The 124,153-nt window shown below is 46.4% G+C and overlaps 12 protein-coding genes across 26 annotated transcripts in view; 6 read left to right on the forward strand and 6 right to left on the reverse strand.

Annotated features, from left to right (window-relative positions):
• The first annotated feature begins 609 nt into the window (after positions 1-609).
• On the forward strand, positions 610-15,127 carry LOC100548407 (uncharacterized). Of its 3 annotated transcripts, none has more exons than XM_003210647.5 (20): positions 610-844; positions 1,145-1,434; positions 1,900-2,029; positions 2,192-2,285; positions 3,127-3,277; positions 3,662-3,824; positions 4,316-4,441; positions 4,540-4,602; positions 6,004-6,126; positions 6,456-6,611; positions 7,203-7,256; positions 7,509-7,726; positions 8,554-8,630; positions 9,377-9,487; positions 10,060-10,143; positions 10,998-11,105; positions 11,327-11,448; positions 12,526-12,648; positions 13,805-13,847; positions 14,051-15,127. In XM_003210647.5, exons 2-20 carry the CDS (start codon positions 1,332-1,334, stop codon positions 14,126-14,128), a joined length of 2,127 nt encoding a protein of 708 aa, XP_003210695.2. In that variant the 5' UTR covers positions 610-844; positions 1,145-1,331; the 3' UTR covers positions 14,129-15,127. The 3 variants fall into 3 exon arrangements, with proteins under 3 accessions (XP_003210695.2, XP_010717842.1, XP_019476359.1); XM_010719540.4 differs by having other exon boundaries at positions 610-784; XM_019620814.3 differs by lacking the exon at positions 610-844 and adding an exon at positions 975-1,064.
• A 3,127-nt stretch (positions 15,128-18,254) lies between these two features.
• Positions 18,255-20,517, forward strand: GNG13 (G protein subunit gamma 13). Its single transcript, XM_003210694.5, has 3 exons — positions 18,255-18,754; positions 19,725-19,843; positions 20,010-20,517. The coding sequence occupies exons 2-3, from the start codon at positions 19,746-19,748 to the stop codon at positions 20,113-20,115; spliced, it is 204 nt and encodes a 67-aa protein (XP_003210742.1). The 5' UTR covers positions 18,255-18,754; positions 19,725-19,745; the 3' UTR covers positions 20,116-20,517.
• Positions 20,510-31,670, reverse strand: CHTF18 (chromosome transmission fidelity factor 18). Of its 2 annotated transcripts, XM_085237312.1 has the most exons (22): positions 31,508-31,670; positions 30,897-31,064; positions 30,634-30,775; positions 30,333-30,522; positions 30,166-30,249; positions 30,019-30,071; positions 29,721-29,847; positions 29,344-29,556; positions 28,161-28,258; positions 27,967-28,090; positions 27,390-27,523; positions 26,872-26,965; positions 26,699-26,797; positions 26,105-26,235; positions 25,555-25,717; positions 25,203-25,427; positions 24,963-25,112; positions 24,304-24,434; positions 22,877-23,021; positions 21,754-21,864; positions 20,967-21,024; positions 20,510-20,803 (listed from the first exon to the last, which is right to left on the reverse strand). In XM_085237312.1, the coding sequence occupies exons 1-22, from the start codon at positions 31,581-31,583 to the stop codon at positions 20,667-20,669; spliced, it is 2,853 nt and encodes a 950-aa protein (XP_085093438.1). In that variant the 5' UTR covers positions 31,584-31,670; the 3' UTR covers positions 20,510-20,666. The 2 variants fall into 2 exon arrangements, with proteins under 2 accessions (XP_085093438.1, XP_085093439.1); XM_085237313.1 differs by lacking the exon at positions 30,897-31,064 and having other exon boundaries at positions 31,508-31,659.
• Positions 31,671-31,709: 39 nt separating this feature from the next.
• Positions 31,710-34,697, forward strand: RPUSD1 (RNA pseudouridine synthase domain containing 1). Its single transcript, XM_085237314.1, has 6 exons — positions 31,710-31,829; positions 31,962-32,153; positions 32,232-32,355; positions 32,440-32,542; positions 32,612-32,713; positions 32,948-34,697. The coding sequence occupies exons 2-6, from the start codon at positions 31,972-31,974 to the stop codon at positions 33,346-33,348; spliced, it is 912 nt and encodes a 303-aa protein (XP_085093440.1). The 5' UTR covers positions 31,710-31,829; positions 31,962-31,971; the 3' UTR covers positions 33,349-34,697.
• Positions 34,698-36,672: 1,975 nt separating this feature from the next.
• On the forward strand, positions 36,673-42,121 carry LOC104913401 (mesothelin-like protein). Its single transcript, XM_010719536.3, has 12 exons — positions 36,673-36,697; positions 36,994-37,025; positions 37,316-37,368; positions 37,742-37,891; positions 37,960-38,050; positions 38,146-38,505; positions 38,627-38,782; positions 38,977-39,110; positions 39,327-39,457; positions 39,606-39,700; positions 39,983-40,886; positions 41,479-42,121. The coding sequence occupies exons 1-12, from the start codon at positions 36,673-36,675 to the stop codon at positions 41,559-41,561; spliced, it is 2,214 nt and encodes a 737-aa protein (XP_010717838.2). The 3' UTR covers positions 41,562-42,121.
• A 297-nt stretch (positions 42,122-42,418) lies between these two features.
• Positions 42,419-61,355, reverse strand: LOC104913491 (mesothelin-like). 2 transcript variants are annotated; one of them, XM_085237152.1, is made up of 25 exons: positions 61,251-61,355; positions 58,303-58,737; positions 57,035-57,232; positions 56,753-56,832; positions 54,349-54,389; positions 53,797-53,818; positions 53,670-53,697; positions 52,945-53,116; positions 52,422-52,637; positions 52,144-52,314; positions 51,057-51,203; positions 50,861-50,910; positions 49,943-50,063; positions 49,556-49,641; positions 48,839-48,968; positions 48,517-48,707; positions 47,783-47,873; positions 47,494-47,605; positions 47,061-47,245; positions 46,138-46,284; positions 45,781-45,914; positions 45,119-45,246; positions 44,469-44,563; positions 43,710-43,899; positions 42,419-43,062 (listed from the first exon to the last, which is right to left on the reverse strand). In XM_085237152.1, exons 4-25 carry the CDS (start codon positions 56,787-56,789, stop codon positions 42,968-42,970), a joined length of 2,589 nt encoding a protein of 862 aa, XP_085093278.1. In that variant the 5' UTR covers positions 56,790-56,832; positions 57,035-57,232; positions 58,303-58,737; positions 61,251-61,355; the 3' UTR covers positions 42,419-42,967. The 2 variants fall into 2 exon arrangements, with proteins under 2 accessions (XP_085093278.1, XP_085093277.1); XM_085237151.1 differs by having other exon boundaries at positions 58,287-58,737.
• A 2,900-nt stretch (positions 61,356-64,255) lies between these two features.
• On the forward strand, positions 64,256-76,722 carry CIAO3 (cytosolic iron-sulfur assembly component 3). Of its 4 annotated transcripts, none has more exons than XR_014886721.1 (12): positions 64,256-64,398; positions 65,061-65,156; positions 66,442-66,585; positions 66,913-67,045; positions 67,366-67,500; positions 67,854-67,972; positions 69,041-69,170; positions 69,390-69,462; positions 72,601-72,738; positions 73,775-73,932; positions 75,000-75,992; positions 76,382-76,722. XR_014886721.1 is itself a non-coding variant. In XM_003210639.5 (11 exons), the coding sequence occupies exons 1-11, from the start codon at positions 64,333-64,335 to the stop codon at positions 75,236-75,238; spliced, it is 1,431 nt and encodes a 476-aa protein (XP_003210687.3). In that variant the 5' UTR covers positions 64,256-64,332; the 3' UTR covers positions 75,239-76,722. The 4 variants fall into 4 exon arrangements, 2 of the variants coding, with proteins under 2 accessions (XP_003210687.3, XP_085093279.1); XR_014886722.1 differs by having other exon boundaries at positions 75,000-75,397; XM_003210639.5 differs by having other exon boundaries at positions 75,000-76,722.
• On the reverse strand, positions 76,677-80,365 carry LOC109370172 (hydroxyacylglutathione hydrolase like). 2 transcript variants are annotated; one of them, XM_085237154.1, is made up of 8 exons: positions 80,123-80,365; positions 79,697-79,761; positions 79,498-79,615; positions 79,311-79,419; positions 79,120-79,223; positions 78,868-78,969; positions 78,711-78,790; positions 76,677-78,471 (listed from the first exon to the last, which is right to left on the reverse strand). In XM_085237154.1, the coding sequence occupies exons 1-8, from the start codon at positions 80,225-80,227 to the stop codon at positions 78,075-78,077; spliced, it is 1,080 nt and encodes a 359-aa protein (XP_085093280.1). In that variant the 5' UTR covers positions 80,228-80,365; the 3' UTR covers positions 76,677-78,074. The 2 variants fall into 2 exon arrangements, with proteins under 2 accessions (XP_085093280.1, XP_085093281.1); XM_085237155.1 differs by having other exon boundaries at positions 78,133-78,445; positions 80,123-80,361.
• Positions 80,366-80,700: 335 nt separating this feature from the next.
• On the reverse strand, positions 80,701-89,700 carry LOC104913400 (hydroxyacylglutathione hydrolase, mitochondrial). Of its 7 annotated transcripts, none has more exons than XM_085237161.1 (11): positions 89,567-89,674; positions 89,249-89,290; positions 87,790-87,893; positions 86,361-86,542; positions 85,829-85,893; positions 84,769-84,886; positions 83,620-83,728; positions 83,334-83,437; positions 82,793-82,894; positions 82,239-82,318; positions 80,701-81,773 (listed from the first exon to the last, which is right to left on the reverse strand). In XM_085237161.1, the coding sequence occupies exons 4-11, from the start codon at positions 86,463-86,465 to the stop codon at positions 81,674-81,676; spliced, it is 783 nt and encodes a 260-aa protein (XP_085093287.1). In that variant the 5' UTR covers positions 86,466-86,542; positions 87,790-87,893; positions 89,249-89,290; positions 89,567-89,674; the 3' UTR covers positions 80,701-81,673. The 7 variants fall into 7 exon arrangements, with proteins under 7 accessions (XP_085093287.1, XP_085093286.1, XP_085093285.1 ...); XM_085237160.1 differs by lacking the exon at positions 89,567-89,674 and adding an exon at positions 89,453-89,561; XM_085237159.1 differs by lacking the exon at positions 87,790-87,893 and having other exon boundaries at positions 89,567-89,673.
• A 66-nt stretch (positions 89,701-89,766) lies between these two features.
• Positions 89,767-91,231, forward strand: FAHD1 (FAH domain containing oxaloacetate decarboxylase 1). The gene has a single exon (XM_003210649.5). It carries the CDS (start codon positions 89,955-89,957, stop codon positions 90,624-90,626), a length of 672 nt encoding a protein of 223 aa, XP_003210697.1. The 5' UTR covers positions 89,767-89,954; the 3' UTR covers positions 90,627-91,231.
• A 721-nt stretch (positions 91,232-91,952) lies between these two features.
• Positions 91,953-103,816, reverse strand: MEIOB (meiosis specific with OB-fold). Its single transcript, XM_031555786.2, has 13 exons — positions 103,745-103,816; positions 100,111-100,168; positions 98,939-99,070; positions 98,112-98,184; positions 97,322-97,517; positions 96,722-96,822; positions 95,556-95,608; positions 95,367-95,462; positions 94,835-94,936; positions 94,201-94,354; positions 93,647-93,830; positions 93,160-93,246; positions 91,953-92,782 (listed from the first exon to the last, which is right to left on the reverse strand). Exons 1-13 carry the CDS (start codon positions 103,811-103,813, stop codon positions 92,660-92,662), a joined length of 1,428 nt encoding a protein of 475 aa, XP_031411646.1. The 5' UTR covers positions 103,814-103,816; the 3' UTR covers positions 91,953-92,659.
• Positions 103,817-121,546: 17,730 nt separating this feature from the next.
• The window catches only part of HS3ST6 (heparan sulfate-glucosamine 3-sulfotransferase 6), a 21,455-nt gene continuing 18,848 nt past the window's right edge, over positions 121,547-124,153 (reverse strand). The window contains exon 2 of the mRNA XM_085237722.1: positions 121,547-122,304. Within this exon, the coding sequence (XP_085093848.1) occupies positions 121,686-122,304 (619 nt within the window). The 3' untranslated portion in view covers positions 121,547-121,685. The remainder of the gene's footprint in view (positions 122,305-124,153) is intronic.

Consider the following 124,153-nt stretch of genomic DNA (forward strand, 5'->3'; position numbering starts at 1 on the left):
GACCACAAGGCTTCTATAATAAGAGCAACATCCTTGAAATAGCAGTGTGAGTCCAAAACAGTAACCAAGCAGTGGAAACGAAGTGGAAAAGAGTTGTCCTCAGAAAACCTGTGCCCAAACACGGTCACAGTGAGTAGGGGGATACATCCCCAAAGGACCACCAAGACCTCCCCACCCCCTTCTGCAGCACACCGAGAGAACCAGCAGGAGCACACCCTGCTCTGATGCCAATTTCCCTTTCTTTATGCAAAGGGTGAAGGATTTCAGATTGAATAATAGAAAACATTTATTCTCTGAAAGAGCAGTCGGGCACTGGCACTGCTGTCCAGGGAGAGGTGAGAGTCACCATCCCTAGAGGTGTTATGAGCTGTGGAGGTGTTGCACTGAGGAACGTAGTCAGCGGGCACGTGGGATGGGTTGAACTTGGGGATCTCACACATCTTTACAACCTCAGTGATTCTATCATTTATCTACGCGAGCAGGAGGAGCCGTAAACCCAGGCATCGAACCCCCACCGCCCTGCCCTTATCAAAGATGGCGGCCCCCCCTACGACACCACCTCGCCCTGTCTTCGCCAAAGACGGCGGCTCCCTACAGCCCCACCCCGTTCAGCCCGCATCAAAGATGGCGGCCCCCAAAGACCCTCCAGCTCGCTGCCAGGGCGGAAGTAGCGCGCGTAGCGTCACCGCCCGAACCCCTTCCGGGGATCGCCGCTTCGGAAGTGATTGTTTGTTCAAAGAGTGGCGGGCTGGAGCGGCGGGCAGGACGGATCTGCGCGCTGAGGGTGACCCGGGGGTCCTGGGGGGTCCTCGGGCCTCGTGGGGAACGGGCGAGAATCGGAGCGGTGAGGGGCAGCGGGATGATGGGGCGGGGGGTTCCTTTGGGAGCGCAGCGTACAGCTGGGAGGCGGCGGTTGAAGGAGGGCCGAAGCGGACGGGGGGCTCGGGGGGGTCGGGAGCCTTTGGGGCGGGGCGGGGAGAGGAGGGGCGGCTGCGGTGCTACTGCGGGTCTGTGAGGGGAAAGAACCGCAGTTAAATACGGTGGGCCCAGCAGAAGAATGCCAGGTCTCACCTTTCATCTTTTTTTTTTTTTTTCTTTCTCCTTTCCAAATCTCTTCCCACCTCTTTGGTTTGTTTTTTTTTAGGGTTCTCTCAAATCTGGATGGAAAATGGAATGTTGTTTGAGCTTCTGATTCCAGTGAAGTGTTGAACGTTGCTATTCATAGTGTGATGTACCCAGAGCTTGGGTTTGGAAGAGACCTTTTCTACCTTTCCTGCTTTTTCTGAGCTGTTTTCTGCTAAACTGGGCCTTTCCTTTGGAGCTCAGTGACTATGGGGCCCCCTGAAGAAGAGAGAGAGCGAGATGTGATCCTGATCAGCGACGATGAAGATGACAGCACACATGGGAACTCAGTTCTCATAGTAGACCCCTTAGGTGAGTACTGTGCTCTTCTCAGCTATGAGGTGCTGCAAATTAACTTTTGAAACAACCTGAAGTAAAATATAAGATATGACGCCTTTGAAATGCGGCTTTGGGCTGCGAGGAAATCAAAGTAGTTCAAAAATAAATAAAAACCAAACAAACTGCCGTTGTCTCATAACATGTTTCTTTGCCATCATTGGTTGTTTTAAAAAGTACTACTGGGTAGTTTTAAAATATCAGTAACTTCGCTGAGCCATTTTCAGTGGTGATCAGATCCTTTTTGTTATTACGTGTCTTTTGACTGTGTAGGAATCTTTTGTTCCAAGCCAGTGTACCTTCCTTGTTAGCACCTGAAGGAATGATAAGAAAGCTTGTGCCTTAAAGTGTTTTAAAGAATAATTGCCAATAGCTGGTTGATTTTTGTAATGACATTGTAGGCTTTTCATACTGAGTCAGGCTGTTTTCTCTTCTATACAGGGAAGACTGCCCTGGAAGAGAAGAAATGTGAAGAGATTGTGGATGAGGAGTGTGAACTAGTGGTTACTTTCTGTAAACAAGCAAATGTGATGCCCCATGCAAGATATGACTGTACAATACACTCATTTGAGTACGTTTGATGATGTGGAGGCTAATATGGAGGTTTCCTTTCCCACATATAGTCAACCTTGTCACGTAGGCTTCTTAAAACTCTAACAGCTGAAAGCGTAAGTAGAGTTGGATAAGTGCACAAACTGCTTTGTAAATAATGTTCTGTTTTTCAATTCTGTAGACGAATGGAATGTGAAACATGCTCACCCCTTGGAAAAAATGCTGATTTCTGTAATCAGTGCTACTGCTACATTTGTGATAAGCTGGCTTCTGAGGTAAGGACGAGCTGTAATCAAGAAATGCTCAAATTTGAGTAAACTGAATTCTTTAACAGTCTGTAAAAGAAATCACTCTTTTGCACACTGAAACAATAAATGTTATGTAGAGTTTGATTATTTGAATAGTTCCTACTCTATTGTTGCTATCCATCAGCTTCACAGCGTTAAGTATGTTCACCATCTAGGTTTATTACCATCTAGGTTTATTTCCAGTAGTACAGTATTGTAGGAATGGGTATTCACTTGATATAAGCATATGTTCATCCTGTTTGCCTGGGGCTTCATGGAATGTAATTACTAAATCAGGTTGTTTCTCGCTGCACTAGACAAATACTGAATTTTTAGATTTTCCTAACCCTAAGTGTGGGGAGTGATGTGTTGGTTGGTGGGTTTTGATTTTGCTTTGAGGAGGAGGGGAAGATTGTTTGCTTCATTGTTTGACTGGAGATTTTTTTTGTAGGGTTTTTTTTAGTTGTTTTTTAGAATTCTGAAAACTTTGAACTGTGAGTAAAGTTGGGGTGAATATTTAGAAACAATGCAGTATATCCTGTGAGAAAGATGTCAACCTAACTGTCTCCATAAGTATTCAGGAATTAGAGTAAATTACTGGGGAGGGGAAGGGAGGAGGAAGTCTTTTATTATTATTGTTCTTTTTAAGTTATGGTAGAAAGGCATTGCCACATTGTCCTCTTGCCTCATCTGTCAAATTACAAAACCACAGAAGCAAGGCATAAAATGAATTCTAGTCCTTCACTTATAGAGAGGATCTAACTTTTGATTTGCTTAACTTAGGGGACAATAAAATGCTTTTCTCTGTCTTTCACTTATTATGAAACAGTGCCAGAATTGGACAACTTCTTCCCTCTGTCACTGCAATGCACATAACAAAAGCAAGTTCTGGAAGGAACGACGTGATTTTGCCTTGGCTGGTGTTCTTGTAATGTTCAATTTGGAGCTCACAGATATAGATGCAGACCTTCGGCATGGTGGTAAGCACAGTGTTCTCATTCTGACCTGGCAGACCTTTGGCTCACTGTGGCTACTCAGCCTGTGGCTCTACTTGTAATCTACAAGGACAGCTTGTCTGGACCACAGCTGTCCTCATACAGATTTGGTGAGTTATTTAGGTAGCAGCTCAATTCTGCTGTCCTCTGGCTGGGCTGTACTCAGACCAGATAGATCTGCAGTTCCAGACTTGTGTGTCCTGCTTTTTTCCCCTTGGAAGAAGCAACAAATCACGCCTGGCTCTTAAGATTGGGTACAAGTGATTTATCAAATATTTTACATAGGGTACCTATGAATGTCTTTATTTTAGTTTTGAAATAATTTTTTTGCACTAAAAGTTTCACATCTCTGCCTCTCTGTCCTCTTAGGAAACCTTCTAATAAGCTTTATCCAGGAACTTTCTGTGGAATATAATAAGTATTTAATGGGAGCCAGAATAGCTCCTACAGAGCATGAATGCTTTTGTGTCCCAAAGCTGCCTCCTGGCCAGTGTGGTATCTGCAGATCACGCAGCACAGAGATTGTATACAAGTAAGTGATGACAGAATTAGCAGTATGTATTGGTCGCTGCAGGTTTTCTTTCCTTAAGGAACATAAGTAGTTTTGTGGTACCTGAAACAGCAACATAATGGAGGGATCTTAATTGATCAGTGAGCAACTGAACTGAATTTAACTTGGATGTATTTTAAGAATTGTCTTAAACACATCTTAAAAGATACCTGGTGTGCTGTGCTAAGATGGTAGTAGGATTCCTGGTTATGACAACTTGGAGAAGCATGAAACAAACTGCCATGTTTTTACTGATTTGTTAGAATTGAGTTTGGCTTTTACTTGATGGTGCGTGCTCTTAAAATTCTGAAAGTAATGCCTGTGCAAATGCCATGTTCTTGTTTCACAGATTCTTTTCAGGGAAAGGTGAATCAGTTTGCTTTCAAACTAGAATGGTCATAATTACCATTTGTTTATGAAGCATGTCACTGCACTGCAGATGCTTTATCTCATGGACTACTTAACTTTCTCAGGTATTCTGGAGTTTATGCACTGGTAACAAGATTTTTAAATCAGGCTGAAAGAGAGAGTCCTAAAGCTGCTGCTGTCATGTTTCTGGGAGCAGCTAGAGAGATAACCCTTCATAAAGACCCTGCTTTGTGAGTATCCAGGTCCATAGTTAGTGTATAATCTTTATTTTCTTCTCAAAAGGAAATAAAACTTACTGCTTTTCTTTCTCCTGCCCGCCCCCCCACAGAAGCTGGCAGAACCTTGGTCATACTGCTTCACTAAAGCTTGCTGTCCCTTGTTTGTTGCAAAGGTAAGACTTGACTTATTACATAATGGTAAGAGATGGTTGGTGGATGCAAACTTTGTGACTACGCTTGAAGCACACTTAAAAGGGCTTCTATTCAACAGCATAAAGGAAAAACGAATGTTTTAGCTCTTAAAAAAAAAAAAACAAAAATAAACTTGCAGAGCTCTAAAATAAGTGTATTTATTCTATTCATTCTGTAGCATCAGGCAGCAGGACCTTGCTGTGTTCTATTAGGCTCTGTTTGAGCAGAGCAGGGAGAGCCAACTGCCTGCATGTGTAGGCTGCAGGTGGGTAAGGACGGACAAGGTTACAAACAACAGCATGTACCAGTCAGCTTGATAAGCAGAGACCTCAGCAAACTATCATATAGCTGTTTGCAACAGACAGTACAAAGAGATTGTTTAGCAGCTCTTTGTGTACTACTCCCTTTTTGTGAAGGACAAGAGCCACGTCTGCCTTGTTTTACAGCCACATAAGCAGTCAACCCTCCCACAATGGGGAGGGAACTCAAAGCCAAGATGATGGAGTACTTTGAGTCTAGGAGTGTTCTTTTAGGCCAGACCAGAAGATGGTGTTGGGTAGCTACTTGTGGTTAGTAAGCCTAACAATAAATAGCACCTGTTCAGAGTCAAAACAGCAGCCTTGTAGTCCTCCTCTGGGATGGAGTAGTCAGGGATGTAACATAGTGAAGTTCCCCCAGAGGATAATGAATGAGGACATCCAGCTCACTTGGCTTAATTCATTTCTCATTTTAGCTTTTCACCTTTAACCTGAAATTTGCTTGCAACAGAAGGTTAATGAATTAAGAATTAACTTTTTTTTAGGAGCACTCAAAAACAATTAATGTTCTCACCTCTGTGACAGGTATAACCTAAATCCTGTATCAGTTTTCATTTTATATGACTATTCTTGAATTTATGAATTTTTTACTTTAAAAGAGCAGTAATGGATTTTTTTTATTATTATTATTTTTTTTTCCTTCCCCCAGTTACGAAATAATTGAGCTCTTCTTTATCTTAGTGTGTTCTCTCCAGTTTTCAGTGAAGACAAAAATGGTTTCACTGACTTGGGTCAGGCAGCTTCCTTATTGAGCTCACAGTGTGTTGCTTCAGTGTTTCTCACATGCGTAGAGGGGATCTTCTTTAAAACCTGAGACCACAGAATGCACAATTTCATTGATAATGAAATATCAAAATAATAACATAGAGTTAATACCCATACTGGCTACAAATATTAAAGCACAAACTTGAAGATAGACCCAGCTCTCTAAAGCTTAACCAAAGAAATCTATATATAATCTCTGCAGAGCAGTTTTGCACGGGATTTTCTTAAAAATCTAAATGTTATTTCACTAAAAAGTAGCAGATTTTTATTTTTGCTTCTGCTTTTCTTTTTAAAACACAGGATCACAACGCGACTTCAGAAGATGCTGGTGTTGTGTGACTTCCCAAAAAGTTTATACGAGAAATTTGTTAATTTTTTTCAGTCCATCTCACTTCCCTGTCACTGTTTTGCCTTCTCAAATAGGTATGTTCTTTGTTTATGGAACCTATTTTTATACCATTGGCTGATTTGTAAACTGACTTAAGGAATGGTTCTTTCACTGACTGTGCTGAGGGTGTGTGCTTTATTGGAAGGCTTCAGTATTCTCTGCTTTATATCCATCCTTAGCATAGTGAGAAACTGTTTGATGTTATGGCTGAGCTCTTGTTTGTATAAATCCTTCTATTTTCTTTCCCTGAAACTGAACTGTAAACTTCAGAATGTTTTATTAATAAGTCTTTGTGTTACTTCAGTGAAACAGAGTGTAGCATACCAACAGAATCCTTAGCATTTCTTCATTTTTGTGCTTCCAGCTTGAACGTTGTGCCATGGGATCATGTGTTACTGACCACAGTTTTGAAAGGACAGAACACCACAGGGCAAAGAACACAGAAGGGAAGGAAAACATTTCTGTGGGAAGTGCTTCCTGTCATAGAGGCTCGAGTGGAGAAACTAGTAGAAAATATGAAGTACGATTGCTTTGGTCTTACTTTGCTTTTTCCATTTTCATAAACCTAATTTTTGTATTTGTTTATGCTACTATTGCCATACAGTGCTTCCCCAACATCTGCAAGAATTTTGCATTATGGGGAAATATATAAGAGGATATATTTGAAGCTGTTCATTGCCATTACTTATTAGCAAGGCCAATACTTTTTGAAGCTGTTAGAATCAGAATCAGGTAATTGTTTTGTTTCAATAATCTCAGTAGCTTCTGGAATTTGATGTTAAAAACAAAATCAGTTCATCAAACACTGACTATTTGGAGTACAGTTTTAAAAATAAAAAGTGATCTTTAGTCCTCTTATAGACTTGTCTTTTCTTAGCCTGCTTTTGTTTGTTCCTAGTGCAGAGAGATAATCTGTGGATTAATTTAGATATCTGCTGTATTCAGAAGTGGCTTTTGAAGCTTTCTGCAGTCTCTTTCTGCCAGTTGTACTGCCCTGTTTTACAGTGCTTTTATGTGAGAAGAACTACTGTTTTGCTTCGTTAACTGTAGTAATTGGATTGACCTTTTGTAAACAGCTTAAAACTTCCTTTCTCTTCCACTCTTTCTCCAGCTATAAAGAAGTTGTTCGCTACCTGAGAGCTGTGAAATGCAATGACACCAAAGGGTAAATAGCTTTTGTTTGTTTCATTGCCCTCAAATTGTGTCCCACTCTCTTTTTCTACATCTAATAAAACAGAATGAAAGGCAGTAGGATGTTGAAAGCTGTTTGCCAAGTGAAAGTAATACAGCACTGCAGCTCAGTTCTGCCTTATTGGATGTAACTTATTCGTTGTCAGACTTAACTGGGTGTATGCATACATGTTGTAAGGCTTCTGCATGAACAAAAATCAGGTGCTTGTTTATTTCTTCTTTCCAGGCTGAGAGACCTTCGAGATAAAATCCCATTCTATTTGTGTAAAACTGGAGACTTCATTGATGCTACACATTCACTGTTGTTTCCCATCAATAGCCTTGCGTGCTGCACTGCCTGCCGACTAACTCCTCTTCAGTTTGAGGTCTACCTGAAGATATTCAGAACAGGCAGTGTCCCTGCTGGAAAGGATATTCAGGACCCTGGGCCTTGGGTTACAGTTGGCAAGTGATTTTTTTTTAATTATTATTACCGTTTTTTTCCTCTTAGATGTTTAGGATCTTACTTGATTGCAGCTCTTTAAATTCAGAAATGTTTGGGGGATACCCTAAATCTAAATATAAGTTGTCTGGACTAAAGCATAGTGCAGATCATTAAGCAGGTAGAGTGTCTTTATATTTGAGCATAAATATGTGTAGTGCATTTCACAGAGAATGTTACCTTTTGTCAGTTACGAATTTCTTTTGCTGAAAACAACCCATTAAAAGAAAACAAAAAGCTCCCTATTACATCATAGCATTATAAATGGCAGTACATAACTTAGCATTGTGATGTATTATATCTCAAGATTGAAAGTTTTCAGATGGAAGGGGTCTCGTGACCTGTATATTGAATCACAGAACGGCTTGGGTTGGAAGGAGCCCCAAGGATCAGCAAGTTCCAAACTCCCTGCCACAGGCAGGGCCACCAACCTCTGGATCTACTTGTCAAATGTACTCTGAAGTGAAAGATTGATTTTGGAGATGTTCAGTTATTAGAGTTCTTAGAAGTATGGGATACTGTAGTCTGATTTGCATAAGACAACTTTGTTATGGGTCACCTGCTGTGATGGCTTAGTCTAAACTGTACTCAGTTTTTTTTACAGCTTTCCAGAATAGCATTTCACGGTTGATGGAGGTTCTGAATAGAAAAACTACTGTAAAATATAGTAAAATAGCTGTAGATGCTTGTTTTTCTTCTAGGTTTCTGTAGGAGTATGTCTTTAATAATATTTTGAGTTTGTTCATACTCTATGATTAAAAGATACATCTTAATTTTTTTCTTCTCGCAGGGTCTCCAATGAAAGATGGTGTTCTGATCAAGCAGGCATTCAAACTCCTTTACAGCAATCTGTCACTGTACAGAAATGTGAGTCCGTAGTAGAACTATTTATATGGCCTGTTTAGTGGTTTTACCTTACCTGCTTTGTCCAGTTGCTTACCTAATGAAAGGATTTACTGCCAGAATCCTTCTCTGACTAGTTCAAACCTCTGTGAAGCTTTTGTATACCGGTGGATTTGTTTGGGGGTGTGGTGGAAATAAGTCTGCAGAGGTTTTTCTCAGATGGCATTTCTGTGCTCTCACAAAACGTGTCAGGTTGTAAGTGATCCATTAACTCAGCTGGAGCTTTACTGATAAAATTATGACAAATACTGCTTATATGCAGCTCTTGTAGCTTCAGTGAATTTAGCAGCGTGCCATAGCAATGATGGAATGATGAGAAAATTTGCTATATATATGTTGAATGATATGTTCTTACTGCTCAGGAGTGATTTTCTCTATTAAGTTGTGCTAGTGTAATCTTTTCAGTGGAGCTGTAATGATTACAACAGCAGCAGGTCTGTTGTTTCTGTTCATATTCCTTAGAATTAAAACAGGTGGAAAAAAGCCTCGTCTTTACAGGTGAGGCAAAATGGCTGTTTCTCAACGTGACAAATCAAACTGGGAAGCCCCAGACATTAACCTGTAGTTTGAGTATTGATATTGACATGTCTGGAAGTTCTGTTAGAGGGGGTAGAAGAAAGAGAATGCATAACAAGGGGACTTACTTTGATCATTAAAAGTTGCTAAAGATGTATTTGATCCCGTAAAACAAATTTTCTGTTGTATTTCAGCCTAAATGCTGGGGTTCCTTCATCATGATTATGGGTAGTAGCTGTTTTCTGGAAAGAAACGGGCGCCTTCGTCCTCTGACAGTGAAAGAGCCCCCGGTTGCATTCCAGCAGGTAACTGGCCCTGTGCTCTGAGATGGAAGAATCTGTTGTATGGTTTTATACAGTGCTTCATTCCATGTGGACGTTCATTTAAATATTAAGGCTAACTTTACCTCATCAAAAATTCTAATGGTCTGTGCCAATGTAATACTTGACAAGAAGCTGTTATTTGTGAGTGGTAAATGCAACAATGGATAGATTAACTCTGCTTGCAGCTCAGTTCCAGGTACCTATTCTGTATTGTTTAATATTGAGATGAATCGTGTAACAGCACAATGCATAGGAAAGAAATTTAAATGTGTTAAAATAGCTCTAAGAGACGGTGCCTGGATATTTTTTTTCACAAAAACAGAAATAAATGTCTGCTAAGCACAGTGGATTAAAATTAAGAGGTTATATGACGTTGTTTAGTTAGTGCTGTAGAAATTCAGCTTTCTCTGAGTACGATGAACAATCAACCTCATTTGTAAAATCACTGAAAAGTAAGTAAAAGCACACTGAAGTAGTAGATTAAATGTTGAGTGTAGTTTGATACGTGTGAAGGCACCCTTTCTCTTCCTTATGAGTCATTACTTGTGTTGCAGGGGGTGCTGGTTGCCAGTGATGGTCTCTTCCAGGAACTGAAGGCAAAACTTAACGTTTCTTTCCCACCTGGTATTTTCTCCCAGGTAAGTGTACATCTGTCAACAAGGGAATTGACTGTTTTATTGCAAGATACTTGAAGATACTGCAGTATTGAAAACAACTGGATTATCATAAAGAGCTTCTGAGATAAGGTTTGAAGTTTTGAGGGAAGTGGCATAGGACTGGTCTTGGCACAATCTAAAGGTTAGAGTTGTTATCTGAACAGACTGACTGTTCTTTTGTATTCAGAACTGGCACTATCTGCAATCCACCCAAAAGTTTTAATTCATCACTGTCCAAATTTATGTATTTCCTAAAGTGGGACGGTTAGTAATCAGTGATTCTGTATTAACTTCTCAGAGTAATCTTGTATTTGGTTCAGATGGGAGGCTGTCCTTGGAGACCGACAGCCTGTTTGTCTCAAAACTCAGAATAGCCTGGAATTTCTCATCTTGTTGTGAATGATGGTTTCAGGTGTAGTGGAGCATGTTTAAAGGTGTTTTGAAACAAATAGTTTGTTAAATATAATCACCTATCTAAGGAGCAGTTTTGGTCTCTTCCTACTTCTTTTGTGGGCACTACATTTAGCTTTACTTTCCAGTATGCAACTCCTGGGCCAGACATTTTGTCCCATTAATTCTTCTGCTTCTGTCTGGTGAGAGACCTCATATTTCTAGGTGGACTTTGAGATCCTCAGATGAAACACGCTATACAAGAAGTATCTGTTCTATTCACCCTTCCTTCAGTCTTCATAAGATTCTTCTGAATGTAGTATCTGTCATCCAGCAGATGTGATTGGAGTGGTAGCAACTTACTGCTGATTGGACTGGGGGCAATATACAAGTAGTGGGAAAGGGGACTTTTAAATATAAATCTTTTTTTATATCTCTTCCTACAGTTGCACCAGGAGGCTTGTCTTATTCTTGCAGTGCAAGCAGTACAGCAGATGGTTATCTGTGAACTCCCATACTTAACTTCCTTCCTAGAGATATTCCTGGCATTTGGGGTGAGTCCTAGAGATTGACTTCTGTTTGAAGAGATTAAAGTGGATTATATTTAAAATGAATGTAACGCCTACTTGGAGATTTTTGTGTGCATTTAGCCTAGTTTTGTTCCTCCGAAGCTTTATTGGCCTTTAATTTCTTTCTTTATTTTTAGGGTTTTGTTTTGTTTAAGAAATAATTGAGAATTAAGTTGAATTAGTGGCCTTATTTTGTTTCTTCCTAGAATAACTTCTGGGCTCTGAGGCTGTTACTGAATCATCTTTCCTATGATGAGCACATTCTGCATGGCGTTGTCGATCTGGTTTTGAAAGATCTGAATCGTCAGAAAGCAACAATGCTGAAACTGTGAGTAAACACTTCCTGAAATCTGTCTGTCTGTTTCTGGAAACATTAACAGCAGGCTCGCAGCAGGAACATTTAGCAAAGATACAATCTTTAGCTCTTTGAAAATGACCAGCCCGGTGCTTCAGATAATAATGTGAAGAAAATGCTAGGAGTCAATAAGAAGGTAATAGGGGAAAAAAAAAAAAAAGCAGGTGCATAGTTTTGTAAATGTTCTAATACTGTATGTGGTCCTGGTGGTGGTTCTTGAAATATGGATTGACCTCTGTGAGGAACTGGTTGACATGGCTTGGGCATCTGAGCCTGGGGCTGTGGCAGCGGTCTGTAAAATCACACATGATGTGCTGATGGTGACCAGGGAACAATTGTTCGTGGTCTCCTCTTAAACAAGAGTCAGGAGCCTTAAAGGAAATCTAATGTGGCAAAACCAAGCTGGATTAAGGTTGTATTACTTGGAACTGTGAATTTGGTTGACAGGGGATGCTGTGAAAATGAAAGGTATATATAGATTGAAGAGCAGGCACATTGCTGGAAGATTGTAAAGTACAGCTAGCGTAAAAACAGCACTCCAGACCTGAGGAGGCTGAAGAGCTCTTGAAGATGAGTGTATCTAGAAAATGATTTCCTTCAGATCTATATGAGCTAACACTGTTCCTCAGCAACCATTCCTTCAGACAGAGGGCATATAGGGCATCTCCCTTCATATGTCTGGTTTGCAGAAGGCCAAAGCAAATATACTTGTCACAGAGCCCAGACACTAAACTGGATGGGGCCACTGATCTGACTGAGTTCTGTATTCAGATAGCTGTGAGGCCCTAGTATTTCTTATGCAGTAATGCATTGTTGGCTGGGTACGTCTGAAATAACTGTGATAATCTGAAGAATATGTGATCATGGCATTGCTGTGTCTGTCTAATCAGAGGGGAGACTGTGAATCTGAATTCCTATAATTAAATGCTCCTACTTTTGGAGCAGACTGGAGAGTGAGAAAGTGGCGTCAGGAGAGAAGCAACACAGATATTGCCATTTGTCTCTGCTGCTGAACTGATGCTTTCTGTTTTCTGGTTTTATATTGCTTAGATGGCAAAACCTTGGTCCCCAGTACGTGGGTGAATTTGTTTGCCTGTTCCTGACTTGTAGAAACAGGATACTGCAATCCATTGGTGTGTTGGCACTGGATATAATTACAGAGAACTTGCACGTGTAAGTGTTAATCTTCATCGTAGCCAAATAGTCAATCACTACATGTTGCAACAGTACTAGTAGTTTCTTTCTTAATTAACAAGCTTCACTCACAATTCACTCCTATTTCATGGACTTCCTTATTATAAGCAATAGTAAAGATATCAAATGTGATGAGTTGAATAGATTTGCAGTTGCTCTATGTTCTTGATCAACCAAATGCCCTTCTGACTTCCCAGAGTCTTGTGTTACGAAAAGCACAAAGTGGATATTGTTGTGCACTGATAAGAGTACACTGGGTAACTGATGGTAACACTTCCTTTAAACTTGTAAGAAATGCTTCATGTGGTGCTGAGAAAATAGATCCCCATGTTAAACTGAAGATTCAGGAACATCTGTGCAGTAATGCAAACTGAGGACATGGTTAAGGCTGTGCTGCTCAGGGGGACCACTTGCATTACAGCAGCACAAAGTAGAAAATGAAGTTCTGAAAAGATCTGAGGACAGTATTTAGGTTGCCAATGATAGTAACACACTGGTTGGATGATCTTGGAGGTCTTTTCCAACCTTGGTGATTCTGTGACTCTGACGCATCACTTCAGACTGCTGGCAGATCCGAAGTACAATCCTTGTCTTATAGGCTGTAAAGGATCGTACACTGTAAAGTAATAGACACAAGTATATTGACATAATAGTCTTAAAATGAAGTAACTCAAGGATTATTTACCAGAAGGCAGTCATTGCCTGCTCTGGCACTTTTAGTTCACACGTAGCAGCAGAGAATTCACTTCTTTGTAACTCTCTTAAGTAGAAAACATAGCCGTGAGCTAACCTTCCTTGGAAAATGCTTCTGTTTCTCTTCTCTCCAGCATCTGTTGTATGTATTTCAGAAAATAAAATTCCTGATCTCGCTCAGTTCTATGAGTTGAGTTCTACTGAACAAATTTGCAACTCTAATAAATGCCTTTTTGTGTCTCTAGCAGCATTCAAGGGCAGGATCTGATTGGGGGGTCCTTTTTGTTATGGTCTGCCTTTGTCTTTTTTTTTTTAACTATATATCTGATGCTAAACTCATCTGTCTTTGGAAGCTGAATGGAGTAGTTGGGGTGGCTGAAACTGGGAGCAGATTTGTCCCTGTAAGAAAATGGGTTGAGAACTGTCTGTACCTGTTTTTCAGATGTCCATGGGCAAAGCACCTTTGCATCTTCTTTCACAATGCAGTAAGTATCTCTGTGTTCTAGAGCTGAGCAAAAAAGTGTGTAAACGACAAATGCATCGCTTTTGAGAAATGTATTGATATGAGGTGACTTGATAAGTGATGGTTACTTGATGAATATCTGAAATAATTATTTAGTAGTATTGTTTATTGTAAAAATGACAAATTACTGACATGTATTAATCTTTTTCTTCCTCCTCTGTTCAGAGGTTAATGCACCTGCCCCTTGGTGCCAGAACTCATCATGAAGTTTCAAAGTTCATGGATATTCTTGAAAAATTGTGATCTGGCCAAATCTTCAAGCGTGTTTGTCAACTTGCCTCCATCTCTTCCTGGAGTCTTTTGTGTTCAGTTTTGGTTGTCATCTCTTCCCTCGCTTGAAATGATCACCTAAAAACTGACTTCAGACCAAGTGCCATAATAAAAATCTCAGATCTAGATGGTGAACAGCATTTGTATCCTGGTAGGTGTGTTCTGGAAACTTCCTTTTTACAGGCACATGTATTAAGCTGTCATTTAAAGAGACAGGAGCTACACATGTTAAGAAAAGCTGATCTGTAGAGAAATGCTCATCAGCGACAGCAGTGGCAAGAGGAATGAGGGGAGAGAAACAAAGTGGAAAGCATCAAAAATCTTTTGCTTATGAGTTGCACAGGTGTTTTCTGAGTGAGAAGCCAGCAGAAGAACTGCTAAGAAAGCAGTTAGACAAGCTGCTTAAATTAGGAAAACTGCCTCTCCAAAGGTGTACAGCAGTGTAAATTAGGATGCTGTTTGCACTCCTTGTTTTTGTATAGTGTATAATTATAAAAAATAAACCACTCTTCAGTTAGTGTTGCTTGGCCTCAAGCTTTCTTACTCACTCGAAGAAATCAGAATCAAGAAAGCAGTAGCTTGTTTTGTTTGTATATTAAAAAATATATTTTTTTCAAGGCATTCCAATTGTAGGCTTTTATTTTTTTTTTAAACATTCTACAATGAGTGACTTAAACTGGTGCTGAAGGCTCTTTGTTATTTGAGGTATTATTATAATAGTAAGAGCTGACTTTTTTGGGAATTGTGGAAGTAGAAATAGAGAAGTATTTCTTGCCCAGTTGTGCTCTTCTTTGCCCCAGCATGATATGTGTGTGCGCTGTGGTTTGGAAGGCAGGGTAAGACTTTTGAACATGTTGATATATACTGTATTTTTGTTATCCAAATTCAGTTAAGTTATTGTTCAACTTTTCTACAAAAAGTGTACGTGCATCTAAAAGAAAAAAAGGTTTAATAAAAAAAGACTTAATGAAACTTTGTAGGCACGTGATGATGTCTGGTCGAGGGCTTTGTTGTTGGGTTGGGTTTTCCATTGTGTACTGAGCTGCGTGGATTCCTTGGTGCTGCCCTTCTGGGTGCCCAGCATGGAGCTGGGAGCAATTGAGGGCCCTGTGATCTGTTACCATTTGGTTTGGATTTACCATCACGGGGAAATGCAAGAACTGCTTGTGTTGCAGTAAGTAAATAGCATGGCTATTCATTATTTATCTGCTGCTGAATTTTAATGAATTATAGCAGCAACGAGTAAAGCCCTTATAGTGTGGATTATACTATAGATACCGATATGATCTTTTATGTATGAGAAAATGACATTCTCTAAAACTTAGCACTTGGCTTTGTGATACCTGTCCCTGCCTATCCAACCCCACGCTTCATCAGCCACAGCAGAAAACATCATGCTGGTGCCCTGAGACTACAGCGAGTGTAACCCCAAAGGTAAATGGAAGGGTGGTATTTTTTATTTTTTTTTTTTCCTGCTTTGCTCCAAGTATAATAGAGAAGAACAGAACTCATTAAAAATTGAAGGATGTAGTTTGAAGTAGAAAATGTGCATCTACAGCTGTCTAATCCAGATATTGTATTTAGCAAACAGAACTCTGCTGTTTTTGCAAGTGCGTGCCAAACAGTAAATAGAACATTTGCAAGCAGGTGCATGTACTGGCAGTAAAATTTAAGCTGGAAGTGAGATTCTGGAAGTGTGGAATAGGAATGCTGTTGTCCTACCCAGGAAGGTAACGTGTGTGTGGACCAGGAGTGCCTGGCTGTGATGAGCAGAGTTACAGTATGTGCATCACTGGGTGGTTTTGAGATGCGTAGCTAACGAACTAAATGGTTGTGGGATGAATGGGGACTTTTTGGGGTGATGTGTAAGGAAAAAGCCCACCTGTCATGTGTCACGGAGCTCTTTCAACTCTGTTTACGGTGCACTAGTGCTGCCTATCCCAACGTGGCTGAGATTGTCCTGCATCTGTATAGATACGAACTATGCCTCCATCCTTTCAAGTGCAGAATGAGGACCTGCCCCTCAGCCACGCAGGCACAGGTGGGTTTTGATAGGAAAGCTTCCAGCATTGACACTGCCCCGTGGGCTGGGACAGAGCTGATACCGTTTCTGCCAAGGACACTAATTAACCTGCTAAATGAGTTTGTCCCTTTAGAGTGTGTACTGCAGAACTGATTTATCTAAAATGCCATTCCACAGAGAGCTTTAATTAGCAGCTGTGCTTCCAGGGGCGGATGGGGGCTGCAGGTTGGTACTTTTGGGGTCTCTCATCATAAAATGCTATTCTTGGTGTGCTTCACTGTGCATCAGCCAGCACTAGCACTGCCTGTAGGTGCCCCCAGAGCAGAGAGAAGAGCAGGACGCAGCTCACTGCTGGGCCAGCCCCAAGGAGCAGCTCTCCCAGCTGCCCACCACACCAAAAATACCACGTTTTAATAACTGGACTGAGCAAAGCACAACCCGGCTTGTTTCTGGCTGCCAGATTAACAGATGGCTACAATCATTAATATTGCAAAACTTTGGGAGTTCATAATTCTTTAATCTACAAAGCCAGGCGGGGTAACTAATGCAGCCCTGCAATCTGCTGAGCACGTCCCCCATGGCCCCAGTGGGGGATTTGGTGCACGTGGCACTACCTAAATTCTGCCAAGAGCACCGGGGCTGCTTTGTCCATAGGAGGGGATGGGCCTTGGGACACCATTGCCTTGGAGCTGGTGGCTCTGAAATTTGCTGTGCTGGGTTCTGGTGGCTCTGCCTGGCCCCACTGCAGTCAGATTGCAGAAAATCCGCAGAAATCCAATCAGCCGTCTTCAGTAGCGTTTTATTGCTAAAGCCCAGCCTTTCCCATAATTGTTTGGAGGCAGTGCTGGGAGATTACCATTGATGTCAACAGCGAGATAAGCCACGGGGCAGCATCACTGGCCTCGTTAATAGGTGGCCGATGTCCTATAGGAGCATGTTCCCAAAAGAGAGCAACCCCACGGGGCCCTTTGCAGTGGTGCCATTGCCTCCAAGCGAGATGCTGCCAGCTCAGCATCCCTCCCCAGGCAGCCCCATTGATCCCTGGCTGCATCCCAGCCCCGTGGCTCTTCCCAGGCAGGCAGAAGGCAGCAGGAGCCCATTAGGCACACGGCAGTGCCATTGATTGGGGTGGAAGGCGACCGTGAATATGGGATGGGTCAGTGTCTGCATAGACTGAGACATAGGTTAGATATAGACATATAAATATAGATGTCAGCAAAGAGTAAAAAGTCCTTGTAGTGAGGATTACGCTGTAGCTAATGGTGTAATCTTTTATGGATGAGAAAATGCCTTGCTCTGAAGACTTGCTCTTGACTTTGCAATAGTTATACCCATATACCCATACCCAACCAACCCTGGGCGAAAGCATCTCTCACATTTCATGCCTCACTTCTATATGTTGTGCTGTATTACTTATTTTATCAGTTATATTTAAAACATAAAGTCTAAAACATATATATAATATATGCGCATTTCATTGTATCAGGGGTTTATTATTTTATTATACTACAACTTAGCTTCACTGATCCTTATGCATCCCTTCTTGTGATATTCAATGATGCAACACAGTTTACCTATGATGTTATTTTTGCATTTATAGTGTTTTTATTTCACCTTTCCACCAAGATCACAGGGCAGCATGCAGGATTCACTCCCTGAGCTCCAACCCGTGGGGAACCCCTTGATGTGGCACCACTGGGTTTGGCTTTTTGGGGTAGAATGGAGTAAAGCCAGCATTGCTGGAGGAAGGAGTTAGTGCTGTGATAGGGAGGAGCTCAGCTCAGTGCTTGGAGCACCATATGGCAAAAAACCTGCTTACGGTACAGTGTTGAGGGCAAACAACCCAGGGTGGGTCCAACACCAAGTATTTAGTTTCCAACCACTCAACTTTTGAAGTTGTCTTTCTTCTGTAATAACCCCATTCCCGCCGTGAACCCCCGCAGCTCCCTGCCAGCACCAGGAGAGCAGGAAAACAAGGAAACCAGAGGCAGCACGTGGGGGAAGCCAAGGTGAGGGGCTGGAGGTGGCAGTGGGGGGGGGTGTCCTTCTTGTGTCACCCAGGAAAGCTTGGACAGGGACCTGGGCAGGGACGTGAGCTCGGATGCAGGCAGGGATGTAGCAGGGACACAATTAGATCTAGGCAGGGATGTGATTGCAGGGATGCAGGAAGGGCTGTTGGTGGGGATTCAGACAGGAGCAGCCCTCCTGGGGTGCCGCTGTGTCCCACCACTTTTCTCCGCGCGTCCCCAAGGGACCCACCCGCCCCTAACAGCCCCATTTCGGCAATACGGCCTCCGCAGCCCCGGTACCAACACGCTGCCTCTCCATCCCCGCGGTGCTCACGTTCCAGCGGAGCCAAATCCCCCGGGAGCTGCGGAGGGGGGAGGACGCTCTCATTATCCGGCTCTTGCCGTGTCGGAGGCAGCTGGACCGGCCGTGCATTAATAGATTACACAGAGGATTTGGGCTCGCTGACAGCAGCGAGGGCAGCGCTAGCAGGAGGCGAGGCCAGCCCGGCTTGCTGAGCCGCGGGGACAGACGCAGCCCCGCGCCCTCTGCCACCTTTTCCAGCCGAGGTAAGTGGAGGGCTGAGCCGCGGCACTGGGATGGATGGAGCGGGGATGGGGACGGTTCTGCTCCCAGAGAGCTGTGGGGAGGCCGGAGAGCAGGGATGCTGCCGGGCACTGGGTTCATCCTCCTCCTCCCGGCTGTGCCGAGTGTTTCTCCCAGGGATGCTCTGCGGAGACACGGAGCTGCTGAGCTGTGCCCTGCGCGGGGCTGAGGCGGGGTGGGGGGGTGGATGAGGGATGGACGGAGGGTCGGCCCCGGTTTGGTCATCACTGTGGGCTGCCGGAGGGTGGAGAGGGCACAGCCCCGGCGTTGCTGGGGTCACGGTTGGGGATGGGCAGGAGGAGCTGTTCCCTTGTGCCATGCATCCCCGCGGTGGTGAAGGGAGCTGGAGTCGTGGCAGTGCTCGCAGCTCATGCTGTGCCTCAGTGTCCCTATCCCACTCTGCTGTGGGCCATTCTGTCTGTGCGGTGTGGCAGGATGTTCAGTGCTACCCATACCCCCACCAGCCCTCCCCACATCCATAGGGCCGCTGTCTGAGTGATGCTCAGTGCCACTAGGAGTGAGGCTGAGACTTGGGAATCCCTCTGTGTCCCCATCTATCAGCCTGGGGATTGCAAGGCACCCCTGCCACACATCTATAGTGCTCCACTGGTGGGGGCTGAGCTACCTCTGGGGCTGTGCGTGGCCAAAATCCATCCCGGCCCTTATTCAGGGCCATGACAGGAGGACAATGTCCCCCACCTGGACAGCTTGTTTGTTATTTGCAGTCAAATTGCAGGCAAATCCAGCGCAGCTCTCAGGGCAGGGTTAGTGTGAGCCCTCAGGCTCCATGTGACACAGGGCACTTGTCCCTGTGCCACCAAGGTAAGCGCAGTCCTCACCTCCAGCCAAGGCACCAAACTCTTCCCAGGAGCTCTCAGGGCCGTGAGTCTGCGGTGGGGGGGATGGGGAACATGGGGACACTCTGCCTTCCAGCCTCCACCGAGCACCAGCGCCATGGATGAGTGGGACCTGCCCCAGTGGAAGAAGGAGGTGGAGAGCCTGAAGTACCAGCTGGCCTACAAGCGGGAGATGTCCTCCAAAACGATACCTGAGTGAGTGGGCACAGGGCAGGGAACAACAGTGTGACGGGGGGGCTGAGATGGGCAGAGCTTTCCCACACACTGGGCTGAGCACTGCCACGTTGATGTGAGGCAAAGCCATGGAGGGAAGGGGAGGGGGCACAAGGAAGGCTGCGTGACCTCTGTGCTTTCCCTGCAGGTTTGTGAAGTGGATAGAGGATGGCATCCCTGAAGACCCCTTCCTGAACCCGGAGCTGATGAAGAACAACCCCTGGGTGGAGAAAGGGAAGTGCAGCATCCTCTGAGGGAAGGTGCTGTGCATTAACATTGAATGTACACTTTTTTATTAGCTAGCTTCCTAATATGACTAACTGAAACACCCGACCCTCATCTCGTCTTATTATTTTAGTAGTAGAAGTGTTTGGTTTCATAGGGGGCAGCTGGGGAGGCATACGTGGGGTGAATGCATTGGAGATGGCAACAGCAAAGGTTCCCTGGAGCAGGGGGGGCTGCCCCTTGTCCTACCCCTTCTGTACCCATGAGCAAGTGCTGTACTCATAAAGGGAGAAAACTTTTATACAACGTTCTCAGTGCTTTTCACTACTCTTTTTGTATACTGTAGGCTCTAAGCTTTTTGCAGCACAGCAGGCACAATATAACAACAAGGGGTTTATAAATGAAATAAACATGACATATTGCTCTGCTTTTGTTAACTTTTATACTTTATTTTTATTATTTTTTTAAACAACACCGGCATTAAAAAAAGAAACACAAATACATCAGCACCATCCCTCACTCCCTGTGAGAAGTCAGCTCATCCATTCCCTCTGTCAACCCTGGCTCAGTCCCCTGGCTGCTACAGCAGGTCCCTGACGTAGAGGTTCCTCCGCACAGCGTTGGACACCCCCTCGTTGAAGCGGAACCACACATCACTGCGCCCCACAGCTTTGCCCATTTGGCTCTCGATGGCATCACGCTCCGAGGGCTGAGCTTCTGCAGGGCAGGGGGACACAGAAACAAAGACCTTTCCCACTGCACCCGCATGCTGCTGCACCCACCCCCTCCACACAGCCCCTCCTGTGATGTGGGCTCCCTCCCTCCCCGACCCCAGGGTAGGGGGTGGTACAAGGAGCCACTCCATCCCTTTGCCACCTACCTGGGGCTGGAGCTGATTGCTGCCGTGGGATTGGCCGCCCAAAGAAGTCTGTCTCGGGCTGTAAAAAAAAAAAAAACCAGAAGCAGCAGCAGTCAGGGCTGCCTTGCAGAGCCTGGGAGCAGAGCACACAGAGGAATAGGCAAAGAGAAATGAGCGAGGCAGAGCACAGCTGCAGGAGCCTCTCCTTGCCCATGGTGGGCTGCTCCAGCCCTGTGCTCATTGATCCATCCAAAATCCCCATGGTGGGAGGAAGCCACGGAGCAGGACCTGCATGCAAATCCTGGAGGAAGGCCTCAGTAAAATGCAAACAACATTCAAAAATCAGGAGGAAAAGACAAACTGCGATGTTTGCTTTGCTGATGGGCAGAGCCCCAGGTTTGGCCCAGGACATGGCACAGAAGGGCTCCAGCAGAGCAATCTGCAGCCCCAACAGGTTTGGGTGCTTTAGACTGCACTGAAGGCACCCCAACTCCTCCTGACTCTGCAGTCAAGGGCTGCACCAGGTGCCCACAGCTCCCTTCAGGACAGCAGTATCCCCAGGCATAGGGCAGCCACAGAGCTGATGGGTAAAGGCCACTCCACCCTCACTAACACTAATTAAGTTCTCTCTGCAAGGAGTGCCCAACTGTCAGCTATTTTATGGCATTTCTGTTAATAGAAACTGGAGGGAGAGAAAAAAAAAAAAAAAAAAAAGCAGCAGCAATGGAGAGGAAGCACAATGGAACAGTACAAGTTGGTAGGGAAAGAGATGGGGCAGGAGCGTCCTGGGGGTGTCACAGCCCCTCACCTTGTCCTGCACCGCTGCCCTCCTCACGATGTGCTCCAGGCGCTGCTGATGGTTGTGGGGTGCTGCTGGTCCTTCAGCCCCCATCTCCACATCCCCCATCTCTGCTGGCTCCTGCAGGGAGAAGAGCTCTGAGCACAGCCTCTGGGTGTACCCAGGAAAGGGAAAAGCTCTCAGGAGTGAGTGTGTGTGCGAGTTATTATCCTACTGCACACAAATACCTGCTCATTCCCACCCAGGAAACACAGGATTTCATGGCTTTGTTACAGATAAATGCTTTTTTGTGTGCGCTATGGATAAAAAGCCTACTATGAGTCTATAATTTGCCACCTATCTGGTTTGCAGTACCTCAAGGACATGGGAAGGGTCTGTCATCAGGTTCAGTTCCGGATTGGGGACTGCACATTGGCACCATGTAAACAAGAAACCCCCAGAGAGGGTTCTGTGCCATGGGTGTCTCCAGAGAAACTGCAAGAAGGGTCTCCCAGGGACCAATTATCCCCTGGCACCAGGCAGGATAGGCAGAGCTACATGGGTCAAGTTGGAAAGAACTGCTAAATACCACCTGGTCACACTGCCTGCACTGAAAAGGAATGCCCACAGGCCTATCAGGTGCTCAGAGCCCAGGCAACCCAGGGAAGATGTGTACAGGCAGGGGAAGCGAAATTCCCACCTTGTCATTGCACTGGTTGAGAAAGGTGAGGGTTTCTGAGCTTTAACTCCCAAAGAATGGTCTTTTTGTCCTGTTTCTGGGTTAGCTGCTGTGCTGCCCTGCAAACCCCAAGCAGATGTGGGGTGAGGGGGAGGGACAGGGGCCTTAATCCTGGATTTCCATGTGCAGAGCACAAAGCCTGCAGCTGTACCTCTGCTGCCGTCCGCGGGCAGATGGACTGTGTAACCCCACACACCTTCCAGCTGTGCCCACCCCCAGACTCCTTTTGAGGTTTCTTCTGCTTTTGAGGATCCACTCAACAGCCTTAAGGACTTTATTCATGGCTGGACTCGATCTTAGGATTGTTAAGGTCAGAAAAGTCCTCTATTTATGATCCCACTGCCCATCTGCACCCCAGGCCAGGACCTGGGGGTGCTGTACCCCCACCCCCCAGCAGTCCACTCCCTTCCCCACCTCGCTGAGGTTCCGCGCCTGCAGCACCGCCTCAGTCCTCCGCATCTTCTCCATCTCAATCTCATGGGCAATGAGCTGCTTGGCCTGGTAGGTGAGCTGCTTGCGGGCTGGCAGGTCAGGGAACCTGCACACATCCTCCACGTTCCTGCAGGGAGGAGGGGAGAACATCAGTCCCTTGTGAATAAAGAATCAGCAGGGCAGACTGAGCTCAGTAGGACTTGCCGCCCCATCCCTTTGCAGAGGGGTTTAAACACAGCAAGATCTGATTTCCAGCCCTGTCCTCTCCCTGCCCCAGCGTGGGGGAGATGACTCAGTTTCCCCATTGCTGCCCTCTCCAGGTCAGCACAGTTAACATCAATGTGCAAAGGCATCCAGCAAACAGCATAGGACGTGCAGAGCTGTGCTGCCCCGCAGCTCAATGACAATCCCGAGGAGATTATGTGCTTTTCAGCTCGGTTTTAGTGCAGGAACTGGAAATCACACAGTGCTCTGTGCTGAGCAGATTGCCACAGGAAAGCCAAAGTCACAGCACTGCAGCTCAGGCTCCAGCAGCAGTGCAACCCTTCCCACGAGCTGCAGACACCTCTGAGCAGAGTGGTGCCATCGGATGGCTCTGCACTTGTGAGAGCTCAGAGCAAACAAGAGGTGTTGCTGCTAGAACAGCTCTGCTCCACACAGCGTGGGGTGGGCCAAGCAGCGCAGGGTGGGCCGCACAGGGAGGTCATGCCCCCACCCCAGCAGTCCAGTGGGCGTTTCTGTGGGAAAAGAAATAATGCACTGCTCTCTAATTAGATACAGCTGCTTGATTTAACAGAGGCTAATTTTGTAATTAACTTTGTAGCAGGAAGACATTAGCATTGCTCCCAGCTCTGGTCAGGTCTGTGCTATGTCACCAAAAACCCAGGAGTGTGTAAAGCTCTGTGGGTCCTGCACACCAAGGAGTTGAGCAGGGCAGTAACACGCTATGAACGCACAAAGTCAGCAAATAAACCCAAGGCTGCTACTTGTGTTCTCATCCCCATGCAGCCCCCACCTTGTGAACAGCCAGCAGCCTGCAGGAGCAGGGCCAGCACCCACAGCACCCTGCCTACCTCATCCTTGCTAACCAAGCACACAGGTGCCCCTGGCCTGTGATACACCCGGGTTTCTTGCTGTCAGCCTCAGCCCCTCCACTGCCAGCTCACAACCACCCTGCTGGGAGCCAAGGACAGCTGCCTCTTTCCTCCCAACTTGATTAACAGCAGCACAGCCCTGCCTTGGCGCCAGCCTGCCAATGACCCAGGGGAAACACCACACCAGAAGCAGCTCTGAGCCAAGCCAGGGGGCACAGGGCTTTTCCTTTAAAAAAGAAAAAAAAAAAAAGCCCCAAAATCTGCTATCAAGGTTATTTTCAGTCCAAACGCCTTCTCCCAACCCTTGGGACTCACGGGTCAAGCTTGTAGACATACTGGCCCTCAGGCAGGCGCTCCTGGTGGTAAGTGAGGTTATAGGCCAGCATAGTGCTGATGAGTGCTGCCAGCTGCTGCTTCTCCTTCAGGCTGTAGAGCTGTGTGTTCACCTGGGGGGAGCAAGGGGACAGGGTGAAAGGAGTGAGAGCACAGCTCATCCTGAGCAGTGTCCCAGCATCAAGAAAATCCACAGCAGCTTCTTGTCTCAGACAGTGAATGAGAGCAGACAATGAATACTTGTAAGGATCACATTAGGAAGGAGGTAAGTTTAGCTCCCTATATACCCTCAGATCAGAGCAGGGAGAAGTAAAGTTTTGCTTCTTATTTGGGACACCTAATAGGGTGCAGAGCAGGGGATTCTCCTCCAGCAGCCCACGGGGGAGGCACACAGAGGCACAGGTACAAAAGGGCAAAGCCACAGGACTGCACCCAGCATGGGGCCCCAAAGCCCTCACTCACACCAAGCCCCTAAACCCATGTGTGGGAGTCCCAGTGCCACCTCCCTTCCAATTCTGCAATTTAATTCTAATCCCAAGTATGGGATTTAGTATTGCATATAGCAGGCCTGCCTGGCTGCACAGAACAGGGACACATCCCAGGCTGGGAGCCACTCACAGAGAACACAGGGGAACACTCACCGGCCGCAGCTTGGGTGCGATGATATCCAGCAGCAGGCAGAGCACCTCCAGAACAAGAGACTGCTGCCCAGCACGGCTGCGGGCGCTGGCTGTGATCCCTGACACCATGGACACCATGAGGTTCTGCATGTGGTTCAGCTTGGCCAGGGCCTGCAGAGAGGGATGGGAGAGAAGAAATGGCTCAGCCACGTCCCCAGGAGGAACGAAGTACCACCAGCACTGCATGTTCCCAGTACTCACCTCATGATGGCTGCTGGGGTAAGAGAGCCGGGGGATGCTGGTGGCTGCAAAGAGCAGGTGGAATGCCACGGGCAGGAAGGGCAGGTAGCGCATCAGCTGGAAACTCTGCCTGTGCAGCACAGCCCTACTCAGCATGTCAGAGAAGCACAGCCATTCCAGGGCTAGGCACACCGAACCAAAACTGGAGTCCCTCAGCTTCATATTCAGGAAATTCTCATAGAGACCCTGCAAGTGGCCAGGCAGTAGGATCAAAGTCACTGGGATTTTGAGAATCCCACTGAACTGAGCCCCAGCACCTTGTATCCCACCCCCAGTCAGCAAGGGCAATAACTTGTATGCCCAGCTTTCCAACCTGAGCAAGCTTCTCCTGCTCCCCCGAGGAGCTGGCGAGGTGAAGGACGCGGTGGAAGCGGTGAGAAGAGGCAGTGAGGGCAGTCCTCACACCAAGGTGTGACAGTTCATCCTCATCTGCCAGCAGATGATTGGGCAGCGACGGATCCATCCCTATGTGGTGCCTGCGGAGAGCAGGAGGGACAGAGTGAGCACAGACTGCCCATAGCTGTAGCTGTCCTATCCTTAGGGGTGTCCAAGGCCAGGCACTAGCAGCCCTGGACAGCCTGAGCTGGTATGGGGCAGCTGTCCATTAAGGTTGGAAAAGCCCTCTAAGATTATCAAGTCTGACCACAAACCCATGTCCCTCAGTGCCACAGCTCCACAGTTCTTGAGCACCTTCAGGGACGGTGACCCCACCACTCCCCTGTGCCAATTATTGAGTGCATCTGGAATGTACAAATCTGCTGAGACAGAGCCTGGCCTCCAGGATGTTTCAGGCTTTTCTGCTGCAGCTTCTGAATAAAGAGTCCACAATGCAGCATGTGCCAGCCAACAAATTCCCCTCTTACCTCTGAACTCGTGGGAGCTGGAATATCTCCTGCCAGATGGAGAAGAGTCCCTTGTTCTGATCCTTCAGGCCAATCCTCATTGTCTGCACCATTCGCACATCCAACTCCTTCTGGCCTCGGCCGTGCAGAAACTGCAACACAAGACACAAACAAATAATACAACCACAGAATCACTGAGGTTGAGGAAGACCCTAAGATCCCCAAGTCCAATACCAACCCAACCCACTACGCTCACTGACCACATTCCTCTGTGCCACATCTCCCACAGTTCTGGAACACCTCCAAGGATGGTGACCCCACTCTTTCCCTGGGCAGCAGTGCCAGTGCCCAGTCGCTCTTCCAGAGAAGAAATGTTGCCCAATATCCAACCTGAACGTCCCCTAGCACTACATAAAGCCATTCCCTCTTGTCCTATTGCTGTTACCTGGGAGAAGAGGCCAACTACCCCTTGCCACAACCTCCTTTTGGGGGTGTCGTAGAGACCCATAAGGTCTCCTCTGAACCTCCTCTTCTCCAGACTGAGCCATCCCAGTTCCTTCAGCCACTCCCCATAAGACCTGTACTCCCTCCCCCAGCCCCTGGCACTACACATACCTGCAGGGTGTTGATGCATGAGCGGATGTCATTCTCTGTCTTCTCACACAGAGCCAGCAGCGCTCCCATGTCTGCCCTCATGCCCTGCTGCTGGGCAATCTGTAGGAGAAGGAACTGAGCACTGCTCCTGGCCATGCAGCCATGCAGGGAGCAGTGCTGGGGCTAATCCATACCTCCCCGAGGCGCTGGGCCAGCCGGGATGGGGCTGTCCGGGGGAAGCTGAGCAGGAATGCCTGCTGCCGCAGTGGTCGGAGCGCAGGGACATACCTGGCACAGGGACAGAGGGTGGTGAGGGGCTGGCACTGCTGCCCAGAGCTGTGGGTGTCCATCCGTGGAGGTGCCTGAGGCCATGGATGGGCAGCCTGAGCTGAGGTTGGGGGAGTGGGGCAAAGTGGGAGGGCAGCCAGCCTATGACAGAGGGTTGGAGGGGCTGCGAGGTCCCTTCCAACCCAACCATGCTATGGTTCTATGATTTTATGATCTATAAGGTCTCTTTCAACCCAACCATTCCATGGTTTTAACAAGATCCCTTCCAACCCAATCATTCCACAGTTCTAATGAAGTCTCTTACAACCCAATCACCCTATGGTTCTATGATGTTTAAGGTTTCTCCCAACCCAAGCACTTCCAGATTCTATGACACCTGAGCCACCCTTAGGGCAGGTGTCCCAGCTTCTCTCCTGACACCCACTGGTCATTGCAGATGCAGATCACAGGCCGCAGCAGCAGGCTGCCCTCTCGCCTTCTCCGTCGCCCTCCGCTTGCAGCCACCTCACCCTCAGGCTCCTTGCTGTTGATGATGTTCAGCAGCACAGTGATGGAGGCCTTGTGAGAAACAAAGGGACAGAAGGAGTGAGTGCTTGCTGTTTAGAGAAATAATTAAGCAAATAGTGGCCAGATGAAAGCTTGAGAAGCGGGGCCATGTGAACCTAATGAAGTTCTACACAGCCAAACACAGGGTGCTGCACTTAGGTCAGGGTAATCCCAGGAAAAAAAAATCATAGGGAGCAGCCCTGCAGAGTAGGACTTGGGAGTTGAGTGGATGAGAAGCCAGTTATGAGCCTGGGCCAAGTTATCCTAGGCTGCATCAACAGAGTGGAGGCACAGGCTGCCTTGTTGTGTTGCCCCCAGGCCAAAGACGGACCCAGGGCAACCTGAGCTGGTGGAGGGCACTCAGCCCACGGCAGGGGTGGGGCTGGGGGGCTTTGGGGTCCCTTCCAACCCAACCACTCTGTGATTCAAAGACATAAGCCCAGGTGAGGCCTCACAGTGGGCGCGCCATCAATCTCATCGATGATCAGGCAGTTGGGTTTCTCCTCAGCACCCAGCACCGACTTCATCTGGGTGGCAGCTTCAATGCGTGTCTTGAAGGTCTCCGGGCTGCGGTCATCACTGTGGGACACCAACTCAGCTCAGTGCCACCCCAGCGTGACCATCCTCGCAAGGTCGTGCTGGTGCTCACCTGGCATTCATCTCCACCACGTTATACCCTGCATGCTGTGCAATGACATGTGCCAGTGTTGTCTTCCCCAGGCCGGGTGGGCCACACAACAGGGCCACCTGTAGGGAGAGGGGGTATGGGGAGGCATGGAGCAACCACAATGCCAGGAGGACAGCTCTGCCTTTAGCCCTGGTTGTGTTTGTAGAGATACTGGGAGAAGGTCACCATGGGAGGGAAAATAGAGCAAGAGCTCCCAGAGGTGACAGTTGTCCCAGCTGGCATCACTCATGCGTATGTGTGTATTTATAGGACAATAGAAAAAGGTGCACAAAACCCCTTAAAGAATTATACTTCCACAAGACTTCCTAGCATCTATTTTTGCTTCCCTGTTGTTGTTTTTTTTTGTTGTTGTTGTTTGTTTGTTTTTTATAGTCTTCCACTAAATGCAGCAAAGCTGTAAGATGGCCTGTTACCTCTGCTTCTTCTGCCCTTTCAGCATTCCTGCTCTTTTCTGGATGCAAAAGCACTTGCCCAGAACCATACCATGTTTGCCCATAGTGAACAAAGTCAAGTCCAACCTCTGACAGGCTGGGGCTTCTTTCCTCTACCAGCCCATCTAATATGGCTGGCCCTGATCCCCTCCCCTGGTGCGATGCTATGATGGGATGATAACAGCAGGGTAGCAAAGTCTTCAGCTACAGCAAATGAGAATGAGGCTAAATGCAGAAGCCACAGATACAGAAACAAAGGAAAAGAGCTGCTTACCTTTGAAAGACCTCAGGGAGGCAGAGACCTCCAGCAAGAGATACCCTCATCTCCACTGTCAACCCTTAAATGAGGCCTTGGAAGGGGGTGGATCCTGGCTTCACCCTTTCCAGTCACTCAGGTGTATTGCATGCACCTGAGCTCCCCTGGGTTGGCCCTGCCTTCCCACCAGGTGCTCAATCACTGTTTCAGGCCATGAAATCACTGTTTCAGGCCATGACTTAGCATTTCTGCTACACAGGTTAACATATTACCCAACTGAAACAGAAGATTAAACAAAAAACAAGTGTAATAAAACACGGCGTATTTCTAAGTGAGAGACATGGAAGAATATTTCTCCTGGATCTGTACTGGAAGAGAAACGACAGACGCTGCTCCTTTCCAGTGCTGAGGTCTGGGGGAAACTATGTGGATGTGCTCTGTGCCCTGCCCCGCTCACCTTGTACTTGGGTCTCTTGTGCTGGTCCAGCTCAGCCTCCAGGATCTCCTCTGTGAGCTGTGCCTTTGTTTTCCACTTGTTCTGTGGCTCCTTGGGCTGCTTGAACGGGGGGTGAGCCTCAGCACCAGGCTTTGCCTTCTTCACGGGCTTCTCCTTACCGAACACCACTGTGTCCCAAAGCTTCAGCCACTTCAGCAGGCAGCGGTTTGTGTACTGAGCAGCAAACAAGAATAATAGCCATCACCAATGAACCTCACAAACATCAGCCAAGGGTTGAGAAAGTTCTTTCTCTTTCATGGCAAACCCAACCCAACCACCCACAGCATTAAGGAATAAAGCAAACATCCACCCAAACCCCGCTGACCCTGGCAGCTCACATCATCGCTGAGCAGCTCTATGTAGCGCCGGGGAGCAAACTTGTCCACCCAGAGGCAATGGGGAGTAGGCTCCTCCTCAATCATGTCCCCAGGCTGCTCTGTGGCCTCATCACCGGTCTCCAAGGAGCTAAAAGGAGGAGTGAACACAAGCCATGTGGCAGAAGGAGGCAGAGCTGGGAGCTCATCCCATGTCTCCCAGATTAAGAACAGTGCAGGCAGATATGGATCCCACATCCAGACCCACTACAGCATCTCACAACCGAGAGCGTGGTGAGGACAGGAGCTGCCCAGACCTCACCTGTTTATTATCTCCGTCAACTGCTGTGATGCTTCCACAGCTCTCCTCCGATGCTGGGGCACAAACAGGGTGAGAGGGGTGAGGAACGCCCCACCAGCCCATGAGGATGGATGAGTGGGGCCAGGGGCTGTCAGGAAGGAGCAGTACCTCTTCATACACTTGTTCCTTCAGGTAGGAGAAGGGGACTCCCAGCAGATGGAGCGGCCGGTTCCAGCCCACAGAATCATGGAGCTGCGAGGAACAGAGGAGTGCTGATGCTCAGCACATGTTCCATGTACCATCAGAGCTCCTGAACTGGATGGAGGTCCCTTTACCTCTATCCCTATCTGGGAGGGATCGTCCTTCACTGCCATGAAGACCCTGGTGCCCTCACTGGATGTCACATTGATGTAGTCCCCCAGGACAGGCGGGCGCTTGAGGACACGCTTTGGGTTCTCAGTGGGTGGTGAGCTCTGCAGGGGCCCCAGGCCGCTCACCTCCAGCTCTGAGCTGGGAAATGCCAGGCTATTTCAGCAGAGGGTGAGAGAAGGAGCAATCAAACCCCATCCATGGAGATCCCGCAGCATCGGTGGGCAGATAATACAAAGCTCAGTGACACAAAGACACACGGCCAACCTGGCAGCATGGGGACCATGGGGTGACGCTGAGCCAGGCACAAGCGTGACAGCATCCTGGAGGACATCTGGGTCCAGCTCACCATCCCCACCAAAGTTCAGCTTCTTCACAGCTTCCAGCCGCTGCCTTTTTGGCTTTGGAGCTGTGCGAGACACAGAGGTGGGAGAAAGATGAGAGACACGGCACGGAGCAAAGCCCAGAGCAAGCTGGGATGCAGCAGGAAGCCACAGAGTGCTCACATCACCAACGCAGCAAAACCTTACTGAGGGCCACGGGGGACTCTGCAGGCAGTGAGGGCAGTGGGGAAGCATGCAGGGCACACTCCTGGCTCCTCTTCCTGGCGTTGAGGCCCACAGCCAGGCCAGCTTCGTCCTGCGGCTGCTTCCTGCTGCGGAACTTAGAGACTTTGGGGCCGGGAGGGGATGGGTAATCTGGAAGGGAGTGCAGGGTGGTAGTGGTGGGAAGGGACCTCCGGGTGCCTTCAGTGCCACCCTACCGCAGCACGGACATCCAGAGCAGGGGGCCAAGACCGCGTCCAGGTGGGTTTAGGGTTAGGGTTACGGTTAGATCTTCAAGGAGAGCCCACAGCCTCCCTGGGTCCCTGTGCTTCCCCACTCGCACAGCACAGCACTGCTGCCTGATGGGACCTCCTGCACTCCGGTTCGTGCCCAGCGCTTCCGCTCCCACCACCGAACAAAGCCTGGTTCCACACTTACAGCACGGGTGGGATCCCCGAGCCGCCTCCCCTCCGAGCCACTCGGCACAGCTCCCGGCCCTCCCCCGTGGCTCCCCCCGGCAGCAGCGCATGACCCCAGCCCCCGGCAGCGCCCACACGGTCCCAGCAGCACCGAACAGGCCTGGCCCCCCCGCGCACCTTCCAGCTCGGCCAGCACCTCCAGCTCGGCGGCGAACCGCTCGTTGAAGTCATCCTCGTCCCCGGGGCTCTCCATGAGCCGCGCCGCGCACCGGAGCCACCCCGCGAGCCCGAGCTTCCGCCCGCCGCGCCGATCGGAAGGGCTAGCGCCGATTGGCTGCGGGGCGCGGCTCAGCAAGCTGCGTGCGCGCCGATTGGATGCGAGGAGAAGGTCAGCAAGCGGTGGACGCGCTGATTGGCTGCGGGGCGATCCGCGGCTGGCGCCGAGGTGACGCGTTGCGGCCGCTCCGCTCCGCCCGGCGGGGCCGGGGCCGCGCCGTAGGTGGGCCGGGAGCGGGGCCGGGGCGTGGGGCTCCGGGAGGACTGCGCGGGGACGCGGGAGCGAGCGATGCGGGGCTGCGATGCGCGGTCAGCCCCGGCCCGCCCGGCCCTAGCCCCGCCGCTGTCCCCGCAGGGCGCTCGCCATGGAGCCGGGCACCATCGACAACCTCTGCATCCTGTACCAGAGCCCTGACTTCATCGTGGTCAACAAGCACTGGGACATCCGCATCGACAGCAAGATGTGGTACGAGACGCTGACCCTGCAGAGCCAGTTGAAGCACCGCTTCCCCGAGCTGGCGGACCCCGACACATACTACGGCTTCAGGTGAGCCCCCGGCCGCGGGCCGGGCCGTGCATCGGTGGCCGAGCGGCCGCGGCGCTCCCTCACGTCCCTCTGCTCCAGGTTCTGCCACCAGCTCGACTTCTCCACCAGCGGGGCCCTCTGCGTCGCGCTCAACAAAGCGGCGGCAGGAAGCGCCTACAAGTGCTTCAAGGACCGCCTGGTGACCAAAGCCTACCTGGCCCTGGTGAGCTCAGCGCTACCCGTACAAGCTGGGGGTGGAAGGGAGTGAGCCTGGGCTTGCCCTGCAATCCAGTTTTGTCTCCTGTAGGTGAGAGGCCACGTTGACCAGAGCCGCATGACGATCCGCTATGCCATCGGCAAGAACACAGCAGAGGGCATGACCCACATGATGTGCATTGAGGGGACAGAGGGTGAGCAGCACGCACACACTGCTTGAACCCGGGGAGCTGGGCAGGGCTGACCCTTGGATCTTGTTGCAGGCTGTGAAAACCCCAAGCCGTGCCAGTCGGAGCTGATTGTGCTCGAGCACGGGTCTTACAGCAGAGATCCTGTGACCAAAGTACTGCTGCAGCCGCTGACAGGTGGGGCTCTGGGGGGGCTCACGTGGTGCATGTGTCCATAGTGCAGGGTGGGATCTGTGCTTGCAGCCCTGGGTATTGGCAGTGCAAAGCAGCCCAGGAGGGGCTGACTGAAGCTGAGCTCATGGACTTTAGTTCTCCAATTGGAGAGACACCAATTAGAGGGACCACCATGGGGATGCCAAGGGGGGATTTGGTGACACCCTGTAGCCCCAGTTCCTGCTCCCCCCCCCCCAGGGCGCACCCATCAGCTCCGGGTTCACTGCAGTGCCATCGGCCACCCCATCGTGGGGGACTTTACGTACAGCCACAAGAAGGACAGCAGTCCATACCGCATGATGCTGCACGCCTACTACCTGCGCATCCCCACCAGCAAGGAGCTCATCGAGGTCTGCACGCCTGATCCCTTTGTCACAGCCATGGATGGCAACTGGGTGCCTCAGCGTGTTGTGCACCGCCTGGACGAGACCATCCAGGAGCTGAAGGACAAGGCAGTGCAGAAGGGGGACGTGGGGCAAAGCCAGCAAGCCGTGCCTGGGGACAAAGAAGAGGAGGCACTGAGCAAAGCCAAGAGCCTGGAGCTGGAGGAGCAGCGTGTGCAGTGCGAGCAGTGGTTGGCTGAGTGGGCTCTGGAGTGAGCGCCGGCCATTTCCACGCGTTCCCAACCCTTTGCTCCATAGCTGTCTGATGGGTTCTGGAAGCCTATCCCCAGAGCCCAGCACCAACTCCACATCCACACTTTCCATAGGTTGTGGTTTCCCTCACCTCTGGGTCTGGGATTAGGCAAATTTCAGCAGCAATTAGGATCGGTTTCTTTTTTTACCGTGCCCATCACCCACCTGGCCACCGGATGCCCCTTTCCTAATTGTGTGCCACAGCAGCAGTCAGTGTGCCACGCACCAGCTTAGAGTGACCCTGGAGCTTTGCGTCCCTGTGCCAGGGCTGTGCCGTGAGCGTGCTGGATGCACCCACAGTCCCACAGCACTCAGGTGCTCAGTGTGACCTCCGTGGGCTCCATGTCCACTGCTCCATCCCACTGCGGTCCTCAGTGCAGGAGGTGGGATGTTCCTTCCTTGCTTATTGCCCATGAGCTGGGACTGCGGCACAGCCTCGCCACCCACCTACGTGTTTTTAAAGGTTTGTTGAAGATGAGCAAATTGATATGAAGAGATTTTAAAGCTTTTTTTCAGATTTCTATGGAACGAATCTTGTCTTTTAGCAGTTCTGATGGTCCCAGAGATGCACGTATTTTTAGTACTTACCTTGTATTAAAGCAGCCAGCATCCCCACGCTTTTTTTAATAGATTCTCCTCTTACTAGCATCTCCCTTTTTTCCTAGGTGTGGAGGCAGCTCCTGCTGAGATGGATCAGAGGACAGATGGGGGGTGGCGGGGGCTCTGGGGATCAGCAGGACTGGCTCCTCCTCACCAGGGCCCATCCCCACCTCCAGGTGTGCCCGAGTAGGGCAGGCAGCCACAGGCACTCCCGAAGCTGTAAATTAACAGCACTGAGTGTTTGCCAAAGAATTAATGTCAGGGACGTGCCCAGGAGGGCCGAAAGGTTACGGGTGACATTTGCTGCATCAGAGCTGGGATGCGCCCATCTGTGCAGGAACATCCCCATGCCAATGGTGGCTGCAGCCACACACTGGGGACACTGTGCCCTCAACTGCAATGGCAGCGTGTGGACACTGTGCCATGGGGATGGTCACAGCCAGAGAACTGCGTCCCACAATCCCGCACTGTGTTGCACTTTGAGCGATATTGCAGGAGCCAACCCTAAAGCTATTACCCAGTGGGCAGCGCTGCCCACATCACCTCCACGCGGCGTTCGCTGCATTTTGTGTAGATCCACTTTGTGCACGTGAAGCTTGGGGGGGGGGTCATGTTTGGGTATTTGTGTGTTTCGTGGTCTTCTGTAACCCTGGTAACAACCCTTATTTATTGTGTATTTGTGGGCATTGCCATAGTAAACCATCTCCTCCTGATGCTCTTCCTCTGTGGTTCTTCCTTCACTCAGTGCTGCACCAAACCACCCCCAGTCACTGTGGGGCCAATGCAGTGCCACGTACCTGGGCTGGTAGGAATGAGCCCAGACCGGCCCAGCAGGACAACCCCACACTCCAACTCGGCCAACCCAACCTGTTGTGTCATCATCACACTCTCATCCTTATCCAGCTGAAACCCCACAACTGAAACCAGGAGGGTCATCTGCCCCACAGCCATCCCGATCAGTGACCCCGTGCCGGTAGCGAAGGTTTGTGGGGCAGTTGGGGCAGATGCCACAGCCCAGCCCTTCCCCAAACCTTGGTCACCTCTCACCTGTCCCATGCTGTGTCCCCATAGGGTTCATGGTCCTCTCTTACGCAATTCTGCCCTGGGGACATTTTCCATCCCCATTACCCCGATTCCACCCGTTCATACTTCCCTTGACATTGGCATTGGTTGAGCTCCCAAGTCCCTGAGGCCATGGAGTGGGGGAGGGTTGGGGCTTCATATGTCACCCAATACTCCATCCCCTCTGTGTGCATGCCTTGGGGAGGCTCAGCCCTTCTCCTCCCGACAGCACAGCACCAAAGCCATACCTTGATGTCAGCCAGAGGGCAGTGACAGCGCCAGCGGCTGGGACTGTTCCAAAACAAAGCAGCAGAGGTGGAGGAAAAGTTCCTCCAAATTCCTGCAGAGTTCAGAGTTCTCTGATGAGGATGGGTGGGAGCAGTGCAGCCCTGCACTGTGGTTGTAGGGACAAGCACCATTTCTTAATGACACTTTAACACCATTGCTGAGGTTGGCACGGATGGAAAAACAAAGAACAAAGGGTTTGTGTGCATCCTTCAGGCTGTGAGGCTTTAGGGTTACACAGCAGCTGCCCAGGAGCATCCCCAAGCTGGGTGGCATGCAGCGTCCCCATCTCACTGCCACCAACATGCAAAGGACCCCCAGAAAACACCAGGTGCCACTTCCTGATGGGCCATAAGGCAGTTTTGGTGCTGGGTGTGAGCTCTGAGTAGGGTACCTGTGGCTCCCATCCCTCAGTGGCCCCCAAAACAAGGGTGAGGTGCTGGCAGAGCTCCCACATTGCTATCCCTCAGCTCTCTCCTGCCCGGGCTCAGCACAAGGCACACAGCACGCATTGGGTTCCCAGCATCGTTGTCACCCTCTGGATCTGTGCTGCATCTCCTTGGTCTCACTTCCTTATTTTTAAAGCCTTTTTCTCCCACTATGAGTTGGATGGTATCACAACGGGCGCTCACAAAACCATAAGGAAGGAAACAGACCACCCATGAGACGCATTCCCAGGTAACTCAAAGGGTCTCACTGCCTGGGGGGCACTTTGTCTCCACGAGGAGCTGCAGAACCAGCAGCTGTCATTCTCTGGCCTCCAAGTTCAAAGTGACCCTTTACATTAAAAAAAAAAAAGAGAGAGAGAGACTTTACAAAACAGAGTTGAGAAACTGCTTCCGTCACAGCCCATCCTGCAGCCCCATCCCCACCCCACATAGATAAGGGCTGTGCTGCTTCACTCCCTCTGCTCATCCCCGGCTGCAGGTGGCTGCAGGTGCAGGTAGGTGACAAAGCCCTGGGCAGAGGGTGGCCAGAATTGGGTGAGATGGTGGAATGGGATGGGATTTAGTGGGGAAATGATTTGCAATGACTCCAATTGTTCTGCATGGTGCTGATCTGGGTTTTGGAGCAAGGATTTATTTTCTAGGGGGGGTCTATAGCGGTGGGGTTGGGGTGCAGGGGGTGCACCCTTGGTGGAACTGCTCACCATTCTATTGGTGTGCATCTGAGGGGTCCCAGTGCGAGAGAACTCATCACAGAGCCCATGTGGGCATGGAGTGAAGCCTGTCCTCTGCTCTGCAGGACTCAGCACCCTGTGTGGGCAGGCAGCACCAGGCTCAGCTCCAGCTCCAGCAGCGCACAGAGGCACCCAGCACCAGGACTCCCAGCACAGGCAGCATGGTGTGGGCAGCCTCTGCCCTCCGTGAGTCCTTCTACCCCCAGACCTGTTCCCAGCCCACAGCTGGCACTGTGCTGGGAATGGGCACACACACTTCTCCCAGCTCTGGGGCATCGCTGCTCTCCCTCTAAGCTCATCCCCATGGTGTCCAGGTTGGGCTGCAGGGTGGTTAAGGACTCCACTCTCTTCACACAGCATTCACCAGCATTTACCAAAAGTTATTCAATTGACAAAGAAAACTTCCCCAGCTGGAGCTGCTCCAGCACAGCCTCTGTATGCACAGTGCTGAACTTTTTACAACACATTTCGTTTTGTTGCAGGATTTCCTGTTGCCCTCATGCAGGCAGCACTGGTGAGTCACCGAGCATTAATAAATGGCTCCAAACCAACAGGGCTTTAAGCAGATTTTGGGGCTGATGTCCACCTGCTCTCCTCCACTGCATGTCAGGGACAATTTCATCTCTGACAGAGCAGTTGGGCACTGGCACTACTGCCCAGGGAAGTGGTGGGGTCACCAACCCTCCAGAACCATGGAGAAGTGGCACTGAGGGATGTGGGTTGGTGGGATAGTTGGGTTTGGGCTTGGGATGCAAGAGGTCTTTTCCAACCAGAATGATTCTACAATTCCATAATTCCCCCCAGGCCGCTCTCCTCCTCAGTGCCGTCCTTGCTGCTGCCACGGAGCCATATGCTGAGTGAGTGTCAACCCCAGCACAGGGTGCAGAGGTGTTATTTGCTTTGGGCATTGTGTTTCTTCCCATGATCATCATGACTTCTGTGACTGGCACTGGGCTGGGGAAGATTTAGAACCTAGCACAGCCAGTTCTGGTGCCAGGTTGCGTTTCAGCCTTATCTTCTTTTGTTGTAGCACAAACAAAATAAAAATTCTCTTTTTATGGGGCTGGCACAGATACAGTGGGAGATTCTGGGCTCCAAATCTGGGCTCCACTGGCTTCTGTCTTGCTCTAAGCCCAGGGTATTGCCACTGCCCTAGGGCACGTTCGTGCCTGCGTTCTGTCATGCTTCCTTTGTCACCCATCTCTTTGTCATCCATCTCCTTTGTCACAGCCTCGGGGTGCTGGTGTGCACCATGGAGCCAGGCACCATCACTGCTTTGCACCCCAGCATCCTGGAGCACCTGAAACTCTGCCCCATGCTGACGGGTGCCCAGCGGGATGCTGTCAATGCTGTGCTCCTCAAGGGCAGTACAGTGTATGGGTAAGGAGCCCAGCGGTGGGCAGGAGGGGAGGTGTTCCCTTTAGGATGCTGAGCTGTGCTTTTTGCAGACATCCTTCAGGCTGGGATTTGGAGACTCTGCAACATTTGGGGCCACTTGCGCTGGCTTTGAACCAGACCACGCTGAGCTTGGTGGATAAGGTGAGCCAACCCTAAATGGCCCATATGTCGGACCAGCCCACAGACACGGGACCCAGCATCCTGAGGACCCCAGATTCTTCTGCCCTCCCTGGCAGGCAGCACGGGAGGCATTTGCCAGGAGCATCGCAGCCACCTACAGCACTCAGGGATGGGAGCAGCGGCAGCAGTCCCTGACCTTGCTGACAGCCATGGCAGCAGCATCACACCCCCGGCCGAAGCGAAGCGCAGACCAAGAGATGCCAGCCCCAAATGCACCCTCCCCGCCTGCAGGCTGCATGCAGGAGCCCATCACCACCCGTGTGCTCTCTGAGAGCATCCTGGTCATCGACTATGACAGCCCCGAGCAGTTCTACCTCTGCCTGAGCGACAGCGTTCTGCAAACAGACCTAGAGCATGTGCTGGAGCAGCCACTCACCACCGAGTATCTCTGGGTGCTGAAAAAAAGGCTACAGGAGGTAAGGGGTGAAACAGGGCACGAGCAGCGGTGCAACTACTTGGGACGTGGAAGCCAATTCTTATTTTAATATAGACACCACGAGCATCCCTGCCTTCCCCACCCCTCTTTGCTGAGTGCAGGTGTACCCCACGGGGATGCCAGATGCCCAGCTCCGGAGGTTGGGGCCGCTGTCCCGCCTCTACACAGTGCAAGAGCTCAGCCAGTGGCAGGTGACCTCAGCGGACACACTCTGCGCCCTGCTCAACCCCTCAGATGGCAAATGGAGCAGCGCCCAGGTACCCGAGGGGCACAGGGACAGATGCAGGAGAGCCCAAACTAGGGCTGCTCTGCACTCTTGTCCATGCCCGGCTCCTGTGGGAGCTCAGCCACCCATCTCCTGGAGCCCAAGGCACAGGGGTTTTGTAGTGCCTTTCTGCCAAATACATTTTCCTCTTCTCTAAGCACACAATGCTTGAACTGTGTTTTCCAGAAGCAGCAGCTGATCGCAAGGTTCCTGGAGTTGGGGGGCAACCTAACAGGGCCCTTACTTCAGCAAATTGGTGGGATTTTCCTGTGTGACCTGAACGAGGAGCAGATTGAGAAAATACCTCCAGAAGCAATTGGGTAAAGCACTCTATCGGGATGCTCATCCATCCTGCAAGATGCCTGGGGTCATGGGAAGAGAGCAGGGGATAGGAGGTCCACCTGGCTCTGCAATGGTCATGTCCCACTCTGAGCCACCAGTGACATGGGTGGGGGATAAATCACACATCCCCTTGGCCATTGGAAAGGCTTTGGGTGGCACCCCCTGCTCTGACCTCCAAACCTCCCTTCCCTCAGGAGCGCTGGAGAACTGGACATTTCCTCCTGCTCTCAAAACAAAAAGGACCAATTCTACAGCAAAGCCCAGCAGGCCTTTGCCAGCCAGGCTGGCACCAAGGTGTATTACTTCCAGATGCGGCCATACCTGGGTAGGTGCTTCAGCCTTCATTTTCTGTAGATGTCTTCCTTGGCTGGAAGGCTGGCCATGGTCAAGAACCATCCAGCAGTCACCAAAGCCTTTCTTTCAGTGTTGTAAGTGTTTGCATGAGTTCAGGTGCCCTGGGTGCTTTCTTCAAGGTGGAGCTCCAGCAGAAGACCTGAAGGACTTGGCTGAAAATGGCGTCGACATGGACATTGACACCTTTCTTGCCCTAAATCCCAATGAACTGCAGGTATGTTCCTGCTGTGCTGTGTGCTGGTGTTATTCCCATGGCGGGGGGGTTGGAACTAGGTGATCATTGTGGTCCCTTGCAACCCATGCCATTCTATCATTCTAAATTGAGGGCTGAGCCGTGGGTTCAAGGCTTCAGTATCATCAGATCATCAAATCTCTACTTCTAACCTTTTAAAATTTTCTTTCTTAAGTTAGTAATAACTCTGCATTCCCTTTAGAAAAGCATTTTCAGGCAGCGCCAGCTATGAGCCTGACCAAAGCTGTCATACATGCATTGCAGAAACTCAGCGTTCTGGATGTCAAAAATTTGCTGGGGGCAAACATCCAACAGCTGAAGGGAGCTGAGAATCAGACAGCTGTGATGTGCTGGGTCAAGAAACAGTCCCAACAGGAACTGGACCAAATCCTGGGAATCGGCCTGCAAGGGGGGATGCAGGAGCCTCCCCCCACAACCACCCCTCCCCCCCTCACTGCTGCCCCCACCCCTGTAACCACCAGCAGCCACCCCACTAATCCAAACACCAGCCCCGAGGCCCCCACCCCAAGCACTGCAAGCCCAACCTTCCCATACACCGCCCAGCCCAGCACTGCTGTCACCACCATCACCTCCACCCCAGCCCCTAGCTCCATCACCCCATGCTTCATCCACCAGCCCACCACCTCCAAGTCCCCTGCTGCCACCCTCCTCACCACCATCCTCACTGCTGTCAGCCCCAAGGCCAGCTCTGTCCCACCCCCAGCCGTCACACACAGTGCCACCACCAGCACTGATGTTCCCAACCCCACAGGCACCATCCGCGGCACAGGGACCTCACCGGTGTCCCCAGCACTGGGAGGTACCACTGGCCCAGCTCCTGCCCCCTGTAACACCACCACCCCAAGCTCCCCCTGTGCCCTTGTCCCAAAGCCCACCTCTGTGCCTGCAGCCATCACAGCCACAGAAATTAATCCCCTCTCCCCCAAGTCCACCACCCCACTTCCCAACATCACTGCCTCCACCCAAAGTATCAGCTCCTCAACGAGCAAGACTACAGCAATCATTTGCAAGACTGGTGTTCCTCCAGCACCTCTCAGCCCCTCTTCCACCACCTCCAGCAGAGAGATCACCAAGAAAGCACCAGTAGATGTGCCAGAGACACCAAGACCCCCACCTGATGGATACATCAATCTGCAACCTGAACCTGGTAAGATTTGTGTGTTGGGAACTGGGAAAGGCTTAGGGGCCAACATGGGAGCAAAAGTCTTCACCAACAAGCAGCAGCTGATGTGCCTTTTTCCTAGCTACATTCAATAGTGGCATGCTGCTATCCACAAGAAACCCCAGGTCGTTACAGCATATCAGGTAGCACTGTACCTGCACAGGGCCTGACAGCAGCTGTTTTGCAGCATGCTTGCCTTCAGATCCTGCAACTGTTACAAGGTATTGCTTAGGGTGCCTCATCACACTTTGAGTGCACAGCAGCTCTCATCCACTCTGCAAAAAAGCTGGAGTAAACCCATCAATGTCAGTGCACTGCTCTGTTTTTCACAAAGCAAGGACTTCAGAGTTCCATATCCCTAAAGTCTGTAGTCCTGTATCCCAACAGAGCTACACTCATACCTTTACTGACTCAGGTTTACTTCTGCACTAGCAAAAATAAGCGCAGACTCAGTTCTCCTGACTGTGATACAAGGTGATTTTTGTAGACAGGATGCAGTGCAGTGCCTCTCCTGCCCCAACTGCACACATGGCTGTTTGTGTGGATAACTCAATCCTTTCTCATCTCTGCTCTCTAGGCTCAGGATCAAGGGTGTCCTCATGCTTACTCCACATACTGACCACAGCCATGGGAATATCACTGCTGCAAGGGCTTCTCTGACACTGCACCTCCAGCACTGCGCTCCCGAATCCCTCCTCCCACATTCATCATCCTGCAAAACGATGCTGGCAAATTTCTGCCTGAAAAGCAGAAACCCGGGGAAGGAGAAGAGTTTGTCCTTTTGATTCCAGCAAGGAAAGCTCATTTTGTTTTGAATCTGGAAAGTGAAATGAGGACAGATGATTTTCCATCCCAAAGCAGCCCAGCAGATACTTCACTAGCTAGCTGCTCTATACAATTATCAGTTAATATCGGCTGATCCAGCACTACTTTAATGCTGACAGTGGGCACAGTTCTACCAGCTTTATTCACACTGGATGTTGTTTTGCTTCTAAGCAGTCCCACAGCTAAAAAACAGTGGGAAATCTCAGGGACTCAAATTGATGGCCCCTGCAAGAGAGGTGGAACACGGCCCAGAAACACAGCCTGAAAACTCAGCCTGAAATCCACTAAATTGCATTTAATTTGCTTCATGACCTTAAGAGAATTGTCATCAACATTAGTTCAAACTACACTAAGCCTAGTTAGGAAGACAAATTGAAGGTAGTTTGTCTTGATTACTGTTGAAATTATATATAATAAAACAATCAACTATTTTTTTCTTAATCAAGCATGTTCTTGGATACATTTAGTGCTTTGGAGTTTTTCTGACTAACAAATCTTGATAGATTCCCCTTCCTTTGCCCTGACTTCCTTCTATCTTCTTCTCACATTAAGACTTTTCTTGGACAGAAATCCCAAAGAAGCAAAAAAATATGTTGAAAGTCCTATACAAAGCTGTTCTCACAAGGAAACTGGGAACAGCTTCAGCTCTTAGGTTGGAGTAGTCAACACCAAAGAAAACGAGCAGGCATGTCTGAGGTTGCTAGCCATTTAATTTGATCTAGTACCCACAGCCACTGCAGTGCAGGCAGTGAATGAAGACAACAGCAGCTCCCATTTTGCTTCTGGCATTTTTACTTAGCTCCACAATTTTTTTAGAACCAGCTGGAAAGCTTTACTCCCACTCAGAGGGCCTGGCAGCGCCAAGAGATCAGGTTCTGAGAAATGCAATCAGTAACATGCAGAACAGCAGATTTGCTCATCCCTAAACCCACCACGGTTGCACAGTAAAATATTGAAAGCTGTTGCGTTGCAGTAAAAGGGATGCACATTACCTTGGCTTGGTTTGTACAAAAGGCAAAAAGAGACCCTGCTCTGAATTGTCTGAAAGCTTCAGTTCCAACAGAACGCTAATTTTTTTCTACTGATTTGAAAAAGAAAAGTACCTAGCAACGAGCACAGAGCCACACAGCAGCTGCCTGCTTGCAGTGAGCACCCCTCGTTCCTGGCCTGGCAGTCCCCAGCAGGCTCTGAGCAGGTCACACACTGGTCCACCTCATCGTGCTGTATCCAAGGGAAGAGTTTCAAGACAAGATTGACATCATCAGGAAACTGAGAAGCAGAGCAGGCAGGAGGTGGAGCATCATGGCCTTGGTACCAGGAGGGGCTGAGGATGGTGCTAGAGGAAAAAGGGGGCATCAGTACAAAGAAATCAACAACTGAACCATTCTTCCATGGGGAAAAGATCCTGTTGTGCCACATCCAGGGAAGATCTCTGGCTTTTTGACTAGGGCTCTCTAATCAGTACCCAGCCATCCCTAATCAAATCATCAAGTCAAAGCCCAAATCCGACACACAGTACAGCAGGGTGCTGTGGAACTGCTCATTCAGTTGAGATGCTCAGCTAACGTGGATGCTTTCAGAGAGATTACTGGACTGTTCCTCATCTTGGACTTAGAAATTGCTGCAAGGCTTAAGGTTCCTCTGCAGAACTGGATTTGCTGCCTGTCCATGCTGGGAAGTGAAGGGTGCAGGTGAGCACTACTCCATGCATTTTAAGGGGGCTGTGTGGATAGGCAGTGGCAAATGCCAGTGAAAGAGATCTGCAATAGCCCAGACCAACAGTCTCTCCTCTCTCAGACACATGAGCAGATAGCAGGACTCTCTAAGGCGTTGGCACAAGCATGGCTGAGAGCTTGGTGCGCTCAGTTCTCTTTACAGGCGACCAAAATTACCTCCCTTCCACAAGGCAATTATTCTCCTTACTGTAACCCAAAAAATAAATATTTAAAGCACAACAATCAGAAGCCCTAACACACTACATACGCTGAAACTTCGGCGTGACGATGTTTATATAGCCTTCTTGTGTTCCTCCTATGAGCCCAACACTCAGTTTATCCAGTTCTGTTTGCTTCTGTCTTCGGGCCCATTCCTTGATGGGAGACATGTTCCGCCAATTTGACAGATCAGGAAGATTTATCCCCAGCAAGTCCTTAACCTCAGCAGGTGTCAGGCTCTAGGAGAAATCAAACACGACTTACAGATGTAAATGCAGGAATGACCATACCCCCTCTAGTCAAGGATCTGATGAGGTTTCTGTTAGCAGAAGCTTTCAGAACAACAAACTTGTAGTGAGCGGTTTCAGTTGGAACAAATCTTACCTTAGGTTTGGGGAATAAACACAATGATTCCTCAAAACCAATTTCTGTTGTCTTGTCATGACATGTCTCCTTGACCCATGTAGGGTCCCCAATCCCTGTTCAGGTCACAAAGCTTTCTTCCAAAAGTGATAATATTACTGCTAACACTCCTGTTAGGTTTGCACTGTAGCCTAGTGGAAACCTCCTGCTACTATGAGAGCTTGTTCTAAAGAAATTCCCCAGTAAGACTGGGTAAGCATCCATGGATAACTCCAAATTAAACTTCTAGGGAAATTTCAGGTTGGTTTTCCACTTTCCATTAGTCAGCCATACTGTGAATTTGATGGAGCAACTCTTGATTTCCAACAATGGACAACATGACCAGCAACAACCACCTCGTATGGCAGAAACACAAGGAGGCGAACAATGTCAGCATTCAGCTTACCATCAAAGCGTCTCTTCTCAAATTCACCAATGTACCAACATTCATGTTCACATTGTCCTTGCTCAGAGCTCTGAGATCCTCACCAGGAGCACCTCCTATGACCAAAAAGAGAAAGTTTTACTCAATGCCATCACACAAATGAGCAGTGTTGTGTATGTGTATAGGTTGGAGCATAAACAATATCTTCTAAATTTATTAGGCCTGGACTGCTAACAGGGTGAGTTCCAAATGCTCCTTTAGCTGCAGGGTTTTATGATGTTGGCCATCAAACCAATCTGCATCAATGGCCAGGTGGAATAGGTAAGAAGAGGTTCACTGAGGCTGTGAATAAATTCTTGGGTTAACAGGGAAAATCCATGTTTTGTGACACGGGAGATGCCTGTGAGATAAGCACTAAGCATTGGCAGCTGGATTTCCAAGGCACTTAGCAGATCTTACCCATCCCAGAAACCCCAAGTCTGAATATTCCTGTGATAGTTGGACAGTCAGTTAAGGGAATTTTAAGTCAGACTCTTCCAAGAATATGTCATCTACAAGTTGGAAAAAGATGCTAACCTTCCAGAACTTCTAACAGCTTAGCTTTGAAGATTTCCAGATCTTAAGACAGTATTTGTTCCTCTTTCCCTGTAACAGACTGTTATTTTACATACCTAGGTAAGGCTCAATAAGCATATAGTAGGAACTTAAATAATGTTGGTCTGAGAAAGCACGTTTTGCTTTAGCATACAGGATGTCCTTTGTAAGCTGTGAACAGGCTGAAGGATTCAGGGATGCCAGTCTGCAAAAAAAAAAAAAAAAGAAAAAGAAAAAGAAAAAAGATAATGATGATGATTTAGGAAAATAAAAGTTTTTATTATTTTCAACTTGAATAAATCCCAAATTCTTCCCATTAGACAGATGACGCATGGAGAGAATCTCAATGAAGAAAATAATGTCTCAGTTGCCTGCTCAAAATGATGTGTTTTCTCAGTTACAATGGCTGTGATGGTGCAATGCTAAGTTTGTGTTTGCAAGGATATAGTTATGTAATTAATTTTATTTAGCAGTCCTTCAGAATCAACTGTTTTGCCTCCAGATAAAAGCATGCATGCAGACCATACTTGTTATCACCTGAGGTGCAGTAAAAAGAATCTGATTGCAGATCTGAGCCCTTCCTGCCAGAGTGGAGAGCAACAGGCTTTTAAGCCTGGGCAGAGAACATGCACTAAGTTGCTCCCTAGAATTCCTTTTACTGCATGGAGAGAAAGTGAACTGCCCTTGCTGATGGGAATGTGCTTCTAAAGAAACTGAGAGCATTGCAATGTTGACTCACTTCAGGCTGTTGGGGTCTATCATTTTCAGCAAGGTCGCATTCAGAGTGCACAAGTATTTTGTATTAATTGCATTCAGTGCAGTGGCATTCAAGGGATTTCCCAAGGCAACGTATCGACTGATCACAGCAGCAGCCTAGAAACACAATTTTTTCAAAAGTTAGCTTCATTCATGGTTTTCATCTTTAAAAGAAAATCAAATGTGATAATTACAAAACTAAAACCAAATCATTTTAAATCTACTTGTTTGGACCTCAAGGATGGGCCAATTATCTTAAGAAGCCACTAAGCTGGTTCTAAACCAGCAGCTCCCAAACCAGGAAGCAAACCTGGGCAGGAAAGCAAACCCAAATCCCTACCTGTTCATTTTGGAGGTCAAGCTCTAGCAAGGAAGCCAGCGTGTCAGCTGAAGTTATCTTCCATTTGCTAACATCCTTCACGGTGATTAAAGAAGCAAGGTGGCCCAGTCTGGGGAGCAGACTGTCAGGATATCCATCAGGATATGTCTGTGGAAAGACAGTTGGAATTGCTATGAACACTTGTTGTCGTGCCTGTGTTCTCTGCAAGATTAATGTGGAAAAGCCATAAAGGTCTCTGCAAGGAATGAAAACAAAAGCCAGTGAGACAAATGTATGCATCTGTCATTTTTTTGCATGAAAGCTGAGGAAGCAGGCTCCAGCGAGGGAAGGAAGCCTGCAGCAATGTGAATTGATTCAGTGAGGACCTGGAGCAGCAGAATGCCTTGCAGTGGTGAAGGCTAAGCAAACACTGGGCTACCCAAGCAGCAGCACAGTCTGCAGGTCAAGGCAAGTGATTATTCCCCTCTATTTGGCTTTTGCGAGACCTCATCTAAGTACTACAAACAGTGTTGGGTTCCCTGATATAATACTTTGTAAAAGTCTAGCAGCAGTCCATGCTGGCTGAAGGGCTGGAGGCACAACATAGAAAGTGGGGTAGTGGGGCTGAGGGAATAGGATTTTTCAATCTGAACAAGAGAAGGCTAGAAGAGGATTTTATTACTTTCTTTACCTTCTGGGAGACTAAAGGGAGGATGGAACCACACTCTTCTCAGAGATGCACAGCGAAAGGATAAGGGCCAAGATGCAATGAAAATTCTGATTATGTATTAAAATATATTTTCACAGTAAAAGTGGTCAAACATTGGAAGAGGAACACAGAGAGATGGTGGAGTTTCAGTCCTTGGAGATGCTGAAACTCAACTGAACAAGTCCCTGAGCAATCTCATCAGTAGATAATTTGGCATTCATCAGCCTGACGTTACCTCATCCAGCTTCTCCTTCAGCACAGCCAATTGCTCATTACTGAAAGGGTAGTTCAGGATCTGAGGGAAGTAATTCTTTAGAGAGACGTTCTTCAGGCAAGCACGCAGCACCTCAGGTAAATAGTAAATAGGCATCGTATCATCATTAAGAACTCTCTCTGTTATCCTCAGGTCATCTGGGCAACCTGTTGAAGGAAGTATTAAATACACTAACACTACTGCCCAGCATTAAATCCTTTTCCTTCAAGCTTTGAGTGCTCCATCTCTGGAGACAGACAAGTATGCAGTCTTGTTCCACCCTTCTCCTGGGCAATCCACTACCAAGCGTTTCACAGCTTAACACTCAGACATATGCAAGAAGGCCCACAAGCACTAAGATCAATCCTGATACAAGAGGAATGTTGCCATTATGGATCAGAGAAAGCTCCCATACCAACATCACGCTTCTGCCTAGAAGGCAAGAGTTCTTCAACAATGGTGGCCAGCTGTGCTCTTGACAGACGTGAATCACGTGCAAAATTCTTCAGCCAAAAAGTTAGAACATTCTGCAAAGAAAATATTCCATCAGGGAGATTCTGCAGCATTAAGCGTATCATCAATGCGTTAGGTTGCTACTCACACAGAAACTTAATTGCTGAAATACTATGGGCAGAAGACTTCTGGAGACCTTTCCTTGGTCAGTCAAAGGCAGATTTCTAAACACCTAAACTCAAGTAACCCACCTTGGGGACCTTCTGCCAGATGCTGTGATCCAGTACAGGAATCAACCCTGTGAGCTCATTCAAGGTAGATGCTGACCACAATTGAGGAGGCCTGCAGACAGAAATTGATGGGGATCAGTTTCCAAAAAGAAAGGAAAAAAACATAAAAGATGCCAGCATTATGTCTATTATGTCCATGTAACATAGTAAATTAAGAAAACTTCTCAATCACTTTCTATCACAGAAAACTTTATTCCAGTTGTTTTTTTGTTTGTTTGTTTGTTTGTTTGTTTTTTTAAGTGTGAAAACCAATTGCCAATTCAGTGCCAAGATCTTAGAGCATTTGACACAGGAAGGAAAAATATTCTGCCTTTCTGGAAAACATCTCTTAGGTATAGCCAGGGATTTATCAAGCATCTGGCAGTTTGAGAGGTAGAAGCAGAATGTTTTCTGGAAGCCAGAATCTGATGAACATCTAGAGCTCTTTTATGTTCATCAGCACCACCTCAGAGAAGTCTGGATAGTGAAAAACAGAGCAGAGAAAAGGCAACTACAGCAGGTGAGACAGAAACGTCTGTATTTTTCAGTAGAATTCCAGCCAAACTTATGCGTTGAAAGACATTCAAGTGAAACTGTGTGAAATTCAAAAGCAATGAATTATTCAAGCGTATGATCAAGTTGGTCAGCTGCAGTTCACTTAGGTCTCAACAGGACAAGAATTTTTTTTTCTTCTGAGCATCAGCAAAAATCCATACCCAAATGTAGTGTTGCCACTGCTGATCACACTCCTAATAGCCTCTTCTTGATCAGGCAGGAAAGATTCACACTGGCTTAACTCCTTCAACAAAGTCCCAGCAGAACTTCTAATGTATTCTTCACCCAGGTCACAGACCAGATGACCCAGAATCTTTGCATTTTCCTTGTTTACTCGTGTGCCTGGAATTTTCTGAAGTAACACAAGACAGAGAGATTAAGTAGAACTGGATACCACTGTACAAGAGCATTTTTGCTCCTTCTGACAGCTGACATCCCCAAACTCTCCCCGGCCTTGAGCAGAGTTGTCCCCTGCCCACATACCAAGCACGCTAAAGCTTCCAGCAGCAGCTGTTTGCGCTCTGACGACTCTCTTTGCAGAAGATCAAGACTTGCTTTCCCAACATTAGCAAAGTACTGCTTACAGCTCCCTGTTGCTGCGTAGTCTGAAGGACTAGGAAGACAAATACTCTGTGAGTTCCACTGAATGAAACAGACGGTCAGGTTCAAGGCTGTTCAACACACACTCTGTTTAATATAATAATGTTTTCCATACCCACAGTCTATGCAGTTGTTCTTCCTAAAGACCGCAGTCCACATTTTTCAAGAACTCAGTTTCACTTTAAGGGCTCCTTTGTAAGACTCAGTTTAAAATGATTCAGGATTTGGATACAGAACCACAATGGATAAGCTACCAGAACAAAGAAATCTACTCTACTGTCTGTTTCACCTGACACTGTAAAAGAAAATCACCCTCAAAAAGGTTAAAAAGTACTGAAAGCCCATAGTAGTTTCACATCAAGACAGAAATAACTAAAAAGAGCTTCATACTGTTTTACTAATATAATGGACAGTTAAATCTGAAAGGCATCAAAGCTCTTTCAAAAGCTTTCTGCAATTTTTTTTTTCTGTAAGAATGCCTGAACAAATCAGAAATATATGTCAAACATGAATTAGTCCTTACTAGCTGACTTATAAAGTCATGCCTCTTCTTCTCATTCAGGACTAAAGCAACAACATGAAAAACGATAGCACATTTACCTTAAAAATAGCAACAGGTCTTTAGGATAGCTATCCAAGTCCTTGGGAATCCCATGCAGCATCACCATCTTCGCTAAGCAACTCAGCTGAAAGCACACCAGAGTTTGTAGCAGAAAAGGAAAACAGCATAAAACGATAGGGGAAAAAAAGAAGAAAAAAAAAAGAAAAAAAAAAAAAAAGATTTTACTCTGCTTCAAAGAAAGGAAGAAAAAGGGATAAATCAGCCCTGAAAAACCTTTGGAAAAATTCAAAACTGTGCACCTGAGACCCAGGAGCAGTTACATTTGTTCCAGTCCTTTAAGCTGAAGATCTTTTGTTCTTGCTAAACAATCCTAATTAGTATCTCCACTGCAATACCAAACAGCATTTGGGAATAAAGGAACTGACCTGGTCTGCTCCTAGCTTGACATTCTTCCTCTTCATGACTTTGGCCAGCTCCTGAACTCTCTCTGGTTTCATTTCATTGGCAACTGCACATGTGTAGCCTTGAAGGACTGACTGGGAAAGCCTGAATGTTTACAAAAAAAGCAGACCAGAGGGGCAAGGATTTCAGAAGAAAAGTCAGTGATGACCCCCTGTGTATAAGCATAAACCTTCTCACACCTCAAAGCTTAACCCTCTCCAAACTTCAACCATACAACATTGCTAGTCATGACTTCTGTGGGAGATCAAGAAGCCATCACTGCTTCACAAATACAATCTAGAGATTGTGCTGGAAGTAGAACTGCAGGGACAAATTCTCCGCCCCAAGCAATACTGCTGTACTGAAGTACAAAATCAGATGTGCTTTCTGTATATGACACACATCAAAACTGAAACAGACTTGTACAGATCCTCATCACAGCAGTCTCATGACCTGGGAGAGCACAGGAAGAAGTTTTTCTATATGGAAAAACTGACACTGTGAAAGCAGCATGACATGTCAGATCTATTGTTCTTCCAGGTACGTGTCAAGGCTTTTATCATTTTTCATCTCAGATACAAGAACTGACAAAAGACACGTCAGTCTCACTAAATGTAATTCTTGGAGTAGCACTACATAAGACTGACACGTCATTAGAAATGCTTTGCCAAGAAGCAAGGTTCCCAACTGCAGTCTGAGCCAGCAGTATTGCTTTAGAAAGCAAGTCTGGCTCACAAGTGCATCTTGCAGCTGACACCATGGTACACGTTGGCACTACACGCTTGTTGTCTGCATGGTCTCTTGTTATAGATTAAAAAAGATCAGTCATGCATGACAAAAGAAACAGGGATAACACAAGCCAAGCAAACATGGAGAACACAAGGAGAGCAGAAAAACGCTACCTGCTGAAGTCAGGCTCTGTCTTTATCACATCTCTGAAAAACATGGCAGCCTGTGGAGCAAAGCCACATCATCAGTAGTTAACCATGCTCTTCCACATCATTCACTTGTATTTTCAGGTAGACTTTAAGAGTGGACTCATAGCTCTGCAGTGTCCAAGAGTGACAGTGAGGGCAATACAAGCTGCTAGAATGTTACCTGTTCTCGGGTCCACATTTTACTGTTGAGATCCTCAACGCTGAGCTTCTCATCCTCAAAAATAAGCAATGATTTTGGAATGTAACTGGCCAGAGCACCAGGGATAAGTTTAACCAGGTCAGCTGGGTTGCTTACACTGGAGGAAATCTGGAAAAAAAAAAAACCAATAACAAAACTAAATACATACTTGTAAAAAATCTAACGTTACAAATTATTTCCCATATGTATATTTCGACATATACACCAGACTAGCATGAAACTAATACCCAAGGCCCGACGAAAGGGAATGGTTCTGTTTCTATCAGTTTCCCAGCTCTTGGCTTGATGCTCTAAAAATCTTTAACAGGCCAGAAAGGAGGAACACTCCTCCCTGCCAACCCAAGCACTACCTCAACTCTCGAAGGTAACCTGCAGAGCAATCCTGTGGTGAAGGAGCTGTTATTTCCCTCACGCATCACCCAGAGCCCTGACCATCCCACTGCCCCAACATATGCTATGTGCAGAGCCTGTGGTGCTGAACACCAGTTCAGCAGTTTTCTTGTAGAAGGTAAGATGAATAATAACAAACTCAAATGCTGCACATACAACTTGAAGGTTAAAATCATGGCCAGGAAAAGTGAGGAAAGATGTTCACGTCCTACAGTCACATAGGGGAAATGACACAGTGCATTGCTAGAGGATTAATCTACCCTAAAAGGGGCTTTTTCTAAGATGAGCCCTCACTTCTCACACATTCTTATTTCAAACAATGGCAGTAACATTTTCTTGGCAGCTTCTTATCATGTCAGTGGTGAGTAGTTTCCATGTGCATCCTCCAGAAAACTGTCTCTTCTGCCCCAGGCCCTAAGAGGCTCATCAGAGCATGCTGGCTGGCAGCCAAGGACATCCACACTGGCACAGTGATGGGGATTGGGAATGCCTGTCCTGTTGCATGCTCTGGTTAGCAATGATGAACAGCCCAGAGGGAATCTTGTCCGTGTGCACAGGTATGTGTCAGTGCCTGGCCCCAGGTAACCAGTGTTCTTAGTTGTGAGTCACTGGAGCTTTGCTAATTTATGACATCCATAGAGAGAAAAAACAATTTTACCTTTTCCACAAATATCCTTTTCAGAGGAGAGGGCAGGGCTGCTATTTGCTGAACAAACTCAGGCAACTTAATGGCTTCCAAGATCACTTCTGGAGGCAGGCTTCGAAGCAAGCTGCTGTTGAGGCCAGTCACCAAGCTCCCTAGCTTTGCCAGGCTCTGTCCAGAAGAAATCTGAAAGACAATACGTGCAGGCATGAGTACATGAAAGGCTAAACAGCACTTGCTTGCAACTAGCTATGCCAGGTCTAAGGTGCGTTGGTGGATTTCATCTTTTATACCTGATAGCCAGAGTTGAGCAGTTTGTTGATAATAGCACTGGACTGGTCAGCGTTCCAGCCACGAACTTTACCCAGGATAGGAATCGATGCTTCCAGGTCTTCCCCACTGATCTTATTTTCAATGTCAGATACAGACAGCCCAACAGCTATCTGGCCCAACACCCGCAGCACCGCAGGAGTGAAATGCTCAACATTCCTCACCAAAGAAGAGACAACCTGTAAAAATCCCACAAATTCAGAAAAGAAAGTCAGAAGACTAATGATGTGTGCCTGTTGGATTCTACAGCCTTTGGATGTCTTAAATGGCTGGATCTTCTGCCTCAAATTTGTGTGATTAAGCCTGTTCGTGGACTTCTACCACTGAGACTTTGGCTATCATAAAGCATGAGCCAGACAACACAAAAAAAACAGTAAGATGGGTTCTAGGACTGCACACGGGAGGAGGCATGAGAGCTGAACCCTCAATCATCAAAAACATTGTCTAGTTGAATGAAGAACTGAGTCACAGGGCTGGGCAGATTACCTGCAGTTCCTCTGTTGTCAGGGATGAGGGAGCACCTTTTCCCTTTATTCTTCCGAGCGTTGTGTTCAAGGTGCAGCTCTTACTGATCCTCTGGGCCAAGCTCAAAGAATCATCCCTGCTCAGGTTGCTCACTGCAGAGGAGCTCAGGTAGCAAATAAATCTGTCTGGGAGACTGTGGGTGGGACACCAGGAATAGAGATTGACAATCTGATAGGCAGTGATTCTGATCTTTCTTCTTTTTCCAAAGGATGCTCGCACAGCCCAAGTAACAAATACAGAAGGGCAACAAACAACTCAAATGATAAGAATTATTTGCTGGCACAGGAAGAAGGTACTTGTAAACTGTTTACCTTTAGGTGGAAATCAAATGAGTGCAAGGCTTGAAGCATCATTTTCATCCTAGCCCCCATCACCAGCTAAGCCAGGCTCAGCACCAACACAAGGATCCTTAGAGCAGTAAATCCTGCCCGTGACAGGCTGGCTGTCTGACACACCAGGGATTTACACTGCTCTTCTTTGTCTTGCACAGACACAGAGTCCCATTTTCTCTTCACTATTCAACAGAGCAAAACCAGAGCAAAACCCTCCCTGCCCACAAGCATCCCTGGACCTCTGCAGGGAGAGAGGTGCTACCTCTGGTTTCAGAGGCTGCCTGCCACCCAAAGCAACAGAAGTGCACTTCCAAGGGGAACGTCACCAAGGTCATTTACTGATGGCCTACATACCTTCTCACTGAAGCACACACAGCAGTTTCTGTTTTCCCAAAAAAGAGAGAGAGAAAGGAACTGTGACAGGAATACGTATACAGAACCACATTTGAATCTTAGGGAAATTACTTGGTAAGAAACTCACCATTGAGAGCGGGGCTGGAGCACTGAGTAAAGAGAATGAGAGAAAAGAGAGAATCATATTCTGCAGTTACAATGGTGGTACAGTGTTATTTGTGATCGTTTCATACAGAGAAGCATGTACATACAACCAATTTATACTTGAATTTGGCTTGAAACACACAAATATCTACACACAGATCTCCTCCCCTGCTATGCTTGGGAATTGCCATCTGCAAAATTGAGATCAGTATTGGCTCTGTACTCCAAAGAGCCAGAAAGTCACTCAGGCATTAGAAGCAATGGGATGGACTACTCCCAGGATTTGAGCGTGGTCAGTGGGTGTCACCCTCCTTGCACTGCCTGGTGACATGTGTGCACTGCAAAGACCTGGAGAAGCCATACCCACCCACTACACCCATCACAGGGACAGGAAGGACAGTTAGCCCACATCATAACGCACAGACATTGGTTTGTGGCATCATCACTGCACTGCTACCAGGAGGAATCACACTGACCATTAACCCAGACATATTTTGCAAGCAAAGACATATTTCAAACTCAGCGTTTGTCTTACCAGATATGTCCCAGCAGGAGCTGCGTCAGCTCCTAGCCAACCTGGAAGACAATGTGATGTGATTTTAGCAGCACACTCAGGACAGAGGTTCATTCTCACAATCCCCATCTGGCTTAGCAGATCCCAAGCATCAGTCATCTCTCTACATCATTCGTGACACAGCATTTCACAGAACCAACTGTCAGACCTTCCCCTCGTTCTGACTTTGTGACAGCTGTCTGGCAGGCAGGCATGAGGTACTCCTCTATCTACTCAATGTCTTTTTCCTCCCAAAGAAGAAAGGGGAGGGAAAGGGGCAGAAAACACTCCTGGAATGCTCCTTCTCTCCAGGACTACTTTGTTCAATATCTCTCAAGTGCCATGACAAGATCAAGGTAAGCGATCAGCCCAGGAGGCCTGACCCACCATGCTTACACATCCATGATGCTTCCAGCTTTGCAGCTTCTTCCTGCTACTTACAGCATCCACATTGAAATGTCAATTGAAGCCAAGCCTGTATTGCATTTCACACATCTCCAGCTAAATCCTTGAATGGATTAAAACCATCCTATGCTGCAGAACTGTATACAATGCAGGCCGTGCTACCATATCAATCATCACTTCAGCCTTGTCTGAGAGCTTGGCAGGGATTTACTAAATGACATCAGTCTGTCACCGCTGGCTCTTGGCAGGTTAGTGCAAGTTCTCCACTGCTCTACACTTTGTTTCTTAACTTTTGCACTCTTCTTAATGTCAACTTGCTTTTCCCCAGCCGATACCAGGAAGTTGGAAATATGGTGAAATGCAAGCTTAGGAAACCAAAACAGCATACACAGACTCAATTCTCCCTGTCATTACTATTGTAAAGAACAAGAAATCTGCCAAGCTCAGCATCTCAAAAGCACAGAAAAAAAAAAAAGGAGGGGAAAGATGGGGAAATCCCATGTGACAGGGCAGAACGAATAAATGCAACATGAAATGAGAGGCAGGGAGAAGAAGACAATGATTCAATGATTTGAGGCACCTGAGGTGATGCTCGCAGGCTGACAGGCATAACTGAGGCAGAGTTGGTTTTGTTGGTGTGTTTTCTCATGGTGTGTCCAGATGTAGAATAGCTTGTAGGGATGGATGAAAGGAGTCCCTAATCAGTATAACAGCTCTTTGGATTACTAGCCGTTACACCATTTTTAATCATTTAATTAATGGAGAACTGTCACTAACCAACAGGCAAAGAAATGATACCCATAGCTGGCCAAACGAGTGCTTTCCTCTAACCCTACCACACATTAGCTTTACTCTTAGACAAAGTCCTGAAAGAGTTACCAGGACCACAACCACGAGTCGAGAGCCAAAGGCCATGCTTCCCTGCTTATAGACAAAGCCAAGACTGTTTCTATCCATAATAACAACTTCCTCTTCATCTCAGGTTTGGACCTTGGAAATACACAGCCAAGCCCTTTGGCCCCAGTCTTGGTAAGTCCTTACACACATTTATCTTTAAGCATGAAAATAATCCCATTGAACTGGAAGAGCAGCGTTCAGAGACCAACGTGGAAAAGGAGGAAGTTGGGGGCCTCTCTGATCCTGTAGGAGAAGCTCAACTCACTATCACAACCATCCTTGTTCTGTGATAAAAGATGCCTCATCTCACCATTGCATTAAGAGACATTAACTCTTCCAAGAAACCTATGCAATTTTGCTGGACGAACTTCACTCCTTGTATAGGATATCAACATAAAATTGGAAGATCAGATTTTCATCAGTTTCCACAATACACTGATCAGTTTTGAACAGCAACAACTGCGTAATTAATGAAATAAAGAAAAAAAGCAATCTGTTTATTTGTTTTTCTTCCTTAATACTGATAACCAAACCCACTGCAGAGAAAATAACAGCCTCTTTATGTAGCTGCTCCCCAGCTGGCATCTCATTAGCTTGTCTGTAATGTTACAAGTCCATGTTTTATCATCACTGACACTCATTACAAAGGTGATCCCAAATCTGACAAGGAAGAGAGAACAAAGTGCTGACACTTTGGGAAATAACAAAGGCTGCTTCAGAATCCCTCAGCACCAAAAAGCAGGAGGATGGGAAGCAGGGGAATACAAACAGAACCAGGTAAGGCTATTTTGTAAATAAGTGCCTTCTGCACATTCCAACAGAAGGAGCCATGAGCAAACAGCTCCGTAACGACAGGAGGAGAATTAATTCCACTTCTGTCCTTCCGCTCTGCTCACTTCAGAAATTAATATATTTTGGCTCAAGGATTCAGTAATAAACCAGTTCATTCAGTAATGAACCAAAGGCTGAGGACTGCAAACAACCACCAAAGTAGCATCCGGTGGTATTTCAGTACAATCTTCCCTTTTGAGGGCTACTCCAACCACAGCTTCCAGGACACCCTTTCCCACGCGGCAATACTCACTGAGCACAAGGAGGAAGCCAAGCTGCAAAGGTGGCATTTCTGCAGTGGTCTTCAGAGTGTCGGTGCCCACAAGGAATCACCTTATTTCAGCCAAGAAAAAAAGCAGAAATAAATAATACTTAATTGAAACAAACAAACAAACAAACAAAAAAACCTGGGTAGGAAAGTTAAATAGCATTCATTCATGTATCTGAAACTGGATCCCAAGCACGTGAAGCTACTTGAGGGTATGCTCAGCCTGATCAAGTAAGGAGAATTCAGAGTTAGTGAAGCTAGACTCACTGCTATCGATGCTCCGAAGCTGGTGGGCTCCGCTCTGCAGAGGAGGACAGCAGCTCGCACAACCTGCTCGGATGGTTAAATGTGGCAATCACCTCCCAGCCACCAGTCACTGGGTCCTCACTGTGCAGCTCCCTGATCGTAGAGGGCTGCTTTTCACTGAGCAAACCAGGGTGTGTCTCTGGCTTCTCAAAATTACATCTGAAATTACAGGAGGGATTTGGAGCACCGGACACACCTGTGAGTCCTTAAAGATGCAAACGTTTAACAGTGCAAATAAAAGTGTGGTTTTTCATTAGTGCTTGGCATTCCCTTGGATACCACTGGAAACACTGATCTCAAAGACTGTCTGCGTGGAATGAGCAGGACGAGAGCAGTGAATAAATGCAGTCCCCCCGTGCTCCAAACTTGACTCGTTTGCCATTCATGGGATGCAACAGTTATACAGCTTCAGAACTGTAATCCCTGAGATCACTATCTCCCTATCACCAGAAATAGCCTTTCTCTCAATAAATCTGCACAATTCCTAGAACATAACTTTACGGACTTTCCAGTCCTGCCAAGCTGCTCTAATTAAAACATTGTTTACTTTTTGCAGTTAAGAGCTTGCATTTGGTTATAAGGGCTCTGTGTGCAGTAACTGCATGCTGCAGGAGATGAAGAATGACTTGATGGATTTGTTCTGCTCCTTAGGCTGAAAAACACATGGAATGGATTCTCACAATCTCCCCAGAACTGTGCATCAGCAGTGTTCTCCCCAACTAACTGTAGGCCTACAAGCACTTCAGCAAGGAGAACTTAGCAAGCACAATCTGCAAGACTAAAAGAGAGACCAGCTGCAGATATTAACAAGAGAGGGATGTTAAACTGCCTTCCATTTGGTTCAGACTTCTTTTCTCTGACCTTCAGATCTGAGTTCTCAAGCCAATAAGAAATTGTCCACAATAACTCTCTCAATTTCCTTGGGTGCAACCAAGTAATTCTGCATACTCAAATTTGAAAATCTGTCTTTGGTCACTTTATTGATGTTTTTTCAAGACAAGGTTCCCATAAGCCATTTAAGTCCCAGGCTCAGGCTTGTCCCATCACACCCACCTACAACTCCTGTGTTTGTGGCAATGCAGAGAAAAGCTGCTGTTGACTCACAGCACCACCACATACCCAAAACCGGCTCCCTCCCCACTCCCAGTTTTCTTAGCACACTTAATATGTTTATCAGGTACTTCGAAACTTGTACAAGATTACTGATTCATACTTGTTGTTTCTCTGACCTAGGAGTCCGTAGGATGCCACACATGAAAGCAACTCTTATCAGCTTCCATCTAAACTATCCATTTCTATGTAAACTTGAAATGTATCATTTTGTAAATAATCAAAGTTCAAAGCAAGAAGCTGTTTTTCCAGGAAATCCAAATGAAGTCTCCCTGAGACAGATGGAAGATCCTTCAATCAGGCTTCAAATACCATAGCTTTTGGTGTCTTATGCCTTTCAAAAAGTCAACGCTGCAAGCAGGCAGCTCACAAAGGAAGGTCGGGAAAGCCCGTGTTACTGGCTAGCCCTGATCATGCTGCTGGAAGAACTGCAGATCCAGAAAAGAGTCGATGAAGAAAGCAGCAACATGGCACAACATGACTCTGCATCTGCAGCCAGATCTGCTGCTTCTCACGGAGGGTATCCGAAGGTGAAACGGAAGAACAGGATGGATCTGAAAAGCAGAAAAATCAACAGTGAGCCTCAGCCACTGATGAGGAAACTAGAGGAGGGGGGCAATGCAGAGTGTCAGGATTTTCTGCTTGTGTTGATCAGGTAATCATGCGTACCTAAAGAGTGTGCCAAGCAACCCCCCCCAAGGCGGAGAGAAGCCAGAGTTCATGAAGGCAAGGAGGAACTTCCATCTGTAAACAAACTGTTATTTTTCTTAGCTCTGTTCACAAAGTGGCTGAGCAGAAGCATCAAGTATTTGGCAAAATTCTGATTATTACAACAAATAAGGCTGGAGCTGATTTATGGCTTTGTATCTGCTCAAGTAAGATACAGCTACAGCTACAGCTTCCTGAAATAGGCTTCTGGCTAGATGATTTTTGGGATGTGATGCCACATTCAGACTGACCACTTCATAGCACTGGGTGCAGGAGGCAGCAGTTTAGCCTCCTGCTGGTTTTCCTGCACTTTCTACATGTCAGCGTGACCCAGCCTGGGGACACAGCCACATCATCACAGGAGAATTAACCATACATGGTGGCAGCACAGCTTCGAGATGAGGGTAAGATTTGCAGATGGATGGTCAGACAGGAGAACATCACAGCCTCTCACAAAGTGACAGCAATCTAGAAAAGTAGATTTTATGCCATAATTTGGTAATAACCCTCATGCTAACCAGAAAAAACATGGTGCAGGTGCTTCATTCCTATTATCTTAGCAACATGAAGCAATTCAGGTAGCAGCTATGACTAAGCCAGAATGAGATATTTGCAGCCCACACCTGGTAGACAAGTCTTTCAGGGGATGGAGTCCAACACGCCCTCAGCTACCACCTCTCCAGAAGCAGAGGTCTCCCTGTCACTAACTTCATTTCCACAATTTCCCCTTCATAAGCCCTGTTCTCCCCACCTTTGATGAACTTCTCTCATTTTGCAGCCCCTCAGTCACAAACTAATGGGAACACAGAGCATGCAACACAAATGCTGATAAAATTCCCTGTTGGTACGAAACAGCTTGAGATCCCATCTCATTTGAGAAGCACAAAACTGAAAGAGATTTCGGTCATCCCCTGTCCCGTGGTACTAGTGGATACAGCCCTGCTGACAGAAGTGCCTGCAGCCTGCATTGGCATGTGAGGGGGATTTTAGAGCTCACCTGTAAAAACAGTGTCTTCTAGTTCAATGCCATTACTGAGACCTCTCTCTGCCTCTCTTTCTTCTTGCATTCCTCCCTCCCTGCAAGCATCCCTCTCCTGAAGCTGCAAATAATCCAATGTCTTTATGTCACCTCCTCCTCAAATGCATAAATTTCCCTGCAATAGCAAGTGGGGAATGAAGACTAGTTTTGCATCATGATTTCTTAACACTCACACTGAAGGGTCATGGAAGGAGGGCAGTCAATGAAACCTGCAGAGGGTGGGTAGAAGTGGGCCAGGCCTAAGACGTCGTTTGTGCCATGGGAAAATGAGTCAGTGCATTCACAACCCTCTACTCTCCCGGCCTGACAGAGCCATAGAGGGCAGCTCAAGTGTTATTCAGCAACACTAAATTGTACAATTGGTCGTCGATGTGTTCCTGCCGTGTTAAGCCAGGTGTGGCAGCAGGCAGTAAATCTCTCCCGATCCCATCTCTGCCACGCAGACCACACGCCCTGCTCAGCCCAGTCACTGCATTTCCCTGTAGCTTTCATGCAGAACTACAGGGGCTTCAGACTGTCTCAGAAAAGTCAGAAATCCCACTAGATAGACAGAGCACTCTGGGGAAGCAGAGCCAGGCCAGCGGATACATGCTCACACCCCAGACAAACTTCCCATCCAAACATAGGCCCAAGAGCAAGCAAACTGCATGGGAGACCACTACCAACAAGAACATTTAACCATGAGTTTGTACAAGATGTGGTCAGGCTTTCTAGTAATGTCAGACCAGCGCTGAGCTCATCTGCAAGCCTGCATGGGCTACCAAAACTCACAGGGGTCACACAGCCCTACTGTGTGCCCCAGAATCAGAAGGAGAGGTTTAAGAACAGGAACAACAGAGTACAAAATAAAGTTTGCTGAAGAGAAACCAAAAGGGGCAGTAAAAAATAAATAAATAAATAAATAAATGTTGCAGATGGCATACAAATTGTAAAAGGCATACTGAAGGCTGAAAGCAAACACATGCTGCCAGCAAAGAAAATCAAACTGCTGTGATAGTACAGAAGGGCAAAGAGGCAACTGGAAGTGAGGAGGTATCTTTCAAATAATTGACGTTTTCTGTTCTTGCGTTAGTTGCCTCATGAAAAAGAAAACTGTCAGGATCCAGCAGGGACAACACGATGCAGGTACAAAGAGAGGATATGGAGACATGCAACTGTAACAGCAAAACTAAATTAATTCTTTTTATCCATGTCCATCATACATAGATACTAATAGAAATCTAAGACACAAGCAGCTTCAAGACCACAAAGGCAGTGCTATGATACAGTCATTGCTTGCACCCAGCTCTTATTTTACCCTCCTATATAGATCTGACTTACTGGGACTTGGCACACAAAGGAAGACTCCTCCACAACTGAATTAAGCCTCTGCGAAAATTCTCCTCTCCTTATCTCACTAAAAATGCAAACAAGGAAACACTACTAAATACATATCCACACTTGAGAACTGTGATTTCATTGGCATCAAACCAATCACTGCTCTATGGCTTAGTGCTTCCATTGCAGAACAGTCCTGCCCTCGCTCTGGCTGCTCTTGACTAAAACTGCTGCTTCCTACTTGCAAAAAAGAAAGGTAAGTTAGGTTAGGTAAGGTTATACACATTTCAGGGAAGGTAAATTGGGGCAGGAAAAGTTATATGGTCTGTCTCATTGATACATCCATCACAGGATGGGGTCAGAGTTTGGGGGGAGGTTTGCAAGCTGGGGAGTCTCAGGGCAGCAGAGAGGGAGATCCAAAAGCTGTCCTCCAGCATCCTCATCTTATACCCTTTTTACATGTGGTTTGCCATGATGAGCAAGGAGGTTGAATGGTTACAGGCTGAGATACAGGCGGGGGTATGAAAAGGACACATCTTTGAAGAAAACCAGAGAAATTTCGGTTGGCTCCTTAAAACTTCATTTTCAGTTCCCAAAAACATGAGAGATTGCTCCTAGGTTAATCATCACACGGTTTATGGTCTCTGTGGATTTTTTGTAGCAGTAAAAGTGGCCACTGGTTCAGAAAGCAAGTGAACAATACTCTCAGGCATACTATCAGTGCAAATGTAGCTTCAAATTGACAGGGCTGATCTTATCCTGGTGCAGATCTTCAAAAGAATGCGTTAGCAGGTCACATCCAGCTCTGTGACTGCAGAATTGCGTACCTAGTTGTTAAATGTCACCTGGAGAAATTGTTTTTATAAATAAGGCAGTACTTGGTTCAACGCACAACTTGTCTCACTTCTGCTTGCTTAAGCATTCGGTTACAAGCAGGGAACATATGAAAATAAACATTATTGGCTTTGAGATGGTACTGTGCCCACACCTACAAATTCCAGAGGGGTCAACAAGAACCTGACACTGAAGGTTTGTTTCTGACAGCTCACGCAAGACCATCAATGCTCACCTTCATGCACTAACAGGTCTTCACTCAAGGGTACTTCTGAATTGCAAAGGAGAAGACAAGTAAGCCAAAGGTCTCAGAGACCTGCCTACCTTCAGACAGCCCATTCCTTGGCCACCCCAGGAAAAAAACCCAGTCCTGATTTGTCTCCTCCTGCAGTAACTCCACAGCAAACCCTGCTCTGGACACTCAGTACTCCCACTGCACACTATTAAAAGAAGTACCACAGAGACAAATAAAAAGGCAGAGGAGATGATTAAGAGGGATAAAGAGGCCAAAGAGCACCAAATATTACTAGCAGCTAGAAGTAAAACTCAACCATCACATCACACCTTGCCAGAACTTTACATGAGATACTGCTTGTTTTCTACCTCCTTCTCTTCTCTACAATCATTTTTAAGTTGCACAAAGACAAAAACCACATATATCTAACAGTCAAACCTCCTGAATTATAAGCTTAATAAAACTGAAAAAGAAATACTGCGAAATCTGTTTTTCCTCTTTCTTGGCAAGGTTTCTGTTCATGTTGGTATCATGACTGGCAGCACTGGAACAGAAGTGTTTAGCAGTGCCCTAGCCCTGTTTAGCTGTGTACAAAAGTCCTCCTGACACATCAGCAGCCAGGTTTAAGAAACATGACCAGCTTTAAGGTAACTGACGTTGGAAAAGCAGAGTTCAGCAGTGAGGCTCAGAGCTCACACATGCTCCTGGAAGCCCAGCCCAGCCTTGAAAGACTGCTTAGAAAGAACCAGGCTGTTACAATACTGGGTCTTTGGCCATTAGTTCTGGCTGTACCATGAAACTCACACTATTAAAAGCATTTGGCATCCAGCACTCCGAGAACAGTGCTACTTGCATCAGCTGCTGTGCCACGTTCTCAATTCCTTTGTCTTTCTGTGAACAGGACCTCCCAAAGCACGCACTTTCTACAGCACCAGGTATGAAAGGGTGAGGTGCTGTGGGTATCCAGCAATGCTTCTGCTCCATCCTGCCCTGAAGTACTGTCAGCACTTGGACATCTCTATTATGCACTCAAGCGCAGCAAAAAATAGCTATAATTGTCAGGCACTCCTTACTCTCAAGTACAAAGCAGCTCTGTACTCTATAGCTTCAAGAAAATGGTCTCCTGTATGAGTCAGCTACTTGCTAAAAATCTTTATGTGATTTCAGTTGCTTCCCCTTACAGTAAGGCTGACACCTTGCGATGTAACACAGCCGTCTGACCTCCCCCCCTGCTTTGTATATAGGGAGACATGCATGGGTGCATACACAGCCACCTATAGATGGTGATGTTACGTGCATTCCTAAGAGAGGAGGAATAAAGAGAGAGCCTGCCTCAGGAGAGTCAGAGATCCAGCTCACAAACTGAAAGCCTACCTCAATCTGTTATGTGACTGACCATAACGCCCAGCTTTAAACACCCTTTTGAAGCACTTTCTCCCCACACCAGCACCTTGCTATCACCAGCAGGGAATTCGTTTCAGTTCGTAGTAATGTCACTACGAACTGCCTAGCAGGCAGCGCTTTGTAAAGCAGGCTAGGGAAGCTTTAACCCCTTTGTGCCACACGTGTGTCTGATGAAAAGGATATACCAAGCAAGACTATCAATAAACCTGGCTGGACGTCATGTTCAAAACAGCACACAGAGCCACCTGCAGGCGTTTCGCTTGCATAGTGGATTTCCAGGAGGAGAAATACAGGCTATGAAGCAACATGCCAGAATTTGCATGGCCAAGTCAGAGCTTTGTGGGCTCAGGATACCCCATCCAAGCAACACCACGGCCCTATCAGCAGCCTTAAGCAATCATTACACCACTTTATCCACTCCTGGAAACAAAACTCCGTCCTTCGAAGCACCGAGCTCATCTCCAACGCTGAACCTGCACGACTCCACGCACGCGCGCTCCCTAGCACATTTCACGACAGCGCGCCTCGCTTGACGGCAGTGTGGCTTTTACGACAGCGTCGCAGCTCTCTGCCCTCCCGCCGGCTGCCGCGCTTGACGGCGGCGAGGCGACGATGGCGTCTCCCTTCAGCGGGGTGCTGCAGCTGACGGACCTGGACGACTACATCGGACCCTCACAGGTGGGTGCTCGGGGGGCAAACCAACGCCCGGAGAACCGCGGGGCTCGCCCTAATCTGCTCAAAGATACTGGCAGGGCAAGGGTGCTGCTGGGAGACAAAGCGAGGCGTAGCTGTGGAAATAGGACGAGGAGCCGTGCATAACCAATAAAAATGGCACAAAAGGCTGCAGCGCCCTTGGGACTCGATCATAGAACGGTACAGAAATCTGCAAGCAGCCCTTCCGAGGTGTCAGAGTCCTTCCGACACGGCACGGAACTTCATTAGCAGTGCTGCAGTGGCCACGCCTCCATCCGTTACAACGTGCAGTGAGGGATGCGGGCTCGTCTGTCAGATGCGAGGGGGGATGGCTTTGCAGGCGAGCCTCTGTTCCTGTCAGGGCTCCTTAGAACACAGCTCCGTTGTTCACAAGGAACGCGGTCTCCTCTGGCTTTGGTGTGATGCTGACAAAGTGTTCATTCTGTAAAAAAGGGGTAAGATCCTGCCTTTCTGCTTTCCCTTGGTGGTCGTAGGTACAGACGGTAGATCCAGCATAATTTAAAGCGGAGTAATAGACATGCACTCTAGAATGGTTGCTTGGGTTTGATAATTCTGGTTTATTTTAAACCTGCCTTCCACATTTCATCGCTCGTCTCTTCAACTTCTGTCTTTTATTTCTCTTTTAGGAATGTATCAAACCTGTAAAGGTGGAAAAAAAGCCTGGGAAAGCAGCAGCTAAGATCAAAATCGAAGCTGATGGGAGCTATTTTCAGATCACTCAGGTATCCTTGACTTTTCTTTACTAGTGTAAAACATCCAGACAATGCTAATGGATTGTTATGTATTTAAATAGGACACAGCTATTGAAGGACCAAGATGTGAGAATGCTGATAACAACAGCAAAATTTATTACCAATCTTTTTTTCCAAATTCTACCTTTTTAATTATTAGGTTTTGTAAGTCAGTCTGGTTTTGTTACATGCTCTGAATCACTGACATTGATTACTAGTGGGTTTTATTCTAAGAGCAGATAAGCTGAGAATTCTTTTTTTGCTATTCTAGATTATTTGACACAATGTCTTTTCTTATTCCATGATTTCATACAGTGGAGTCCTTACTCAAAAAAAGAGATTAAATTAGATACTCTTAAATTTTGCTCTCATTTTTTTATATTATATTTTTAACATTTGTTAAACAGCATACAGAATTTGTAAGCTAAGTCATGTGAAGGGGTTTTCCTGTTTTCCCAGAAAAGATCACAGAATCACAGATTAGAAAGTATCACACACTGATACTTTGCCATACAGTTCTCCCTTCAGTATCTCTGCAAGTTTTGCACACACCAAAATTACAGAACATTCACCATCAATTTAGAATATTAATACATTTGTAATCTGGTTGCACAATCTCTTTAGAAGGAGAGAAGTTCAAGATTCCTGTGACAAAATGGTTGCAGTATTCAGTAGTACAAGCAGCATCTGGTAGGGGTGGCAAAGCTGGCATGCTCTCTGCTGTGCAGTGTTCAGTGCATGCTGGAGGTTGGTACTTCAAGGCTTAGGATCTCTGTGGTTTACGGTTTTGTGGTTAAAATTGCAGCTGCAGTCTGTAGCAAGAAGGACCATATTTGCACCTGGGAAAGAATAATGCCAATATTCTAAAGCAATGTCAGCCCACTTGGTAGCAGAAATGATTGTGGCCAAAGCAACTGTTTTATATTTAATGACAGGTTATTGGTCTTGCTGAAATTTTCCTAAAGTTTCTCAACATATTTGCTTAGGCATGCCAAGAAATTCCATGAAGAAGGAAATTCTTCTTTCTTTGAAGAATCTTCTTTCTGTGAAGAAATCTTTAAATCTTCGAATTTCTTCAGAGATGCAAGCTTCAAAGATGCCTATCTTCCTCCTTGTCTTAATTAAAAAAATAAAAATAAAAAAAACTTCTGCTCTTGATAAGCCAGGAGGGTAAAGAGGACAATATCTTTGTTACTAAACATAGTAAAGATGAGAAACTGCTACCTGCTCAATTCTGTACTGTGACCAAAACTGAGTCTCATCTGTTTCTTCCCAGGATGGAGGAGCACAAAAACTGGAAAAGGCTAAAATTACTCTGAACGACTGTTTAGCTTGTAGTGGCTGCATTACATCAGCAGAGAGTGTTTTAATCACTCAGCAGAGCCATGAAGAATTCTACAAAACTCTAGCTTTTAACAAGGTAGGTGATGAGACAGGGGTAAGTAGGCTGCAGAATTAATAGATGTTAATGCTTTGGTGTGATGCATCTGCAGAAGCACACATTGCAGCTGTACACATAAAACCTGAATACGCTCTCAGTATAGAGTAGATTTTTTCTAATTTCTAAAAAGTTGTCATAGGTTTGGAAATAGCTTTTTAACATAGTAAGTTACTGTATTAGAAACTTGGGAGTAATACTGGGAGATATTTGCTGAAGTTCTAGCATGCTGCAGTACTGCATGTGCTGTATTAATACTGTCTCAACAGCTCTTTTCTATTATTATTTTATTTATTTATTTTTTTTAAGACTGCAGCTCCCAACGAACAGAAGTTGGTGGTGGTTTCTGTTTCACCACAGTCCAGGGCTTCATTAGCTGCAAAATGTAAAATGAGCGTTCTGGAAACAGCAAAGAAGTTGACTGCATTCTTAAAGAGTCAAGGCAAGTGCTGCACTGTGCCCTACCATCACAGAGGGGACTGCTGGGTGTACATCAGGCACAGCTTTTATGAGCTCACGAAGGGGATATGAATTAAATACAAACTTTGTGCAACTTCAGTCACAAAATAAACTTGGAGTAATGGAGGAAAGGAGCTTTAAATTATTCACATGCCTCCTGTGACTTCTGCTCTTGTCTTACTGTGCTGATGTGCGGGGGAAAACGGTTCACTCTCAAGCACAGATTGATAGCTGTAAATAGGACGTGTGGCTTGCTGCTTGTATCTTCTTTGTGAATTTTAATATGCATGCTGTACCACTTAGGTGTGCACTATGTATTTGACACAACTTTCTCAAGAAACTTCAGCCTGCTGGAGAGCCAAAAAGAGTTTGTAAAACGCTTTCGAAAGCAATCTGAAGACAAAAAGGCTTTGCCAATGCTAGCTTCTGCCTGTCCAGGTACAGTACAAAATTAGTTACAGGAATAATAGGATGTCATTCTAATAATACATCCATACAAGAACTCAGAAAGCTACTCAGAAAAGTTCATATGGATTAATGTGCTTAAAGTATTACTCTTTACAAAGAGATCTTGGTGTTAATAGTGGTAATGGTCTATAGAAATACCTACTGAGCTCTATAAATGGAATTGTTACACCTCTTTTGTACAGAGTCTGAAAATGGTTATGAATGGGTGGCGAAGTTGGGGTTGATGGGCTGTGGGCAGAGTGAAGGGGTGCTTATTATTTATATATACATCTTTTTATGTATATTTATTGATTGCAACTATTTGCCAATTATTCTCTCTTCAGGTTGGATCTGCTATGCAGAGAAAACCCATGGCAGTTTCATCATTCCTTACATCAGCACCACTAAGTCTCCACAGCAGATCATGGGCTCCTTGATAAAGGGCCATTTTGCAGAGCAGCAGGTAAGGTGTATTGAACACAAGCTGATACATTTTCCTGTACTGTTTACATTAAAGATCAAAGATAATTTGTTTTTATCTTGCAAATTGCCAGCAAAGGCACCATCACTCTCACTTCTGTGATACCTATGGAGAAACCTGAACTGGGACAGCAGCACTAAGTTCACTCTTCATGGATTACTTAAAATCTTTGTATATTATTCTGAAAGTCTAAGGAATCTGATTTTTCATGATTCTTGTGCTTATATCTCACTTGTTTCTGTGTGTTTTTTTCCTGCTGTTCAAGGCTGGTGAACAAGTTAAAATAAATTATCCCAGAATGAAACTTCAGTCAGTGCATACGTGCAGATCATGTCTTGTCTAAAAATTGCTTGCTCTTTCCCAACTTCATGTTCTCTTTCAGTTTTACTTAGTTCTGTTCTCAATCTTTAACCTTTGGAACCTTTCCAAGTGTAAATTTGGTGCTTAAAGACTAGTGCTATAGCCTAGAATTGTCCAGCAGCAAACTTAAGCACCATGTATGCTTGTATGATTTATTGTCCATTAATGAGCACTGGCTTAACAGCTGCATTAAACAAATGCTGACACGAGCATACTTGTTACAAAAAAATTGGCAGCTGTTAAGAATATTTGGCACAAGATAGTGAAACAATAGCCTTGAGTCAATGACATATTTCCTCAGTTTGTACTTATTTTGCTGGATGGCCATGAGGATTTTGTCCAACTTCTGATCGTTTCTTAGTTGCTGATGCAGGGGCTGCATCTTAGTAGCGTGGAAGAAACATGTCATCTAACTGAACAGTTAGGATTTCTTCACTGATTGACTTTGGATCATTTGCACTAGGAAAAGCGGGGGGAAAAGACCATGGAAGACCTTATGGTTGTCATTTTCTACAGACTGGAATTGGGTTCTGTGAGAGAAAAAATAATTTTTTTTCATGTTCAGTAATAAAGGGTAGCATTTCCAGAAGCATGGCACTATTAGTTTCATCATTCTCATTTATACTTGGAAAACACCTCCCACTAGACAGTTTTGATATTGACCAATGCAACTGCTTTGTCTTTCTCCAGCACTTACCACCCAATAAGATATACCACGTAACAGTAATGCCCTGTTATGACAAGAAGCTGGAGGCTTCAAGGCCAGACTTCTTCAACCAAGAGTACCAGACTCGTGATGTGGACTGTGTAATCACCACAGGTAAGCAGAGCCAGAGGCAGCCTACATCATTTCTGAATTGGTTTTAATGATCCTTTGTCAGTGATGGATGTAATGCATGGTTAGTGCTGTATAATTTATCTCCAGTAATGCCAGTCATGTCCTGGTAAAGACTTCATATGCAGGCTTAGATATTGATCTGTGGATTTCATTTTTCTTTATCTCCAAAATAAGCTTTTTGTACCTGTGGTTCTATTTTAGGAGAAGTGCTGAAGTTGTTGGAACAAGAAAAAGTATCTCTCTCAGATGTAGCTCCTGCTCCTTTGGATACCATGTAAGAAATCTCATTTGCACCTTCAAGCATGTTCATTTCCATTCAGTATCCATATCAAGATCAGCAGAATTCACTTTCTACTACTATTTTACTATGCATAAGTCTGCACATGTTGGCATTTTATGGGTTTTTTTGTGTCAATAATTTCAAATCACTACAGCTGTGCATTAAGTACTTTATCTACTGAATACAATGAACCTGTAACTACTTGCTAGATCCTAGTAGTCCAAGGATTAGCAGTTCTTACTCTAAATAATCAGAACTGCTAAAACTGCTCTGTAAGAGCATAATTGCAAAATGATTATGTAGAGAAGTACAAACTGTATCACAATCATTTACTGTTACAATATAGCAGGTAGAACCCCCATAAATTCTAATTGCAAACTTAGAAAAATGGAGGAGTCTAGGTCAGTGATACAAGTGTGCTGTAACAAAGGCTTTTACAGGGCTGTACTCTGCTTATATTCCTTCATTATCTGAGCTACTGTAAAGATTCTGGTATTGAAGCAAAATATTCAGGTCACATCTCATCATGTGAAAACATGAGAACTTGAACATGTGCAAACCAGATGAGACTTCAGTTGCATTAACTGAAAGTTAACATCTGGTTAAGTGATGACTGCGAGGATCTGAGAGACTGTAGAAATATTGAAATCAGATTTTAGCCCTCTGAATTGACATTCAGTAGTGGTTCCACACTGATCACTAAACCAAAGCATTCTCTTTCTAAGAAATGTCTTTGTAGCACTTTATTATCATACAAAGAGAAAGGCTACATATGTAGCAACCTTTATACAGTATTAACAGTTACTGACAATGTGGTTCAAATCTACTGCTCAAGAGTTTTCAGAAGGGATTTTGATAGCCCAGATATGCAGCAGATAGCACACACATAGGACATGACAGTGGTCTACTGACAGCTGTATCCCTTTGCAGATGTGACACTGTGGTCTATTTCTAAATAGGGTTTAATTTTTTTCTCAGTCCCAGCTGAGTGCAACTGGCAGCCTTTGCTGAGGAGATGCCTGATTAACACGTGTATGTTCCCAGAACTATAAGCAGAAGCGTCCTTACATGAGGCCTGTTTCATAGTTCTGCTTTCATTGTTTTAAACATTGGTCACTTCTCTGCTTTTGTGTATGGCATGTAAGGTGTTCTACTAGCACAGATGTATGTATGCATTCTGAGTTTATTAATTCCTCCAGTATTGTCTTTTTCTAAAACGGTTTATGCACAAATTCCTTTCACATCTAAAAATCATCCTCCACTGTAATAAAGGTCTGCATGGCTGTGTCCCAAAAAGTCAACTTCAGCAGTTGCCCACATAGATAAGCATTTTGTTCTACCTGCTTTATTGTTACACTGCAGGCAGAAAATCAAGGAGATTATAAAAACATTCTGAAGTGTTTGGACTCAGTTAGGAAATAACATTATGGAAGTGTCAGTTATAAGATAGAACAAAATGTCTAATTACTTGATAAAAATCTCTGGCTAACTTCTTAGGAGTACATTGTGAGGGCAGTACCTCATGCTCATGGTGATAAAGTGCCTCTGTAACCTTTTGCTAGCTTTAACTTACTCAGTAAATTGACTGCTTATAAACAGCACGTATTCCTCAGAACTTGGAGCACTGACATAAGCAGTCCAATGGCTGTTGTTCTGCTTTATCCTCCAGCACGTGGAAAAGCCCATTGAGAGGTTATTACATTTGGCAGCGAGAATGAGACGAAGTGCCAGAAATCCCAGGACTTTTGCTGTTATAACTGTTTGCTCCAGGCCAGCACTGATGCTTACTGGCAGCCTCATTTTAAGAGAGTTGCAGTACGTGAGGCCAGACACACTGAAACATTTCATTAATGAAGCTCAGTTCCTGTAAACAAGATCAAATTAAAAATAGTTTCTGAATGCCATCACAGGCTAATGTGTTGCCTTCTGCAGTTTTTCTAAAGCTGAGATTTTATCTGCAAGAGGCAGCATCTTCCATTTGACTTGAAGCTATTTGGCCTGCATTCAAGTGATTTTCCTTCTGCAGCTGTTAGTAGGAAAATGCAAGTGTCACTGCCTGATGAGCACTTAGAAGCATATCCCTCATCTTATTATTCTCTCATAACAAAAGCTATTGTTGTAGCTTCCATCTGGTGAGCTGTTTTCAAGAAACACTATCTTGACCTCTGAATACTTGGTTGTGTTTTGGCAAATCAGTGGGATGGAATTATTTGTGCAGAACTTGAACATGTAAGCTCTGTTATTACACGAGCATGGCTGCTCAACACCAACAGTGTGCTGAACTCGAGGCAGGGTCCTGCTGAGGACAACCGTGTACAGGGCAAATGCCCTGGCATTGTGAGGTTTGTTCATCTGTACACTGTCTAACTTTAACCACATGAAACCACAGCAAATAAGGTTTCATCTCTGTGCTTGGAAAGCACAGCACCAGAACTTTCCAGAAGTGTTCTCTCCTGTCCTGGCAACCACATATAAGTACCTGGTTCAGTAACGAGCTCAGCTTTTGTTGGTATTGCAGAAAAGACTTCAGGACTGCTGAAATGTCTCTTGATGAGTTCCCTCTGATTGCGTTTTCCAAGGGAGGCATAGGCCACGCAGATCCATATCGCCCATGCTTCATCATTTCCCTCCTTCCATTTCTAAGCATAATCTAAGCTGTTTGTAGATCCACTGAACAGTAAACTAACAAAAAATGTTTATTTGGGACTTTTCAGGCAATTACCCTCTAACTCAAATGTTCCCAAATATTTTTGGTGTGTGAAGATTAAGTTGGCAGCAGGGTCAGATCCAGTGAGGGTGTTTCCACAGAGTTTGACCCAAAGAACATTAGACAGCATAGGGTTAAACCCACAGAGCCTGAAACCATAAATAGTCTGTTCCCAGGAGAAAGGGAAAGGATTGGAGCTCAAAGGGAGCTGGTGCCTGGCTTGTTCTGCTGCTTTTGAATTCCCTGGATGAATAATTCCACTATCAAAAGTCTCACAAGACTCGCAACATCATGTTTCTATTAGCAGTACCGAAGACATTTTGGCACTGAGCTAATGAAACTTCTCTTTGTTTGAAGGAGCAGTGGGCTTCATGCTGTCTGTTCCATTGGATCACTAAAACCACTTCTTTCTTTCCTTTCCCCAGGTTTAATAGTGCCACAGAGGAGGAACTCACTGGCCACTCAGGAGGTGGCTCTGGTGGCTATTTGGAGCACATATACAAGTATGCAGCCAAGGAACTCTTTGGCATTGAAGTGGATACAATTCAGTACAAACCTTTAAAGTATGAAGTTTAAAGCTTTTACAACAAGTACTATTTTTTTTTTATTGCAATTCTTTTTATGCTGTTATCTTTCAGATGGGTTTCACTTTCTTTGCATAGTTAAACATTTTTCTTTGAGGCATGGGAATCAGCTTCTCACTCCCACAGTTGCTGAGCCATAAATCAGCCAGCACTCTGTGCAGCCTGGCCTTTGGAGACTCCGAGCCCCTTCACCACCCACACACTTTTGGCCTGATGGATTTTCTCAGTATCAAGTTGCAGACAACTTTTAGAGCAATTTAGAAGACAGAGCACACAGGGATCTCAGTTGTCTCAACTTCAATCAGGCTGATAAAAGAGCTTTGTTACTAATCTAGATATCACAGAACAGAAAAATCTCATGTCAGGACTTTGGAGCTGTGCTGTAACTGTTATGGTTAAGACAGAAAGTCACTTAAGTTTGGGTACAGAGGCCAAAAAAGCTGCAATTCCTGCTAGCTTCCCAGATCTTAACGTAGCATTTGTAATGAGTTGTATCCTTGATAAGCATTATTAATGGTCAAAATTCTCTGGCGTACAAAACAGTCCCTCACAGTCTCAATACAAAAATAGTAAAAGTCAAATTACTTTTATCAAGAACAGGCATCTCCACTAATGTTAGGAGTCTGGAAGTTTTCAGTGGTCATGTGCTCCCTAGTTTCATGATCCACTGCAATTTAAAAGCTTCCTTCAGTGGTCTCACTGACGTATGAGTTGACTGAAGCCAGCTGAGGTGGCCTGTCACAATGAAATCTTAGCTCAGGTCTCATTTGCTTAGGTTGTAAGGATTTATTCAACACGGGTGTTCCTCAGCAAACTCAGTTCAGCGGGTGCTCAAACAGGAAACGTCTGAGAAGGATTTATAAGCTGATTCCTTCATCTGTTTTGTTTGGGTGGCAAAGAATTAGGACAGCTTTCCTGAGTAAGAATTCACAAAGAACTTTGTTTCAACACAGGGTTCTTTGAAGTTTAATATAGAAGTTAATTTGGATAAGACATTTTCTCTCTTCTTCCTCAGAAACAAGGACTTCCAGGAGGTGACACTGGAGAAGGATGGAGCAGTTCTGCTCCACTTTGCCTTGGCATACGGGTTTCGAAACATACAAAACTTAGTGCAGAAGTTGAAGCGAGGGAAGTCACCCTATCACTACGTGGAAGTCATGGCCTGCCCATCAGGTGAGACTGCACAGAGACTTCCCTGTTACAGCCTATAGCTGTAGGAATCACACAAAATTATAACTAAAATATAAGAAACATTGACAGCTTCTCTCATTCTTGATACTGTGGCAAAACCTTCAAACACCCTTGGAACGTGATAGTCACAGCATCAGAGTTCAAAGCAGCATGTATGTTTTCCTAACTGGAAGCTAGCAATTCTTCAGGATTTAAGTCATTACAGTTAAGTTCCATGTTGAAATTTTACAAATAGCTCTTTTAAAAAAGCCCTCCTGACTTTAAGCTCTATAGTACATCAAGACATTCATCCTCTGAAACTGCACAAGTGCTACACTTCCAGAGAATGCTGATTGTTGCTGGTGGAAGTCTTTCTTGCCATCTCTAATCTGCTGCTTGCAAGATCTCAATTTTTCCCCTTCAGGTTCTTTTTGAATCTATGAGTAAAGAGTACACTGAGTTCTAACCTAGCCTAAAGCAATGCTGAGCTGCCACTCTTGGCTATCTGCAAACAACTGCTCTATTCCAGAGGCCCCATGCAACTTCCAACCTAGAAGGCTGCTCAGCACCAAAGAGTTAAGCACTGCTTAAGGCTTCCACACACTGTGTAGCCCAACATTTATATCACACCTACAGCCCAACAACAACTTCAGAACACGTTCTAAGGACGTTTGCCTTACCTTCAGTTGAGGCTGCAGGACTGTTCTCACCTAGCTACCATTCTGGGCTCTTTTTTTGTGGAAAGAGAAAGAATCAGCCCTCCCTACTTCTTATCTTCTCTTTCACTGGCATTTCCCAGGATGCCCTGGAGCCTTCTGTCACAGCTGGGCTGAATTAGCACTGGTCACACTGAGCCAATCATCTCCCCTCTGGGGCTGCTACCTGCCCTGCTGGTGATAGTTTACTGAGGAATAAACCACAATTTTCAGTGGTTTGAATTTCTGTAATTTTCATTTCTGTAGCTGTTCACAGGTGGAAAGTCAGTTGTTAATTCAATTTTTATTTATTTTATTTTTTTCCTGATAAGTAATTTGTAAAACTCTGATGTTTTCCTACTTCGTTGTACTTAGGTTGTTTAAATGGAGGTGGCCAGATCAAAGTGGAAGGTGAACCTAGCAAGGACTGGCTTCAGCAAGTTGAGAAGCTGTATGAGTCTCTTAAGACTGAAATTCCAGAGGAGAACCGGACTGTAACTGCCCTGTATGAGCAGTGGCTGGGTGGCACTGAGTCTGAAAAGGCAGGGAAAGCTCTGCATACAGAATACCATGCCGTGGAAAAAGCAAGCGCTGGATTTAACATCAAGTGGTGAAGGCTGATGCTGGAAGCAGACTGTGAAGCCCAGATATACTCAGTGCCTTTTAAATTGATTGTATCTATGATTCTCAAGAGACAGCCAAAGTTCTGTGCCATCGTTTCTGTGCCATCACTGGGGAATTGCAATTTCTCACTCTCGGTCAGGGAGGAGAAGGTAATGTGCATACAGGCAGGCAGTGTTAATTCCTCAAGCTTTATGACGACTGAAGTGATATGAATAAAAACTAAACAGTGATTACAATTTGTTAAAAGAAGCACTAATGTATTTTTGGATTAAATCTGCACCCTTTGCAATCCTATTCCTACCAGAACTGATGGATTTAAGGAACTGAAGGACTTAGTTTGGACATTCTCCTTTAGTTACAAATGATCTAATGAGGCCTTGGGCTCTGTGTTTCTGTGTCACTGCCCCTGACTGGATGCCCTTGAAGCACAGCTGCAGCATCTTTGCACTGTCAGAGTGTGAGCCCCAGCAGCCTGCAGTTGTGAGAGCAGCAGCATCTCCAGGGCTGCTGTATGGCCTGCTGAAATGTGACTTGAAAGAATGCTTAAAAAAACAAAAAGCCATCTACATCTACCCTGGCTCTGAGTCAGTTACTGATTAATAATATCCTTAGAATCAGAGAAAACCATTTTTACATCCTATCAAGTGAGAATGGCTGGCCAGTTTTTGATAGTCTTTGGTGTGTCTGGAAGGTGTCAATTTATAAAGGTTAACAGAAGACTGAAGGATGTAAGCATTACTGCAGGTAATTACCAGAACAATCCAAGTGGCTAGCAAAAATACACCTGGTTTAATGCTGTGTGTTGTAATGCCTTGCCAGGTGACGTGGATGCAAATAATTCACTATGAGATTATGTTTGCTTGTCTCACTGTCTGCATTTCTACATATGGATATTTCCTGAACTATTTATGAAAAAGTGAATGAGTAACTGTTTTTGTCTACTGAATCTGAATGTCAGGTTTCACAAAGTGGCAGTGTGCATAGGAAGGTGGCAGTGGGAGGTTTGCAGCTACACCTTATGAATTCAGGGTGAAGGGATGCTGGCAGATGTGGAACCACCTTGTGCCTGCTGCAGCTGCAAGTGAGTACAGCTTAAAAATCACATTCTCACTTAATATTTCTCCTTTTCCCAGTTACTGCTATGTGGGGAAGAACGACTGCAGGAAGTAAAATGGATGAAAACTGAACGCAAAGCAGCCACTTTGCTTTGCTCTTTCAGAACAAAAATGGAGCTGGTTACTGCACGTAGCCCAGACTAAAACCTTGGCCAGGCCCTCTTCAGAGATAACCCTCACTGTTCCTGCAGACCTTGTGCTTAGGGCTGTCAAGAAGCAAAGTTGTCAGACCTTAACCTGCCTCATTTAACAGCTTCTCTGGCAGCCCTTCCCTGCATCCCCTCCAGTCTTCATTAAAAATGAGCCAACAATGTAAAAGACAATTGTAATGGTTTTAATTAAAGGCTTTACATACTTCAGGTGTTGCTGATCAATCAGTAGATTCACAGTGTTCATAAGGCAAAAATCTCCCTTGCTCCCCCTTCCTTTCCCCACTCATTTTGCAAGCAGTGGTTGTGCTGAATGCCCTTTTCCATGTGTAGTTCTGTAAGGCTGTTATGCTAAACCATAACATTGTTATCTACAGCAAGAGAGAGATGCCAGTGCCAATGCAAATTAAGCTAATAAGCTGAAGTGCTGAATCCATAAACTTTATACATCGGTGCAAAAGAAACACGTTCTGTTTCTACTGAGAACATGCACATCCAGAAGTGCACAATTAAGTACAGCTGAATGAGCTGCAGGTTAAACAACCAAGGATCCACATTTTGCCTTCTCCAGTGACCAGGTTACTGAATGCACAGTACTGAAGCTGTCAGAGGACTCTCCACCAGAGCACCCCATGCAGCTCCCCCAGGTATTCGTTCTCACCATGGCATCAAGAATAGCTAAGATTTCACCTCTGAGCTGCACACAGCCGCTGCCAACATGAGCAAGCCCAGTGCTGGGCCAGGATCCCTCCCAGGCATCCCAGTGCTGCTCACAGCAAAGTACCCAGGCAGTGCCCAATGACACTGTTGGCATCACCTGCAGCTGCACCCTTAGAGCATCTCTGAAACGACAGCACTGAGGCAACTCGTGCAGCAGGGCTGATTCTCCCCCTCCTGGAGGGAAGAGTAAATTTTACCAACGTAACATTAAAAAAAAAACCAAAAAGCAAAAAAGAAAACCTCAATCAAGTTTCTAGCAAGGGAAGGAATGCCACAAACCAGGTTCGGTGCTACGATGCTATTCACAGTCCATGCATGAGAGGTTCTGAAGTTGTTTCTAATCCAGTGTCAGCGGCTTTGTACCAGCAGTCAAAAAGACATCGTACAGTGTATTATTCGGGGCTCATCTCCTCTATTTTCTCCACTGTTTGCATTTCAGCTGCACAAGCTGGGCCTAAGCTCAGCAACACCGCTCCGTGCATCACAGCACTGTGCACAACTGAGGTAAAGATAAAGGCAGAACGATGGGCTGCCCAGCAGCATCCTGCCCACACCACCACACGGGGTTGACGCAGCCAAGCACAGAGCCACCAGCACACCCTTTCTGCCCTCAAAAAAGAAAAAGGCATTGCTATGTTTTGTGATGCAACGCCCCAGCAAAAAACTTCATGCTGTTCTCAGACTTGAAATGAAAAAAGAAAAAAAAATTAAAAAATATGATATTGGTTTTGCACAACAGCACTGATTTTGCACGTGCCGCAGGCTGCAAGCTGCAGGGCGTGGGAATCCCATGCTGCCATCCCAGAGACACAGCAATGTCAATGCTTCATACAATAGCTTTCCTATGTTCTACCTTGAGAAAAAGAAATGTAATGGACACAGAGTGGTGCAGTTCCTGGGTCCCTGCCCTGTCCCAGCCGAGGGCTCAGGGACACCCGAGCGGGGCCATCTGTGTGCAGAGCTTCGTGCTGCACTGTGGGTTTTGGGCAGCAGAGCCCAGCTGGTGCCTCTGCTCCATGGGCCCCTGCGTGGTGGGGTGGTGCAGCCTCACTTCTTCTCCAGGAAAGGGGCGAAGAGCCCCCAGTCAAAGGCAAGCATGGCCTGGGGATGGGGCCGCTCCTTGGGCTTCTTGAAGTTGTCCTTCTCGGTGCGTAGAGCCCGCAGCACTTCCACAGGCTCCTTCCTGCCTGTGAACTTCTGCACAGCCTCCTCCCTGCAGGGGCAATGGCTGCACTGGGACTAGGGTGTGACAGACAGATGGGGACAGGGCTCAGCCCCAGGAGTGAGAGACACTGGAAGGATACTGGGTTACCCTTCCTTCCATCTGGGTTTGGTTTCCCATTTGAAAAGCCACTGGGAGAAGGAGGGGATGCAAGAATGGGGGCAAAAGCAACAGCATGGGGACAGAGCTGCTCCATCCCATCCCACTCAGTTCAGGGCCAACCCACAAGCATGCCCGCTGCACCGATGCTACTTACGTGACCCTGAGGAAGGGGTTATAGAGGAACTCCTCCTGCAGCGTGGAGGGCACCGTGGGCATATCCTCATCATCCCGCTGCTGTGAGGGACCAGAGGTGTCCAAACCCTGCCGGCACCCGGCAGCCCCCCACCATCCCACAGGGCACAACTGCTTACTCTGGCCCACGCGAGCTTCTTCTTCACCGCTTCGTTCTCTGGTTCCACTTTCAGGGCAAACTTCAGGTTCCGGACGGTGCATTCGTGGCCACAGAACACCTTCTGCAAGGGCAGCATAGAGCACCCAGTGTTATAAGTGCTCCCAACCCCACCGTGCCCCACATGTCTCCATCATTATTTTGGGGCCTCTCTAAGCTGAGGCTGAGTTTTTTTTTGGGGGGGGGGGGGAAGGGGGAGAGGAGGGGCACTCACCGTCTCTTTGGGCAGATTTCCCAGCACCTGGGTGAAGTTGGCATACATCTGCTCCGCTGTCCCCTCCAGGAACCGCCCGCAGCCTCCCACAAACAGCGTGTCACCTGCAGGGATAGGGTGAGCTGTTGTCCCCAAAGCCGGGGGTACAAAGGGTTCACCCTTGGGATCGGCGGGTGCCTGTCAAGAGTTACCTGAGAACAGCGCCGGTGCATCCGGGGACCCATCCTCCCACATGAAGTAGCACACGTGGCCCGAAGTGTGGCACGGGGTGAAGAGGCACCGCACACGGATGGCCCCGAACTGCGGGGATGGAGATGAGCGCTGGGCACGGGATGGGCTCACAACCGCCTCCCTCCCCCTCCCCAGCGCCCCACACACCGTCAGCTCCTCGTCGGGGGCCACGCGGTGCGTTAGGGCCCCGATGCGCTCATCCGCACCGTACACCCGCAGCCCCGGGCACAGCCTGACCAGCTCCTCGTTGCCCCGCGCGTGGTCCCTATGGTGGCAGAGGGGCAATGGGCACCGGGTACCCCCCACAACGGGGCTCTGCCCGCGCCCTCCCAGCGTCGGCGCTTACCAGTGGTGATGCGTGCTGAGGATGGCGCGGAGAACAACATCCTCCTTCCGGACGATCTCCAACAGCTGAAAGGGACAAAAGCGGGGCGTGAAGGGAGGAGGTGACAGCGCAGAGCCGGGTCCGCCCCTCGGCACGCAGAGAGCAGCGGGGTCAGCGAGAGAAAAACCTCAGTGCGGCCGGGACGGAGGAAGGCGCTGCGCCCCAGCGCTCGGGGCGGGGCGGGAGGGGCCGCTCCGCGGGGCGGGGGCACTTTATGGCCGATGGCTCTTTATGGCCGATGGCACTTTACGGCCGCCGTCCCCGCAGCCCTGCCCGCCGCCTCCAGCCCGCAAAGCCCCGAGAGGAAGGAAACGGCCGAGCGAGAGCGAGGAACGCGCAAGCAGAAGCGATACCGCCGGCACAGCGCGCAGCCCCGGCGCCTCTCACCCGTTTGGGGACGGCGGCGTCCACCGCGACCGCATCCCGGGTGCTCTCCTCGATCACCAGGTACATGTAGTTGTCCTCCAGCACCGAGATCACCTTCACCTTCATGTTCCGCACAGCCCGCGGCTCCACCGCCGCGCACCCACGCGGGGCAGGACGCGCGGAACGCCGCCCCCACCTGCGGGCAGCGCCGCCCGGCGCAGTGCGGGCAGCGGGGCGGGGCTCGGAGCTTCCTCCTCCTCCTCCTCCTCCTCCTCCCGCTCTTTCGTTCCCCCCCTCCTTCCCACTGTCATTCCCTCTTTTCTTCCTTTTGTTCTCTCCTTCCCTTCCCTTCCCTTCTTCCCTCCTCTCCTTTTCCTTCTTCCTTCCATTCCCTCCCCTTCTTCTCTCTGCTCCCCCAGCACAGGGGTCGCAGTGCAGTAGGTGCAGTGTCCCCCCCCCGTAAGCCTCCAGGGCTGAGGCAGTAACTGAATAAAGCCTCACATGTTCCCAGATGTGTCACACTGGCATTTAGAAGAGAGCTGCTTTAAGTTGGCTGACTTGAATCGCTGGTACAAAGAAATAAGAACTGGAGATGAACCTTTTCCAGACTGCCACACTGTTTACAGCTGTGTTTATTTCCTCAGCCGCCAGTACAGTCATGCTTAGTTGTAGCAGCACAGCATTTAAGAAGTCAGTAACATTTTAGGTACCTTTTTTTTTTTTTCCTGAAATACATTTAAAAAATTATTATTATTTTTTTTTTAACAAATAAAGAAGTGGTGCTCCACCAAACCCTGCTCACACACTGCCACTTTAGAACAGCAGACCCGGGTCACAACATGGAATGCAGGTGGTAATGAGCTCAGTACAGCACTGCAGGTTAAGCATTAACCACAGCAGCACACTGCAGCTGCTCCCACTGGAACCTCCCAGCAGACAAATCCCTCCTTCCTTTCTGTGTACAGCTACAGGTAAAGTGCAGCTCACACTCAGGAGCATGCAAGCAGGCTTCAGCTAACAGAGAAAGGGCAGAAGCAACAGTGCAATCTCTGCATGGAAAAGTTACTGCAGCTTTACGCCACTGGGAAGTGGTTTAATGCAGCCAGAAGCGGCACTTTGAATAAGCGGCAGCATAGAAGGAAAGTTTAAATTTCAGTTGGCAGTTACTGCATTTTATTCCTGTTTTAAATGGAGACTGGTGAACGTCGCTTCAAACAGCCCCAGTGCCACAGTCTGCATTCCCATCAGGTGCCCACAATAGCAGGGATTTGTTCCTGGGTCTCAAGGTCTCCCATCCCCACTCCAGCCCTGAGCCATGTACCAACACTTGTAAAATGAGCTGCATGTGACACATGTGACAGCTTGAGAGCCAGCAACAGAGGGATAAATATTCTTCATCATAATATAAATATGCTGTAGAATATCTCAACAAGGGCAAAGTGCTTTTTTTTTTTTCCTTAATTAAAACAAACTAGAAACCTAAATAGGACTGTCTGAACCACGACAGATTTCTAAAACATCTGAACATCTAAGTTACTATTAGATGACAATAAAGTGACACAGGCAGAGTGCTCAGTCCTTCGGGACACGGAAGTTGTCCTTCTCTTTCCTGATGGCTCCCATGGTGCGGATGGGGTCGGTCTCCCCAGCGTGCTCCTGAACTGTCTTCTCCCTGCCAGGAGGGAACACCAAGAATGGTAAATGCAAAGCCTGCAAGATAAAATCTTGGCTATGAAGTCACTGCTACCACATTTTGCCTGCATCATGGAGATAAGTTTCATTTAAGACCAAAGACTCAGGACTTTGGCGTGAGCTTATCAGCTCCTGCACCTTGAGTGGCATCATACCACACCCATCTACCAAGCTGTGTGTGATGAAGGAATATTATCACACAGCAAGGTTTGTTCTAACTCCTGGGTCAGAGATGCTCACCACAACTCCCCATGTTTCACAGCACCAAGCCTCTGCCAGGACAACAAGTGTTTTACCCAACTTTAGAATGCAAGAGTTTTAAGGAGGGTCGTGAGGGCATCAGAATGTGTGAATCAGGAGAGTAATTTATGGCTCTTTCTCCTCACCTTTCCCACATCCCCCCCTCCAAACAAGGCTCAGAAGGGCCGTTCCCACACGTCCATACCTCACTCGCATGAAGGGGTTGTACGTAAACTCTTCTGCAATGGTGGAGGGTATGGTTGGCTCTCCACTGTCATATTTGGCCTAGAACAAGGGAAACAGTTCTGCCTGATGAGGAATGTTTTGGAGAACAAGAAATGTCCTATGGATGAGCTACAAAGGGTAAAGTGCTCCATCTAACTGCCTGATCTGCTCCTCAGCCACACCACTTGCAGGACCAAGGCACTGAGAAACCTGGGTTGCAGGTCCTGAGTCTTTCCTGGGACAAAGCTGATCCTCTTAGAGTGGGAGAAATTCAGCCTCAGCCTGTAATGGTACCAAGACATTCCCAAGAAGGGTCACATCTCCACAAAAAGCAAACTGTGCTTGCTATGCTGCTCACACCACCCTGTTCTCCAGCACATTGTTCCCCTGATTGCACAACTGTACTGTCACCTCTCATTCTCAACTCCCTCTCCTCAGCTTCTCTTTTTCCTCCACATTGTCCCCTTTTTTCTACCCCCTCAGAGAGGCTCCAGCAGCACCCAGCAGGTTGAGGGAAAGGATGAACATACTCACTTTGGCCCAAGCAAGCTTTTCCTGGATGCTGACATTGTTGGGTTCAACGTGTCGAGCAAATTTGAGGTTGTTGATAGTGTATTCATGACCACAGTAAACTCTCTAGGAAGAAAAAGTCCCGCATGGTAACTCTGAGGGCATGAAGGTGGACTGCTGGGTTCCATCAACGTTATCAACACAGCAGGAACAGAACCAACCCGCAGAACACACCAGATGCAGGCAAAATGCCAGGAGCTATGAGCCAGTACTACGTGCCATCTTATAGGTAAGCCTCATGAAAGAACCCAGGTGTCCCATCTCTGTCCCAGCCTTTGTTTCAATAAACACCCTCTGCTCTTCCCTCGTAAAACACAAATGTATTTGGAGTACATATTTCACTTGCAAAGGAATCCAGCTACTCAGCATCAAAGGCAGTAAAGCATGCGTTCCTTCAGTGCACGAGAGATGTTCTCATCGAACAACAGCATTATTGGGAAGGCAGTTTTCTTGAAGCCTGCAGTAGCTTCGGACTGGTTAACTTACTAGCACAAAAGTTTCGTACCGTTTCAGGATCTAAGCTGCCCAAGATCTCAATCAGTGCTCTGTACATTTCCTCAGGGGTTCCCTCGAAGAATTTCCCACAGCCAGCCACGAACAGCGTGTCACCTGCAAGCAAGGTGTGACATGGCATCAGGCCACAGTTCCTCACACCCACACTGTGGAAGTTAGGCTAGCTGCACTGGTAATAAGGAATGAATGCCCATCCAGAGCTAGGAGCACACAGGCAGAGGGGGAGCTTATTTCTCTGCAACACAGACTGCCAGTGATGTAACCTCCCAACTCCTCACCTGTAAAAACTGCAGGTGGCTCGGAGCTATTTGGCTTAGTCACATAATAACAGATGTGTCCAGAAGTGTGACACGGCGTACAGAGGCATTTCACATTAAGAGATCCCACCTGAGAAGAAGGCAGAAGACTAGAGCTTAGGCTACTGTCTGGTAGCATTTGTACCATTAGAAAAGAATTGCAACTTATTACAATGGCCTGGTAGTTCCATAGGCTAATTCTCACGCAACTGGCCAGTAAACATCAGCTCTTTTCTTGAGAGAGTCCAGCACAATAATTTTATGGTAGGGACTTGGAAGGGTGCTGTTTCCTCCTAGCAGGTGTTGTTATAAAGAGAACTGCCAGATTCCTTCATTTGCATGCAGAGTGACTCAGCGTCTGGTCAGCAGCAACAGCAAATAGATCCAGAGCAATGCAAAATCCTAAACAAAGTTAATCAAGCGTAAAAAGCGCCAAACAAAAATGAAGCTGAGGGGTAGAAGTGGAAGAAGCTCAGGAAAATGGAGGAATTACACACATTCATGAGGTTCATTCCCTCACAGCCTTAATTTGCAAACCTCCCCATGTTTTTTTTGCACTCCCTTCTTTGCTGCTGACCAGCTGTAGAAAGGTGCACCGCAGGACCAGCAGTGCCATTCACGCCAGCCTGCACATGTCACAGCAGTTTATGCAACCTGCCAGCTCATCTACAAACAAACAGCGACATTTCAGCAAACTTTGCCACTGTAGCTCTGAAAAAGCAATGCAGGCAGCTCGCCCTGCTGGCCCACTTTCTCTTCAGCCTGTATTTCAGCCTTCATTCAGAGAGGACCGCTTGCAATTCTTCAGTACTAACCAGGCTGTAAGCAGAATACAAGCCCTGTGCTTTCATGCCGTGGCTCTCACTACCCTGGTTAAGGAAGCTATCCAAGGAGAGACAGACACCCAGCATGTCCCAGGCAGTACAGGTGTCTGAGCAATACCAATGCTACCAACAAACTATCACCAGCTAGGAGACAAAGGGGTTATGGTACATAGGGCTAGAAAAGGGGGAAAGATATAGTTAAATCATCAACCACCTTTGAGAGGCATTAAAAAGGTTAAAAAAAAAAAAAAGCTGTGACACAAATGGAAGATGTCCCCAACCAAATCCAGAAGCTCACTCCCTTTACCTTGAGTGATGTCAGGTGAGACACTTTCTGTGTCAATGCTCCAACTCTGCTGTCTCCCCCATACACACGCAACCCTGTCTCCAGCTTTACAAGCTTCTCATTTCCTCCAGCATGGTCCCTGGAAGGTCAGAAAAATGGATTTTGGAAAGGATGAAGACAAACTGATTGCAACTGCAATGGTAATCTCCAGATGAACATCAGTCTCCCAGTATGCAGACATCTAACACTACTCACAGGGCACGCTACATCAGCACTAGGAAAGACAGTTTCTTTAAGTGCCAATTAGTAAGTGCTGGTGGCTGCAGAGCAGCAAGCTCACGAAAGATTTCAACATAGGACTTTGGTCACCATCTCTTCTGCAGCTCCCCTCAATTTCACACCTAGTTGGGAAATATCAAATTTAGACTATCACAGCCGACCGCCCATTAACCACAACACTGAGAGAGCAGGCTAATTGGGATATATGCAGTTCAGTGGCTTCGCTCCATTGCTACTCAGGTTCAACACTGCAAAACTGCTAAAGCTTTATGTCTCTGGCAGAGTTAATGTGCAGCCCTGGTAATGCTCCCACAACTGTTGACTATGCTTTAGAGGCATGTCCTAGCAACTCACTGCAAGTGTGCTGCCTTCTGCACTCTACGCATACACTTATTTCACTGACCAGCTGGAATAAGTCATCATTTTAAAGCCTAAAGGCACTGACACAGAGAACTTGCAGCCTACAGAATGTACCTGGTCACAGGAAGAGTTGCTCTTAAGAAAGTCTGGCTTGACCCCAAGCTTTCCCATCTTTGCTGTGCACTCAGCTACTTCATGCTGATTTCTCTGCGCTTTACCTTCTGGTGAGCTTTGGCACAAGAAAGGACCAGACCATGCTTTCTCAGAGCTATTCAGTGGCTGCAGACAAACAGCAGTTAGCATAGCTTAAGCATGCCCAGTCAAGCACGTGGGTATGCTCTAAGATCTTGCTATAAGCAACTTCAAAGCAGCCCTGTGTGTTCGCTCATGGACCCATGCACACTGCACAGACTCTGGAGATGCCAATACAGCAGACAGTTACCAGTGATGGTGTGTGGTCAGGACACTGGTCAGCTTCACGCCATGCTTTTTGACTGCATCCAAAACCTGCAGACACAGAGCACATCAAGAACATTACAACTCACATGGACTCCCTTAAACAACACACCTGGTGCCTGCTCCTTATGCAACTGCTACAAGGTTTAAGAGCCACACCTCCATGCAAAGGTCCTGCTGACTATGCAGAGAACTCATCTTGCAGTCACTACAGATCAGGACACAATTTCTCTGATCCAACTGGGCTGTGACTTAACCCTCAGCTCTATTTCCTCTTTTCTGCACATCAACAAACTAAAAGGGAAAACAAAATCAGGTCAGTAACTCCTGAAGGCAGGGAGAAGGTGTTTGAGCTCAGAAGTTCAGCACCTATGAAGCCCTGTCAGTACACAGGAGAGGCTAATATTTCCTGACTTTCCTCCAAGCCTGACTCACCCTGTGACTAATTCTCTTGTGTACGTGGCAGCATGAAAGTATTCTAGCAGTGCACCCATTCCCAGGACAGCAGGCAGCATTACCTTCTGGGGCTGCACAGGGTCCACTATTGCAGCCTCCTTCGTTTCCTCATCAATGAGGAGGTACATGTAGTTGTCAGTGAGCGCTGGAAGTATCTCCACCTTCATGTTGGCTTGGGTGACCGTCTTTGACTTCCTCTGCTCGTGCTCTGTGTGCAGGAAGACGGCTCGTACCTGCGCTGGACCTGGAGACCAAAAACAAAATTCAGGTCATGGGAGGATCGTGGTGCTTTGCAGCTTCACAGAGAGGGATGGGACACTGCTCACAGGGGTGTGGACATGCAGGCAAAGCGCTGTACCTTGATCAGAGAGAAGATTTCAAGGGGCAGGAAAACAGAACAGAGAGAGAGGAGTTGGACAAAGGTCAGCCTGGGACAGTGACTTTGCAAAAAAAAAAAAAAAAAAAAAAAGAGTACAAAATGTCATGTCACAACCAAAAGGAATTAAAAAAAAAAAAAGAGGAGAAATACAAACATTGCTAGAACAGAAGTATCTGGTTCATTAATTGGGGAAATCACAGCTTATGCAGTGCCGTGGAGAGAAGATGGGCTTTCTGCACAGCCAGCCAGATAGCAGGCGTGCACTGCACGGAGCTTCCTTGCAATGGGCTGCCTTGATGCAACAGCAGTGCTTCCCTATTTGCTTTTGGTTAAATGTTTAATAGAATCCAAGGAGCAAATCCAACTTCAGATGCAAATAACTTGGGCTCCACTTTTTCCCCACTTTTTCTCATAGATACAAAGTTCTTAAAGAAACAACCCAGTCACAAGAAGCTCTGCCATAAAGAAGAGACAAAGAAGATGATGCCTTCGATGGCTGGGGACCACACAGCCCTGGGTCTATGCACATACAGTGGAAGAGGCAGCAGTCCATAACAGAAGTCAGTTTACATCCACAGCACAGCACTGAAGGTGCCTGCACTGGTTTGGCTCAGCTCCTGTCTCATTTTGCACTGCTGACCCTAGGGCTCCAACACTTGGTGCTCAGGGAGAGGTCACCACGCTGCTAATCAGCCCGGCCCACTCTCCAAGCAGTCTCTGCCCACCTCTGATAAGAGAAAAGGGGCCTGGCAGGCTGACCCAGCCAGCACAGTGAGCCCTGAGCTCTGCAGAGACACAAGCACAGTGCTGCAAAGCTGAGAGCTCAGCTCTGAGCTGCATGTGCAGCAGATGCATCAAGGCCCCTCTGATCCTGCCCAGGGCATCCTCCCCTCCTGCACCCACCAGATCTCTTGTTTTGTGGAAGGTTAAATTAAATGCAGCGCTGAAAAGAATCCCTAAGCACAATAGCATAGGCATGCACTGGGGGTTTGACACAGTGGGCATGTAGTGCTGAAGGAAGCATCCGTACCTACCAAATGTTCCTTTGGAGCAGAAGCGTACTTCCAAAAATAATAATTAAAAAAAAAAAAGACAAGATAACAAACCCTTACTATTGCTTGGTAGGAAAAGAAGCCGAACAGTTGCTCCTCAGCTGCTCCCTAACTAAAAGCACTTTCGCTTTGGACATGTTGCCTGTTTGTGTACCACATGCAAACTGGAAAAAGAAAATTAAAACACAAGAAAGCAGAAACTTAACTTCAAGTTGAAGGAATTACTCACATACTTCAAATGCCTTCCTCCTATGAACCATTTCTAACCTTGGCCACAATCTCTCAGCATGTTTAATTCACAATTCTGGCATAACAAACAAACAAACTACACCACAGAAGGAAATGGTTTTCTAAAATGCAATTTCAAGAGAAGAATGAGAAAGCATCCGTGCAGCACGAAACCTATTCTCAAGTCCCATCTGCAGCTGAGCTGTGCCCTTCAGTCTGATCCAAAGCTCTCACGCACACCCAGCGCTGTTCTTACGAGCAGCTCACACCCAGTTCTGCTCATGGCAGCTCCCCAGCAGTGCACAACCCCTGCACCTAACACAGACAGCAAGTCAAGATCACATGCCCGTCCAAAACTATAAGGTCCACTGGCTCCATTTCCAGTCAGTTTTGCTCCATGTCCCCAGCAGTGCCCTTTGGATTGCACACCTCTGTTCAGGATGGGTTGCCAGCACAGCCTGACTCTTGGAAGGGCAGAGATTGCAGATGGGCAATGTTAATGTTATCACAGCAACAGGAGGCTGAAGGCAGGGAGGCAGCAGGTAGTTAAGCAATAGGTTCCTCCAGAAAATGCCTTGTGCATTTTGTTCATAGTATTTTGTTTTACTCTGTTTTACTACAAAAAAAAGGAATGGAAAATTCCTGTTCCAAATGAGGCTGTCACACACACGGACTGCACACACATTCCCAGGCGTTTATCTCTGCATTGCCCCACAAGTAGAAACACCACGTTTACTTTCTAGACACTGCACGCAGATGCTTTTGGACACCAGATGAGTTGCACCCTATGGGACTCCTGCTTGCTGCCCCGTATGCAGTCTGCAGCACCCAGCCAGGTTCAGCGCAACGCACGCAGGGTGCGCAGCCGCCCTACCGAGCTGCCTGCTCCTCGTGTCAGCACACTCAGGGACAAGGTAGCAGCGGGGCTTCAAGGCTGACAGTGGCTGCAGTGAATTCTGGCTCATTAAGGCCACGTTTTACATACAGAGGCACTGCTAGGCCGAGTGCTGATTCAAAGAGACGCTTTCAGAATTCAGGCCCAGATGTAAATGCACAGCCTAGAATTTTTTTTCCTTTTTTTTTTTTTTTTTTTTTACATTACTAATTCAATTTTCTATCTAACCCAGTTAAAATTCGACGCCTTATCCCTCAACCCCCAATCCTCCAGTGCAACCAGCCGCCCTCGGGCAGCCCAGCAACCCTCCAGGATCCTCCCACATCACTTATCAGCGCAAAAAAACCAACCCCACCACCACCAACAGCGCGAGGCTGCAGCTAAGCAGACACTGACCTACTTGGGGCTGTGAGTCAGCTTAAAACGCCCGGCGCACCCCTGAGCAGCGAAAGGAGAAGGGAAACCATCAGCAAACTGCGGAGCTTTGCTAGGAGGAGCGCCGCCAGCCCCCCGGCCGCCCACAGCGAGCCCCCGCAGCCCCTCCGCCTCCCCGTAGGAGCAGGTGGGCGCCGGGCGAGGCGCTCCGACCGCCCCACGTACCGGCTCGGAGCAGGGCCCCGGCTCCCAGCGCAACCAGGGCGGTGCCGAGGCTCCGCCAGCCCCCGCCAAGCATGGTGCGCTCGGCAGCGGCGCGCCCCGCCCGGCCCCGGTTACCTTCGCTCCCCGCCCAGCGGCCGGGTCCGGGGAGGGGGGAGGCGGGCGGCCCCGCTCGGCCCCGGCCCTGAGTGCAGCGGGGGCGGTGCTGAGCTGCCGCCCGCCCCCTGTCCGCCCGCTGCTCTCGGCACGCCCGGGCCTCGCTTATTATTATTATTTTTTTATTTAATTAATTAATATTTTTTTTTGCAGCCAAGCGATTCGCTAACCCGGCTCAGAGGGGCTGGGTAAGGAGGCTCACGCCTGTCTGGGGGTGGGAGCGAAAGGCAGCAGGAAGGAAGGAAGGAAGGAGAGCGGGGTCGGAGGAGGAGCGCCGAGCTCGGCGGGGTTTGCGCCTCCGGTACGGCAAGGGCGGCCCAAGGGCACCCGGAGGAGAGCGGCGGGGCTGATGGCTTCCTCCAGGTCCCTGGCACGCTTCTGGGAGTGGGGCAAGAATATCGTCTGCGTGGGGCGCAACTACGCCGAGCACGCCAAGGAGATGGGGAACGCGCTGCCCGCCGAGCCGCTCTTCTTCCTCAAGCCCTCTTCGGCTTACCTGCGGGAAGGCTCGCCCATCCTCCGGCCCTACTACTGCACCGATCTGCACCACGAAGTGGAGCTGGGGGTGGTGATCGGGAAGAGAACCCAGGCCGTGTCCCAGGAGGCTGCTATGGAGCACGTGGCAGGCTATGCCCTGTGCCTGGACATGACCGCTAGGGACACGCAGAAAGAGTGCAAAAAGAAGGGTTTGCCCTGGACCTTGGCCAAGGCCTTCAGCACCTCGTGCCCGGTCAGTGAATTTGTGCCGAAGGAGAAGATCCCAGACCCTCACAAGCTGAAGATCTGGCTGAAGGTGAATGGACAGTTGAGGCAGGAGGGAGAGACCTCATCTATGATCTTCTCTATCCCGCACCTGATCAGCTACATCAGTGAAATCATCACCCTGGAAGAAGGAGATTTGATTCTGACAGGATCTCCCAGCGGAGTCGGGTCTGTACAAGAAGATGATGAGATAGAGGCAGGGATAGGTGACATCCTGTCCATGCGGTTCAAGGTTGCCCAGCAAACACGCCGGTCCTAACCAGCAGCTGGGCTGGGACCTCTGTCTGCAGAGGAGGAGCCTTTTGGGGAACGCTGAGCGAACAAAGAGACACACCGCACCCACTGTCCTGTGTGTTAAATTTACATGGCCTAAGAATCTCCTGGACTCCTAGTTATCAAAGCTATACTGTAACTCATGAAGACCGGTGGCTAAAACAACCCCGTTCCCATGGAGCTTCAGCCTCCAGAGAGGCTGTAAAGCTGAGCTTAGTCCAAGAGTCCAACTCAGATGGGGTGGCTGGTTAATACCTAAACTGTATCTTGGAACTTTGTATTCAGCTGTGCTGGGGAAATGAAAACAGCAGGAAATACAGCCGCAGGATGGTCACTGCGTGCTTTTCTGTTCATGCTTTGAGCTTTGCCAGTGTACTGTCTCAAAATAAACATAAGAACTGAAGTATTAAAATGGTGACGTACAGAAAGCGATTGTGGTCTTGGTAAGGCCTGCAGCTGTCCATGTGGTACTCCTCATTGATAGGAAGGCTTCTGTGTCCCACCCACACTTGGATTCCTTGCACAGGTGCAGTAAAGTAGCAAGAATGCACACAAGGAAAAATAAAAGTTTAACCTGAGGACTGGAATCTACCCAGGGTGTGCAGCTGTGTGCTCTGGTGACTGTCAACACGGGGTCTTTCCAGCTTGGGGTGCTCCAGGGGCTTTCTCATGGGTGATCAGGCAGCAGTGAGAGGTGCTCACTCCTGGCTGCGGAGCCAGCAGTGGCTCCTTGTCATCACTGGGAGCTGCAGTAGGAAAGAAGTGCAATGTAACACAAGAAAGCTTATGAGAAAGGAGTCTAGAAAGTGCTGCATATGTTTTTATCATTACAGACAATAATGCATAAAACTGTAGATATTTGGTGGTTTTAACTGTAATTTTTACAGTAGGCCACCATTTTGAAAGTTGTACATTCTCAAAGAGCAGATTTGTGTGTTGGGAGGGACTCATTTCAGCGGTTTTATTTCCAAGATTTAGGATTATATTTTGCAAATGTATGAGCTTTGAGGCAGTGTGCTTAAAGAAGGATGTAGCTGCTTTTCACATTTCTTTTGAAGGTATCCTTAGGAACAACAGCTGTGCATGCCCCCACAACACCACCTCCACCAAGCACTAATCCTGCCAAAGTGTACATTGCAGATTGCTGCATTTTAGCTTCAGTCAGTGGCTTAAAAGCACATGTAAAAGGTCTTTGTTTGATGAGGCCTTGTAATTATAAATACTATGGCCTAAGGAACTGAGGCCAGCTGAAACACAGCATTTAGCCGTTACATCTGAATAAGCCCCTGGCTTATAGAGGTCAAAGTGCCCCTCGTATGCTTTGAAAATGAGAACTGATGGAAATCAACTAACATAGAAATAGATTAACAAACAAACCAACCCCTGGAGAATGGGGAAATGTACGTACCTGGGTTCTTTATGTTCAGCCAAGAACATCTATGCTGGAGAGTATTCTTGTCATGTCTGCCACCTACAGTCTTAGCCTGAATATTTGATTGGCAGACGTCCCTGCTAACTGATTACTCTGTTCTAAGAAAACTTAGTCTGCCCTGGAGAAAAGAGACTTGCAGAAATCTTTGCTATTCCCATTGCTTGCCTCTGCAGTTGCCAAAAGCTTTGTGTTTGGACTCACCAACATATACCACAAACGCATCAGTATTTGAAAGTGGGCCTTTATTTACTTAAGTAACGCAGAAGTAGCACAACAATCGGATAGCAGTTAAAAAATAAAGTTCAAGAGATCTGTCTTGTACTAATTGTCATTTCTGATTTTTCAAAACTTTCCCATATTTCCCAAACTGAGTGAAGAAGGCTTCCACCTCCCTTCTAAAGGGTTGAATTCAGTAGAACTAACTTTTAGGCTGTGGACCTCCTACACTTTTCAAAGTATAATCATCTTAAAAACATCACCACAGAAGCCCAATTACAACAAGTAGTAATGCATATTCCTTAGCAAAATACGATGTCAGCAACCTTCTACTCTAAAAATATAGTGAATAGATGGCCTTTTCCCAGCTGTTACCGAGCCACGTGGTGCAGCTTCTTTCCCAGCAGGCTCTGACTTGCCTCTGTAGGATTCGCTAGTTTGCATGAGAGTATATTTGCTTTCAAACCAGTTCTCCAATTGGGTGACAAGGTAATCTGCAAAAATGAATAAAGGATTTTGTTTTTACTGCTGTATCAATGAACAGATATTATGTTATGTATCTGTTACTACCAAAGTAAAATGCTTTCCTGAAAGCAGAAGCAAAGGGTGGAGTAGATTGAAGACTACGAACAGTTTTGCTAAGAAGAGTAAGTTTTAAAACAGGGAATCAGCTTAGGGTTATCCTGAAATAGGCAGTTCTATGAAAAAAAGGAATCCAATATAGTGTAAAGCATATTGGAATATTCTAAATATGTACAAAAACTGATGCTTATTTTGAAAAGTTCAGCAGAATTGACATGGAATTTTTCAGTATTAAACATACTACCTAATAATAATTTAAAACAGTAGCTGTTTTCCATTAGATACCAACTTTAAAATAAATCTTGCTCCGTTCTAGAAGAAGTTGCCATTTCAATGCAGTCCTCTTGCCTTCTGGTAGAGTGAGGAACTCCTGGACCTGTTAATAACATGACACGACAGAACACTTCAGCACATAGCTGTAACATCTCCGCAATAAAACGATGATGAAAAGAGGATTTAAGGCATTTCTAAACTGTACTTTTCAATTTTAACATAGTCTTTGATATATGTACATAGACAGATAAATCACAATGAGTTGTAGGGAATTGCTACCATATTCTCTGGGAAGTGTTGATCAGCTAAAGTAGTTTTCTGAATAGGGTATTCACTCTTACATTTAATAAGTTTCTTCTTACTAGCAGCCAATGACTTCTACATTTTTACTGATGTGTATATGAAGAACGTGTACATATAAAGAACAGTTAGAGGTATTTGTAAGTTTCATTTCATCTGAGCTGCGGAGCAAGATAAGAACAGCCTCATTTATTGCTACTTACAGTGCAGCCTAAGGTTTCCTCAGCTATGCAGTCAGAGAGGTAACAAGAATAAAGAGTGCCTGTATGATCTGTCAGATCAACAAGGATGTCAAAGCTCACAAAGGTTGACTTTGAATCTGAAGAGATGTCACCACAGAAGGTGCATGTGTTTGACGCTTCGTTCGCCACAAAACGACACACTGAACTGAAACACAGAAAGGTAAGTAGTGCATGCATGTAATTCCTTCTTGCTTGAGCCTGTTCTTTAGGCTGAGATTTCCCAAGAGACTCTTAAAAAAAAAAATAAAAATCATCATCTGCACTTTCAAGTCCATGTGAGAAAAAAAAAATCTCTTTCTCTTTCCTTCCTCCAGGACCAGAAAGTCCTTCATAAAGCCAGCTCCTCTTCCTTGCTGATGCTGTAAGTTCTGTGCAACAGAAATTCAGATGCCAACTGCTAGAGCAGCTTTATTTTTTGTCCAGAACTAGACTAAATACTATTCTATCTAATTTGGGTCAGAGGAAGAAGAAGAAAACACTTTTAAAACACAAATTTAGAAGAAACAGTTGCTTACCATCTGTTGCGAATAACTTTAGATACATTATCATCAATGTCCAGCATGGAAATGTAACCATAAATAATGCCAAACACTGGTTCAGGTTTTCCATCACTCTGCAAAGCTCTTTCTTTCAGCTGCTTCACAGTATAAACATCAACTATAGTCTCCACTACAAATTTAAAAGACATGTGAGTCTAAGAAGAAACAACACAGAAGAGCAGCAACATGAAAAGGACCTTAAGAAGAGATGATCAAAAGCATCAGAAAAGCAGTGCACGTCTTCCTTTTGGAGAAGGCTCGTCATTTTGGGGGGGGGGGGAGGGGGAAGGGAAGGAAGAAAAATAAATAGTAAAATCAAGAAAATCTCATACTTAATATTTGTATCTCCCCAAAATGAGTTTTTGACCAAAACTTGCAGTTTTTCTTACTTAAGCCAGAAAGAGCATGTCAGGCCACACACTTGCATAGTCACTAAGTGTGAAATACATCAGTGATAACTCAAGGAACAGCCCTGTTACCAGTCCAGACTTGAAGTGTGCAGCCAGGCTACGGTTTACTTTCTAAAAAGATTATGAACTTGACATTTGAGCTGCACCATGAAACGACTTTATCTATTTTATAAAATCAAAGTGTTTGGATCCACGCTTACAGTTAATGGACTCTTTCGATTGCTCCTCCATTTTATCATGCAAAGCTCCTGATTGTGCACTCTCTCTTATGAAGCTGAAGAGAATATTTGCTTCTGCAGTTTCTTGGGAGAGAAAACAAAAACAAAAACAAAAACAAAAAAAAAGAAAAATTCATTTTTAAGTAATGAATATCTGTAATACACAGATAGATCAAAAATTGTATAACTTTTTTAGTTCAGGTAGAACCAACAGCATGCCTCTTGGAATTGGCCAAGAAATGCATTTCTCTTGTTTTCTTTTAACCATTTACAGTAGAATGTATGCTTCATTCATACAGTGAAATGTATGAAGGCTGCTTAGATTAGATAGATAGACAGACAGATAGACACATAATAGTATTGTGGAAGCCAAAAGCTTGGTCACTATATAGCAGACAAGGAACAGGAAGCTTTCTGAGGCAAACTGGTAGAAGTCAGACCTCCAACAAATTCACTCATGCTTTCTTATCTGTAGTGATTACTAATATTAAAATGACTTGTCAACAGCTCTTACCTGGATTAGTTGTAATAATGGTCTTTGATATCACAGTTGCAGTCATACAGTTCCTGAATTTGTCAAAATTTACTCTCACATCTGATGCAAATATTACTGGGCATAAAATAAAAAATCTGTTACTTTAGAATACAGATTGCATTAGGAACTACAGGGGAAAAAAAAAAAAACAGAAAAACAAATTTATACCTGTTTCTCGTGGGATCCAACTCTGTGCAAGCTGGATAGATTCATTATCCCAACTAAACCAAAAGAAGTTAATGTGTCAGAACATTTCTGAAAAAGCACTAGTGCTTTTAAGTACAAAATGATTAAATAATACAGTTATAACTAAATTGCTCAAAGAGAACAATTCCCTCATTACATGCACATGCAAACAAAATGAAATACTGTGTTTATCCACATGCATTTTGTTCACAGTCAGCCAGGATGCTTTAAGTATGGCCCAATACAGTCCCTGTTTAATCCCATGCCAAGTAAGATAAAATAAAGGGCTATTAGACTGTTCAAAATATACATCACACCTGGAAAAATACTGCATGTATCTCAAAGCTGAGCATCGAGTAATTTCCAACTAAAGCAAATCAGAGAGAAAGTAGCTGCTTATCATCTGAGCTTTTTCTCTGGGAACAAGTTGTTTGCTGACATAACTAGAGCAGATGTTCAGCCAGCTTTCCAACACTGGAATCCTTGTAAATTGTGAATAAGACTAGAGTGAGGTCAGTAGTAGCCCTCAACAATGATGATTTAATGGTTAGGTCCCTTGATAAAATCTCATGCAGTTCCTCTTAAGTTTGGACGGCAAGAGTACTGGCAAAGCACAGCTTTGTTCTGTTTTTAATTAATCCCTACAGAAAGATTTCAGCTCTTTTCACCTGGCATTGCTCAGCCAACTCTTCACCGATGGCCTCTGAAATGTCTTCACTATCATGTCATTCATTGCTCAAGGACTTCCTAAAAACCACACCTATCTCCTCTCCACTTCTTAATCCTGTTTGGCTTTAGAAATGAAGGATATTCCTCTTTTTTTTCCCCTCACTAGTTTGTGGTAGAAGTGAACGAACTTTTAAGTGCCACGTCCTGAATAAGTGCAAAATTCTGAATTAAAAAAAATACAACTATTTGGAACTGACCTTCATTTTGCCATCTGTTAGCTAGCAGTCTGTAAGTCATACAACTAGACATGTCAGGTTACTCCATGGAGACTTTTTAAAGTCTGTTTAACGTGTATTGCTGCCTCATCACTGTTACCACACAAATAACAAAGCATTTAAGACAATATCATAAGCAGTATGCATTTAATTCTTTACCCACTGTTACATGAATGTATTTTAGTAAATTAAAACATATTTTACCATATTATTGGAAACGACATCTCTGTTTCATCATAGAGTTTTACTTCACACCTCTGACCTTTCCTTTTGTCTGAAGTTATAAAATACTTTGGCTCACCAACCTTTAAAAAGACAGAGGAGCAATATGTAAGAAGTGACACTCTCAGTGTTTAGGAGTATAAAGTGATAACCTAAAACTTAACAGGTGACTTTAAAAGTGGGGGGAGGGAGGAACTATACATAGCTAAATAAAACCTATCCACCTATAGGTATAGGTTGTTATAAAATTATATATACTAACAGCAGTAATTGTACTTCAAGATAGAGAGACACATTTTATTTTATAAAAATCAGCAGTTTATATATTTGCAAGTTATCTACTGCTTTCACGTGCATGACTTCAAAAAGACTATTTAGAACATTTCCATTCCCTTCATTTCCTCCCTTGTGTTGTAGATGAAAACTTCAAGTAGCTCAGACTTCAAATCAGTTGAAATCACTGCCAACCTAAACAACAGTGATCCCACTCACTGAGTCCAAAAATCAGTACTCACACTTAAGGCAATGCAGTTACCCCTGCTAAGAAGAAGAACACCAGTCTCTGATGGCACCTCAACTTACTGACATTACAGCTGCAAGCACATTAAGAATTCTTCCATCAAGGCTCTGTCCATTTGCAGTGATATCACCCAGTGAATAATAATCCTGAGGGTCCTTGACAGGCAGGTGCAGCAGAGAAAGTAGTTTGGTGTCCATTTCATAGCATGAAGAGGTTTTGACAACTGAATGATTTTCACTGATCAGTAATTTGTAGCAACTACATAGTAGGCACACACACACATACACACAAAACAAACATCAATTAACATTTCACTTAACTAATTCATTAACAGTCTAGAATGTTGATTCAGTTCATGGGGAAAAATCATTTTCCTTAAAGATAGATACATATTTCAGTGTTTCAGTAATTTTTAAATATAAATCTAGAACTTTCCTCTTACAGAAGATTTATGATTGTGTACTGAATGCTTATATAGAACTGGAAATCCAGACAGCAATGTAGAATATGTATTTTTAAATCTTTCATTTCTTATCAATAAAGAAAAATGAAATAAGTTCTGAAATGGCTGTAATGCAGGTAACTGGCATTGTGACATAGTGAGACTACTACAGTCAGACTGGACTTGGTAGCAGGTTTTCAAAAGAAATTGACCTATGACTTTATACCTTTATTATTTTTATTATTTCATGGCAAAGCTGTAATAAAAATAAAAATTTGTGTAATGAAAAATATATTTTACTTTGAGATTATTTGACCACTGCTTCTACCAATAGCAAGCTGCTGCAATGAGCTGGCAATGAAAGGAGCTGATCTTCTGGAAAGAGCTACCAGTCTACACTGTACATTTACCTCGGAGTTACGGGGTTGAATTTTTCTTCCTTTTCTCCTTCCTTTGACTGGACTAAAGGATTTTCAATTGTAACTACAATCAAACAGCAGTGAGTTAAGTTAAAACACTGAATACGAATGCATGTAAAGAGAAGGAGCTTTAAAAATATAATTGTTTCCCAGGTAGGAATGGAAAAGAACATACATGTGCAACAGCTTCTGTTAAATGTTTCCATTCTGAAAACATTATCTGGCCATACAGCTTGCATTATAGCCAGAGTCCCACAGGAGTCCTCAAGAAATTTAATGGAAACAAAATAACTAAAATTTGCTGTGTGCACAGGCTTCATAGTCACAGCTTTTATCCAAACACTGTACCGTGGCCAGCAGTCTTTTTATTAATGATATGAAAACACAGACTGTAAATAAATTGAAGGTTTTTCTTGTTTTCTTTTTTTTTAATGAACAATCATATTAATACCTATGAGTAATGAAGGCAAAGAAAAACACTGAACTACTTTGCAGAATTTATTTTTCATAATTTATAATAATGTAGTGTAAGAATTTAGATCCATTTAACCATAGGTGAGATGTGGGTGGCTGCATTCAGTGGGTTTGTATTTGGTCTTTTTGTTGACACATTTACTGGTTTTGAATTTAAAACGTACAGATCTTATTTCACTCCTCTTCATACTGAACGTATCTGAACAATTTGTTTCCAATTAAACTGCTTTCCATGTCCTCTGAGGAAAATATAGTAAAACCACAAATACATAACACTGATTTACGGGGGAAAAAAACAAAAACACATTCAAACAGAAACATATTAAGAATGAACTCCAACTTACCACAGTCACCAACTCTAAAGCTTTCTGAAAGCGATCTGATATATTCTTCTCTGCCCCAAGAATTGACATTAATAAAATGAGACGGTGAATCACGGATAGTGAAACTGAATGTGTATCTTTCAGACCCAATGTCTGCAAAAACAAACACTACTGTTAGCATTCACTGGCAAACCTTGGTTTCAACTAGGCTCGATTCTAGAATACATGTATAAAAACTATTGCTACAGGGTTTTGCTAGATTCTGTCAGAGAACCACTATCAGCAATGTGGAGAATACCACTAGAGGTCAGCAGACTTGTCGGTAAACACACTGATGGTTGCAATGGGCTGCCATCCCTATAGCGGTACCTCTAACTTAGTGTCCGCATCCAGGTATCACTTAACAGCACCACAGAAGCCTAACAATCTAATGCAAAAGAAATCAAAGAACTGGAGGTGGTTAGATTCAAAGCAGTCATCTTAGGTGTTGACAAACACATTATCAGGCAAGATTGTGAGTAAGTGTATGTACTAACAAAATTATTCTGGGGGGTAGACAGCCTTCAGAGGGCTGTGCCCATGTGTGAGAACCTCATGACAGACAGCAGGCTGGCTCAGCACAGTGGCAATATGGGGAGAATAACTGAGCACTTTGCACAGAGCTGGAATAGCTGCAGCCAGATGCTTCCTAGCAGAGTCTGCGTTGTCCCCAAGCTGTAGGTACATTGTTTCATTATCCAATTAACTGTGTATTATCAATGTATTATTCCCATTTTTTTTTCTTTATGAATATACAATAATATTGATTTGGTATTGCTCAGACCATAAATTACTTGTTTCACTCCTTAAGAAAGGCCCTCAATATTTCTCTGAGAGAATGAATAGGAACAAACCATAATCAGCACCAGCAGTATTCGTGGTAGCAGTGTGTTCAGTTTGATACTGTCTTCTTCAGACCCTGAAATACTTCCATGCTGGAGTTTTTCAGTATGGATTCTAACTGATACCGTTTAGCCAAACTAATACTGCTCTCTTTCCACTTGCTTCCCACCCCCCACGACTTTGGGGGGCATTTCTATTCTATACACTTTGGACTAAGAGGTCTGTTTATCATTTAAATATCGATTTCAGTCAAACATGCCAAAGTATACCACATAACAGAATGAAGTAAGAAAGGTTTTGAAATACTCTACTTTTTCTGTCTGGAAAGCCTCTGACATCTGTTTTTCCAATAACCACACCGATTACATTCTAAAAAATAAAAAGATTATAGAATAAGAGTATTAAACACAGATGTATATGATGAATTAGATTTCATGGTCTTGTACTCTACTGATGATAATAAGCATATTTCTGACTGGTAATCACTTTAATCTATTTATTCCACAGTACCACATGAACAAAGGACTAAAGCATAAACATACAATGTTACTTTAAAAAATGTGATTAAAGATATTAAACAAATTACATCTGTTTCTGTTTGTAAAGGCAACGAGTGGACAAAAATTCACCCAAAATCATTCATAATTCTGCCTGTTTGTGGTATCATCTCTTCAGGTAGGCAGTAATATTGTCATTTCATGCTTTGTGCAGAGGCCTCATATCTCCTTAAATCCACTAAAGGGAAAAGGCTGGACAGAATTTATTTCACCATTAAACATCCACTGTTATCCCTGCTGTCACCACAGAGATGCACACTTGCACACCCACAGGGATGGCCATTTATGCCATCCTCATCTTAACAACATACATTTCTACAGGTGCTTTGTCTCTTTCAAATGGCCACAATGAGACCTTAGGCAATAAACATTTTTTGATTATGAAGACAAAATGCATCTTACTCTGCTTTGCTAAACTTTTGCTTATTATGGTAAAGCAGCCCAGTCTAACTGCAGAACAAAACTGCTAGGAACACTCACACAACAAGAAAGATGTCCTGAGCCGTGAACAACTTACTGTGTTGAACACAGGTAAAAACACAGTGAGTGGCCCAGAAAAGCATGACAAGCAGTAGTTTCAGACTCTTTTTTTAGTAAGGATTACAGAAATACCACATTTTATACTATGTTGATGTAGAATATTGTGGAATAATATACAATAATATATATTAATCTGTGTAATTACTTTTTAAAGGCTTCAGTGTGAGAAAAGAGCACAGAAGTGCTTCTGGCAACTTTGTCTGGTAACGAAGACTGGAAGAGGAGAATGTCATTATAATATAGCAAAAAGAGAGAGGTGGAAAGACAAAAGACCCTGAGGCTACAGAGCTATCTTCCACTTCTGACTTTAATAAACCTGCATTACACATTTATTTCTCAAAAGATTACCCTAATTGCTATAAACTCCAAAAGGGATGAATTGAATGAAAGGAATGAAACCATTAAGTGCACCATATCTCTTTCACATCACACATGTGAACTTACCTGCTGCACTCCACAACTTCCTTGTCCCAGCAGTGGAACCACAGCAGTCAATTAGCATGGGACAGTTGAGCAATTTAATAAGCAACACACACTGAATTTTGCACCTATTCATAAAACACTGCAATCTGACTGACCTCACTACAAACATACAACACCCATATGCACTCAAAAATCTAGTCTCGTGATCCCTGTGTACTTTGAATCACTAGATGGAGCAAGGTCACTGTGTTATCCCATCCTGATGGACACAAACTCACTAGAAGGATGCAGGCAGTGTAACATCCTACTTCTTCCAGCCTTTCTGTAATGAATATTTTCTATCTATCTACAAGATATGGTGATTTAGATTAGAATTTTACTTTTCTATTTTTGGATTTGCTTCTTAAGAAAAAAAAAAAACAAAACAACATTTCAGTTAAATCTGACTACAGTACACACTCCATCACACTGCTGGTTTGAAGAACTGATATTTGGGATGACTTTTCACACACGAACTGTGCTCATGTAAATCTGCAGTTTCCAAAAGAGGTCTCCACTATATATAAATATATTCATTGTTCTCTTATTAGTACAAAGCCTGCACAGCAAGCTAACAAAAGGAAGTGATCTGGCTGAAAACTATTGAGGGAAAGGAGGGTGCAAGAGGGCATAAAAACTTCCAGAGATCATTTCCTTGATCAATTTATTGTGCAACTGTACAAGCATTGCTTTTGCCAAAAGAGGAGGAGTGGAACATGCCTGGCACTAAGGAGTAGGGCATGCTGCCTTTTTTGGCAGGGCAGTGCTTGAGACTGCTCGACCAAATCATGACACTACAGCATTACAACACTGCAAGTTTATTACAGCTCCATCTATTTTACTTTTAAAAAAATAAGCTGCAAAGTGAAAAATTATAGGATTTAGATACATACTGATGAGTCTATCTTAAGATACTGGTAAGCTACCTTACTAAAAATACTGTATTCCTGTACATTTGCTAACTGCAATACTCAATAATGGTCTTATTTGTACAAACAAAAGTTTTTAACCAAGTCAGTGAATCCCTGTATTTGCTAGTACTGCTGAGTGACAGACTAAATTAATTTTGTTGGAGAACAGGAGTTTCTAAAAAGTTGAAAAGAGCATACAATGCCACTGCGAGAGCTTCTAAAACTCTCCTCCCTTGTTCATCTCTCTTCTCTGATTTCTGTTTCATTTGTCTAATGAAAACAATTGTTCTTCTTAAAAGGAACAAAGGGCTAAACTGTCCCCCTCCAAATAAAAAACTGTGGGAATAGGAAAGCTTATTTTCAGCTTTTCACAACACATCAGATCTTCTACTGTACAGCTCTGTAGGCACGCATCTACTTCTTGCTGCATGGAGAGATGCAGCTGTAACATGGTATCCACGTGGAAGTGTAGCTTCTCTGTTTTATTCTCCAGATGTTAGCTTCCTGCAGCATCAAACCCTCAACAGACATTATAACTTGTGGGCTAGACAGAGTGAAGGGTGGGAGACATTGCAGAGGGAGCATTGTAGCCTTCTCCCTCCTGTTTTAAAACATGATTGTGGATAGAAAAGAATAAAAAAACTGGGTCCCAGACTCTCTAGTTATAATTCAACCATCTGAAATCCAAAAGAGAAAACGAATGAGTTACACAGCACACTCCTTTGTAAAGCTCTTGCTCCTGGGAAGATTGTTCTCATTTGTGTCAGGAACAAACAAACAAAAGAAAATCATACAGACATTCAAACATCTGCATGAAACTACCAAGTACAAACCTCTCCTGTTTGCCAAGTTTACTTTATGGTTCATCCTACACTTCTGTACTCCCACAAGCAAAGTTTTTAGCTCCTTTAACAGCCTGACAACTGCAAAACGTGCTTTTTGTTCTAAAGAAACAGAAACAGTCCTATCTGAGATATAATTGTGAGATTTTTATCCCGTTAAAACACCATACCATTCAACAAGAGTTTTTTGTGTGAATAATTAAGGACTACATTAGTTAGCTCAGAGGGATTGAGCACACAAGTAAAAACTTCAGGACTGGGCCTTATGTTCATAGCTTGCAGTGAAAGACTATTGTAGGTTACAGATGTATTGTGACTGCATAATACTGACTCTGTACATGCTTTACTAATTCTGCATCCATTTAAAACATTACAAAGAAGCCTCAGATTCTTTCAGACACTGAGTTGTCTAGTCAATATCTATAGTTGTGGTATCCACATACTATGGACAACAACAGCATCAATTTTCATTTTCCTGGTTTATACACAAAGAAAATAAGGTACTTTATATCTAACAATTATACTAATGCTATTAGTATCTAAATACACATCAATTACATAATTTTGCAGTAATATAATACAGTCATATACAATTTCACTTGAGAACAAAAGTACTATGTCAGTGAGACTTACAGGACGAGCAAGATTTGGATGCAGATCTGAAAGGGCAACAAAGTCCCGTGTTGAACTGGAATAAGCCATTCTTTATCTGTAATTCGAGAAAATTAATTTAGATTTTTAAAAAGATCTAAATAAATCATTTAAAACTATTCATAGGAGGAATAACAAGCAGATTTTTAACACAAATGTTTTGGCCTAAATAGCACTTTTTCAATAAAAAGTATTTCAAGCTGTCTGAAGTAAAACAATCCTTTATTGTTGGCATTTGGCTAAGGAATAGTTATAAATTTTACTGCTATCTGTTTTTCTCACACAAACGTAATTTTTTTCAAAGCATTAAATAATTCCATTAGCACAAGCCTCTGAAAAATATTTACCTTCTTTCTCCTGTCTGGGAAGTCCGACTGAACTTATTAAGGCAGCTCATTATATAGAAGGCCATTTATGTGGGACGAAATATAAGTGTTGCACTGAAAACCACCTCAGTTGAGTTTTTTTTTTAATTTAACATTAAACTACTTTAAAACATTTTCAGACTGCCAACTTAACGTTGCGTTCCTGTGAGCTACCCAAGTCTTCTCCATTTATACCAAAGTTGGGCTGTGGTTACTTGTTAGCCTGCCTGAATGCCTTTCTTTATTTCAGTTCCATGTATGTTCAGAGACGTTAGTGATATTTATCAAACGGTTGTCAGATCCTACTTCTTTTTTTATATAAAAAGAACCATCAAGCCATCCAAATTTAAATAACCTTTAATACTGGGGAACTGCTGATGTTCTCAGGGGATGTCTGTTCTTTTTTAGCACAAGTCTTCAATGGATTTGGTATCTGTGCACCTGGCACCCTGTGTGAGAATTGCTAAGCACTTCGTCTGTCGTTGGCACAATGATCTATCTGCTAGAAAAGCAGGCAGATTCTACTTTATAGAATGTAAGCAGTTCTCAGAGATTATGAAGTGATTTCTCTAAAAAAAGACTCCCACAGAAAGTTACTTAAAATTTGCTTTATAAAAACCACTCGGCAGCGTGACACTCAAACCTACACCCATTACATGGAAGAATTCATGTTCGCTAATGTAGTAAAGTCAACTATCCCTCCAAGGCATGTCGGTGTTCCCATCTCTAGAGCATTTCAACACTGTTGAATGCTATCCCTCACACCACAAGTGAGTCAGCTGGGAATCACTGGGAGCATATGCATCAAAGGACAATCAGAGAGGCAATTAAAGATTTAAAACACTACAGACCCTGACCAGCGGAGCAGCAGTGCCCTGTTGTACCAATTTATCCTCTCCTCAGAGGCGGGAGCTGAGCCCCGAGCTCTGCAGAGGGAACTGTCAGCACCTGCTCAGGGTCAGATCTTCTTCTGAGAAAAAAGACAAGATGGAATTCAGAATAAATTAAAAACACTGAAACCTTTGGCACTACCACCCATCCCAAACTGGTGTCTGGCAGCAGAGGAGCTGGCACCTTCAGAGCTCAATGCTGCAGAGATCTTCCTTGTGTGGGCCCACCATTGCCCTCCCTCCCTGCCCTGCTCTGAGCAACACGTGGCTGCTGCCCCCACACTGCCAGGGCTGGGGAGCTGGGCAGGAAGAGCACTGACCTCACCTGCTGCCCACAGGTGTGGAGAGAGAAACAGAAATCCAAGAGTGGAATGGGCCGCCCTGAGAGAACTGAGAGACAAAATGGCGTTGGGCGCCAAAGGCGGGAAAAAGACAAGCTGGCTGCGAGGGCTGCTGAGCTGCTGTGCAGCAGGCACTAACCCTGGCCTCCAGGAACAGCTGCCAAGACAAAGCCAAGAAACACCGAAACGGAGAGCCTCAGGCTGACGGTTTTCACCTACCTGACCAAAGAGGCTCAGACCTGAGCACAGTGCTGTCAGCTTCAGCTGCAGTCAGTGAGCTCAGCATGCAACCCAGGGCTGAGGGTGCAGAGCTGCAGTTCCACTTAGCAGGCTTATTTACAAACACTGTGACCCAAGAGCTGTGCCCAGCATACCTCCACACCCCTGCACCCTGCAGTGTGCCCTCACTGAAGATGCCCAGCAGATGAAAATCAGCCCTTTTCTGCTGCAGTGCAAAACACACGAAACGCCACCAAGCCCAAGCAAATTTCAGAAAGCTCTGGAAGAATCATTCTCTGCTTATTGTGCTGTTGTTTTTTCTTTTTTCATATGTGTGGTAGCTCTAAAACAAACAAACAAACAAACAAAAAAAAATGCAGTCTGCCTTTCATAAATGAATTGGGATTTTTGCACTAAGGCAATGTATCGATTTACACATACCGCTCCTGGGTTTTCAGGCTGTAGAGAGAACTTAAGTGGGCCATTTTGATCATTTATATTGTATTATAAAATTATACATTTTTAAAAATCGATGCTCTTCACTTCTGTATCATAAAAAAAATGCTACTCTTGATCAGTGATTTCATGGCCTCAAGGTCACAGCTATTGAAGTTTTTAGCACAGCCGGACAAATTCTGTGTTGACTGCATTACGGGATCTTTCATTTCTTCAATTAAACAGCTGAAAATGGATACCACCTGTGCTCTCATATTTATTGTGTCACTAAAGCCCATGATAATTACACCGCGCTGATGACAAACGCATGCCAGAGAACTGACAGCTTGGGTGCTGGGCTTTTTAGGACATTTTATACAGTAGGATCTATAGCTCTAACTTTGTTCTGTATGTTTAAAGTCTCTAAAAAACTGGAAGAGAATATGGCCATGGCTAATTTTTCTGTTAATTCCATTGTTTTCAATATCTCAAGCTAATGAACAAAAAGCAGACAGTGAATATGGTGATGTGACCCTAATCAGTTAGGAAGAACTTATGCTGGATAATGCTGCCGGAGGTGCAGGCCTCATGCTTACCACCATGACTGCAAGGCAAACCACACACAAAAAACCGCACTGTAATGAGATCTTCAAGTTCTGCACTGCTGCAGAGGGTGATCACAGGATCATGCCCCACAGGCTTGCAGGTGTCAGGTTTGGTGGGTTTTAGTGGGACACGAGGGCCTGCTTTGCTGAACCAAGTGGGAATCCAGTGCTGGTGCCCAGCACAGGCACCACTTTCCTTAGGCTTTGTCCCACTGAGCTGTTTATCTCCCACAGGCACAAAGGATAGGTGAAACCCGAGGCTACCAGCACTGAGTCTTTGTTTGGACTCAGAGCTGCCAGAACAAGGGTGCTGTTGTGCATTGCTCCTCAGCATCCGCACAGCCTCAGTAGACATTTAACAATTGCCCTGCATTCTACTCCTGGTGCTCACTCCCTTTTTGAGCACACCTACATTTTAAAAATAGGATGCATTTCATTTTCCTGTAATAGCTTCTTCTAGGATATCATTCTCAGGTGTATCCAGACGCAAGGAGCAACACAAAGGGATGCACCCACCTAGCCACAACATAAAGGCATCTGAGACAGCAGGCATGAGAACTGAGCATTTCCCTGGAAGACATGATTAGATGCCAAATTTCCAACTTACACATATTGAGACATGAATACATGTGACTGATGCACCTGTCTCACAGCAATGCTCTGACTTCTACCATTTGTCTGGCACATGGCACAGTGAGGGGGCAGTCAGCAATTTGGAATTCTCTAGGTTACTGTGAACTGCTAACATCTCTATCGTTGCTTGTAATAAACAAACATCTCCAACCGGAATGTCTCCCACTAATATGCAATATCAGCAGCTTCTCCAGTTTAGGTGTTTTTAACAGCAACACTGAAGAAAGCTTGCAAAAATAGAATTTGCTCAGCTTTACTAAAGCTTTTCTCCTCAATTAACCTCAAAATGCTCTTATAAAATAAATTAACATCATTATCTCCATGTGTCAGCCAGAAAAACAGAGACAAGAGAAAGACTAGGAGCAGTTTCCCAAGGGCCAGGTTTCACAAAAGTACCATGGGCACATCCACCCAGCTCCATATGAGCACCAGGCCCTGTGAGAGGGCTGCAATAGAAGATCAATATTTTTCTGATCTAGTGCTTGATCCCTGAGTGATTTCACCTCTCCAGCACATCAGGAGCACTTAGCACTCTGTCGATTCAACCTGTGATTAGCAGAGACTTCCCATGCACAGCTGCACACTGAATGGTCCCTGCTAATTAGGCTTTCATGAATGGATTTATTTAAATTACACTCATTGGTATGGTGAAGGAGTGCAAATGCCATTTTGTAATTCACTTAGCAATTTGTTATGTGACAGTACCATTTGCACGCAAGGGAAGCTATCCCTGTCTAGCAGTAGGAGGGCCATTCCTGAAATCATCTTCAAAGGGATCTCCAAGGTTAGAGCAAATCTAAATATTTGCAAGTTTTACATTGAACACAGCTTTTACTTTAATTTAACATTTATACACTCTTGGGACCAAAAGAATCTATGAAACAAAAAGGGCAGACCTGTAACTACATGTAACTGGCCTGGCTGATTGCATTAAAAGCAGCACATTATTAAAGGTATTCCCTTTTCAACAGCTGTGGTTGATACCTGAACTGGATAAGAATGGGGTGTGCTGATGAAGTAGTGATGGACATCTTTAGCAGAAGCAGTACAGGTGCTGATGTCGCCAACAGGTGCTCAGCGTGCTGAGCGATATTTAATCTAAGTTTCTCCCCATCATCGCAGCAAGTCTTTGTTAATCTCTTGCTTTGCCCTGTATCTCCCCCATTCTGATCTACAGCTCTGGACTTATCCCAGTTCTATTCTAAAAGTTTTTCACTCTCTGCAACCTTCTGAAGCCCAGGAAGATGAAGCAACCTGGAGTTTTATTTGAAAATGAAAAGGAGCATGAACCATGGCTGGTTTCAGCTGCTTTGGTCCAGGGAAAACACAAAGATCTGAGGCTGATGCATCTGCAAAGCAGCAGTGTGAGCACTTCCTGTGTGTATGCACGAGCCATGGGACCACACGTTGAGGACTTGGGGTGGGGATACCAATGGCTCTCTTTTGCCCTACTGCTGACAAAGAAGAAAAAAGGCTGTCTTGAAGGTGTAAAGCTATTTAGGATGTGTAAGTGCTGCCCCTTCCAGCTGTTCAGGAAAGACAGTGTTCTGAAACAACAGCTGCTCACAAGACAATGTCTCCCAGTTCCCTCTGATCAATTCACAGAAAATCTCTTAAAACCAGATCCAGCCTTCTCCTGGGGCAGGGAGCTACAGTACCTGGGGGCCCTGAGAGCAGCAAGGTCCACACTGGGGGATGGTGGCAGGGCTCCCTCTGCGTGGTTGGCCCTGGATGCCCGTTCATCAGCAACCTCAGCACATAACGAATTCAGAAGTAATTAATCCCTTCTGTTATGCTCACGCAATGATATGACGTCGTGTAAATTGTGCAAGCTCAGCGAGGAGAGAAAATGACCGGTGCCAAAATATGCTGTGAAACCTGCTCATTCTGGCCAATGCTGAATTTTAGCAACAAAGGAAACACCACAATTTGAAATGCTCAGAACCAGGCTTTGGCTGAGGATTGTAGGGAAGTCAGTCTGACGGTTAGCTCACCAAAAGCTGCAGAGATGAAAAGTGTTTTTTTTTTTTGAGACTCCAAGCAGCCCGAGAGCACCCAGGCTGTGGAGGATTATCTCTCCCTTATATAATTCCAAATAAATTTAAGTAAAGTCAGTGAAATTACTTGGATTTTCATCATTTTCCTCAAGACCAGAACTTCCTTGTCCCTCTATGAGCAAACAAATGATGAATAATTTCCAACAAAGCACCATGAACTAAAAAAATACAACAACTAAAAATAGGTTTAGTGACAGCTCCCTGACAGTAAGGAAGAATGCTTTAGGAAAAAAAAAATGATATTTAGCATTGGTTGGCTGCCATTCAAACATTTTCGGCTATTGAAATCAATGAAACCAAACCCAAATAAGTTCTATTTGGATTTCAGATTGATACATGTGATATTCAACAATACCAATTAGGCTGCACATGATAGGAGCCCTCCAGCGACATAAGTGAGAGAAAACCCTTCCAAACTTCAGTTGCTTCAGTTTCCAACCAAGTCTAAAACTCAATCCCTTTTCACCATGCCTGAGCAGATCATAAGGAAGAAAATTTGGGATGTAAATCTCACAGACAGATGAGGATAGCTGTAAGAGAACACCGGAATCATAGAGTAAATAATATTTTCCCCCACCACAGATTTCAGTGAACAGAACATTAGAGAAATGGAAACGATCTGTCCAAGCTAAACTTTCCTGCAAAAATATACCTTTGATCTCCTGGCCGAGTGCTTGGCCCTGGAGCCAGTGGCAAAGTTCCCATTACCTCCAAAAGCCAGGACTGCTTCCAGCTCCTTCCTATAGGTAATGGCATGTCAACATTTCCATGGTACGCCTGGCTGCCCGTCAGCCAGCTAGCTAGAAAATTCCCGCATACCAACACTGACATTTTCTGTTTTCATCTACTAGGAAAAAAAAAACCCTCTCCTCAAAGCCCATTCAGAGTGCACAGATATGAGATCTGATCAAAACAGAACTACATCAAGAAATTTTCCCTAAAGAAAATGAACACTAGAGGTCAATCTAACAACTTGTCCCGGAAATATATATCCCTGAAACAAAATATTACAGACTTCTTCTGTACACTGTACACCTCTCTAACTAGATCCAGATTCATTGGCTTGGCAAGGCACTTCGTATCTAACAAGAGTTTGTTCTATTCTTTTGAATTTGTTCTTGTCTTGCTGTACATTAGTATTTCCTTTCCTGGAGCTTGCCTGTATGATCGCTGTCCCGATTGACATGGCTTGCTAATGTACTTAACTACCCGTTCACGAAACGAAAGGGGAAATTGGCACTCGTGTGTGTAAATACCAGAGGCTAAATGCATCCCTGCTGCAGCCCCACTGCACAGGGTTGTGTTGGATTAGAGACAAGCATGGGGACAAGGGGGCAGCCACTGCCATATGGCCAAAAGCCCATCTAACCAAAGGAGGATCTGAGATGGCCTCAACAGTGGCCCCATGGATGATGGGATGTGATGGGATGCAACGAGGCTGTGGCTTTCAGCATTCAGTTCCAGCTGCCATCTCCTAGGCATATGGATCAGTTCGTGCCCTATTCACCTCATCTTCTGCACTTATGTTCTATAGCTGTGAACTCTCACAAACTTTACGTCTAATACATGCAAATTTGTTTTTTCCTTTGTCATCCTTAGATGTCCAGCCTTCCAATGTTAGTGATTTTCTCCCTCCCTTTTCCCTGCTCTTAGTAAGAGAAATACTGCACAGCACTACCAGCCTGCTTCAGCCTCTCTGTTACAGACTTCCTTTGCAAATCCTCCATTCCCTTTCACAGGGCTCCTTTCTTATTCAGTCTCAGTAAGGACACCAACATAGTCTTCCTCCACCAGGAAAGCTAAGGGACGTTCAAGGCACAGAAATCAAGTCCAATGGAAGTGCATACCCAGCAAAGAGCATGTTTAAGCACATTTCTCCCAGGGAGTCACCGGGACCATTCATGTGCTCCGCACTGAGCACATGTGTGAATGCTTTGCTGAACTGTGGCCAAACACAGTTCTTCTTTATGACTGTGGGCCAGATCCTGTAGCACTGAGCAACACCGATGAGTAACAATTATTCACACAAGCAGTCTCTGTGGAGCAGGGCTGCCAAGTCTTGGCCTCTATGATTTTCTCTTTAGCAAGCAGCCAGAGCAGAGCTCCATATGGCAGCGCCAGCTCCTCACTCAGCAGCTTGCCTGTTGCCAGCTCCTCAGTGCAAACAGCCCAGCGAGGCAGAAATGTTCCAGCCCAACCTTTGCATTACAATTACCTTTAAAAAAATGCCAGAAAAAAAAAAATCCTTAAAATTCTTTCAGGGTGTTTCTTTGTGATGTGGCTCCATGCATGACCATGGCCAGTGATGCTCTCCTGGGCAGCTCTGAGATCTTCCTGGATAGAGGTATTTCCCAGGAATGTCCAGAGGGATTTAGTGCATCCCAGGGCCACCACAGACATACCAGGCTGGCAGGAGAAGCCTCTTGCACTCATCTTCAATATGGCCCTCCTGTGGAGCTCAAGCTGTTGGTGCACGGACTGCTCTCTTTGATGGTCCTTTCCAGTTACTGAGTGCAAAGGAGAGATTCAGGAGGGATATGAGAGTGACTGAGATTATGACATAGAGATAATCGAATCATAGAATGATTAAGGTTGGAAAAGACCTGCAAGATCAAGTTCAACTACTAATCCATCCCTACCATGCCCACTAACCATGTCCCTCAGTGCCACATCTCCATGGTTCTTGAACACCTCCAGAGATGGTGACTTCACCACCTCTCCAGGCAGCCTGTTCCAATGCCTCACCACTCTTTCTGAGAAGAAACGTTTCCTAATATTCAATGTGAACCTCCGCTGGTGCAACTTAAGGCTGTCACGTCTCATCACTGGTCTTCTGGGAGAAGAGGCCAATCCCCTAGTGGGCACCTTATACTCTCATGCAGTACAATCCTTGATCCAAGAAAGTAAAAATGAAGCAGAGCTGAGTGGGAAACCCTACCCCATCTTGCCACCAATCTCACCTGTGGCTTGCCCCTAGAAGCTTTGTGTTTCTCGGCACCTCCCCTCTCGCTTTTCTTCTTTAAAATACACCTGCTGCACCAGCAATGGGGACCCTCCAGATACTGTGAACACCCTGCCCAAGCCCTCCTAGTATCATTCAGTCAATAGCAACACTAGCCAGGAACCAGCACACATCTTGCGCTTTCTCCATCCTTCACCACACAGTTCCAAGAGGTTGGGCACGCATCTGCTGGTGAAGATCTTTAACAGGGGACAACATTTTTTCAAAGGTCTCTGAAGACACCAAGCAGAGCACTGAGGAAATGGCCCTGGCAGAAATGATTGTCAGAACTCAATGGGGAGCAGGGTTCTTGCATCCCTCATCACCAGGATGTCGCCATCCCCCAGTGCCATCATTCCTCCTTGTGGAAACCAAAAAGCACAACAGCACCCAGTGCATGGTGGAATTCACCCAGGCAGGGTTAGATCAACCAAGCACTGGGCAGGATTAGGTCCCCACTGAAGCATGGGTTGATTATGCTTATGGAACCGTTCTGCATCCCTGCATCCTTGGCCTCTCTGTAGCATATGTTATTACTGCCAAATCAATATGTGTGTCTTCCTGGTAAATAATTGTGTCAGTGGGATGCTAATGATGTGCAGTGCTCATGGTGTCAAGACGATTTTTTTTGTCAGCAAAGCTAAGTAATTCCTTTTTTCCCCCTCCCCCCCTTGCCAAGCCTTCCCAAATGCACAAAATGGGCTCCAGACCCACCTCTTATGAGGAAATGAGAACCAGCCCCAGAGGATCACCCAGCAAGAAGCCTCTGTTCGGAGATCTGACGCCTCTTCAAAGCTGGAGGAGCAAATGTGCTCCTACCTCCGCTGATTTATGGAGAACGTCTGCGTCACTGATGCAGGGGAAATGCTTAAACACTACCAGAGGGAAGGGGAACGAAGCACTCACCGCATGCACTGAGAGCTGCACTGCATAACCCCACACTATTTATTATACTTTGCTTTGATATAATTAGATCTGTATTACATTCTGAAGGCAAACAAACAGCTCAGTGATGGTGCACATGCTGCTGGATTATACATCCTCTAGCAAAATAAACTCTGGTGTGCCCAATGGCACCATCCAATGGCAGAGGGACATGCTAAAGGCCACTCTCAAACTGCACGTGGCAGCAGACAGCCCAGGACTATGTCCCCATGGTGTGGGAGGACTTGAGGAGAGCAGGTGGCTATCCCGTGCCCCATACTGCCTGTGCCAGAGACAGGGGGACAGCCCTGCTGGGTGTAAAGGCAGCAGCAGAAGGGTTTGGTTAAACAGGGCAGAGCCCCATGGCACCATGTGGAGCCGCTCCTCCTTCCTTCCTCGCCACGCTGAGAGATTTGGGGTATAAATTGCTCTATCTGTTTGGTTTTAATTTCTGCTGATGCCCCGGTATTATTTATGCTCTTGAAATATAGCAGCGTGCACAAGGATAGCGTTGTGTTCATGAAATACAGCCCACCGCCTATCCTATTTATTGAGCAGAGTAGTAAATAATTCCAACAAGCACAACTCAACCGAAGGGGCAGCAGACATGGCTGAAGGCTGCCCATATGCCAGGGCTGGCAATACTGTACCAGCAACGCTGGGCCACGGCACAGCTCCTGAAATGTTCTTCTTCATGCAAAGCAGAGCCAAGAGAGCCCGCGGGTGGGTGACAGCGACAGCTGTGCCCTGAGCTGGCACAAGACCCCTGGTGCTGCAGGAGCATCCAAGGGGATGAGTGCCAAGATGAGACACCCTGCAATGCTCCCAGTTGTTGCCAAAAGGGGAGCAACAACCAAAAGGCAAAGGCCAGGCCACGTCCAATGGACATGCAGCCATTGGGAGCTGGTTCCTGCAGCACCACACACTTCAAAGGAGCCCGGAAGCCCACTGCTAGAAATGAAAACACACTACAGGGATTTTTTTTTCAAGTTTGATTTGACCTCATTTGGGGAGGAGAGGAAAGCAGTACATAACAGCCCTGTGTATAAAAGCAGTTGCCTGATTAGCGTAGTTAATGCCTGTGGAATTTACTCAGTTTCAAAATCCTTGCACTTTTTCCAGGGGAAAAGCAACAGGAGAATCTGCGTAATGTTGTCCATGCAGAACTACATCTCCCTGCTGTCCCAAGTATTTCCCTGGGAGCCCTCTCTGCCTTGAAGCAAGAAAAGGGACCCAGAAAAGCCAAGTGCTTGGCTGTGTAGATTGAGTGTTGCTATACTGGGTGTCATTTGTCTTGGCTCAAAGGTGGAGCAACACTATCATCAAGGAAAGGAGCTCAACAACCTTGTAGAAAGATCTGAAATAGATCTGGACTTGGTCTCAATCATACAGCTGCACTGAACCAAGTGAGGTTGATTTATGCCACCAAGAAAGCAGTTTTCTAGGCTCAAATCCTTGCTCAGCCCTGCTGCTGCCAGAGCTGCTGTCCTGTGCTGGGCAGAGCTTATCCTGCTGATGCCATCTCCCCCAGGCGCCAGCACAGAGCTGAGAACAGAGAGAGATGGCAATGGGGACACTGCAACGCCATCAGCTTTCACTGCACTCATCCCAGTTCATATCAGGGCAGCATCTGCAAGCAGAGTGGCACAGTACAAAACAAGAAGCTGCTTTCATCAGCTCTGCTAACACTCACCCTGGGATGAGCACAGTATCCGGGCAGCCTCTCAGCAGGGCTGACTCCTTCCCATTTATCTGATTGCTATCCCCAAAGGGGGAGCACCCAGCCCTCCACACCCGGCAGCATCACACCCTGTCAGTACCCAGCATTGCCCAATGCCACTGTGTCCAGCCACATCCCTGCTTGGCGTATGCAGGCAGCAGCATAAAAGCTCTTTGCCTTCCTGGGGTCCCCCCAAATGTCTCCTCTTGCTCCATGGACAGAGGCAGACAACATCAGACACTGACCCCATTTCCCAAGCCATCCCCCATCAGCATCTGCCAATTTCCACAGCTGAGAAACATTCCACAGCCCCAGAGAGCTGCAACAACTTCAACCCCAAGCCCCCAACCAGCTTCCAAGACTGAGTCCAATTCTGGGGACATCCCTTTGTACCCACTGTGCTCCCCAGCCCTGCAGACAGCACTGAGAGCTGCTTCACCTTGGCTCCATCCCCACGCAACAGCTGTTTGCCAAGCTCAGACTTGGAGCTAGTGATAGACTTTTGTGCTTTGGCTCAAAGATTCTGAAAACAAGAGCTTTAATCATTACTTGCTTTCATGCACCGAGAGCCAAAATTGTCTTGTTAAATACAGTAAGTGATCAGTGCTCACAGTAAAGAACATTTCAATGACTGCTTGTGTGGGTAATTATTTCAGGCTTGCCTTTCTTCTCCTCTTGAGAAAAATTACGGAATGTGGAAATTATAGCACAGGCTCCCCGGCCCCTGAGCATGCTCTGCTGTTTGCAGGCGCTCACCCTGGGGCAGCTGTAGCAATGTCTGTGTCTGGTTGAGTGCACGCCTACTTGCTGCAACATCGCTGGGCACAGGAACCATCCCTGGGCAGCTGGCACCAATATCGTGTCCTCTGCCACAAGAGTGGACTTCGCCTCAGACAAGTCTAAATGATCCCAGTTTCTGCAGAAGCTGCATTAAAGATATTTGCATGCTCCCAACCCTTTCTACCCATGCACAGCCCTATTTTGCTGCCCCATTTGCAGGGAGACATAGGGATGACAGACATGGGGACACGTCACTGGAGCAAAACCAGCAGGAAGGGAGTTGCTCCCAAGCAGCATTGCTTCTAAACCACTCCAATATGGCAAGGCAATGGCAACCAGCTGGGAAAGCATTTTAAAGACCCTTAATTAAAGGCTGACTGTTGCACAAGCCCCTTTCCCACCCCCACCAGAAGTGTTTCCCAGTTCTTAGCCCCTCTACCCCTTGCACTTTCCCCCTGGTGTTTCCTGGCAGCGTGCTGGGGCTGCTCCTGGCAATCAGCCCTTGTGGGCAAGGGAAGTTTGCATACACAGCAAAAAGGAGAAAAAGTGAAATATTCTCTGTTAATTTTCCAGCACGGATGGAGGCAGCACTGCCAGTGCATGTGCCAAAGTGAAGCCGATGTGACTGCTCCAACTCCTGCTTGGGTGCTAGGAATAGCTCCTTCATCTCCTTGCTGCTGTCTGCACACCATTGCAATACATCAGGAGCAATGGGACTGCATCAGGCCCCCCAGCACCACTGCTTGCCTCTAATTCTGGGATCCTGCACTCAGCTGCAGTGTCTCTTGGTGCCTGGGCACAAGGCAACTCTAATGCCTGCAGCTCCACAATCGTTCCTCTGCTCCATGGGCCCCAGGCAGTGGCACTGCCCCATCCCATGCCCTTGGGAAGTGATGGGCACACACTTGGGGCGTCCTGTCAGGGGACAGCCTGCCAGAAGCCCCCTTTCCACCCCCCCCCCCCAACCCTTTCTATTGAAATATTTTGATTGGTGATGTGAGGGCTGGTTCCATTCACCAAACAGCAATGCTGTTCTGCTGCTGGGTGGGGGGAAAGGGAGGACTGTGCAGCCTATGCAGAAGCACCATGCAGGCATGACATGGACCCTGCAGGAAAAGGGACACCACAAGCTGGGGGACTGTCATCTTCCAGACCACATTTGTCACCAGCCCAGTGGGACAGAGCCCTGAGCAGGCTGCAGGATGAATAGGGTGACCAGAGCATGTACAACTGCCCTGAATCATAGAATAGTTTGAGTTGGAAAGGACCTCTAAGAGCCATCTGGTCCCACTGCATGCACTGAGCAGGGACACCCACAGCTCCATCAGTGCTCAGAGCCCTGTCCAGCTTGACTGTGGGTGTCTACAGGGATGAGGCACTGCCACCTCTCTGGGTACTCTGTGCCACTGCCTCACTGCCCCTAGGACTGGCACCAATCCCCCTTGGGAGGAATGGCTATTGGGATGCACAGGCAAGTCTTTAGATCTTAACAGAAAAGCAACTTGCATTTTTAAAATGGCCCAAAGATTACTTCTTTTGCACCAAGAATGCAAATAAACTCAGTCAAGCAATCCCACCACTGGCACAGCACTGATGCCAGCTCTACAGAAGCCTTCCCTGGCAGCAGGGTCCAGACACTCACGGTGGGGACACGCCAGCAACACGTCCCATCCCAGTTTGAACAGGAACAGCTCCCAGCAGGTTGCTCCCAGATAAATCATTTGGTTAATTATTTCAGTAAGTAACAACTTTCCTAAAAGCAACTCACTGCCTGTTCACAGGCTTCCAGAGGGGCTAAATACAAAGGATGCATTTGTCTCACCCTAATTCCAATTAAGGCAGTGAATAACCAAACCCACAATCAGGGCACAGGTTGAACCGCAGCAGCCCAGTTCCCCTTGGGCTGGGAGTGAGTGCTGTGCTCTCCATGTCCTGCACGCAGCCACGATGCTCTGCACCTGACAGTGTTTATGCCCCACATGCAACCCAGGCTGCTCTCTGCACTACTTGGAAGCCACCACCAGGCATGTGGTTGCAATTAGAGCAACCTCAGCGTGGGCATTTTCTCATCTATTGGGGAATATGGCATGAATTTATTTTGTGTATTGAGATTACATCAAGATTAGAAGCAGAGAAGAGGCTGGGTGGGGGATGGCAACTTGGGGTGCTGTTGGGCTGAGCACTGCAAAGGGATGCACGTCTCCCTTGGAGGCTGCTCCCTGTGCCAGCTGGGCACTGCAGTACATCCCATGGCATGCAGCATTGCAGCCCAGTGCATCCCTGAGTGCAGGCAGAAGTAGAACTTGCTGCCCACTCACACCATAGGAGCACAGAGCCACCTCCACAAAGCATAGGCACCACCTGAGCACTGCCAGCACAGCATAGCCCCTAAACCATGCATTCAGCTGAGTTGCCCCAGCCCTCCCTGCTTCACCTTTGCTTGCCTTTGAGCTCTGGTGGATTCCAAACCCCATCACTTTTCCATCACACACCAGAGATGCACCAGCAGCCCCAGGACTGAGCACTCAAACACACTGCAGAAAAGATCTGGAGACCTCAAGCACCAGTATGGGAAATCTCAAAGATTTGCCCTAAGCACTGTGAGATGGTCCCTGAACACCTCTGTGAGCAACCACACTGCCCTATTCCCAAATATTTCTGGGACTCTACCTTACAAACAGTGCAAAGGACAGCCAAAGACAAACATTGTCCCTGGCTTCAGCTTCCTCCTTACCTGCCAGATCCTGCCCCAGTCCTGGATACCACCTACACAGCTGGACCAGGTCCTGCAGCAAGGAGCCAGACCCATAGATCTGCATTTATCACCTCTAGGTGCACCACGGCCCCACAGCATGAGCCCCACCTGGGAACAGGGTGTGGGGCTGGTGCAGCAGGCAGGGAATGGGGCACGTCACTGTCAAAACATGCTCCCGAGGCACATCAAAATGAGAAGGGTAACTGCAAATAGATGCTCTCCTGTGCCTCCAGACCTTCACGTAAATTGGAAAGTTTTAATTACTTCCTTGTGGATTTTTTTTTTCTTGTCCATCCTTCTAGGTTTGGTATAAAAGAAGAAAAATAAATAAATAACAATTTTAGAAGGCTCTTGTAGTGCTGCTCTTCCTGGCTTATGTAGCAGCTGAAAAAGAGTGGGAACACCGGGGCACAGTACAGCAACACTTTGGATAGTTAACCTCAAAAACAAAAATTGAGTTGGAAATGGAAACTTTGGTTGAGACTGGGAACAAAACTTTCCACACTTGGCAGCAGAGATTTTCTTGTGTGGATTTCCATCCCCCTCTTGCTCTGGCAGCTCCCCCGACTAACATCCACTGGGACCTGGGGCTCAAAGGCGCTGGGAGCTTTGCATCCTCCTACCAGCAGATGCAGACACAGAGCTGAGGAGTGCCTTTGTCCCAGCACTGCCACACGGAGGAAAACATCACCCTCCAGGCTTCTGGATTTTTAGCATTCTGAGATAGATGCAAAGAAGGAAGAAAGTCATAAAAACACCTACATGGGCTATTTCCCTCTAGCCTCATCAGCAGCTCCCCACAGCCTCAAGACTGAGTCCATGGGCTTGTGCTGGTGCAGAAAACACAGCAATGGGAGGAAACCAGCTGCTGACTTCCCTACACCTCACCCAGCTCAGTGCAGACTCCCCACCTTAGTTTCCACCAGTGACCACTAACTGCTCTGATATCAAACAGCACTCTGCAGATCCCCAGCTTAGGGCTGAGGCCATGCACACGTGGAGGGGCCGCCCTGCAACGACGCACCAGGTGTTCAAACTTGTCCTCATGCTGGACCTACAGCCTCGGTGCATCCACCAAAACTTTGTGCCATGGATGACACCCATCTCCTGAAATTATGCTGCCTTAAGACACATCATGGTGGGGAGCTGCTTGATGGCCACGTTGAATCCCAAGCGCTCATTGAGGCTACTCCATCCCAGGCACCTTCCCCCTGCCCATCCAAGGCCGCTTTTATGGTCCCGATGTAATGAAGTGCGGCTTCACCTGGGCAGACCCACAAGTGGCTCCTCTCTGAGGCAATGAATACAAATACTTGACCTCGTGAGCCGTGGGGCAGCAATTAGTTTAAGCAGGGGGTTTGTGTAACACTTCAAAAGTCTTAATCCGTGCGGTCAGCCCTGGCACGGTATTTGCCAGAACCTATTGAGTAGTCTTAATGAGTCTGCAAAGCAAGCTTTCAATACATTTTGGGTCGCTTCAGATGCTTTAAATGGCATAGTCTATATGGTATTGTGCGGCTTTAGAAAGGCTCGGGCTCCAAAAAAGTATGGCTCCCTTTCACAGGGCAGACAGACCCCATCCTTGGAGCCGGGACCCTGAGAGTTTTGCATATCAATACGGCTCGGGCTGAATGCAGTCACTCAGCTGGGAAATAGGATCACTATCAGCGTTTCCAGGCTTTCACAGGCACTTGGGAAACTTTAAAGCTCTTGGCGGAGAATAATTTGGTCGAATGTCGTGGCTGGAAACAAAACCGTGAGCGGCGAAGCATGGTCCATTGCGCAGCTCTGAGTGCCACCACAGCAGCACCAGCACCATTTCATCTCCCGTTTCCAGTCCTCTAAAACAGCCCCGATTCCTCCTATGGCCTTAAAACCATAAAGCTCACGCATTGCACCCGGGCATCTTCAGCTCATGGATGCACACAAGGATGGATAGACAGCCAGGACAGCCAACGGTGCCTACAGGAACAGAGCTCCCACATCATGTTTGTCCTGCTCACATCACTTGTCCCAGCATCAACTCGATGAGCCCCAGTACCAACCTGCCAACTGCCAGCCCCAGCTCCACTCATTGGTACAGAAAATGTGTCCTACACAGAGGATGTCCCAGCAGCCAGGACAAGCGAGTGGGGAGAGCTGAGTGAGGCAAAGGAAAAAGTGCTGGTGTCAAAGAGTGAAGAAAAGTTCCTCTGCCTTCTGTGCATTACAGGACAAATAGTATCCACCCAATCCATCACCCTCAGGGCAAGTGGTACCCACCACATCCATCACCTCCGGGACAAGTGGTACCCACCCATCCATCATGCTGCACAGCAGTGGTGCTGAGCAGTTCCACAGCATGCGTGGTAGAATGGTCAGCGCTGGGATGCACTGTAGTGGAAGAAACTACAGCCAAAGCATATTTGCAAGCAATGTGATGCCCCAGGGCCCTTGAAAACACATAATTAGCTCATTAAAAAGACAAATGCAAGTCACTAATAAGATATTAAAGGTTAATTAAATGTTTCCCCATCTTTAATTAAGGGAAAAGTAGTTAATTCAGATTAAACTAATTTCTGCAGCCTCCCGTGATGGCTCTCTATGGCTGCAGATGTGAGGATCTATTGAGATGACTGAACCCAAAGGTCAGAGATTGGGGCTTTTGTTTGCTCTGCTTGGGTGAATTTGGGGAAGCGAGGATTTCTATCCTAAGGGTGAGAAATGCCCTGCTTCATCATCTGGGTTACTCAAAGGAAGGTATGTGATATGCAGCTCCCCGTCTTTATCCCCAGATCCGGCACTTATTCCAAACCACCACCATTAATCGTTTTTCTCAATGAGGAAATTCCTTCAGACGATTCCCAGCCTGCACAAAACGCCCCGTGCTTTGGGTTTTGCTGCCTGGCCAACTGCAGCCAAAGCCTGCCCCAAATACAGACCCAGCGTGGGCATCACAGGGCAGGCTGGCTCCCAGCACTCGTGTTGGGTAGCACTCAATCACATCCATGCACTTGTCACCAGCACAGCCACGGTTAAAACAGATCAGCAAGATTTATATGGAAGAATATTTAATCTGGTCGGGGGAGGAAGGGGAAGGAGGGGTCATCTGTGGTTTTATTTCTTAAATATTTCTCTCTACTCCGGAAGGGTCCGTTTCTTGCCGGAAAAGGTCCGATATAAATTAGAACAGAGGGAGGAGGCTGCCGGTGGCCCCGTTCAGTCCCAGCCAAAGTCCTGCCCCGTCATCTGGTAAAACTTCATGTTGAAGGGTCTGTAGAACTCCTGCAGGCGCTGCACCACCTGCCCCTCGATCTTGGGGTGCGGCCGCCCCTTGGACTTGCCCAGGCAGCGGGGTTTGCTGCTGCCCTCCGGCTTCTTCAGGCAGGGAAAGCCCTTTGTCTGGTTGAAATAGAAATGTTTGTCCGTCACCACCCTCTTGAGACCCAGGAAGTCCTGGACGCGGCCCATCTCCCCAGCCGGATCGCTGACCAGCCTCTCTCCGCTGACAAAGAGGAATTTGGAGAGGGGGAAGTACTGCAGCCAGTTGTCCAAGTGCTTGGCGTAGATCCCGATCCTGACTGCGCTCCAGCTCGTGTCGATCAGTCCCGTGCTGATGTTTTTGAAGGCCAAGTCCTGGAAGCTGGGGATGGTGGGGTTTTTGGAAAGCGTCTGCGTGTAGTCCGAGATGGCGCGGGTGACGGGGTTGCGCACCACCACGATCAGCTTGGTGTCCCGTGACATGTTGTAGATGCGCCGCGGAGCCTCCTTGGTGACAAAGTAGCTGGGGGTCTTCTCCATGGTGATCTGCCCCTCTAGTGTCCGTGGCATCAAGCTCCTGGGGAGAGAACGCAATACGGTCAGGGTTGGTGGATGTGACCCTACTGCACTCTACTGGTTCCCACCTCATCTTCTCAGAGCCTGCCGCAGCCCCAGTTCCCAGCCCTGATCATAGGGACAGGCAACTTTCCCCTCAAACCTGACCCAACCACAATGCAGGTGCCCATCAGGTTCAACCTCCTCTGCCTCCAGAGAGCAAGCAGTTAAGGCCAGAAAAAGACAGTTCCCTTCAAAAAAAAAAAGGGCAGGAAACCTCTCAGGACCCAGGCATTATGTTGTGTAAAACTCACTACTGAGATTGTTCCCCTGCGCCCTTTAATGAGGCATTAATTACTGGAGAAATTACCCATGCATGTCACCCTTTGGGCTGAGAGAGCTGGGGCTGGATTGGGAAGGGACTGGAGCATGCTGCCCCTACACCAGTATGGGTGCCTTCCCAACTCCCCCACGTCTCCTTCCACTTGGGGCTGAGCATGTCCCTTCTGGCCATCTTGATGAAGGAGGATGGGATGGGAAGGGATGGAGTGGGATGGGACGCTTTCAGAGATTGACTTAGTACTGTGGGAAATGACTGAATCACTCCAGTAGGTTCTTCTGAGACAAGAACTGTGTGTCCACCTACACATACAGATACATGATCACAGTCATTGCTCCCACCCAGCATCATTCCTAGCAAAGTACAAACCCTGCAGGTGTGCACTATTTTATAAATGGAAACCAACATGGTGTGCACTGTGTGGGTGCTGGCATGCCTCTGGTACACCCACATACACCTCCTGACACTGAGCTACCCAGTCCTGAATACCAGCCATGGCCAGGAGTAATGGGATGATGTCCTGACCACACTGTCGGCACGCCAGGGCTCTGCCCAGCAGCATCTGTTCCTTATGTAATGGGAAAAGGCTTGAGGTTTGGGTTTTTTTTTCCTCTGGACGCAGGAAAGAACACTTTATTAAAAGCATTTGTGAGCAACGCTGGGCCCCACATTACTCCCTCCCCCAAATGAGATGCAAAGCCACTTGTGGCTGTATTTTGTTGGCTTTGTTTGGACAGTGACGGCACTCACAGAGCCACTTCTTATCCTGAGCCCCATTAGCAGGGGCAGGCACAGCTGGCACAGCTGGATGGAGGGGCTCCTGGCAGCAGGTTGTCACATCTCCTTGTAGTTATAGTAGTAACTACAATGTAGTTGTAACCCTAAATGCATTCCAAAGCCAACCCACAATGCCACTTCTCAGCTAGCTGGGGGATGATGGGAATAGACACCTCCAGCATGGCTCCTGCCCATCCCCATCCCTTGTGTGTCCCTGAGCCCACATGGGCCAGTTCCCCCCTCTGGGAACGCAGCACTGCTCCCAGTACTTTCCTGAGATGCCTCTCAGCACACGTGGGACCTAAATCAGACCCTGTCCTCAATGTACAACAAAATGTTCCTCACACAATATTTGGGATGATATCATCCAAGCTCCTGGAGAGCCAACACAAAGCCGAAATTCTGCTTCTCTCCGATCTCTATAAACTGGTGTTGCTTTGACCCAAGCTGAAGTTCTACCGTATCACCATCTTTCACCTGGATGACCACTGAAAAGTCAAAGGAAGGCAAGTTTTTGAGAAAAAAATCACTAAATCATTTAAAGCCATCAGATTTTCAGTGCCAACACATGCCGCTCCATCTGTAATCCAAGGATTAGGGTTATTTCTAGGAAAGAAAACCCTGTCCAGAGCTCTCAGTGCACACTGAGATACCAAGTATACTGAAAAAGGATGGGCACCTGGGTCCCCCCTACCCTGACACGGTGACCATGAGGAATGATGCCATTCTGGATGCCCCAAGCCAAGCTTGCATG

Source organism: Meleagris gallopavo, chromosome 16, assembly GCF_905368555.1.
Source record: "Meleagris gallopavo chromosome 16, MGAL_WU_HG_1.1, whole genome shotgun sequence".
In the NCBI taxonomy this organism is placed as follows: domain Eukaryota; kingdom Metazoa; phylum Chordata; class Aves; order Galliformes; family Phasianidae; genus Meleagris; species Meleagris gallopavo.

What these genes read in the sequence shown, in the direction of transcription:
- LOC104913491 (XM_085237152.1), bottom strand. Translation starts at nt 56,789, where the DNA reads ATGCCACCTTTGCAGCTTGGCTTCCTCCTTGTGCTCA. An exon ending in TGCTCAACTCTGGCTATCAG is followed by an intron (nt 52,315 to 52,421) that starts GTATAAAAGATG and finishes ATTGTCTTTCAG; the next exon opens with ATTTCTTCTGGACAGAGCCT. An exon ending in TCTGGCAGAAGGTCCCCAAG is followed by an intron (nt 47,606 to 47,782) that starts GTGGGTTACTTG and finishes TTTTCTTTGCAG; the next exon opens with AATGTTCTAACTTTTTGGCT.
- RPUSD1 (XM_085237314.1), top strand. Translation starts at nt 31,972, where the DNA reads ATGGAGCCGGGCACCATCGACAACCTCTGCATCCTGTACCAGAGCCCT. An exon ending in CCAAAGCCTACCTGGCCCTG is followed by an intron (nt 32,356 to 32,439) that starts GTGAGCTCAGCG and finishes TGTCTCCTGTAG; the next exon opens with GTGAGAGGCCACGTTGACCA. An exon ending in ACTGCTGCAGCCGCTGACAG is followed by an intron (nt 32,714 to 32,947) that starts GTGGGGCTCTGG and finishes CCCCCCCCCCAG; the next exon opens with GGCGCACCCATCAGCTCCGG.
- CHTF18 (XM_085237312.1), bottom strand. Translation starts at nt 31,583, where the DNA reads ATGGAGAGCCCCGGGGACGAGGATGACTTCAACGAGCGGTTCGCCGCC. An exon ending in ACAAGAGACCCAAGTACAAG is followed by an intron (nt 28,259 to 29,343) that starts GTGAGCGGGGCA and finishes CTCTCCCTACAG; the next exon opens with GTGGCCCTGTTGTGTGGCCC. An exon ending in GTGGTGGAGATGAATGCCAG is followed by an intron (nt 28,091 to 28,160) that starts GTGAGCACCAGC and finishes GGTGTCCCACAG; the next exon opens with TGATGACCGCAGCCCGGAGA.
- LOC104913401 (XM_010719536.3), top strand. Translation starts at nt 36,673, where the DNA reads ATGGTGTGGGCAGCCTCTGCCCTCC. An exon ending in GTGGGCAGCCTCTGCCCTCC is followed by an intron (nt 36,698 to 36,993) that starts GTGAGTCCTTCT and finishes GTTTTGTTGCAG; the next exon opens with GATTTCCTGTTGCCCTCATG. An exon ending in AAGGGCAGTACAGTGTATGG is followed by an intron (nt 37,892 to 37,959) that starts GTAAGGAGCCCA and finishes TGCTTTTTGCAG; the next exon opens with ACATCCTTCAGGCTGGGATT.
- LOC109370172 (XM_085237154.1), bottom strand. Translation starts at nt 80,227, where the DNA reads ATGAAGGTGAAGGTGATCTCGGTGCTGGAGGACAACTACATGTACCTG. An exon ending in GAAATCTGCCCAAAGAGACG is followed by an intron (nt 78,970 to 79,119) that starts GTGAGTGCCCCT and finishes CTGCCCTTGCAG; the next exon opens with AAGGTGTTCTGTGGCCACGA. An exon ending in AGAAGCTCGCGTGGGCCAGA is followed by an intron (nt 78,791 to 78,867) that starts GTAAGCAGTTGT and finishes GGTCCCTCACAG; the next exon opens with CAGCGGGATGATGAGGATAT.
- LOC100548407 (XM_003210647.5), top strand. Translation starts at nt 1,332, where the DNA reads ATGGGGCCCCCTGAAGAAGAGAGAGAGCGAGATGTGATCCTGATCAGC. An exon ending in ATCTGTCACTGTACAGAAAT is followed by an intron (nt 8,631 to 9,376) that starts GTGAGTCCGTAG and finishes GTTGTATTTCAG; the next exon opens with CCTAAATGCTGGGGTTCCTT. An exon ending in AAAGCAACAATGCTGAAACT is followed by an intron (nt 11,449 to 12,525) that starts GTGAGTAAACAC and finishes TATATTGCTTAG; the next exon opens with ATGGCAAAACCTTGGTCCCC.
- LOC104913400 (XM_085237162.1), bottom strand. Translation starts at nt 89,525, where the DNA reads ATGCTTGGCGGGGGCTGGCGGAGCCTCGGCACCGCCCTGGTTGCGCTG. An exon ending in CTCACCTGACATCACTCAAG is followed by an intron (nt 83,729 to 84,768) that starts GTAAAGGGAGTG and finishes CCTTCTTCTCAG; the next exon opens with GTGGGATCTCTTAATGTGAA. An exon ending in GCCACCTGCAGTTTTTACAG is followed by an intron (nt 83,438 to 83,619) that starts GTGAGGAGTTGG and finishes CCTTGCTTGCAG; the next exon opens with GTGACACGCTGTTCGTGGCT.
- MEIOB (XM_031555786.2), bottom strand. Translation starts at nt 103,813, where the DNA reads ATGGCTTATTCCAGTTCAACACGGGACTTTGTTGCCCTTTCAGATCTG. An exon ending in ATCCAAATCTTGCTCGTCCT is followed by an intron (nt 100,169 to 103,744) that starts GTAAGTCTCACT and finishes TTTATTTTTTAG; the next exon opens with AATGTAATCGGTGTGGTTAT. An exon ending in AGGAAACCTTAGGCTGCACT is followed by an intron (nt 93,247 to 93,646) that starts GTAAGTAGCAAT and finishes TGTTATTAACAG; the next exon opens with GTCCAGGAGTTCCTCACTCT.
- FAHD1 (XM_003210649.5), top strand. Translation starts at nt 89,955, where the DNA reads ATGGCTTCCTCCAGGTCCCTGGCACGCTTCTGGGAGTGGGGCAAGAAT.
- GNG13 (XM_003210694.5), top strand. Translation starts at nt 19,746, where the DNA reads ATGGATGAGTGGGACCTGCCCCAGTGGAAGAAGGAGGTGGAGAGCCTG. An exon ending in TCCTCCAAAACGATACCTGA is followed by an intron (nt 19,844 to 20,009) that starts GTGAGTGGGCAC and finishes CTTTCCCTGCAG; the next exon opens with GTTTGTGAAGTGGATAGAGG.
- CIAO3 (XM_003210639.5), top strand. Translation starts at nt 64,333, where the DNA reads ATGGCGTCTCCCTTCAGCGGGGTGCTGCAGCTGACGGACCTGGACGAC. An exon ending in GCCATTTTGCAGAGCAGCAG is followed by an intron (nt 67,973 to 69,040) that starts GTAAGGTGTATT and finishes GTCTTTCTCCAG; the next exon opens with CACTTACCACCCAATAAGAT. An exon ending in GGACTGTGTAATCACCACAG is followed by an intron (nt 69,171 to 69,389) that starts GTAAGCAGAGCC and finishes GTTCTATTTTAG; the next exon opens with GAGAAGTGCTGAAGTTGTTG.